At 57.0% G+C, this 124,516-nt stretch overlaps 1 protein-coding gene across 1 annotated transcript; it reads left to right on the plus strand.

Annotated features, from left to right (window-relative positions):
• The first annotated feature begins 36,856 nt into the window (after positions 1–36,856).
• On the plus strand, positions 36,857–121,655 carry LOC148134002 (matrix metalloproteinase-25-like). The gene is made up of 5 exons (XM_087985705.1): positions 36,857–37,563; positions 80,457–80,590; positions 82,833–82,973; positions 119,315–119,589; positions 121,471–121,655. The coding sequence occupies exons 1-5, from the start codon at positions 37,453–37,455 to the stop codon at positions 121,653–121,655; spliced, it is 846 nt and encodes a 281-aa protein (XP_087841831.1). The 5' UTR covers positions 36,857–37,452.
• The last annotated feature ends 2,861 nt before the right edge of the window (positions 121,656–124,516 follow it).

Here is a 124,516-nt window from a genome sequence, read left to right on the forward strand (position 1 = left end):
CGCACTGACCAAAACAGCCACAACGTGACCCTCCCAACTCCTACACTCAACACACTGACCGATACAGCCACATCGTGACCCTCCCAACTCCTACACTCAACGCACTGAACAATACAGCCACAACATGACCCTCCCGACTCCTACACTCAACGCACTGACCGATACAGCCACAACGTGACCCTCCCAACCCCGACACACAACGCACTGATCAATACAGCCACAACATGACCCTCCCAACTCCTACACTCCACGCACTGACCGATACAGCCACAACGTGACCCTCCCGACTCCTACAGTCAACGCACTGACCGATACAGCCACAACGTGACCCTCCCGACTCCTACACTCAACGCACTGACTGATACAGCCACAACGTGACCTCCCAACCCTTACACTCAACACACTGACCAATACAGACACAACGTGACCCTCCCAACTCCTACACTCAACACACTGACCAATACAGACACAACGTGACCCTCCCAACTCCTACACTCAACACACTGACCGATACAGCCACAACGTGACCCTCCCAACTCCTACACTCAACGCACTGAACAATACAGCCACAACGTGACCCTCTCAACTCCTACATTCAACGCACTGACCAATACAGCCACAACGTGACCCTCCCAACTCCTACACTCAACGCACTGACCGATACAGCCACAACGTGACCTCCCAACTCCTACACTCAACGCACTGACCGATACAGCCACAACGTGACCCTCCCAACTCCTACAGTCAACGCACGGACCGATACAGCCACAACGTGACCTCCCAACTCCTACACACAACGCACTGACCGATACAGCCACAACGTGACCCTCCCGACTCCTACACTCAACGCACTGACCGATACAGCCACAACGTGACACTCCCGACTCCTACAGTCAACGCACTGAACAATACAGCCACAACGTGACCCTCCCAACTCCTACACTCAACGCACTGAACAATACAGCCACAACATGACCCTCCCGACTCCTACACTCAACGCACTGACCGATACAGCCACAACGTGACCCTCCCAACCCCTACACACAACGCACTGATCAATACAGCCACAACATGACCCTCCCAACTCCTACACTCCACGCACTGACCAATACAGCTACAACGTGACCTCCCAACTCCTACACTCAACGCACTGACCAATACAGCCACAACGTGACCCTCCCAACCCCTACACTCAATGCCCTGACCGATACAGCCACAACGTGACCTCCCAACTCCTACACTCAACGCACTGTCCGATACAGCCACAACCTGACCCTCCCAACTCCTACACTCAACACACTGTCCGATACAGCCACAACCTGACCCTCCCAACTCCTACACTCAACGCACTCACCAATATAGCCACAACGTGACCTTCCCAACTCCTACACTCAACGCACTGATCAATACAGCCACAACGTGACCCTCCCAACTCCTACACTCAACGCACTGACCAATACAGCCACATCGTGACACTACCAACTCCTACACTCAACGCACTGACCAATACAGCCACAACGTGAACTTCCCAACTCCTACACTCAACGCACTGACCAATACACCCCCAACGTGACCTCCCAACTCCTACACTCAACGCACTGACCAATACAGCCACAACGTGACCCTCCCAACCCCTACACGCAACGCCCTGACCGATACAGCCACAACGTGACCTCCCAACTCCTACACTCAACGTACTGACCAATACAGCCACAACGTGACCCTCCCACCTCCTACACTCAACACACTGACCAATACAGCCACAACGTGACCCTCCCAACTCCTACACTCAACGCACTGACCGATACAGCCACAACGTGACCTCCCAACTCCTACACTCAACGCACTGACCAATACAGCCACAACGTGACCCAACTCCTACACTCAACGCACTGACCAATACAGCCACAACGTGACCCTCCCAACTCCTACACTCAACGCACTGACCAATACAGCCACAACGTGACCCTCCCAACTCCTACACTCAACGCACTGAACAATACAGCCACAACGTGACCCTCGCAACTCCTACACTCAACGCACTGACCAATACAGCCACAACGTGACCCTGCCAACCCCTACACTCAACGCCCTGACCGATACAGCCATAACATGACCCTCCCGACTCCTACACTCAACGCACCGACCAATACAGCCACAACGTGACCTCCCAACTCCTACACTCAACGCACTGACCAATACAGCCACAACGTGACCCTCCCAACCACTACACTCAACGCACTGACCGATACAGCCACAACGTGACCTCCCAACTCCTACACTCAACGCACTGTCCGATACAGCCACAACCTGACCCTCCCAACTCCTACACTCAACACACTGACCGATACAGCCACAACGTGACCCTCCCAACTCCTACACTCAACGCACTGACCAATACAGCCACAACGTGACCCTACCAAATCCTACACTCAACACACTGACCGATACAGCCACATCGTGACCCTCCCAACTCCTACACTCAACACACTGACCAATACAGCCACAACGTGACCTCCCAACTCCTACACTCAACGCACTGACCAAAACAGCCACAACGTGACCCTCCCAACTCCTACACTCAACACACTGACCGATACAGCCACATCGTGACCCTCCCAACTCCTACACTCAACACACTGACCAATACAGCCACAACGTGACCTCCCAACTCCTGCACTCAACGCACTGACCAATACAGCCACAACGTGACCCTCCCAACCCCTACACTCAACGCCCTGACCGATACAGCCAAAACGTGACCCTCCCAACTCCTACACTCAACGTACTGACCGATACAGCCACAACGTGACCCTCCCAACTCCTACACTCAACGCACTGACCAATACAGCCACAACGTGACCCTCCCAACTCCTACACTCAACGCACTGACCTATACAGCCACAACGTGACATCCCAACTCCTACACTCAACACACTGACCAATACAGCCACAACGTGACCCTCCCAACTCCTACACTCAACGCACTGACCGATACAGCCACAAAGTGACCCTCCCAACTCCTACACTCAACGCACTGACCGATACAGCCACAACGTGACCCTCCCAACTCCTACACTCAACACACTGACCAATACAGCCACAACGTGACCCTCCCAACTCCTACACTCAACGCACTGACCAATACAGCCACAACGTGACCCTCCCAACTCCTACACTCAACGCACTGAACAATACAGCCACAACGTGATCCTCCCAACTCCTACACTCAACGCACTGACCGATACAGCCACAACGTGACCCTCCCAACTCCTACACTCAACGCACTGACCAATACAGCCACAACGTGACCCTCCCAACTCCTACACTCAACGCACTGACCGATACAGCCACAACGTGACCCTCCCAACTCCTACACTCAACACACTGACCAATACAGCCACAACGTGACCCTCCCAACTCCTACACTCAACGTACTGACCGATACAGCCACAACGTGACCCTCCCAACTCCTACACTCAACACACTGACCAATACAGCCACAACGTGACCCTCCCAACTCCTACACTCAACGTACTGACCAATACAGCCACAACGTGACCCTCCCAACTCCTACACTCAACGTACTGACCAATACAGCCACAACGTGACCCTCCCAACTCCTACACTCAACGCACTGACCTATACAGCCACAACGTGACATCCCAACTCCTACACTCAACACACTGACCAATACAGCCACAACGTGACCCTCCCAACTCCTACACTCAACGCACTGACCGATACAGCCACAAAGTGACCCTCCCAACTCCTACACTCAACACACTGACCAATACAGCCACAACGTGACCCTCCCAACTCCTACACTCAACACACTGACCAATACAGCCACAACGTGACCCTCCCAACTCCTACACTCAACGCACTGACCCATACAGCCACAACGTGACCCTCCCAACCCCTACACTCAACACACTGACCGATACAGCCACAACGTGACCCTCCCAACTCCTACACTCAACAAACTGACCGATACAGCCACAACGTGACCCTCCCAACTCCGACACTCAACGCACTGACCGATACAGCCACAACGTGACCCTCCCAACTCCTACACTCAACACACTGACCGATACAGCCACAACGTGACCCTCGCAACTCCTACACTCAACGCACTGACCAATACAGCCACAACGTGACCCTCCCAACTCCTACACTCAACGCACTGACCGATACAGCCACAACGTGACCTCCCAACCCCTACACTCAACGCACTGACCGATACAGCCACAACGTGACCCTCCCAACTCCTACACTCAACGCACTGACCGATACAGCCACAACGTGACCCTCCCAACTCCTACACTCAACGTACTGACCGATACAGCCACAACGTGACCCTCCCAACTCCTACACTCAACGCACTGACCGATACAGCCACAACGTGACCCTCCCAACTCCTACACTCAACGCACTGACCCATACAGCCACAACGTGACCCTCCCAACTCCTACACTCAACACACTGACCGATACAGCCACAACGTGACCCTCCCAACTCCTACACTCAACGCACTGACCAATACAGCCACAACGTGACCTCCCAACCCCTACACTCAACGCACTGACCGATACAGCCACAACGTGAACCTCCCAACTCCTACACTCAACGCACTGACCGATACAGCCACAACGTGACCCTCCCAACTCCTACACTCAACACACTGACCGATACAGCCACAACGTGACCCTCCCAACTCCTACACTCAACACACTGACCGATACAGCCACAACGTGACCCTCCCAACTCCTACACTCAACACACTGACCGATACAGCCACAACGTGACCCTCTCAACTCCGACACTCAACGCACTGACCAATACAGCCACAACGTGACCCTCCCAACTCCTACACTCAACGCACTGACCGATACAGCCACAACGTGACCTCACAACTCCTACACACAACGCACTGACCGATACAGCCACAACGTGACCCTCCCAACTCCTGCACTCAACACACTGACCAATACAGTCACAACGTGACCCTCCCAACTCCTACACTCAACGCACTGACCAATACAGCCACAACGTGACCCTCCCAACTCCTACAGTCAACGCACTGACTGATACAGCCACAACGTGACCTCCCAACTCCTACACTCAACCCACTGACGGATACAGCCACAACCTGACCCTCCCGACTCCTACAGTCAACGCACTGACCAATACAGCCACAACGTGACCCTCCCAACTCCTACACTCAACGCACTGACCAATACAGCCACAACGTGAACCTCCCAACTCCTACTCTCAACACACTGACCAATACAGCCACAACATGACCCTCCCAACTCCTACACTCAACGCACTGACCAATACAGCCACAACGTGACCCTCCCAACTCCTACACTCAACACACTGACCGATACAGCCACATCGTGACCCTCCCAACTCCTACACTCAACACACTGACCAATACAGCCACAACGTGACCTCCCAACTCCTACACTCAACGCACTGACCAATACAGCCACAACGTGACCCTCCCAACCCCTACACTCAACGCCCTGACCGATACAGCCAAAACGTGACCCTCCCAACTCCTACACTCAACGTACTGACCGATACAGCCACAACGTGACCCTCCCAACTCCTACACTCAACGCACTGACCAATACAGCCACAACGTGACCCTCCCAACTCCTACACTCAACGCACTGACCTATACAGCCACAACGTGACATCCCAACTCCTACACTCAACACACTGACCAATACAGCCACAACGTGACCCTCCCAACTCCTACACTCAACGCACTGACCGATACAGCCACAAAGTGACCCTCCCAACTCCTACACTCAACGCACTGACCGATACAGCCACAACGTGACCCTCCCAACTCCTACACTCAACACACTGACCAATACAGCCACAACGTGACCCTCCCAACTCCTACACTCAACGCACTGACCAATACAGCCACAACGTGACCCTCCCAACTCCTACACTCAACGCACTGAACAATACAGCCACAACGTGATCCTCCCAACTCCTACACTCAACGCACTGACCGATACAGCCACAACGTGACCCTCCCAACTCCTACACTCAACGCACTGACCAATACAGCCACAACGTGACCCTCCCAACTCCTACACTCAACGCACTGACCGATACAGCCACAACGTGACCCTCCCAACTCCTACACTCAACACACTGACCAATACAGCCACAACGTGACCCTCCCAACTCCTACACTCAACGTACTGACCGATACAGCCACAACGTGACCCTCCCAACTCCTACACTCAACACACTGACCAATACAGCCACAACGTGACCCTCCCAACTCCTACACTCAACACACTGACCCATACAGCCACAACGTGACCCTCCCAACTCCTACACTCAACGTACTGACCAATACAGCCACAACGTGACCCTCCCAACTCCTACACTCAACGCACTGACCTATACAGCCACAACGTGACATCCCAACTCCTACACTCAACACACTGACCAATACAGCCACAACGTGACCCTCCCAACTCCTACACTCAACGCACTGACCGATACAGCCACAAAGTGACCCTCCCAACTCCTACACTCAACACACTGACCAATACAGCCACAACGTGACCCTCCCAACTCCTACACTCAACACACTGACCAATACAGCCACAACGTGACCCTCCCAACTCCTACACTCAACGCACTGACCCATACAGCCACAACGTGACCCTCCCAACCCCTACACTCAACACACTGACCGATACAGCCACAACGTGACCCTCCCAACTCCTACACTCAACAAACTGACCGATACAGCCACAACGTGACCCTCCCAACTCCGACACTCAACGCACTGACCGATACAGCCACAACGTGACCCTCCCAACTCCTACACTCAACACACTGACCGATACAGCCACAACGTGACCCTCGCAACTCCTACACTCAACGCACTGACCAATACAGCCACAACGTGACCCTCCCAACTCCTACACTCAACGCACTGACCGATACAGCCACAACGTGACCTCCCAACCCCTACACTCAACGCACTGACCGATACAGCCACAACGTGACCCTCCCAACTCCTACACTCAACGCACTGACCGATACAGCCACAACGTGACCCTCCCAACTCCTACACTCAACGTACTGACCGATACAGCCACAACGTGACCCTCCCAACTCCTACACTCAACGCACTGACCGATACAGCCACAACGTGACCCTCCCAACTCCTACACTCAACGCACTGACCCATACAGCCACAACGTGACCCTCCCAACTCCTACACTCAACACACTGACCGATACAGCCACAACGTGACCCTCCCAACTCCTACACTCAACGCACTGACCAATACAGCCACAACGTGACCTCCCAACCCCTACACTCAACGCACTGACCGATACAGCCACAACGTGACCCTCCCAACTCCTACACTCAACGCACTGACCGATACAGCCACAACGTGACCCTCCCAACTCCTACACTCAACACACTGACCGATACAGCCACAACGTGACCCTCCCAACTCCTACACTCAACACACTGACCGATACAGCCACAACGTGACCCTCCCAACTCCTACACTCAACACACTGACCGATACAGCCACAACGTGACCCTCTCAACTCCGACACTCAACGCACTGACCAATACAGCCACAACGTGACCCTCCCAACTCCTACACTCAACGCACTGACCGATACAGCCACAACGTGACCTCACAACTCCTACACACAACGCACTGACCGATACAGCCACAACGTGACCCTCCCAACTCCTGCACTCAACACACTGACCAATACAGTCACAACGTGACCCTCCCAACTCCTACACTCAACGCACTGACCAATACAGCCACAACGTGACCCTCCCAACTCCTACAGTCAACGCACTGACTGATACAGCCACAACGTGACCTCCCAACTCCTACACTCAACCCACTGACGGATACAGCCACAACCTGACCCTCCCGACTCCTACAGTCAACGCACTGACCAATACAGCCACAACGTGACCCTCCCAACTCCTACACTCAACGCACTGACCAATACAGCCACAACGTGAACCTCCCAACTCCTACTCTCAACACACTGACCAATACAGCCACAACATGACCCTCCCAACTCCTACACTCAACGCACTGACCAATACAGCCACAACGTGACCCTCCCAACTCCTACACTCAACGCACTGACCGATACAGCCACAACGTGACCTCACAACTCCTACACACAACGCACTGACCGATACAGCCACAACGTGACCCTCCCAACTCCTACAGTCAACGCATTGACTGATACAGCCACAACGTGACCTCCCAACTCCTACACTCAACCCACTGACCGATACAGCCACAACGTGACCCTCCCGACTCCTACAGTCAACGCACTGACCAACACAGCCACAACGTGACCCTCCCAACTCCTACTCTCAACACACTGACCAATACAGCCACAACGTGACCTCCCAACTCCTACACTCAACACACTGACCAATACAGCCACAACGTGAACCTCCCAACTCCTACACTCAACACACTGACCAATACAGCCACAACGTGACCCTCCCAACTCCTACACTCAACGCACTGACCAATACAGCCACAACGTGACCCTCCCAACTCCTACACTCAACACACTGACCAATACAGCCACAACATGACCCTCCCAACTCCTACACTCAACGCACTGACCAATACAGCCACAACGTGACCCTCCCAACTCCTACACTCAACGCACTGACCGATACAGCCACAACGTGACCTCACAACTCCTACACACAACGCACTGACCGATACAGCCACAACGTGACCCTCCCAACTCCTACAGTCAACGCATTGACTGATACAGCCACAACGTGACCTCCCAACTCCTACACTCAACACACTGACCAATACAGCCACAACGTGACCCTCCCAACTCCTACACTCAACGCACTGACCGATACAGCCACAACGTGACCCTCCCAACTCCTACACTCAACACACTGACCAATACAGCCACAACGTGACCCTCCCAACTCCTACACTCAACGTACTGACCAATACAGCCACAACGTGACCCTCCCAACTCCTACACTCAACGTACTGACCAATACAGCCACAACGTGACCCTCCCAACTCCTACACTCAACGCACTGACCTATACAGCCACAACGTGACATCCCAACTCCTACACTCAACACACTGACCAATACAGCCACAACGTGACCCTCCCAACTCCTACACTCAACGCACTGACCGATACAGCCACAAAGTGACCCTCCCAACTCCTACACTCAACACACTGACCAATACAGCCACAACGTGACCCTCCCAACTCCTACACTCAACACACTGACCAATACAGCCACAACGTGACCCTCCCAACTCCTACACTCAACGCACTGACCCATACAGCCACAACGTGACCCTCCCAACCCCTACACTCAACACACTGACCGATACAGCCACAACGTGACCCTCCCAACTCCTACACTCAACAAACTGACCGATACAGCCACAACGTGACCCTCCCAACTCCGACACTCAACGCACTGACCGATGCAGCCACAACGTGACCCTCCCAACTCCTACACTCAACACACTGACCGATACAGCCACAACGTGACCCTCGCAACTCCTACACTCAACGCACTGACCAATACAGCCACAACGTGACCCTCCCAACTCCTACACTCAACGCACTGACCGATACAGCCACAACGTGACCTCCCAACCCCTACACTCAACGCACTGACCGATACAGCCACAACGTGACCCTCCCAACTCCTACACTCAACGCACTGACCGATACAGCCACAACGTGACCCTCCCAACTCCTACACTCAACGTACTGACCGATACAGCCACAACGTGACCCTCCCAACTCCTACACTCAACGCACTGACCGATACAGCCACAACGTGACCCTCCCAACTCCTACACTCAACGCACTGACCCATACAGCCACAACGTGACCCTCCCAACTCCTACACTCAACACACTGACCGATACAGCCACAACGTGACCCTCCCAACTCCTACACTCAACGCACTGACCAATACAGCCACAACGTGACCTCCCAACCCCTACACTCAACGCACTGACCGATACAGCCACAACGTGAACCTCCCAACTCCTACACTCAACGCACTGACCGATACAGCCACAACGTGACCCTCCCAACTCCTACACTCAACACACTGACCGATACAGCCACAACGTGACCCTCCCAACTCCTACACTCAACACACTGACCGATACAGCCACAACGTGACCCTCCCAACTCCTACACTCAACACACTGACCGATACAGCCACAACGTGACCCTCTCAACTCCGACACTCAACGCACTGACCAATACAGCCACAACGTGACCCTCCCAACTCCTACACTCAACGCACTGACCGATACAGCCACAACGTGACCTCACAACTCCTACACACAACGCACTGACCGATACAGCCACAACGTGACCCTCCCAACTCCTGCACTCAACACACTGACCAATACAGTCACAACGTGACCCTCCCAACTCCTACACTCAACGCACTGACCAATACAGCCACAACGTGACCCTCCCAACTCCTACAGTCAACGCACTGACTGATACAGCCACAACGTGACCTCCCAACTCCTACACTCAACCCACTGACGGATACAGCCACAACCTGACCCTCCCGACTCCTACAGTCAACGCACTGACCAATACAGCCACAACGTGACCCTCCCAACTCCTACACTCAACGCACTGACCAATACAGCCACAACGTGAACCTCCCAACTCCTACTCTCAACACACTGACCAATACAGCCACAACATGACCCTCCCAACTCCTACACTCAACGCACTGACCAATACAGCCACAACGTGACCCTCCCAACTCCTACACTCAACACACTGACCGATACAGCCACATCGTGACCCTCCCAACTCCTACACTCAACACACTGACCAATACAGCCACAACGTGACCTCCCAACTCCTACACTCAACGCACTGACCAATACAGCCACAACGTGACCCTCCCAACCCCTACACTCAACGCCCTGACCGATACAGCCAAAACGTGACCCTCCCAACTCCTACACTCAACGTACTGACCGATACAGCCACAACGTGACCCTCCCAACTCCTACACTCAACGCACTGACCAATACAGCCACAACGTGACCCTCCCAACTCCTACACTCAACGCACTGACCTATACAGCCACAACGTGACATCCCAACTCCTACACTCAACACACTGACCAATACAGCCACAACGTGACCCTCCCAACTCCTACACTCAACGCACTGACCGATACAGCCACAAAGTGACCCTCCCAACTCCTACACTCAACGCACTGACCGATACAGCCACAACGTGACCCTCCCAACTCCTACACTCAACACACTGACCAATACAGCCACAACGTGACCCTCCCAACTCCTACACTCAACGCACTGACCAATACAGCCACAACGTGACCCTCCCAACTCCTACACTCAACGCACTGAACAATACAGCCACAACGTGATCCTCCCAACTCCTACACTCAACGCACTGACCGATACAGCCACAACGTGACCCTCCCAACTCCTACACTCAACGCACTGACCAATACAGCCACAACGTGACCCTCCCAACTCCTACACTCAACGCACTGACCGATACAGCCACAACGTGACCCTCCCAACTCCTACACTCAACACACTGACCAATACAGCCACAACGTGACCCTCCCAACTCCTACACTCAACGTACTGACCGATACAGCCACAACGTGACCCTCCCAACTCCTACACTCAACACACTGACCAATACAGCCACAACGTGACCCTCCCAACTCCTACACTCAACACACTGACCCATACAGCCACAACGTGACCCTCCCAACTCCTACACTCAACGTACTGACCAATACAGCCACAACGTGACCCTCCCAACTCCTACACTCAACGCACTGACCTATACAGCCACAACGTGACATCCCAACTCCTACACTCAACACACTGACCAATACAGCCACAACGTGACCCTCCCAACTCCTACACTCAACGCACTGACCGATACAGCCACAAAGTGACCCTCCCAACTCCTACACTCAACACACTGACCAATACAGCCACAACGTGACCCTCCCAACTCCTACACTCAACACACTGACCAATACAGCCACAACGTGACCCTCCCAACTCCTACACTCAACGCACTGACCCATACAGCCACAACGTGACCCTCCCAACCCCTACACTCAACACACTGACCGATACAGCCACAACGTGACCCTCCCAACTCCTACACTCAACAAACTGACCGATACAGCCACAACGTGACCCTCCCAACTCCGACACTCAACGCACTGACCGATACAGCCACAACGTGACCCTCCCAACTCCTACACTCAACACACTGACCGATACAGCCACAACGTGACCCTCGCAACTCCTACACTCAACGCACTGACCAATACAGCCACAACGTGACCCTCCCAACTCCTACACTCAACGCACTGACCGATACAGCCACAACGTGACCTCCCAACCCCTACACTCAACGCACTGACCGATACAGCCACAACGTGACCCTCCCAACTCCTACACTCAACGCACTGACCGATACAGCCACAACGTGACCCTCCCAACTCCTACACTCAACGTACTGACCGATACAGCCACAACGTGACCCTCCCAACTCCTACACTCAACGCACTGACCGATACAGCCACAACGTGACCCTCCCAACTCCTACACTCAACGCACTGACCCATACAGCCACAACGTGACCCTCCCAACTCCTACACTCAACACACTGACCGATACAGCCACAACGTGACCCTCCCAACTCCTACACTCAACGCACTGACCAATACAGCCACAACGTGACCTCCCAACCCCTACACTCAACGCACTGACCGATACAGCCACAACGTGACCCTCCCAACTCCTACACTCAACGCACTGACCGATACAGCCACAACGTGACCCTCCCAACTCCTACACTCAACACACTGACCGATACAGCCACAACGTGACCCTCCCAACTCCTACACTCAACACACTGACCGATACAGCCACAACGTGACCCTCCCAACTCCTACACTCAACACACTGACCGATACAGCCACAACGTGACCCTCTCAACTCCGACACTCAACGCACTGACCAATACAGCCACAACGTGACCCTCCCAACTCCTACACTCAACGCACTGACCGATACAGCCACAACGTGACCTCACAACTCCTACACACAACGCACTGACCGATACAGCCACAACGTGACCCTCCCAACTCCTGCACTCAACACACTGACCAATACAGTCACAACGTGACCCTCCCAACTCCTACACTCAACGCACTGACCAATACAGCCACAACGTGACCCTCCCAACTCCTACAGTCAACGCACTGACTGATACAGCCACAACGTGACCTCCCAACTCCTACACTCAACCCACTGACGGATACAGCCACAACCTGACCCTCCCGACTCCTACAGTCAACGCACTGACCAATACAGCCACAACGTGACCCTCCCAACTCCTACACTCAACGCACTGACCAATACAGCCACAACGTGAACCTCCCAACTCCTACTCTCAACACACTGACCAATACAGCCACAACATGACCCTCCCAACTCCTACACTCAACGCACTGACCAATACAGCCACAACGTGACCCTCCCAACTCCTACACTCAACGCACTGACCGATACAGCCACAACGTGACCTCACAACTCCTACACACAACGCACTGACCGATACAGCCACAACGTGACCCTCCCAACTCCTACAGTCAACGCATTGACTGATACAGCCACAACGTGACCTCCCAACTCCTACACTCAACCCACTGACCGATACAGCCACAACGTGACCCTCCCGACTCCTACAGTCAACGCACTGACCAATACAGCCACAACGTGACCCTCCCAACTCCTACTCTCAACACACTGACCAATACAGCCACAACGTGACCTCCCAACTCCTACACTCAACACACTGACCAATACAGCCACAACGTGAACCTCCCAACTCCTACACTCAACACACTGACCAATACAGCCACAACGTGACCCTCCCAACTCCTACACTCAACGCACTGACCAATACAGCCACAACGTGACCCTCCCAACTCCTACACTCAACACACTGACCAATACAGCCACAACATGACCCTCCCAACTCCTACACTCAACGCACTGACCAATACAGCCACAACGTGACCCTCCCAACTCCTACACTCAACGCACTGACCGATACAGCCACAACGTGACCTCACAACTCCTACACACAACGCACTGACCGATACAGCCACAACGTGACCCTCCCAACTCCTACAGTCAACGCATTGACTGATACAGCCACAACGTGACCTCCCAACTCCTACACTCAACCCACTGACCGATACAGCCACAACGTGACCCTCCCAACTCCTACACTCAACGCACTGACCAATGCAGCCACAACGTGACCCTCCCGACTCCTACACTCAACGCACTGACTGATACAGCCACAACGTGACCCTCCCAACTCCTACTCTCAGCACACTGACCAATACAGCCACAACATGACCCTCCCAACTCCTACACTCAACGCACTGACCAATACAGCCACAACGTGACCCTCCCGACTCCTACAGTCAACGCACTGACCAATACAGCCACAACGTGAACCTCCCAACTCCTACACTCAACGCACTGAACAAGACAGCCACAACGTGACCCTCTCAACTCCGACACTCAACACACTGACCAATACAGCCACAACGTGCCCCTCCCAACTCCTACACTCAACGCACTGACCAATACAGCCACAACCTGACCCTCCCAACTCCTACAGTCAACGCACTGACTGATACAGCCACAACGTGACCTCCCAACTCCTACACTCAACCCACTGACGGATACAGCCACAACGTGACCCTCCCGACTCCTACAGTCAACGCACTGACCAATACAGCCACAACGTGAACCTCCCAACTCCTACTCTCAACACACTGACCAATACAGCCACAACATGACCCTCCCAACTCCTACACTCAACGCACTGACCAATACAGCCACAACGTGACCCTCCCAACTCCTACACTCAACGCACTGACCGATACAGCCACAACGTGACCTCACAACTCCTACACACAACGCACTGACCGATACAGCCACAACGTGACCCTCCCAACTCCTACACTCAACACACTGACCGATACAGCCACAACGTGACCTCACAACTCCTACACACAACGCACTGACCGATACAGCCACAACGTGACCCTCCCAACTCCTACACTCAACACACTGACCAATACAGCCACAACGTGCCCCTCCCAACTCCTACACTCAACGCACTGACCAATACAGCCACAACCTGACCCTCCCAACTCCTACAGTCAACGCACTGACTGATACAGCCACAACGTGACCTCCCAACTCCTACACTCAACCCACTGACGGATACAGCCACAACGTGACCCTCCCGACTCCTACAGTCAACGCACTGACCAATACAGCCACAACGTGAACCTCCCAACTCCTACTCTCAACACACTGACCAATACAGCCACAACATGACCCTCCCAACTCCTACACTCAACGCACTGACCAATACAGCCACAACGTGACCCTCCCAACTCCTACACTCAACGCACTGACCGATACAGCCACAACGTGACCTCACAACTCCTACACACAACGCACTGACCGATACAGCCACAACGTGACCCTCCCAACTCCTACACTCAACGCACTGACCGATACAGCCACAACGTGACCCTCCCAACTCCTACACTCAACGCCCTGACCGATACGTCCACAACGTGACCCTCCCAACTCCTACACTCAACGTACTGACCAATACAGCCACCACGTGACCCTCCCAACTCCTACACTCAACACATTGACCGATACAGCCACAACGTGACCCTCCCAACTCCTACACTCAACACATTGACAGATACGGCCACAACGTGACCCTCCCAACTCCTACACTCAACGTACTGACCAATACAGTCACAACGTGACCCTCCCAACTCCTACACTCAACGCACTGACCAATACAGCCACAACGTGACCTCCCAACTCCTACACTCAACACATTGACCATTACAGCCACAACGTGACCTCCCAACTCCTACACTCAACACATTGACCGATACAGTCACAACGTGACCCTCCCAACTCCTACACTCAACGCACTGACCAATACAGCCACAACGTGACCTCCCAACTCCTACACACAACACACTGACCAATACAGCCACAACGTGACCCTCCCAACTCCTACACTCAACACACTGACCAATACAGCCACAACGTGACCCTCCCAACTCCTACACTCAACGCACTGAACAATACAGCCACAACGTGACCTCCCAACTCCTACACTCAACGCACTGACCAATACAGTCACAACGTGACCCTCCCAACCCCTACACTCAACACACTGACCAATACAGCCACAACGTGACCCTCCCAACTCCTACACTCAACGCACTGACCAATACAGCCACAACGTGACCTCCCAACTCCTACACACAACACACTGACCAATACAGCCACAACGTGACCCTCCCAACTCCTACACTCAACGCACTGACCAATACAGCCACAACGTGACATCCCAACTCCTACACTCAACGCACTGACCAATACAGCCACAACGTGACCCTGCCAACTCCTACACTCAACGCACTGACCAATACAGCAACAACGTGACCCTCCCAACTCCTACACTCAACGCACTGACCGATACAGCCACAACGTGACCTCACAACTCCTACACACAACGCACTGACCGATACAGCCACAACGAGACCCTCCCGACTCCTACAGTCAACGCACTGACCAATACAGCCACAACGTGACCCTCCCAACTCCTACTCTCAACACACTGACCAATACAGCCACAACATGACCCTCCCAACTCCTAGACTCAACGCACTGACCAATACAGCCACAACGTGACCCTCCCGACTCCTCCACTCAACGCATTGACTGATACAGCCACAACGTGACCCTCCCAACTCCTACTCTCAACACACTGACCAATACAGCCACAACATGACCCTCCCAACTCCTACACTCAACGCACTGACCAATACAGCTACAACGTGACCCTCCCGACTCCTACACTCAACGCACTGACTGATACAGCCACAACGTGACCTCCCAACCCTTAGACTCAACACACTGACCAATACAGCCGCAACGTGACCTCCCAACTCCTACACTCAACGTACTGACCAGTACAGCCACAACGTGACCCTCCCAACTCCTACACTCAACGCACTGACCAATACAGCCACAACGTGACCCTCCCGACTCCTACACTCAACACACTGACCAATACAGGCACAACGTGACCTCCCAACTCCTACACTCAACACACTGACCAATACAGCCACAACGTGACCCTCCCGACTCCTACACTCAACGCACTGACCAATACAGCCACAACGTGACCCTCCCGACTCCTACACTCAACGCACTGACCAATACAGCCAAAACGTGACATCCCAACTCCTCCACTCAACGCACTGAACAATACAGCCACAACGTGACCCTCCCGACTCCTACACTCAACGCACTGACCAATACAGGCACAACGTGACCCTCCCGACTCCTACACTCAACGCACTGACCAATACAGCCAAAACGTGACATCCCAACTCCTACACTCAACGCACTGACCGATACAGCCACTACGTGACCCTCCCAACTCCTACACTCAACGCACTGACCGATACAGCCACTACGTGACCTCACAACTCCTACTACACAACGCACTGACCGATACAGCCACAACGTGACCCTCCCAACTCCTACAGTCAACGCACTGACTGATACAGCCACAACGTGACCTCCCAACCCCTACACTCAACGCACTGACCGATACAGCCACAACGTGACCCTCCCGACTCCTACAGTCAACGCACTGACCAATACAGCCACAACGTGACCCTCCCAACTCCTACTCTCAACACACTGACCAATACAGCCACAACGTGACCCTCCCGACTCCTACACTGAACGCACTGACTGATACAGCCACAACGTGACCCTCCCAACTCCTACTCTCAACACACTGACCAATACAGCCACAACGTGACCCTCCCAACCCCTACACTCAACGCACTGACCGATACAGCCACAACGTGACCCTCCCGACTCCTACAGTCAACGCACTGACCAATACAGCCACAACATGACCCTCCCAACTCCTACACTCAACGCACTGACCAATACAGCCACAACGTGACCCTCCCGACTCTTACAGTCAACGCACTGACCAATACAGCCACAACGTGACCCTCCCAACTCCTACACTCAACACACTGACCAATACAGCCACAACGTGACCCTCCCAACTCCTACACTCAACACACTGACCAATACAGCCACAATGTAACCCTCCCAACTCCTACACACAACGCACTGACCAATACAGCCACAACGTGACCCTCCCAACTCCTACACTCAACACACTGACCAATACAGCCACAACGTGACCCTCCCAACTCCTACGCTCAACACACTGACCGATACAGCCACAACGTGACCCTCCCAACTCCTACACTCAACACACTGACCAATACAGCCACAACGTGACCCTCCCAACTCCTACACTCAACGCACTGAACAATACTGCCACAACGTGACCCTCCCAACTCCTACACTCAACACACTGACCGATACAGCCACAACGTGACCCTCCCAACACCTACACTCAACGCACTGAACAATACAGCCACAACGTGACCCTCCCAACTCCTACACTCAACGCACTGACCAATACAGCCACAACGTGACCCTCCCAACTCCTACACTCAACGCACTGACTGATACAGCCACAACGTGACCCTCCCAACTCCTACACTCAACACACTGACTGATACAGCCACAACGTGACCCTCCCAACTCCTACACTCAACGCACTGAACAATACAGCCACAACGTGACCCTCCCAACTCCTACACTCAACGCACTGAACAATACAGCCACAACGTGACCCTCCCAACCCCTACACTCAACGCACTGACCGATACAGCCACAACGTGACCCTCCCAACTCCTACACTCAACACACTGACTGATACAGCCACAACGTGACCCTCCCAACTCCTACACTCAACTCACTGACCAAAAAAGCCACAACGTGACCTCCCAACTCCTACACTCAACGCACTGACCAATACAGCCACAACGTGACCCTCCCAACTCCTACACTCAACGCACTGACCAATACAGCCACAACGTGACCCTCCCAACTCCTACACTCAACGCACTGACTGATACAGCCACAACGTGACCATCCCAACTCCTACACTCAACACACTGACTGATACAGCCACAACGTGACCCTCCCAACTCCTACACTCAACGCACTGAACAATACAGCCACAACGTGACCCTCCCAACTCCTACACTCAACACACTGACCGATACAGTCACAACGTGACCCTCCCAACTCCTACACTCAACGCACTGACCGATACAGCCACAACGTGACCTCACAACTCCTACACACAACGCACTGACCGATACAGCCACAACGTGACCCTCCCAACTCCTACAGTCAACGCACTGACTGATACAGCCACAACGTGACCTCCCAACTCCTACACTCAACGCACTGACCGATACAGCCACAACGTGACCCTCCCGACTCCTACAGTCAATGCACTGACCAATACAGCCACAACGTGACCCTCCCAACTCCTACACTCAACACACTGACCAATACAGCCACAACATGACCTCCCAACTCCTACACTCAACACACTGACCAATACAGCCACAACGTGACCTCCCAACTCCTACACTCAACACACTGACCAATACAGCCACAACGTGACCTCCCAACTCCTACACTCAACGCACTGACCAATACAGCCACAACGTGACCCTCCCAACTCCTACACTCAACGCACTGACCAATACAGCCACAACGTGACCCTCCCAACTCCTACACTCAACGCCCTGACCGATACAGCCACAACGTGACCCTCCCAACTCCTACACACAACGCACTGACTGATACAGCCACAACGTGACCCTCCCAACTCCTACACTCAACGCACTGACCAATACAGCCACAACATGACCCTCCCAACTCCTACACTCAACACACTGACCAATACAGCCACAACATGACCTCCCAACTCCTACACTCAACACACTGACCAATACAGCCACAACGTGACCTCCCAACTCCTACACTCAACACACTGACCAATACAGCCACAACGTGACCTCCCAACTCCTACACTCAACGCACTGACCAATACAGCCACAACGTGACCCTCCCAACTCCTACACTCAACGCACTGACCAATACAGCCACAACGTGACCCTCCCAACTCCTACACTCAACGCCCTGACCGATACAGCCACAACGTGACCCTCCCAACTCCTACACACAACGCACTGACTGATACAGCCACAACGTGACCCTCCCAACTCCTACACTCAACGCACTGACCGATACAGCCACAACGTGACCTCACAACCCCTACACACAACGCACTGACCGATACAGCCACAACGTGACCCTCCCAACTCCTACACTCAACGCACTGACCGATACAGCCACAACGTGACCCTCCCGACTCCTACACTCAACGCACTGACCAATACAGCCACAACGTGACCCTCCCAAATCCTACACTCAACGCACTGACCAATACAGCCACAACGTGACCCTCCCAACTCCTACACTCAACACACTGACCAATACAGCCACAACGTGACCTCCCAACTCCTACACTCAACGTACTGACCAATACAGCCACAACGTGACCCTCTCAACTCCTACACTCAACGCACTGACCAATACAGCCACAACGTGACCCTCCCAACTCCTACAGTCAACGCACTGACTGATACAGCCACAACGTGACCTCCCAACTCCTACACTCAACACACTGACCGATACAGCCACAACGTGACCCTCCCAACTCCTACACTCAACGCACTGACCAATACAGCCACAACGTGACCCTCCCAACTCCTACACTCAACGCACTGACCAATACAGCCACAACGTGACCTCACAACTCCTACACACAACGCACTGACCGATACAGCCACAACGTGACCCTCCCAACTCCTACACTCAACGCACTGACCAATACAGCCACAACGTGACCTCACAACTCCTACACACAACGCACTGACCGATACAGCCACAACGTGGCCCTCCCAACTCCTACAGTCAACGCACTGACTGATACAGCCACGACGTGACCCTCCCGACTCATTCAGTCAACGTACTGACCAATTCAGCCACAACGTGACCCTCCCAACTCCTACGGTCAACACACTGACCAACACAGCCACAACATGACCCTCCCAACTCCTACACTCAACGCACTGACCAATACAGCAACAACGTGACCCTCCCGACTCCTACACTCAACGCACTGACTGATACAGCCACCACGTGACCCTCCCAACTCCTAGTCTCAGCACACTGACCAATACAGCCACAACATGACCCTCCCAACTCCTACACTCAACGCACTGACCAATACAGCCACAATGTGACCCTCCCGACTCCTACACTCAACGCACTGACTGATACAGCCACAACGTGACCTCCCAACCCTTACACTCAACACACTGACCAATACAGACACAACGTGACCCTCCCAACTCCTACACTCAACGCACTGAACAATACAGCCACAACCGTGACCCTCCTGACTCCTACAGTCAACGCACTGACCAATACAGCCACAACGTGACCTCCCAACTCCTACACTCAACGCACTGACCGATACAGCCACAACGTGACCCTCCCAACTCCTACACTCAACGCACTGAACAATACAGCCACAACGTGACCCTCCCAACTCCTACACTCAACGCACTGACCAATACAGCCACAACGTGACCTCCCAACTCCTACACTCAACGCACTGACCGATACAGCCACAACGTGACCCTCCCAACTCCTACACTCAACACACTGACCGATACAGCCACAACGTGACCCTCCCAACTCCTAAACTCAACACACTGACCAATACAGCCGCAACGTGACCCTCCCAACTCCTACACTCAACGCACTGACCGATACAACCACAACGTGACCTCCCAACTCCTACACTCAACGCACTGACCAATACAGCCACAACGTGACCCCCCCAACTCCTAAACTCAACACACTGACCAATACAGCCGCAACGTGACCTCCCAACTCCTACACTCAACGCACTGACCAATACAGCCGCAACGTGACCCTCCCAACTCCTACACTCAACGCACTGACCGATACAACCACAACGTGACCTCCCAACTCCTTCACTCAACGCACTGACCGATACAGCCACAACGTGACCCTCCCAACTCCTTCACTCAACACACTGACCAATACAGCCACAACGTGACCCTCCCAACTCCTACACTCAACACACTGAACAATACAGCCACAACATGACCCTCCCGACTCCTACACTCAACGCCCTGACCGATACAGCCACAACGTGACCCTCCCAACTCCTACACTCAACGCACTGACCAATACAGCCACAACGTGACCTCCCAACTCCTACACTCAACGCACTGACCGATACAGTCACAACGTGACCCTCCCAACACCTACACACAACACACTGACCAATACAGCCACAACGTGACCTCCCAACTCCTACACTCAACGCACTGACCGATACAGCCACAACGTGACCCTCCCAACTCCTACACTCAACGCACTGACCAATACAGCCACAACGTGACCCTCCCAACTCCTACACTCAACGCACTGACCAATACAGCCACAACGTGACCCTCCCAACTCCTACACTCAACGCACTGACCAATACAGCCACAACGTGACCCTCCCAACCCCTACACTCAACGCCCTGACCGATACAGCCACAACGTGACCCTCCCAACTCCTACACTCAACGCACTGACTGATACAGCCACAACGTGACCTCCCAACTCCTACACGGCACGGTGGCACAGTGGTTAGCACTGCTGCCTCACAGCGCCAGAGACCCGGGTTCAATTCCCGACTCAGGCGACTGACTGTGTGGAGTTTGCACGTTCTCCCCGTGTCTGCGTGGGTTTCCTCCGGGCGCTCCGGTTTCCTCCCACAGTCCAAAGATGTGCAGGTCAGGTGAATTGGCCATGCTAAATTGCCCGTAGTGTTAGGTTAAAGGGGTAAATGTAGGGGTATGGGTGGGTAGCGCTTCTGCGGGTCGGTGTGGACTTGTTGGGCCGAAGGGCCTGTTTCCACACTGTAAGTAATCTAATCTACACTCAACGCACTGACCGATACAGCCACAACGTGACCCTCCCAACTCCTACACTCAACGCACTGACCAATACAGCCACAACGTGACCCTCCCAAATCCTACACTCAACGCACTGACCAATACAGCCACAACGTGACCTCCCAACTCCTACACTCAACACACTGACCAATACAGCCACAACGTGACCCACCCAACTCCTACACTCAACACACTGACCGATACAGCCACAACGTGACCTCCCAGCCCCTACACTCAACGCACTGACCAATACAGCCACAACGTGACCCTCCCAACTCCTACACTCAACACACTGACCAATACAGCCACAACATGACCCTCCCAACTCCTACACTCAACACACTGACCGATACAGCCACAACGTGACCTCCCAGCCCCTACACTCAACGCACTGACCAATACAGCCACAACGTGACCTCCCAACTCCTACACTCAACACACTGACCAATACAGACACAACGTGACCTCCCTCAACTGGGACTGTTTGATGGGGGACAGTGTAGAGGGAGCTTTACTCTGTATCTAATCCCGCGCTGTCCCTGTCCTCGTTGTATTTGGTGGAGGACAGTGCAGAGGGAGCTTTGCTCTGTATCTAACCCTCTGCTGACCCTGTGCTGAGAGTGTTTGATGGGGGAAAAGATGGTGTTGACAGTGTAGAGGGAACTTTACTCTGTTTAAATATCTGGGGAGTACTGAAGGAGGTGAGGGTAGGTTTCGGCTAGACAGGAGTCGAGGTCCACGTCGCCCCAGTGTGTGAACAGGAAATGGGAATCTTCTGTCCAACAGATTGCCCCAGGAGATGGAGATTTGGCGGGGAGGAGGTGAAGACCGTTATTTCAGGCTGCGGCCTACACCCACAGGTGGGGGAAGGTGGGCCGACAGTGGGGAGGTGTTGTGGGCTGGGAACGTTTGGGGTTTGTAGGAGACAGAGTCAAGGCCATCTCCTCAGTGACCAGGGGTGACCTACTCCCTGAGTGAGGACACAAGGCCGAGGCTGTGCCTTAGGTATGGGCCGGCTCTGAAGCCTGGGCCTTGCCTCCCTCATGCACAACCTGCTGTGCGGGCACTCACAGCTAAATAAATGTTTGTGCAAATCAGGAAATATTCTCTTTCACAACGGGATTTCCTGTTCTAACAGGCATTCTGTGTCAACATATATTTCAGCCTGTACTCAACCGATTACTCACTGTCCCCCCATCAAACACTCCCAGGGACAGGGACAGCATGGGGTTAGATACAGAGTAAAGCTCCCTCTACACTGTCCCCCCATCAAACACTCCCAGGGACAGGGACAGCATGGGGTTAGATACAGAGTAAAGCTCCCTCTACACTGTCCCCCCCATCAAACACTCCCAGGGACAGGGACAGCACGGGGTTAGATACAGAGTAAAGCTCCCTCTACACTGTCCCCCATCAAACACTCCCAGGGACAGGGACAGCATGGGGTTAGATACAGAGTAAAGCTCCCTCTACACAGTCCCCCCATCCCAGGGACAGGGACAGCACGTGGTTAGATACAGAGTAAAGCTCCCTCCACACTGTCCAGCATTCCAGGCCAAGGACAGTACGAGGTTAGACAGAGAGTAAAGCACCCCCCCGCTTACCATCCTCCATCAAACAGGACAGGTACAGAAAGGCGTTAGACAGTGTGGGTGGAGGCAAGCGCTCTTTGTGACCACAGGATGTTTGTTAATAAGATAACAGTTTCACAGAATCGTTCCTGATGTCGCGCTGTGCTTTACCAGCTCCATCCTGCCACAGATGTGAATCTGCTTGAGATGCACAGAGCTTTATTCACCAGGTATTCAGCGGGGTCAAGCCAACCAGAGATTCTCAAACCACCCACCCACCCCGACATCCTGTGACTAATGGGGGGGCTGACAGTAAATCCACGACCAGGCCTCACTCACTGACACGGGGTAATTTCCCAGGCCCACATCATTCACAGTCTACTCACTCCGTCCCCCTGGCTGAGCCAGATGGAGAGGGGGAGCGAGTTAGCAGGACAGAGAGTGAGGGAGGTTCAGGGGGAGAGAGTGAGGGAGATACAGGGGGAGAGAGTGAGGGAGATACAGGGAGAGAGTGTGAGGGAGATACAGGGAGAGAGAGTGAGGGAGATACAGGGGGAGAGAGTGAGGGAGTTACAGGGGGAGAGAGTGAGGGAGATACAGGGGGAGAGAGTGAGGGGGATACAGGGAGAGAGAGTGAGGGGGATACAGGGAGAGAGAGTGAGGGAGATACAGGGAGAGAGAGTGAGGGAGATACAGGGAGAGAGTGAGGGAGATACAGGGAGAGAGAGTGAGGGAGATACAGGGGGAGAGAGTGAGGGAGATACAGGGAGAGAGTGTGAGGGAGATACAGGGAGAGAGAGTGAGGGAGATACAGGGAGAGAGTGTGACGGAGGTACAGAGAGAGAGAGTGAGGGAGTTACAGGGGGAGAGAGTGAGGGAGATACAGGGGGAGAGAGTGAGGGAGATACAGGGAGAGAGTGAGGGAGATACAGGGAGAGAGAGTGACGGAGATACAGGGAGAGAAAGTGAGGGAGATACAGAGAGAGAGTGAGGGAGATACAAGGAGATAGAGTGAGGGAGATACAGGGAGATAGAGTGAGGGAGATACAGGGGGAGAGAGTGAGGGAGATACAGGGAGAGAGAGTGAGGGAGATACAGGGAGAGAGAGTGAGGGAGATACAGGGAGAGAGTGTGAGGGAGATACAGGGAGAGAGAGTGAGGGAGATACAGGGAGATAGAGTGAGGGAGATACAGGGAGAGAGAGTGAAGGAGATACAGGGAGAGAGAGTGAAGGAGATACAGGGAGAGAGAGTGAGGGAGTTACAGAGAGAGAGTGAGGGAGATACAGGGAGAGAGAGTGAGGGAGATACAGAGAGAGTGTGAGGGAGATACAGGGAGACAGAGTGAGGGAGATACAGGGGTAGAGAGTGAGGGAGATACAGGGGGAGAGAGTGAGGGAGATACAGGGGGAGAGAGTGAGGGAGATACAGGGAGAGAGTGAGGGAGATACAGGGAGAGAGAGTGAGGGAGATACAGGGAGAGAGAGTGAGGGAGATACAGGGAGAGAGTGTGAGGGAGATACAGGGAGAGAGAGTGAGGGAGATACAGGGAGAGAGTGTGAGGGAGATACAGGGAGAGAGAGTGAGGGAGATACAGGGAGAGAGGGAGATACAGAGAGGGAGAGAGGGAGATACAGAGAGAGAGAGAGGGAGATACAGAGAGAGAGAGAGGGAGAGAGATACAGGGAGAGAGAGTGAGGGAGATACAGGGGGAGAGAGTGAGGGAGATACAGAGAGAGAGAGTGAAGGAGATAGAGAGAGAGAATGAGGGAGATACAGGGGGAGAGAGTGAGGGAGATACAGGGAGAGAGAGTGAGGGAGGGACAGGGAGAGAGAGTGAGGATGATACAGAGAGAGAGGGAGATACAGGGGGAGAGTGTGAGGGAGATACAGGGAGAGAGAGTGAGGGAGGGACAGGGAGAGAGAATGAGGGAGATACAGAGAGAGAGAGTGAGGGAGATACAGAGAGAGTGTGAGGGAGATACAGGGAGACAGAGTGAGGGAGATACAGGGGTAGAGAGTGAGGGAGATACAGGGGGAGAGAGTGAGGGAGATAAAGGGGGAGAGAGTGAGGGAGATACAGGGAGAGAGAGTGAGGGAGATACAGAGAGAGAGAGAGGGAGATACAGAGAGAGAGAGAAGGAGGGAGAGAGAGTGAGGGAGATACAGGGAGAGAGGGTGAGGGAGATACAGAGAGAGAGAGTGAGGGAGATACAGGGGGAGAGAGTGAGGGAGATACAGAGAGAGAGAGTGAAGGAGATACAGAGAGAGAGAATGAGGGAGATACAGGGGGAGAGAGTGAGGGAGATACAGGGAGGGACAGGGAGAGAGAGTGAGGATGATACAGAGAGAGAGGGAGATACAGGGAGAGAGTGTGAGGGAGATACAGGGAGAGAGAGTGAGGGAGGGACAGGGAGAGAGAATGAGGGAGATACAGGGAGAGAGAGTGAGGGAGATACAGGGAGAGAGAGTGAGGGAGATACAGGGGGAGAGAGTGAGGGAGATACAAAGAGAGAGAGTGATGGAGATACAGGGAGAGAGAGTGAGGGAGATACAGGGGGAGAGAGTGATGGAGATACAGAGAGAGAGAATGAGGGAGGGACAGGGAGAGAGAGTGAGGCAGATACGGGGGAGAGTGTGAGGGAGGGACAGGGAGAGAGAATGAGGGAGATACAGGGAGAGAGAGTGAGGGAGATACAGGGAGAGAGTGTGACAGAGGTACAGAGAGAGAGAGTGAGGGAGTTACAGGGGGAGAGAGTGAGGGAAATACAGGGGGAGAGAGTGAGGGAGATACAGGGAGAGAGTGAGGGAGATACAGGGAGAGAGAGTGACGGAGATACAGGGAGAGAAAGTGAGGGAGATACAGAGAGAGAGTGAGGGAGATACAAGGAGATAGAGTGAGGGAGATACAGGGAGATAGTGTGAGGGAGATACAGGGGGAGAGAGTGAGGGAGATACAGGGAGAGAGAGTGAGGGAGATACAGGGAGAGAGAGTGAGGGAGATACAGGGAGAGAGTGTGAGGGAGATACAGGGAGAGAGAGTGAGGGAGATACAGGGAGATAGAGTGAGGGAGATACAGAGAGAGAGTGAGGGAGATACAGGGAGAGAGAGTGAGGGAGATACAGAGAGAGTGTGAGGGAGATACAGGGAGACAGAGTGAGGGAGATACAGGGGTAGAGAGTGAGGGAGATACAGGGGGAGAGAGTGAGGGAGATACAGGGGGAGAGAGTGAGGGAGATACAGGGAGAGAGAGTGAGGGAGTTACAGAGAGAGAGTGAGGGAGATACAGGGAGAGAGAGTGAGGGAGATACAGAGAGAGTGTGAGGGAGATACAGGGAGACAGAGTGAGGGAGATACAGGGGTAGAGAGTGAGGGAGATACAGGGGAGGAGAGTGAGGGAGATACAGGGGGAGAGAGTGAGGGAGATACAGGGAGAGAGAGTGAGGGAGATACAGAGAGAGAGAGAGGGAGATACAGAGAGAGAGAGAAGGAGGGAGATACAGGGAGAGAGAGTGAGGGAGATACAGGGAGAGAGGGTGAGGGAGATACAGAGAGAGAGAGTGAGGGAGATACAGGGGGAGAGAGTGAGGGAGATACAGAGAGAGAGAATGAGGGAGGGACAGGGAGAGAGAGTGAGGCAGATACGGGGGAGAGTGTGAGGGAGGGACAGGGAGAGAGAATGAGGGAGATACAGGGAGAGAGAGTGAGGGAGATACAGGGAGAGAGTGTGATGGAGGTACAGAGAGAGAGAGTGAGGGAGTTACAGGGGGAGAGAGTGAGGGAGATACAGGGGGAGAGAGTGAGGGAGATACAGGGAGAGAGTGAGGGAGATACAGGGAGAGAGAGTGATGGAGATACAGGGAGAGAAAGTGAGGGAGATACAGAGAGAGAGTGAGGGAGATACAAGGAGATAGAGTGAGGGAGATACAGGGAGATAGTGTGAGGGAGATACAGGGGGAGAGAGTGAGGGAGATACAGGGAGAGAGAGTGAGGGAGATACAGGGAGAGAGAGTGAGGGAGATACAGGGAGAGAGTGTGAGGGAGATACAGGGAGAGAGAGTGAGGGAGATACAGGGAGATAGAGTGAGGGAGATACAGGGAGAGAGAGTGAAGGAGGGACAGGGAGAGAGAGTGAGGATGATACAGAGAGAGAGGGAGATACAGGGAGAGAGTGTGAGGGAGATACAGGGAGAGAGAGTGAGGGAGGGACAGGGAGAGAGAATGAGGGAGATACAGGGAGAGAGAGTGAGGGAGATACAGGGAGAGAGAGTGAGGGAGATACAGTGGGAGAGAGTGAGGGAGATACAAAGAGAGAGAGTGAGGGAGATACAGGGAGAGAGAGTGAGGGAGATACAGGGGGAGAGAGTGAGGGAGATACAGAGAGAGAGAGTGAGGGAGGGACAGGGAGAGAGAGTGAGGCAGATACGGGGGAGAGTGTGAGGGAGGGACAGGGAGAGAGAATGAGGGAGATACAGGGAGAGAGAGTGAGGGAGATACAGGGAGAGAGAGTGAGGGAGATACAGGGAGAGAGAGTGAGGGAGATACAGGGAGAGAGTGTGAGGGAGATACAGGGAGAGAGAGTGAGGGAGATACAGGGAGATAGAGTGAGGGAGATACAGGGAGAGAGAGTGAAGGAGGGACATGGAGAGAGAGTGAGGATGATACAGAGAGAGAGGGAGATACAGGGAGAGAGTGTGAGGGAGATACAGGGAGAGAGAGTGAGGGAGGGACAGGGAGAGAGAATGAGGGAGATACAGGGAGAGAGAGTGAGGGAGATACAGGGAGAGAGAGTGAGGGAGATACGGGGAGAGAGTGAGGGAGATGCAAAGAGAGAGAGTGAGGGAGATACAGGGAGAGAGAGTGAGGGAGATACAGGGGGAGAGAGTGAGGGAGATACAGGGAGAGAGAATGAGGGAGGGACAGGGAGAGAGAGTGAGGCAGATACGGGGGAGAGTGTGAGGGAGGGACAGGGAGAGAGAATGAGGGAGATACAGGGAGAGAGAGTGAGGGAGATACAGGGAGAGAGAGTGAGGGAGATACAGAGAGAGAGTGAGGGAGGGACAGGGAGAGCGAGTGAGGGAGATACAGGGAGAGAGAGTGAGGGAGATACAGGGAGAGAGTGAGGGAGATACAGGGGGAGAGAGTGAGGGAGATACAGAGAGAGAGAGTGAGGGAGGGACAGGGAGAGAGAGTGAGGCAGATACGGGGGAGAGTGTGAGGGAGGGACAGGGAGAGAGAATGAGGGAGATACAGGGAGAGAGAGTGAGGGAGATACAGGGAGAGAGAGTGAGGGAGATACAGAGAGAGAGTGAGGGAGGGACAGGGAGAGCGAGTGAGGGAGATACAGGGAGAGAGAGTGAGGGAGATACAGGGAGAGAGTGAGGGAGATACTGGGGGAGAGAGTGGGGGAGAGAGTGAGGGAGATACCGGGGGATAGAGTGAGGGAGATACAGGGAGAGAGAGTGAGGGAGATACAGGGAGAGAGAGTGAGGGAGATACAGGGGGAGAGAGTGAGGGAGATACAGGGAGAGAGTGAGGGATATACAGGGAGAGAGAGTGAGGTAGATAGAAGGAGAGAGTGAGGGAGATACAGTGAGAGAGTGAGGGAGATACAGGGAGAGAATTAGGGAGATACAGTGAGAGAGAGTGAGGGATATACAGTGAGAGAGAGTGAGGGAGATACAGGGGGAGAGAGTGAGGGAGATACAGGGGGAGAGAATGAGGGAGATACAGGCAGAGAGAGTGAGGGAGAGAGAGTGAGGGAGATACAGGGGGAGAGAGTGAGGGAGATACAGGGAGAGAGTGAGGGAGATACAGGGAGAGAGAGTGAGGGAGAGACCGGGGGAGAGAGTGAGGGAGATACAGGGGGAGTGAGTGAGGGAGATACAGGGGGAGAGAGTGAGGGAGATACAGGGAGAGATGAGTGAGGGAGATACAGGGAGAGAATGAGGGAGAGAGAGTGAGGGAGATACAGGGAGAGAGAGTGAGGGAGATAGAGAGGGAGGGAGATACAGAGAGAGAGAAGAGTGAGGGAGATACAAGGGGAGAGAGTGAGGGAGATACAGGGAGAGAGTGAGGGATATACAGGGAGAGAGTGAGGGAGATACAGGGAGAGAGAGTGAGGGAAACACAGGCAGAGAGTGAGGGAGATACAGGGAGAGAGAGTGAGGGAGATACAGGGGGACAGAGTGAGTGAGATACAGGGGGAGAGAGTGAGGGAGATACAGGGGGAGAGTGTGAGGGAGATACAGGGAGAGAGAGTGAGGGAGGGACAGGGAGAGAGAGTGAGGGAGATACAGAGAGAGAGGGAGATACAGGGAGAGAGTGTGAGGGAGATACAGGGAGAGAGGGTGAGGGAGATACAGGGAGAGAGAGTGAGGGAGGGACAGGGAGAGAGAATGAGGGAGATACAGGGAGAGAGAGTCAGGGAGAGAGAGTGAGGGAGATACAGGGGAAGAGAGTGAGGGAGATACAAAGAGAGAGAGTGAGGGAGATACAGGGAGAGAGTGAGGGCGATACAGGGGGAGAGAGTGAGGGAGATACAGAGAGAGAGAGTGAGGGAGGGACAGGGGGAGAGAGTGAGGCAGATACGGGGGAGAGTGTGAGGGAGGGACAGGGAGAGAGAATGAGGGAGATACAGGGAGAGAGAGTGAGGGAGATACAGGGAGGGAGAGTGAGGGAGATACAGAGAGAGTGTGAGGGAGGGACAGGGAGAGCGAGTGAGGGAGATACAGGGAGAGAGAGTGAGGGAGATACAGGGAGAGAGTGAGGGAGATACTGGGGGAGAGAGTGAGGGAGATACCGGGGTATAGAGTGAGGGAGATACAGGGAGAGAGAGTGAGGGAGATACAGGGAGAGAGAGTGAGGGAGATACAGGGGGAGAGAGTGAGGGAGATACAGGGAGAGAGTTAGGGATATACAGGGAGAGAGAGTGAGGTAGATAGAAGGAGAGAGTGAGGGAGATACAGTGAGAGAGTGAGGGAGATACAGGGAGAGAATTAGGGAGATACAGTGAGAGAGAGTGAGGGAGATACAGGGGGAGAGAGTGAGGGAGATACAGGGGGAGAGAATGAGGGAGATACAGGCAGAGAGAGTGAGTGAGAGAGAGTGAGGGAGATACAGGGGGAGAGAGTGAGGGAGATACAGGGAGAGAGAGTGAGGGAGATACAGGGAGAGAGAGTGAGGGAGAGACCGGGGGAGAGAGTGAGGGAGATACAGGGGGAGTGAGTGAGGGAGATACAGGGGGAGAGAGTGAGGGAGATACAGGGAGAGATGAGTGAGGGAGATACAGGGAGAGAATGAGGGAGAGAGAGTGAGGGAGATACAGGGAGAGAGAGTGAGGGAGATACAGAGAGAGAGAAGAGTGAGGGAGATACAAGGGGAGAGAGTGAGGGAGATACAGGGAGAGAGTGAGGGATATACAGGGAGAGAGTGAGGGAGATACAGGGAGAGAGAGTGAGGGAAACACAGGCAGAGAGTGAGGGAGAGAGAGTGAGGGAGATACAGGGGGACAGTGTGAGGGAGATACAGGGGGAGAGAGTGAGGGAGATACAGGGGGAGAGTGTGAGGGAGATACAGGGAGAGAGAGTGAGGGAGGGACAGGGAGAGAGAGTGAGGGAGATACAGAGAGAGAGGGAGATACAGGGAGAGAGTGTGAGGGAGATACAGGGAGAGAGGGTGAGGGAGATACAGGGAGAGAGAGTGAGGGAGGGACAGGGAGAGAGAATGAGGGAGATACAGGGAGAGAGAGTCAGGGAGAGAGAGTGAGGGAGATACAGGGGGAGAGAGTGAGGGAGATACAAAGAGAGAGAGTGAGGGATATACAGGGAGAGAGTGAGGGCGATACAGGGGGAGAGAGTGAGGGAGATACAGAGAGAGAGAGTGAGGGAGGGACAGGGAGAGAGAGTGAGGCAGATACGGGGTTAGAGAGTGAGGGAGGGACAGGGAGAGAGAATGAGGGAGATACAGGGAGAGAGAGTGAGGGAGATACAGGGAGAGAGAGTGAGGGAGATACAGAGAGAGAGTGAGGGAGGGACAGGGAGAGCGAGTGAGGGAGATACAGAGAGAGAGAGTGAGGGAGATACAGGGAGAGAGTGAGGGAGATACAGGGAAAGAGTGAGGGAGATACAGGGAGAGAGAGTCAGGGAGATACAGGGAGAGAAAGTGAGGGAGATACAGGGAGAGAGAGTGAGGGAGATACAGGGGGAGAGAGTGAGGGAGATACAGGGAGAGAGTGAGGGAGATACAGGGGGAGAGAGTGAGGGAGATAGAGGGAGAGAGTGAGGGAGATACAGGGAGAGAGAGTGAGGGAGATACAAGGAGAGAGTGAGGGAGTTACTGGGAGAGAGTGAGGGAGGGACAGGGAGAGAGTGAGGGAGATACAGTGAGCGAGAGTGAGGGAGATACAGGGGGAGAGAGTGAGGGAGATACAGGGGGAGAGAGTGAGGGAGATTCAGGGAGAGAGAGTGAGGGAGAGAGAGTGAGGGAGATACAGGGGGAGAGAGTGAGGGAGATACAGGGAGAGAGTGAGGGAGATACAGGGAGAGAGAGTGAGGGAGATACAAGGGGAGAGAGAGTGAGGGAGATACAGGGAGAGAGTGAGGGATATACAGGGAGAGAGTGAGGGAGATACAGGGGGAGAGAGTGAGGGAGATACAGGGGGAGAGAGTGAGGGAGATACAGGGGGAGAGTGTGAGGGAGATACAAGGGGAGAGAGTGTGAGGGAGATACGGGGGAGAGAGTGAGGGAGATACAGGGAGAGAGATTGAGGGAGATACAGGGGGAGAGAGTGAGGGAGTTACTGGGAGAGAGAGTGAGGGAGGGACAGGGAGAGAGAGTGAGGGAGGGACAGGGAGAGTGAGGGAGATACAGGGAGAGAGTGTGAGGGAGATACAGGGAGAGAGAGTGAGGGAGATACAGGGGGAGAGAGTGAGGGAGATACAGGGAGAGAGAGTGAGGGAGATACAGGGAGAGAGAGTGAGGGAGATACAGGGAGAGAGTGAGGGAGATACAGGGAGAGAGAGTGTGGGAGATACAGAGAGTGAGTGAGTTACAGGACGAGAGAGTGAGGGAGATACAGGGGGAGAGTGAGGGAGATATAGGGGGAGAGAGTGAGGGAGATACAGGGAGAGAGAGTGAGGGAGATACAGGGGGAGAGAGTGAGGGAGATACAGGGAGAGAGAGTCAGGGAGATACAGGGGGAGAGAGAGTGAGGGAGTTACAGGGAGAGAGAGTGAGGGAGATACAGGGGGAGAGAGTGAGGGAGATACAGGGTTAGAGAGTGAGGGAGGGACAGGGAGAGAGAGTAAGGGAGTTACAGGGAGAGAGAGTGAGGGAGATACAGGGAGAGAGAGTGAGGGAGATACAGTGAGAGAGAGTGAGGGAGACACAGAGATTGAGGGAGGGACAGGGAGACAGAGTGTGGGAGATACAGGGAGAGAGTGAGGGAGTTACAGGGAGAGAGAGTGAGGGAGTTACAGGGAGAGAGAGTGAGGGAGATACAGGGAGAGAGTGAGGGAGATACAGGGAGAGCGAGTGAGGGAGATACAGGGGGAGAGAGTGAGGGAGATACAGGGAGAGAGAGTCAGGGAGATACAGGGGGAGAGAGAGTGAGGGAGTTACAGGGAGAGAGAGTGAGGGAGATACAGGGGGAGAGAGTGAGGGAGATACAGGGTTAGAGAGTGAGGGAGGGACAGGGAGAGAGAGTGAGGGAGTTACAGGGAGAGAGAGTGAGGGAGATACAGGGAGAGAGAGTGAGGGAGATACAGTGAGAGAGAGTGAGGGAGACACAGAGATTGAGGGAGGGACAGGGAGACAGAGTGTGGGAGATACAGGGAGAGAGTGAGGGAGTTACAGGGAGAGAGAGTGAGGGAGTTACAGGGAGAGAGAGTGAGGGAGATACAGGGAGAGAGTGAGGGAGATACAGGGAGAGCGAGTGAGGGAGATACAGGGGGAGAGAGTGAGGGAGATACAGGGGGAGAGAGTGAGGGAGATACAGGGAGAGAGAGTCAGGGAGATACAGGGGGAGAGAGAGTGAGGGAGTTACAGGGAGAGAGAGTGAGGGAGATACAGGGGGAGAGAGTGAGGGAGATACAGGGTTAGAGAGTGAGGGAGGGACAGGGAGAGAGAGTGAGGGAGTTACAGGGAGAGAGAGTGAGGGAGATACAGGGAGAGAGAGTGAGGGAGATACAGTGAGAGAGAGTGAGGGAGACACAGAGATTGAGGGAGGGACAGGGAGACAGAGTGTGGGAGATACAGGGAGAGAGTGTGGGAGTTACAGGGAGAGAGAGTGAGGGAGTTACAGGGAGAGAGAGTGAGGGAGATACAGGGAGAGAGTGAGGGAGATACAGGGAGAGCGAGTGAGGGAGATACAGGGGGAGAGAGTGAGGGAGATACAGGGAGAGAGAGTGAGGGAGATACAGGGGGAGAGTGAGGGAGATACAGGGGGAGAGAGTGAGGGAGATACAGGGAGAGAGTGATGGAGTTACAGGGAGAGAGTGTGAGGGAGTTACAGGGAGAGAGAGTGAGGGAGATACAGGGGGAGAGTGAGGGAGATACAGGGGGAGAGAGTGAGGGAGATACAGGGAGAGAGTGAGGGAGATACAGGGAGAGAGATACAGGGAGATGCAGGGAGAGAGAGTGAGGGAGATACAGGGAGAGAGAGTGAGGGAGATACAGAGAGAGAGTGAGGGAGATACAGGGGGAAGAGTGAGGGAGATACAGGGAGAGAGAGTGAGGGAGATACAGGGAGAGAGTGAGGGAGATACAGGGGGAGAGTGAGGGAGATACAGGGAGAGAGAGTGAGGGAGATACAGGGAGAGAGTGAGGGAGTTACAGGGGGAGAGAGTGAGGGTGACATGTCTATCACCGTCACCAGCCATTCTGACCTTCCCAATCTTTGTACACCCTCGAGCCCCTACACCTCCTCCCTCACCGCTATCCCTCTGTCAGTGCAGAGCTCCCTCGGCGCTGACCCTCCCACAGTGCGGGGCTCCCTCAGCGCTGACCCTCCCACAGTGCGGGGCTCCCTCAGCGCTGACCCTCCCACAGTGCGGGGCTCCCTCAGCACTGACCCTCCCACAGTGCGGAGCTCCCTCGGCACTGACCCTCCCACAGTGCGGGGCTCCCTCAGCACTGACCCTCCCACAGTGCGGGGCTCCCTCAGCACTGACCCTCCCACAGTGTGGGGCTCCCTCGGCCCTGACCCTCCCACAGTGCGGGGCTCCCTCGGCCCTGACCCTCCCACAGTGCGGGGCTCCCTCAGCACTGACCCTCCCACAGTGCGGGGCTCCCTCGGCGCTGACCCTCCCACAGTGCGGGGCTCCCTCAGCGCTGACCCTCCCACAGTGTGGGGCTCCCTCAGCGCTGACCCTCCCACAGTGCGGGGCTCCCTCAGCACTGACCCTCCCACAGTGCGGGGCTCCCTCAGCGCTGACCCTCCCACAGTGCGGGACTCCCTCAGCACTGACCCTCCCACAGTGCAGGGCTCCCTCAGCACTGACCCTTCCACAGTGCGGGGCTCCCTCAGCACTGACCCTCCCACAGTGCAGGGCTCCCTCAGCACTGACCCTCCCACAGTGCGGGGCTCCCTCAGCACTGACCCTCCCACAGTGTGGGGCTCCCTCGGCGCTGTCCCTCCCACAGTGTGGGGCTCCCTCGGCACTGACCCTCCCACAGTGCGGGGCTCCCTCAGCACTGACCCTCCCACAGTGCGGGACTCCCTCGGCGCTGACCCTCCCACAGTGCGGGGCTCCCTCAGCGCTGACCCTCCCACAGTGCGGGGCTCCCTCAGCACTGACCCTCCCACAGTGCGGGGCTCCCTCGGTGCTGACCCTCCCACAGTGCGGGGCTCCCTCAGCACTGACCCTCCCACAGTGCGGGCTCCCTCAGCACTGACCCTCCCACAGTGCGGGGCTCCCTCAGCACTGACCCTCCCACAGTGCGGGGCTCCCTCAGGGCTGACCCTCTGACAGTGTGGTGTTTTTCACACACCCTGTCCCTCCCCACCCTCTGTGTCAAGATGTGTCTCACAGAGCTCCTGTTCACTCTAATAGCTTGCGTCTAAGATTACTCCCTCTCCTGGGACTCTCCCAATCCATTAGCATCATTGATGGAGGGATAGAGGGAGAGGCAGAGAAGGAGTGTGTGAGAGAGAGAGAGAGAGAGAGAGACAGATAGAGAATAAGTTATTGCGAGGGAAACTGAGCAGATGGAGACTGGAGGCAGAGAAAGAGACGGGGTTATTCTGATCGTTGTGTTTGAGTGTGGGCAGTAGAGAGCGGGACAGAGAAAGACATGGTGGGGGATTAGTTTGAGGGATTGAAAGAGAGGGAGAGAGGCAGAGAAGGAGGTAGAGAAAGGCCAGAGTGAGTCAGAGAGAGAGATCAGGCTAGCAGATTGCAGTGATAAAGAATGAGAGTCCTGTGAGGAGGATTGAAAGAGAGGGAGTGAACGTGAAAGCAAGTGGGAAGGAGGGCGGGACTGAGTTGATGTGTGATAAAGAGAGAGAGGGAGTGGGACAGTGAGGGTGAGGCCAGCGTAGCGTCTGAGAGACACTGAGCAGAGATCCCCAGAGGAGCCTTCTCTCTCTCTCTCTCTCTGTCTCTCTCTCTGTCTCTCTGTCTCTCTCTCTCTGTCGCTGGGAAGTGTGCATGGCAGAGGGAGCCCAGTCTCTGAGAATGCTCAGGGTTTTCTGCATCTTCCTCACCGTTCCCCAGCTGACCCAGAACCAGGAGACTGCAGGAGAGATCAGCAAAGGAGTGGTGAGTGACTCAACGTGGGGGGGGGGGGGGGGGGAGAGATGTCTCTGTGGGACCCCTCTACCCAGGGGGTGGTGAGTGGCTCAACGTGGGGGGGGGAGGGGGGAGAGGTGTCTCTGTGGGACCCTTCTACCCAGGGGGTGGTGAGTGACTCAATGGTGGGGGGGGAGGGGGGAGAGTGTCTCTGTGGGACCCCTCTACCCAGGGGGTGGTGAGTGGCTCAACGTGGGGGGGGGAGGGGGGGAGAGATGTCTCTGTGGGACCCCTCTACCCAGGGGGTGGTGAGTGGCTCAACGTGGGGGGGGGAGGGGGGAGAGATGTCTCTGTGGGACCCTTCTACCCAGGGGGTGGTGAGTGACTCAATGGGTGGGGGTTGGGGGGGGGAACGTCTCTGTGGGACCCTTCTACCCAGGGGGTGGTGAGTGACTCAATGGTGGGGGGGGGGGGGGGAGGGGGGAGAGATGTCTCTGTGGGACCCTTCTACCCAGGGGGTGGTGAGTGACTCAACGGGGGGGGGGGGGGGGGGGGGGGGGGGGAGAGTGTCTCTGTGGGACCCCTCTACCCAGGGGGTGGTGAGTGACTCAATGGGGGGGAGACGTCTCTGTGGGACCCCTCTACCCAGGGCGTGGTGAGTGGCTCAATGGGGAGAGATGTCTCTGTGGGACCCCTCTACCCAGGGGGTGGTGAGTGACTCAATGGTGGGGGGGGAGGGGGGAGAGTGTCTCTGTGGGACCCCTCTACCCAGGGGGTGGTGAGTGACTCAATGGTGGGGGGGGGAGGGGGGGAGGAGGGGAGAGATGTCTCTGTGGGTCCCCTCTACCCAGGGGGTGGTGAGTGACTCAATGGTGGGGGGGGAGGGGGGGAGAGATGTCTCTGTGGGTCCCCTCTACCCAGGGGGTGGTGAGTGACTCAATGGTGGGGGGGGAGGGGGGGAGAGATGTCTCTGTGGGTCCCCTCTACCCAGGGGGTGGTGAGTGACTCAATGGTGGGGGGGGAGGGGGGGAGAGATGTCTCTGTGGGTCCCCTCTACCCAGAGGGTGGTGAGTGGCTCAATGGTGGGGGGGGAGGGGGGGAGAGATGTCTCTGTGGGACCCCTCTACCCAGAGGGTGGTGAGTGGCTCAATGGGGAGAGATGTCTCTGTGGGACCCCTCTACCCAGGGGGTGGTGAGTGACTCAACGGTGGGGGGCGAGGGGGGGAGAGATGTCTCTGTGGGACCCCTCTACCCAGGGGGTGGTGAGTGGCTCAATGGGGAGAGATGTCTCTGTGGGACCCCTCTACCCAGGGGGTGGTGAGTGGCTCAATGGGGAGAGATGTCTCTGTGGGACTGGGCACAGAGCCTCCCTCTACCCAGGGCAGGTGGAGGGTAGACTTGGCAGATGTTTTAGAACCTGGATGGAAAAGCCAACTGTCAGGGTGCTCACAGGGAGGGGCGGGGGTGTCTGGCAGGTGGGCGTGCACGAGCCTGGTGGGGCCGAGCGGTCACCTCCTGTGATCTTCGATGCCCTCCACTCAGCTATTCTGCGGAGCCATTCACGATCCCAGAGCTCTGAGCGCAACGTATTCCCGGGGCGTGCTGGGGCACCGCACACGGGAGGGTAGGACATTCAGGTCGGACTGCACCCTCTCACCCCCTAACCCCCCCCCCCCCGCTCAGGGATTGGAGGACACGGATCAGCCACGGGGTCCCCTTTGCGGACAGCCCGGGGCGCCGACCCGCCAGGCTAAGGGGGTATCGATTCGAGTTTATTTCCCAAAGGAAAGATTACACGGATTGATAATTCTGCAAAACCCCCCTCGGCGGAGAGTTTGTGCAACCCCCCCACTCCACAAACCCCCCCCACCCCACCCCGACGCCCCAGGGAGGAGGTTCGTGACCCCCTGTTGGCTGAGGTTAGCCCAGCGATTCGAAACCAAACCCCGTTCCATCGCATATCTCCCCAAACAGCTACAGGAAGTGGCTCCGACTGTGTGCGTGTGTGCTGTACCACACGGGGTGTGGCTGAGGACAGGGGTGTAACCAGAGACTTGAAACACCGGTGAAACTGAGCAGGGTCAGGTTGGGTTTGGTATCGGACGGGCTGGGAGGGGGGGAGGGGGGCGGAGATGAGCTCGGGATCCGTGGTAGTCCAGAGGAACACAAAAGCAGATCGATCGATGCCCTGAATCGACGGGAAAAGATAATGAGGCTAAAAGCCCTGGAGACCTAATGGCTGGTTAAGTGGCTGCAGAGAGAGGGAGGGATTGGATTAAGATCACCCAGGCCAATAGAAAATCCAATGGTATCATGTCTGTTGGTTTAGGAAGGGGGGGGGAGAGAGAGAGACAGAGAGAGACAGCAGTAATCTTCCCCTCGAACCCCCCCCACTCCCCCTCTCTCCCTCTCCACCTCTGACCCCTCTCCCTCCCCCTCTCCCCGTCTCTCACTGTCACGCCCTCCCCCTCGCTCCTTCTGTTCCCCGTCCCTCCATTCCCCTCTCTACCTCTCCCCTCTTCCTCCAACCCTCTCTTCCTCCCTCTCTCGCTCTCTCTCTCTCTCTCTCCCTTCCCCTCTCTCCCTCCCTCTCCTGCTTCCCCTCTCACCCTCTCCACCTCATCCCCCCGACCGTCTCTTCCTCGCATCCTCCCTCTCTCCCCCCCTTCCCCTCGCTCCCTTTCTCCCTCCCTATCTCGTCCCCACTCTTCTCCCAACCCTCTCTTCCTTCCTCCCTCTCTCCCTCTCTCTTGCTCCCACACGATCTTTCCCCCTCCCTCCCTATTGTCCCAGTGGTTAGCACTGCTGCCTCACGTCACCAGGGACCCAGGTTCGATCCCACCCTCGGGCGACTGTCTGTGTGGACGTTGCACATTCTCCCCGCTCCATAACTGGGTCAGTTTCCTCCGGGTCCTCTAGTTTCCTCCCACTGTCCAAAGATGTGCAGGTTCGAGTGGACTGGCCGTGGGGAATTGTCCCGTAGTGCCCAGGGATGTGCAGGTTAGGGTGGGATTGGCCGTGGGGAAATTGTCCTGTAGTGCCCAGGGAGGTACAGGTTAGGATGGGATTGGCCGTGGGGAAATTGTCCCGCAGTGCCCAGGGATGTGCAGGTTAGGGTGGGTTGGCCATGGGGAAATTGTCCCGTAGTGCCCTGGGATGTGCAGGTTAGGGGGTGGATAGGCTGTGGGGAAATTGTCCCGTAGTGCCCAGGGATGTGCAGGTTAGGGGGTGGATGGGCTGTGGGGAATTGTCCCGTAGTGCCCAGGGAACTGCAGGTTAGGGTGGGCTGCCCGTGGGAAGTTGTCCCGTAGTGCCCAGGGATGTGCAGGTTAGGGTGGATTGGCCGTGGGGAAATTGTCTTGTAGTGCCCAGGGATGTGCAGGTTAGGGTGGATTGGCCGTGGGGAAATTGTCCCGTAGTGCCAAGGGATATGCAGGTTTGGGTGGATTGGCCATGGGAAATTGTCCCATAGTGCCCAGGGATGTGCAGGTTTGGGTGGATTGGCCGTGGGGAAATTGTCCCGTAGTGCCCACGGATGTGCAGGTTAGGGTGGATTGGCCGTGGGGAAATTGTCCCGTAGTGCCCTGGGATGTGCAGGTTAGGGGGTGGATGGGCTGTGGGGAATTGTCCCGTAGTGCCCAGGGAACTGCATGTTACCATGGGTTGCCCGTGGGGAAATTGTACCGCAGTGCCCAGGGAAGTGCAGGTTAGGGTGGGCTGCCCGTGGGAAGTTGTCCCGTAGTGCCCAGGGATGTGCAGGTTAGGGTGGATTGGCCGTGGGGAAATTGTCTTGTAGTGCCCAGGGATGTGCAGGTTAGGGTGGATTGGCCGTGGGGAAATTGTCCCGTAGTGTCCCGGGATGTGCAGGTTAGGGTGGATTGGCCGTGGGGAAATTGTCCCGTAGTGTCCAGGGATGTGCAGGTTAGGGTGGATTGGCCGTGGGGAAATTGTCCCGTAGTGCCCAGGGATGTGCAGGTTAGGGTGGATTGGTCGCGGGAAATTGTTCCGTAGTGCCCAGGGATGTACAGGTTAGGGTGGATTGGCCGTGGGGAAATTGTCCCGTAGTGCCCAGGGATGCACAGGTTATGGTGGGTTGGCCGTGGGGAAATTGTCCCGTAGTGTCCAGGGATGTGCAGGTTAGGGTGGATTGGCCGTGCAGAAATTGTCCCGTAGTGTCCCGGGATATGCAGGTTAGGGTGGATATCCGTGGGAAAATTGTCCCGTAGTGCCCAGGGATGTTCAGGTTAGGGTGGGTTGGCCGTGGAGAAATTGTCCCGTAGTGCCCAGGGATGTGCAGGTTAGGGTGGATTGGCCGTGGGAAATTGTCCCGTAGTGCCCAGGGATGTGCAGGTTTGGGTGGGTTGGCCGTGGGAAATTGTCCCGTAGTGCCCAGGGATGTGCGGATTAGGGTGGGATTGGCCGTGGGGAAATTGTCCCGTAGTGCCCAGGGATGTGGAGGTTAGGGTGGGTTGGCCGTGGGAAATTGTCCTGTAGTGCCCAGGGATGTGCAGGTTAGGGTGGATTGGCTGTAGGGGAATTGTCCCGTAGTGCCCAGGGAAGTGCAGGTTAGGGTGGATTGGCCGTGGGAAATTGTCCCGTAGTGCCCAGGGATGTGCAGGTTAGGGTGGATTGGCCGTGGGAAATTGTCCCGTAGTGCCCAGGAGTGTGCAGGTTAGGGTGGATTGGCCGTGGGGAAATTGTTCCGTAGTGCCCAAGGATGTGTACGTTAGGGTGGGTTGGCCGTGGGAAATTGTCCCATAGTGCCCGGGGATGTGCACGTTAGGGTGGTTTGGCCGTGGGGAAATTGTCCCCTAGTGCCCAGGGATGTGCAGGTTTGGATGGGTTGTCCTTGGGAAATTGTCCCGTAGTGCCCAGGGATGTGCAGGTTAGGGTGGATTGGCCGTGGGAAATTGTCCCGTAGTGCCCGGGGATGTGCACGTTAGGGTGGTTTGGCCGTGGGGAAATTGTCCCGTAGTGCCCGGGGATGTGCACGTTAGGGTGGTTTGGCCGTGGGGAAATTGTCCCCTAGTGCCCAGGGATGTGCAGGTTAGGGTGGGTTGGCCGTGGGGAAATTGTCCCGTAGTGCCCAGGGATGTGCAGGTTAGGGTGGATTGGCCGTGGGAAATTGTCCCGTCGTGCCCAGGGATGTGCAGGTTTGGGTGGATTGGCCGTGGTGAAATTGTCCCGTAGTGCCCAGCGATGTGCGGGTTAGGGTGGATTGGCCGTGGGGAAATTGTCCCGTAGTGCCCAGAGATGTGCAGGTTAGGGTGGGTTGGCCGTGGGGAAATTATCCTGTAGTGCCTTGGGATGTGCATGTTCGGGTGGGTTGGCCATGGGGAAATTGTCCCGTAGTGCCCAGGGATGTGCTGGTTAGGGTAGGTTGGCGGTGGGAAATTGTCCCGTCGTCCCCAGGGATGTGCAGGTTAGGGTGGATTGGCCGTGGGAAATTGTCCCGTAGTGCCCAGGGATGTGCAGGTTAGGGCGGATTGGCCGTGGGAAATTGTCCCGTCGTGCCCAGGGATGTGCAGGTTCGGGTGGATTGGCCGTGGGGAAATTGTCCCGTAGTGCCCAGTGATGTGCAGGTTAGGGTGGGTTGGCCGTGGGGAAATTGTCCCGTAGTTCCCAAGGATGTGCAGGTTAGGGCGGGTTGGCCGTGGGGAAATTGTCCCGTAGTGCCCAGGGATGTACAGGTGAGGGTGGATTGGCCATGGGGAAATAGTCCCGTAGTGCCCAGGGATGTACAGGTTAGGGTGGATTGGCCGTGGGGAAATTGTCCCGTAGTGCCCAGGGATAAGCAGGTTAGGGTGGATTTTCCGTGGGAAATTGTCCCGTAGTGCCCAGGGATGTGCCGGTTAGTGTGGATTGACCGTGGGAAAGTGTCCCGTAGCGCTCAGGGATGTGCAGGTTCTGGTGGGACTGGCCATGGGAAATTGTCTCATAGTGTCCAGGGATGTGCAGGTAAGGGGGGATTGGCCGTGGAGAAATTTTCCCGTAGTGCCCAGGGATGTGCAGGTTAGGGTGGGTTGGCCGTGGGGAATTGTCCCGTAGTGTCCAGGGATGTGCAGGTTTGGGTGGATTGGCCGTGGGGAAATTGTCCCGTACTGCCCAGGGATGTTCAGGTTAGGGTGGATTGGCCGTGGGGACATTGTCCCGTAGTGCCCAGGGATGCACAGGTTAGGGTGGATTGGTCGCGGGAAATTGTTCCGTAGTGCCCAGGGATGCACAGGTTAGGGTGGATTGGTCGTGGGGAAATTGTCCCGTAGTGCCCAGGGATGCACAGGTTATGGTGGGTTGGCCGTGGGGAAATTGTCCCGTAGTGTCCAGGGATGTGCAGGTTAGGGTGGATTGGCCGTGCAGAAATTGTCCCGTAGTGTCCCGGGATATGCAGGTTAGGGTGGATATCCGTGGGAAAATTGTCCCGTAGTGCCCAGGGATGATCAGGTTAGGGTGGGTTGGCCGTGGAGAAATTGTCCCGGAGTGCCCAGGGATGTGCAGGTTAGGGTGGATTGGCCGTGGGAAATTGTCCCGTAGTGCCCAGGGATGTGCAGGTTTCGGTGGGTTGGCCGTGGGAAATTGTCCCGTAGTGCCCAGGGATGTGCGGATTAGGGTGGGATTGGCCATGGGGAAATTGTCCCGTAGTGCCCAGGGATGTGGAGGTTAGGGTGGATTGGCCGTGGGGAAATTGTCCCGTAGTGCCCAGGGATGTGCAGGTTAGGGTGGATTGGCCGTGGGGGAATTGTCCCGTAGTGCCCAGGGATGTGCAGGTTAGGGTGGATTGACCGTGGGGAAATTGTCCCGTAGTGCCCAGGGATGTACATGTTAGGGTGGGTTGGCCGTGGGGAAATTGTCCCGTAGTGCCCAGGGATGTGCAGGTTGGGTGGATTGGCCATGGGAAATTGTCCCGTAGTGCCCAGGGATGTGCAGGTTGGGGTGGATTGGCCGTGGGAAATTGTCCCATAGTGCCCAGGGATGTACAGGTTAGGGTGGATTGGCCGTGGGAAATTCTCCCGTAGTGCCCAGGGATGTGCAGGTTAGGGTGGGTTGGCCGTGGGGAAATTGTCCCGTAGTGCCCTGGGATGTGCAGATTAGGGGGTGGATAGGCTGTGGGGAATTGTCCCGTAGTGCCCAGGGAACTGCAGGTAAGGGTGGGCTGCCCGTGGGAAGTTGTCCCGTAGTGCCCAGGGATGTGCAGGTTAGGATGGATTGGCCGTGGGGAAATTGTCTTGTAGTGCCCAGGGATGTGCAGGTTAGGGTGGATTGGCCGTGGGGAAATTGTCCCGTAGTGCCAAGGGATATGCAGGTTTGGGTGGATTGGCCATGGGAAATTGTCCCATAGTGCCCAGGGATGTGCAGGTTTGGGTGGATTGGCCGTGGGGAAATTGTCCCGTAGTGCCCACGGATGTGCAGGTTAGGGTGGATTGGCCGTGGGGAAATTGTCCCGTAGTGCCCAGGGATGTGCAGGTTAGGGGGTGGATGGGCTGTGGGGAAGTTGTCCCGTAGTGCCCAGGGATGTGCAGGTTAGGGTGGATTGGCCGTGGGGAAATTGTCTTGTAGTGCCCAGGGATGTGCAGGTTAGGGTGGATTGGCCGTGGGGAAATTGTCCCGTAGTGTCCCGGGATGTGCAGGTTAGGGTGGATTGGCCGTGGGGAAATTGTCCCGTAGTGTCCAGGGATGTGCAGGTTAGGGTGGATTGGCCGTGGGGAAATTGTCCCGTAGTGCCCAGGGATGTGCAGGTTAGGGTGGATTGGCCGTGCAGAAATTGTCCCGTAGTGTCCCGGGATATGCAGGTTAGGGTGGATATCCGTGGGAAAATTGTCCCGTAGTGCCCAGGGATGTTCAGGTTAGGGTGGGTTGGCCGTGGAGAAATTGTCCCGTAGTGCCCAGGGATGTGCAGGTTAGGGTGGATTGGCCGTGGGAAATTGTCCCGTAGTGCCCAGGGATGTGCAGGTTTGGGTGGGTTGGCCATGGGAAATTGTCCCGTAGTGCCCAGGGATGTGCGGATTAGGGTGGGATTGGCCGTGGGGAAATTGTCCCGTAGTGCCCAGGGATGTGGAGGTTAGGGTGGGTTGGCCGTGGGAAATTGTCCTGTAGTGCCCAGGGAAGTGCAGGTTAGGGTGGATTGGCCGTGGGAAATTGTCCCGTAGTGCCCAGGGATGTGCAGGTTAGGGTGGATTGGCCGTGGGAAATTGTCCCGTAGTGCCCAGGGATGTGCAGGTCAGGATGGATTGGCCGTGGGGAAATTGTTCCGTAGTGCCCAGGGATGTGTACGTTAGGGTGGGTTGGCCGTGGGAAATTGTCCCATAGTGCCCGGGGATGTGCACGTTAGGGTGGGTTGGCCGTGGGGAAATTGTCCCCTAGTGCCCAGGGATGTGCAGGTTTGGATGGGTTGTCCTTGGGAAATTGTCCCGTAGTGCCCAGGGATGTGCAGGTTAGGGTGGATTGGCCGTGGGGAATTGTCCTGTAGTGCAGAGGGATGTGCAGGTTAGGGTGGGATTGGCCGTGGGGAAATTGTCCCAGTAATGCCCAGGGATGTGCAGGTTAGGGTGGATTGGCCGTGGGAAATTGTCCCGTCGTGCCCAGGGATGTGCAGGTTTGGGTGGATTGGCCGTGGTGAATTTGTCCCGTAGTGCCCAGGGATGTGCAGGTTAGGGTGGATTGGCCCTGGGAAATTGCCCCGTAGTGTCAAGGGATGTGCAGGTTAGGGTGGGTTGGCCGTGGGGAAATTATCCTGTCGTGCCCAGGGATGTGCTGGTTAGGGTAGGTTGGCGGTGGGAAATTGTCCCGTCGTCCTCAGGGATGTGCAGGTTAGGGTGGATTGGCCGTGGGAAATTGTCCCGTAGTGCCCAGGGATGTGCAGGTTAGGGCGGATTGGCCGTGGGAAATTGTCCCGTCGTGCCCAGGGATGTGCAGGTTCGGGTGGATTGGCCGTGGGGAAATTGTCCCGTAGTGCCCAGTGATGTGCAGGTTAGGGTGGGTTGGCCGTGGGGAATTTGTCCCGTAGTTCCCAAGGATGTGCAGGTTAGGGCGGGTTGGCCGTGGGGAAATTGTCCCGTAGTGCCCAGGGATGTACAGGTGAGGGTGGATTGGCCATGGGGAAATAGTCCCGTAGTGCCCAGGGATGTACAGGTTAGGGTGGATTGGCCGTGGGGAAATTGTCCCGTAGTGCCCAGGGATAAGCAGGTTAGGGTGGATTTTCCGTGGGAAATTGTCCCGTAGTGCCCAGGGATGTGCCGGTTAGTGTGGATTGACCGTGGGAAAGTGTCCCGTAGCGTTCAGGGATGTGCAGGTTCTGGTGGGACTGGCCATGGGAAATTGTCTCATAGTGTCCAGGGATGTGCAGGTAAGGGGGGATTGGCCGTGGAGAAATTTTCCCGTAGTGCCCAGGGATGTGCAGGTTAGGGTGGGTTGGCCGTGGAGAATTGTCCCGTTGTGTCCAGGGATGTGCAGGTTTGGGTGGATTGGCCGTGGAGAAATTTTCCCGTAGTGCCCAGGGATGTGCAGGTTAGGGTGGGTTGGCCATGGAGAATTGTCCCGTTGTGTCCAGGGATGTGCAGGTTGGGGTGGATTGGCCGTGGGGACATTGTCCCGTAGTGCCCAGGGATGTACAGGTTAGGGTGGATTGGTCGTGGGGAAATTGTCCCGTAGTGCCCAGGGATGCACAGGTTATGGTGGGTTGGCCGTGGGGAAATTGTCCCGTAGTGTCCAGGGATGTGCAGGTTAGGGTGGATTGGCCGTGCAGAAATTGTCCCGTAGTGTCCCGGGATATGCAGGTTAGGGTGGATATCCGTGGGAAAATTGTCCCGTAGTGCCCAGGGATGTTCAGGTTAGGGTGGGTTGGCCGTGGAGAAATTGTCCCGTAGTGCCCAGGGATGTGCAGGTTAGGGTGGATTGTCCGTGGGAAATTGTCCCGTAGTGCCCAGGGATGTGCAGGTTTGGGTGGGTTGGCCGTGGGAAATTGTCCCGTAGTGCCCAGGGATGTGCGGATTAGGGTGGGATTGGCCATGGGGAAATTGTCCCGTAGTGCCCAGGGATGTGGAGGTTAGGGTGGATTGGCCGTGGGGAAATTGTCCCGTGGTGCCCAGGGATGTGCAGGTTAGGGTGGATTGGCCGTGGGGGAATTGTCCCGTAGTGCCCAGGGATGTGCATGTTAGGGTGGGTTGGCCGTGGGGAAATTGTCCCGTAGTGCCCAGGGATGTGCAGGTTGGGTGGATTGGCCGTGGGAAATTGTCCCGTAGCGCCCAGGGATGTGCAGGTTGGGGTGGATTGGCCGTGGGAAATTGTCCCATAGTGCCCAGGGATGTACAGGTTAGGGTGGATTGGCTGTGGGAAATTGTCCCGTAGTGCCCAGGGATGTGCAGGTTCGGGTGGATTGGCCGTGGGAAATTGTCCCGTAGTGCCCAGGGATGTGCAGGATAGGGTGGGTAGGCTGTGGGGAAATTGTCCCGTTGTGCCCAGGGATGAGCAGGATAGGGTGGGTTGGCCGTGGGGAAATTGTCCCGTAGTGCCCAGGGATGTGCGGATTAGGGTGGATTGGCCGTGGGGAAATTGTCCCGTAGTGCCCAGGGATGTGCAGATTAGGGTGGGTCGGCCGTGGGGAAATTGTCCCGTAGTGACCAGGGATGTGCAGGATAGGGTGGGTTGGCCGTGGGGAAATTGTCCCGTAGTGCCCAGGGATGTGCGGATTAGGGTGGATTGGCCGTGGGGAAATTGTACCGTTGTGCCCAGGGATGTGCGGTTTAGGGTGGGTTGGCCGTGGGGAAATTGTCCCGTAGTGCCCAGGGATGTGCGGATTAGGGTGGATTGGCCGTGGGGAAATTGTACCGTTGTGCCCAGGGATGTGCAGGATAGGGTGGGTTGGCCGTGGGGAAATTGTCCCGTAGTGCCCAGGGATGTGCGGATTAGGGTGGGTTGGCCGTGGGGAAATTGTACCGTTGTGCCCAGGGATGTGCGGATTAGGGTGGATTGGCCGTGGGAAATTGTCCCGTAGTGCCCAGGGATGTGAAGGATAGGGTGGGTTGGCCTTGGGGACAGTGTCCCGTAGTGCCCAGGGATGTGCGGATTAGGGTGGATTGGCCGTGGGAAATTGTCCCGTAGTGCCCAGGGATGTGAAGGATAGGGTGGGTTGGCCGTGGGGACAGTGTCCCGTAGTGCCCTGGGATGTGCAGGTTAGGGTGGATTGGCCGTGGGAAATTGTCCCGTAGTGTCCAGGGATGTACAGGTTAGGGTGGATTGGCCGTGGGGAAATTGTCCCGTAGTGTCCAGGGATGTACAGGTTAGGGTGGATTGGCCGTGGGGAAATTGTCCCGTAGTGCCCTGGGATGTGCAGGTTCGGGTGGATTGGCCGTGGGGAAATTGTCCCCTAGTGCCCAGGGATGTGCAGGTTTGGATGGGTTGTCCTTGGGAAATTGTCCCGTAGTGCCCAGGGATGTGCAGGTTAGGGTGGATTGGCCGTGGGAAATTGTCCCATAGTGCCCAGGGATGTACAGGTTAGGGTGGATTGGTCGTGGGAAATTGTCCCGTAGTGCCCAGGGATGTGCAGGTTAATGTGGATTGGCCGTGGGAAATTGTCCCGTAGTGCCCAGGGATGTGCAGGTTTGGATGGGTTGTCCTTGGGAAATTGTCCCGTAGTGCCCAGGGATGTGGAGGTGAGGGTGGGATTGGCCATGGGGAAATTGTCCCGTAGTGCCCAGGGATGTGCAGGTTAGGGTGGGTTGGCCGTGGGGAAATTGTCCCGTAGTGCCCAGGGATGTGCAGGTTCGGGTGGGTTGGCCGTGGGGAAATTGTCCTGTAGTGCCCAGGGATGTGCGGATTAGGGTGGATTGGCCGTGGGAAATTGTACCGTTGTGCCCAGGGATGTGCGGATTAGGGTGGATTGGCCATGGGAAATTGTCCCGTAGTGCCCAGGGATGTACAGGTTAGGGTGGATTGGCCGTGGGAAACTGTCCCGTAGTGCCCAGGGATGTGCAGGTTAGGGTGGGTTGGCCGTGGGGAAATTGTCCCGTAGTGCCCAGGGATGTGCAGGTTAGGGTGGGTTGGCCGTGGGGAAATTGTCCCGTAGTGACCAGGGATGTGCAGGTTAGGGTGGGTTGGCCGTGGGGAAATTGTCCCGTAGTGACCAGGGATGTGCAGGTTAGGGTGAGTTGGCCGTGGGGAAATTGTCCCATAGTGCCCAGAGATGTGCAGGTTAGGGTGGATTGGCCGTGGGGAAATTGTTCCGTAGTGCCCAGGGATGTGTACGTTAGGGTGGGTTGGCCGTGGGAAATTGTCCCATAGTGCCCAGGGATGTGCACGTTAGGGTGGGTTGGCCGTGGGGAAATTGTCCCGTAGTGCCCAGGGATGTGCAGGTTCGGGTGGGTTGGCCGTGGGGAAATTGTTCCGTAGTGCCCAGGGATGTGTACGTTAGGGTGGGTTGGCCGTGGGAAATTGTCCCGTAGTGCCCAGGGATGTGCACGTTAGGGTGGGTTGGCCGTGGGGAAATTGTCCCGTAGTGCCCAGGGATGTGCAGGTTCGGGTGGATTGGCCGTGGGGAAATTGTCCCCTAGTGCCCAGAGATGTGCAGGTTTGGATGGGTTGTCCTTGGGAAATTGTCCCGTAGTGCCCAGGGATGTGCAGGTTAGGGTGGATTAGCCGTGGGAAATTGTCCCATAGTGCCCAGGGATGTACAGGTTAGGGTGGATTGGCCGTGGGAAATTGTCCCATAGTGCCCAGGGATGCGTGGTTTAGGGTGGATGGGCTATGGGGAATTGTCCCATAATGCCCAGGGAAGTGCCGGTTAGCATGGGCTGGCCGTGGGAAATTGTCCCGTAGTGCCCAAGGATGTGCAGGTTCGGGTGGGTTGGCCGTGGGGAAATTGTCCCGTAGTGCCCAGGGATGTGCAGGTTAGGGTGGATTGGCCGTGGGAAATTGTGCCGTTGTGCCCAGGGATGTGCGGATTAGGGTGGATTGGCCGTGGGAAATTGTCCCATAGTGCGCAGGGATGTACAGGTTAGGGTGGATTGGCCGTGGGAAACTGTCCCGTAGTGCCGAGGGATGTGCAGGTTAGGGTGGATTGGCCGTGGGGAAATTGTCCCTTAGTGATTAGGGATGTACAGGTTAGGGTGGGTTGGCCATGGGGAAATTGTCCCGTAGTGACCAGGGATGTGCAGGTTAGGGTGAGTTAGCCGTGGGGAAATTGTCCCATAGTGCCCAGAGATGTGCAGTTTAGGGTGGATTGGCCGTGGGGAAATTGTCCCGTAGTGCCCAGGAGTGTGCAGGTTAGGGTGGGTTGGCCATGGGGAAATTGTTCCGTAGTGCCCAGGGATGTGTACGTTAGGGTGGGTTGGCCGTGGGAAATTGTCCCATAGTGCCCAGGGATGTGCACGTTAGGGTGGGTTGGCCGTGGGGAAATTGTCCCGTAGTGCCCAGGGATGTGCAGGTTCGGGTGGATTGGCCGTGGGGAAATTGTCCCCTAGTGCCCAGGGATGTGCAGGTTTGGATGGGTTGTCCTTGGGAAATTGTCCCGTAGTGCCCAGGGATGTGCAGGTTAGGGTGGATTGGCCGTGGGGAATTGTCCTGTAGTGCAGAGGGATGTGCAGGTTAGGGTGGGATTGGCCGTGGGGAAATTGTCCCGTAGTGCCCAGGGATGTGCAGGTTAGGGTGGAATGGCCATGGGAAATTGTCCCAGTAATGCCCAGGGATGTGCAGGTTAGGGTGGATTGGCCGTGGGAAATTGTCCCGTCGTGCCCAGGGATGTGCAGGTTTGGGTGGATTGGCCATGGTGAAATTGTCCCGTAGTGCCCAGCGATGTGCGGGTTAGGGTGGATTGGCCCTGGGAAATTGCCCCGTAGTGTCCAGGGATGTGCAGGTTAGGGTGGGTTGGCCGTGGGGAAATTATCCTGTAGTGCCTTGGGATGTGCATGTTCGGGTGGGTTGGCCGTGGGGAAATTGTCCCGTAGTGCCCAGGGATGTGCTGGTTAGGGTGGGTTGGCGGTGGGAAATTGTCCCATCGTCCCCAGGGATGTGCAGTTTAGGGTGGATTGGCCGTGGGAAATTGTCCCGTAGTGCCCAGGGATGTGCAGGTTAGGGCGGATTGGCCGTGGGAAATTGTCCCGTCGTGCCCAGGGATGTGCAGGTTCGGGTGGATTGGCCGTGGGGAAATTGTCCCGTAGTGCCCAGGGATGTGCAGGTTAGGGTGGGTTGGCCGTGGGGAAACTGTCCCGTAGTGCTCAGGGATGTGCAGGTTAGGGTGGGTTGGCCGTGGGGAAATTGTCCCGTAGTGCCCAGTGATGTGCGGGTTAGGGTGGATTGGCCGTGGGGAAATTGTCCCGTAGTGCCCAGTGATGTGCAGGTTAGGGTGGGTTGGCCGTGGGGAAATTGTCCCGTAGTGCCCAGTGATGTGCGGGTTAGGGTGGATTGGCCGTGGGGAAATTGTCCCGTAGTGCCCAGTGATGTGCAGGTTAGGGTGGGTTGGCCGTGGGGAAATTGTCCCGTAGTGCCCAGGGATGTGCAGGTTAGGGCGGGTTGGCCGTGGGGAAATTGTCCCGTAGTGCCTAGGGATGTACAGGTGAGGGTGGATTGGCCATGGGGAAATTGTCCCGTAGTGCCCAGGGATGTGCAGGTTAGGGTGGATTGGCCGTGGGAAATTGTCCCGTAGTGTCCCGGGGTATGCAGGTTATGGTGGATATCCGTGGGAAAATTGTCCCGTAGTGCCCAGGGATGTTCAGGTTAGGGTGGGTTGGCCGTGGAGAAATTGTCCCGTAGTGCCCAGGGATGTGCAGGTTAGGGTGGATTGGCCGTGGGAAATTGTCCCGTAGTGCCCAGGGATGTGCAGGTTTGGGTGGGTTGGCCGTGGGAAATTGTCCCGTAGTGCCCAGGGATGTGCGGATTATGGTGGGATTGGCCATGGGGAAATTGTCCCGTAGTGCCCAGGGATGTGGAGGTTAGGGTGGATTGACCGTGGGGAAATTGTCCCGTAGTGCCCAGGGATGTGCAGGTTAGGGTGGATTGACCGTGGGGAAATTGTCCCGTAGTGCCCAGGGATGTACATGTTAGGGTGGGTTGGCCGTGGGGAAATTGTCCCGTAGTGCCCAGGGATGTGCAGGTTGGGTGGATTGGCCGTGGGAAATTGTCCCGTAGCGCCCAGGGATGTGCAGGTTGGGGTGGATTGGCCGTGGGAAATTGTCCCATAGTGCCCAGGGATGTACAGGTTAGGGTGGATTGGCTGTGGGAAATTGTCCCGTAGTGCCCAGGGATGTGCAGGTTAGGGTGGATTGGCCGTGGGAAATTGTCCCGTAGTGCCCAGGGATGTGCAGGATAGGGTGGGTTGGCCGTGGGGAAATTGTCCCGTAGTGCCCAGGGATGTGCGGATTAGGGTGGATTGGCCATGGGAAATTGTACCGTAGTGCCCAGGGATGTGCGGATTAGGGTGGATTGGCCATGGGGAAATTGTCCCGTAGTGCCCAGGGATGTGCAGGTTAGGGTGGATTGGCCGTGGGAAACTGTCCCGTAGTGCCCAGGGATGTGCAGGTTAGGGAGGGTTGGCCGTGGGGAAATTGTCCCGTAGTGCCCAGGGATGTGCAGGTTAGGGTGGGTTGGCCGTGGGGAAATTGTCCCGTAGTGACCAGGGATGTGCAGGTTAGGGTGAGTTGGCCGTGCGGAAATTGTCCCATAGTGCCCAGAGATGTGCAGGTTAGGGTGGATTGGCCGTGGGGAAATTGTTCCGTAGTGCCCAGGGATGTGTACGTTAGGGTGGGTTGGCCGTGGGAAATTTTCCCATAGTGCCCAGGGATGTGCACGTTAGGGTGGGTTGGCCGTGGGGAAATTGTCCCGTAGTGCCCAGGGATGTGCAGGTTCGGGTGGGTTGGCCGTGGGGAAATTGTTCCGTAGTGCCCAGGGATGTGTACGTTAGGGTGGGTTGGCCGTGGGAAATTGTCCCGTAGTGCCCAGGGATGTGCACGTTAGGGTGGGTTGGCCGTGGGGAAATTGTCCCGTAGTGCCCAGGGATGTGCAGGTTCGGGTGGATTGGCCGTGGGGAAATTGTCCCGTAGTGCCCAGGGATGTGCAGGTTAGGGCGGGTTGGCCGTGGGGAAATTGTCCCGTAGTGCCTAGGGATGTACAGGTGAGGGTGGATTGGCCATGGGGAAGTAGTCCCGTAGTGTCCAGGGATGTACAGGTTAGGGTGGATTGGCCGTGGGGTAATTGTCCCGTAGTGCCCAGGGATAAGCAGGTTAGGGTGGATTGACCGTGGGAAAGTGTCCCGTAGCGCTCAGGGATGTGCAGGTTATGGTGGGACTGGCCATGGGAAATTGTCTCATAGTGTCCAGGGATGTGCAGGCAAGGGGGGATTGGCCGTGTAGAAATTTTCCCGTAGTGCCCAAGGATGTGCAGGTTAGGGTGGGTTGGCCGTGAGGAATTGTCCCGTAGTGTCCAGGGATGTGCAGGTTTGGGTGGATTGGCCGTGGGGAAATTGTCCCGTACTGCCCAGGGATCTGCAGGTTAGGGTGGATTGGCCGTGGGGACATTGTCCCGTAGTGCCCAGGGATGCACAGGTTAGGGTGGATTGGTCGCGGGAAATTGTTCCGTAGTGCCCAGGGATGTACAGGTTATGGTGGATTGGCCGTGGGGAAATTGTCCCGTAGTGCCCAGGGATGCACAGGTTATGGTGGGTTGGCCGTGGGGAAATTGTCCCGTAGTGTCCAGGGATGTGCAGGTTAGGGTGGATTGGCCGTGCAGAAATTGTCCCGTAGTGTCCCGGGATATGCAGGTTAGGGTAGATATCCGTGGGAAAATTGTCCCGTGGTGCCCAGGGATGTTCAGGTTAGGGTGGGTTGGCCGTGGAGAAATTGTCCCATAGTGCCCAGGGATGTGCAGGTTAGGGTGGATTGGCCGTGGGAAATTGTCCCGTAGTGCCCAGGGATGTGCAGGTTTGGGTGGGTTGGCCGTGGGAAATTGTCCCGTAGTGCCCAGGGATGTGCGGATTAGGGTGGGATTGGCCGTGGGGAAATTGTCCCGTAGTGCCCAGGGATGTGGAGGTTAGGGTGGGTTGGCCGTGGGAAATTGTCCTGTAGTGCCCTGGGATGTGCAGGTTAGGGTGGATTGACTGTAGGGGAATTGTCCCGTAGTGCCCAGGGAAGTGCAGGTTAGGGTGGATTGGCCGTGGGAAATTGTCCCGTAGTGCCCAGGGATGTGCAGGTTAGGGTGGATTGGCCGTGGGAAATTGTCCCGTAGTGCCCAGGGATGTGCAGGTTAGGGTGGGTTGGCCGTGGGGAAATTGTCCCATAGTGCCCAGGGATGTGTACGTTAGGGTGGGTTGGCCGTGGGGAAATTGTCCTGTAGTGCCCAGGGATGTGCAGGTTAGGGTGGGATTGGCCGTGGGAAATTGTCCCGTAGTGCCCAGGGATGTGCAGGTTCGGGTGGATTGGCCGTGGGGAAATTGTCCCGGATTGCCCCGGGATGTGCAGGTTCGGGTGGATTGGCCATGGGGGAATTGTCCCGTAGTGCCCAGGGATGTGCAGGTTAGGGTGGATTGACCGTGGGGAAATTGTCCCGTAGTGCCCAGGGATGTACATGTTAGGGTGGGTTGGCCGTGGGGAAATTGTCCCGTAGTGCCCAGGGATGTGCAGGTTAGGGTGGATTGGCCGTGGGAAATTGTCCCATAGTGCCCAGGGATGTACAGGTTAGGGTGGATTGGCCGTGGGAAATTGTCCCATAGTGCCCAGGGATGTACAGGTTAGGGTGGATTGGCCGTGGGAAATTGTCCCATAGTGCCCAGGGATGCGTGGTTTAGGGTGGATTGGCTATGGGGAATTGTCCAATAATGCCCAGGGAAGTGCCGGTTAGCATGGGCTGGCCGTGGGAAATTGTCCCGTAGTGCCCAGGGATGTGCAGGTTAGGGTGGGTTGGCCGTGGGGAAATTGTCCCGTAGTGCCCAGGGATGTGCAGGTTAGGGTGGATTGGCCGTGGGAAATTGTCCCGTAGTGCCCAGGGATGTGCAGGTTAGGGTGGGTTGGCCGTGGGGAAATTGTCCCGTTGTGCCCAGGGATGTGCGGATTAGGGTGGATTGGCCGTGGGAAATTGTACCGTTGTGCCCAGGGATGTGCGGATTAGGGTGGATTGGCCGTGGGAAATTGTCCCATAGTGCGCAGGGATGTACAGGTTAGGGTGGATTGGCCGTGGGAAACTGTCCCGTAGTGCCGAGGGATGTGCAGGTTAGGGTGGATTGGCCGTGGGGAAATTGTCCCGTAGTGCCCAGGGATGTGCAGGTTAGGGTGGGTTGGCCGTGGGGAAATTGTCCTGTAGTGCCCAGGCATGTACAGGTTAGGGTGGATTGGCCTTGGGAAACTGTCCCGTAGTGCCGAGGGATGTGCAGGTTAGGGTGGGTTGGCCGTGGGGAAATTGTCCTGTCGTGCCCAGGGATGTGCTGGTTAGGGTGGGTTGGCCGTGGGGAAATTGTCCCGTCGTCCCCAGGGATGTGCAGGTTAGGGTGGATTGGCCGTGGGAAATTGTCCCGTAGTGCCCAGGGATGTGCAGGTTTGGGTGGATTGGCCGTGGGAAATTGTCCCGTCGTGCCCAGGGATGTGCAGGTTCGGGTGGATTGGCCGTGGGGAAATTGTCCCGTAGTGCCCAGGGATGTGCAGGTTAGGGTGGGTTGGCCGTGGGGAAATTGCCCCGTAGTGCCCAGGGATGTGCAGGTTAGGGTGCGATGGCCGTGGGGAAATTGTCCCGTAGTGCCCAGTGATGTGCAGGTTAGGGTGGGTTGGCCGTGGGGAAATTGTCCCGTAGTGCCCAGGGATGTGCAGGTTAGGGTGGATTGGCCGTGGGGAAATTGTCCCGTAGTGCCCAGGGATGTACAGGTTAGGGTGGATTGGCCGTGGGGAAATTGTCCCGTAGTGCCCAGGGATAAGCAGGTTAGGGTGGATTTTCCGTGGGAAATTGTCCCGTAGTGCCCAGGGATGTGCCGGTTAGTGTGGATTGACCGTGGGAAAGTGTCCCGTAGCGCTCAGGGATGTGCAGGTTATGGTGGGACTGGCCATGGGAAATTGTCTCATAGTGTCCAGGGATGTGCAGGTTAGGGTGGGTTGGCCGTGGGGAATTGTCCCGTAGTGCCCAGGGATCTGCAGGTTAGGGTGGATTGGCCGTGGGGACATTGTCCCGTCGTGCCCAGGGATGCACAGGTTAGGGTGGATTGGTCGCGGGAAATTGTTCCGTAGTGCCCAGGGATGTACAGGTTAGGGTGGATTGGCCGTGGGGAAATTGTCCCGTAGTGCCCAGGGATGCACAGGTTATGGTGGGTTGGCCGTGGGGAAATTGTCCCGTAGTGTCCAGGGATGTGCAGGTTAGGGTGGATTGGCCGTGCAGAAATTGTCCCGTAGTGTCCCGGGATATGCAGGTTAGGGTGGATATCCGTGGGAAAATTGTCCCGTAGGGCCCAGGGATGTTCAGGTTAGGGTGGGTTGGCCGTGGAGAAATTGTCCCGTAGTGCCCAGGGATGTGCAGGTTAGGGTGGATTGGCCGTGGGAAATTGTCCCGTAGTGCCCAGGGATGTGCAGGTTTGGGTGGGTTGGCCGTGGGAAATTGTCCCGTAGTGCCCAGGGATGTGCGGATTAGGGTGGGATTGGCCGTGGGGAAATTGTCCCGTAGTGCCCAGGGATGTGGAGGTTAGGATGGGTTGGCGTGGGAAATTGTACCGTTGTGCCCAGGGATGTGCGGATTAGGGTGGATTTGCCGTGGGAAATTGTCCCATAGTGCGCAGGGATGTGCAGGTTAGGGTGGATTGGCCGTGGGAAACTGTCCCGTAGTGCCGAGGGATGTGCAGGTTAGGGTGGATTGGCCGTGGGGAAATTGTCCCCTAGTGCCCAGGGATGTGCAGGTTAGGGTGGGTTGGCCATGGGGAAATTGTCCTGTAGTGCCCAGGCATGTACAGGTTAGGGTGGATTGGCCGTGGGAAACTGTCCCGTAGTGCCGAGGGATGTGCAGGTTAGGGTGGGTTGGCCGTGGGGAAATTGTCCTGTCGTGCCCAGGGATGTGCTGGTTAGGGTGGGTTGGCGGTGGGAAATTGTCCCGTCGTCCCCAGGGATGTGCAGGTTAGGGTGGATTGGCCGTGGGAAATTGTCCCGTAGTGCCCAGGGATGTGCAGGTTTGGGTGGATTGGCCGTGGGAAATTGTCCCGTCGTGCCCAGGGATGTGCAGGTTCGGGTGGATTGGCCGTGGGGAAATTGTCCCGTAGTGCCCAGGGATGTGCAGGTTAGGGTGGGTTGGCCGTGGGGAAATTGCCCCGTAGTGCCCAGGGATGTGCAGGTTAGGGTGCGATGGCCGTGGGGAAATTGTCCCGTAGTGCCCAGTGATGTGCAGGTTAGGGTGGGTTGGCCGTGGGGAAATTGTCCCGTAGTGCCCAGGGATGTGCAGGTTAGGGTGGATTGGCCGTGGGGAAATTGTCCCGTAGTGCCCAGGGATGTACAGGTTAGGGTGGATTGGCCGTGGGGAAATTGTCCCGTAGTGCCCAGGGATAAGCAGGTTAGGGTGGATTTTCCGTGGGAAATTGTCCCGTAGTGCCCAGGGATGTGCCGGTTAGTGTGGATTGACCGTGGGAAAGTGTCCCGTAGCGCTCAGGGATGTGCAGGTTATGGTGGGACTGGCCATGGGAAATTGTCTCATAGTGTCCAGGGATGTGCAGGTTAGGGTGGGTTGGCCGTGGGGAATTTTCCCGTAGTGCCCAGGGATCTGCAGGTTAGTGTGGATTGGCCGTGGGGACATTGTCCCGTAGTGCCCAGGGATGCACAGGTTAGGGTGGATTGGTCGCGGGAAATTGTTCCGTAGTGCCCAGGGATGTACAGGTTAGGGTGGATTGGCCGTGGGGAAATTGTCCCGTAGTGCCCAGGGATGCACAGGTTATGGTGGGTTGGCCGTGGGGAAATTGTCCCGTAGTGTCCAGGGATGTGCAGGTTAGGGTGGATTGGCCGTGCAGAAATTGTCCCGTAGTGTCCCGGGATATGCAGGTTAGGGTGGATATCCGTGGGAAAATTGTCCCGTAGTGCCCAGGGATGTTCAGGTTAGGGTGGGTTGGCCGTGGAGAAATTGTCCCGTAGTGCCCAGGGATGTGCAGGTTAGGGTGGATTGGCCGTGGGAAATTGTCCCGTAGTGCCCAGGGATGTGCAGGTTTGGGTGGGTTGGCCGTGGGAAATTGTCCCGTAGTGCCCAGGGATGTGCGGATTAGGGTGGGATTGGCCGTGGGGAAATTGTCCCGTAGTGCCCAGGGATGTGGAGGTTAGGATGGGTTGGCGTGGGAAATTGTCCTGTAGTGCCCAGGGATGTGCAGGTTAGGGTGGATTGGCTGTAGGGGAATTGTCCCGTAGTGCCCAGGGAAGTGCAGGTTAGGGTGGATTGGCCGTGGGAAATTGTCCCGTAGTGCCCAGGGATGTGCAGGTTAGGGTGGATTGGCCGTGGGAAATTGTCCCGTAGTGCCCAGGGATGTGCAGGTTAGGGTGGATTGGCCGTGGGAAAATTGTCCCGTAGTGCCCAGGGATGTGCAGGTTCGGGTGGATTGGCCGTGGGGGAATTGTCCCGTAGTGCCCAGGGATGTGCAGGTTAGGGTGGATTGACCGTGGGGAAATTGTCCCGTAGTGCCCAGGGATGTACATGTTAGGGTGGGTTGGCCTTGGGGAAATTGTCCCGTAGTGCCCAGGGATGTGCAGGTTGGGTGGATTGGCCGTGGGAAATTGTCCCGTAGCGCCCAGGGATGTGCAGGTTGGGGTGGATTGGCTGTGGGAAATTGTCCCATAGTGCCCAGGGATGTACAGGTTAGGGTGGATTGGCCGTGGGAAATTGTCCCATAGTGCCCAGGGATGCGTGGTTTAGGGTGGGTTGGCCGTGGGGAAATTGTCCCCTAGTGCCCAGGGATGTGCAGGTTAGGGTGGATTGGCCGTGGGGAATTGTCCTGTAGTGCAGAGGGATGTGCAGGTTAGGGTGGGATTGGCCGTGGGGAAATTGTCCCAGTAATGCCCAGGGATGTGCAGGTTAGGGTGGATTGGCCGTGGGAAATTGTCCCGTCGTGCCCAGGGATGTGCAGGTTTGGGTGGATTGGCCGTGGTGAAATTGTCCCGTAGTGCCCAGCGATGTGCGGGTTAGGGTGGATTGGCCCTGGGAAATTGCCCCGCAGTGTCCAGGGATGTGCAGGTTAGGGTGGGTTGGCCGTGGGGAAATTATCCCGTAGTGCCCAGGGATGTGCAGGTTAGGGTGGGATTGGCCGTGGGGAAATTGTCCCGTAGTGCCTTGGGATGTGCATGTTCGGGTGGGTTGGCCGTGGCGAAATTGTCCCGTAGTGCCCAGGGATGTGCAGGTTAGGGCGGATTATCCGTGGGAAATTGTCCCGTCGTGCCCAGGGATGTGCAGGTTCGGGTGGATTGGCCGTGGGGAAATTGTCCCGTAGTGCCCAGGGATGTGCAGGTTAGGGTGGATTGGCCGTGGGGAAATTGTCCCGTAGTGCCCAGGGATGTGCAGGTTAGGGTGGATGGGCCGTGGGGAAATTGTCCCGTAGTGTCCTGGGATGTGCAGGTTAAGGTGGGTTGGCCGTGGGGAAATTGCCCCGTAGTGCCCAGGGATGTGCAGGTTAGGGTGGATTGGCCGTGGGGAAATTGTCCCGTAGTGCCCAGGGATGTGCAGGTTAGGGTTAGTTGGCCGTGGGGAAATTGTCCCGTAGTGACCAGGGATGTGCAGGTTAGGGTGCGATGGCCGTGGGGAAATTGTCCCGTAGTGCCCAGTGATGTGCAGGTTAGGGCGGGTTGGCCGTGGGGAAATAGTCCCGTAGTGCCCAGGGATGTACAGGTTAGGGTGGATTGGCCGTGGGGAAATTGTCCCGTAGCGCTCAGGGATGTGCAGGTTAGGGTGGGCTGGCCATGGGAAATTTTCTCATAGTGTCCAGGGAGGTGCAGGTAAGGGGGGATTGGCCGTGGAGAAATTTTCCCGTAGTGCCCAGGGATGTGCAGGTTAGGGTGGGTTGGCCGTGGGGAATTGTCCCGTAGTGTCCAGGGATGTGCAGGTTTGGGTGGATTGGCCGTGGGGAAATTGTCCCGTACTGCCCAGGGATCTGCAGGTTAGGTTGGGATTGGCCGTGGGGAAATTGTCCCGTAGTGCCCAGGGATGTGCAGGTTAGGGTGGGTTGGCCGTGGGGAAATTGTCCCGTAGTGCCCAGGGATGTGCAGGTTAGGGTGGGTTGGCCGTGGGGAAATTGTCCCGTAGTGCCCAGGGATGTGGAGGTTAGGGTGGATATCCGTGCCCAGGGATGTTCAGGTTAGGGTGGGTTGGCTGTGGGGGAATTGTCCCGTAGTGCCCAGTGAAGTGCAGGTTAGGGTGGAATGACCGTGGGAAATTGTCCCGTAGTGTCCAGGGATGTGCAGTTTAGGGTGGATTGGCCGTGGGAAATTGTCCCGTAGTGCCCAGGTATGTGCAGGTTAGGGTGGATTGGCCGTGGGGAAATTGTCCCGTAGTGCCCAGGGATGTGCAGGTTAGGGTGGATGGGCCGTGGGGAAATTGTCCCGTAGTGCCCAGGGATATACAGGTTAGGGTGGGTTGGCCGTGGGGAAATTGTCCCGTAGTGCCCAGGGATGTGCAGGTTTGTGTGGGTTGGCCGTGGAGAAATTGTCCCGTAGTGCCCAGGGATGTGCAGGTTTGTGTGGGTTGGCCGTGGAGAAATTGTCCCGTAGTGCCCAGGGATGTGCAGGTTAGGGTCGGTTGGCCGTGGAGACATTGGCCCGTAGTGCCCTGGGATGTGCTGGTTTGGGTGGATTGGCCGTGGGGAAATTGTCCCGTAGTGCCCTGGGATGTGCAGGTTTGGGTGGGTTGGCCATGGAGAAATTGTCCCGTAGTGCCCTGGGATGTGCAGGTTTGGGTGGGTTGGCCGTTGAGAAATTGTCCCGTAGTGCCCAGGGATGTACAGGTTAGGGTGGATGGGCCGTGGGGAAATTGTCCCGTAGTGCCCAGGGATGTGCAGGTTAGGGTGGATTGGCCGTGGGGAAATTGTCCCGTAGTGCCCAGGGATGTGCAGGTTAGGGTGGGTTGGCCGTGGAGAAATTGTCCCGTAGTGTCCAGGGATGTGCAGGTGTGGGTGGGTTGGCCGTGGAGAAATTGTCCCGTAGTGCCCTGGGATGTGCAGGTTAGGGTGGGTTGGCCGTGGGAAATTGTCCCGTAGTGTCCAGGGATGTGCAGGTTAGGGTGGGATTAGCCGTGGGGAAATTGTCCCGTAGTGCCCAGGGATGTGCAGGTGTGGGTGGGTTGGCCGTGGAGAAATTGTCCCGTAGTGCCCAGGGATGTGCAGGTTAGGGTGGGATTAGCCGTGGGGAAATTGTCCCGTAGTGCCCAGGGATGTGCAGGTTAGGGTGGATGGGCCGTGGGGAAATTGTCCCGTAGTGCCCAGGGATGTGCAGGTTAGGGTGGGATTGGCCGTGGGGAAATTGTCCCGTAGTGCCCAGGGATGTGCAGGTTAGGGTGGGTTGGCCGTGGGAAATTGTCCCGTAGTGTCCAGGGATGTGCAGGTGTGGGTGGGTTGGCCGTGGAGAAATTGTCCCGTAGTGCCCTGGGATGTGCAGGTTAGGGTGGATTGGCCGTGGGGAATTGTCCCGTAGTGCCCTGGGATGTGCAGGTTTGGGTGGGTTGGCCGTGGAGAAATTGTCACGTAGTGCCCAGGGATGTACAGGTTAGGGTGGATTGGCCGTGGGGAAATTGTCCCGTAGTGCCCAGGGATGTGCAGGTTAGGGTGGGTTGGCTGTGAGGGAATCTTCCCGTAGTGCTCAGGGATGTGCAGGTTAGGGTGGATTGGCCGTAGGGAATTGTCCCGTAGTGTCCAGGGATGTGCTGGTTAGGGTGGGTTGGCCGTGGGAAATTGTCCCATAGTGCCCAGGGATATGCAGGTTAGGGTGGGTTGGCCGTGTGAAAATGTCCCATAGTGCCCAGGGATATGCAGGTTAGGGTGGATTGGCCGTGGGGAAATTGTCCCGTAGTGCCCAGGGATGTGCAGGTTAGGGTGGGTTGGCCGTGGGGAAATTGTCCCGTAGTGCCCAGGGATGTGCAGGTTTGGGTGGATTGGCCGTGGGGAATTTGTTCCGTAGTGCCCAGGGATGTGCAGGTTAGGGTGGGTTGGCCGTGGGGAATTGTCCCATAGTGTCCAGGGAAGTGCAGGTTCAGTTGGATTGGCCGTGGGAAAATGTCCCGTAGTGCCCAGGGATGTACAGATTAGGGTGGATTGGCCATGGGAAATTGTCCCGTAGTGCCCAGAGATGTGCAGGTTTGGGTGGATTGGCCGTGGAGAAATTTTCCCGTAGTGTCCAGAGATGTGCGGGTTAGGGTGGGTTGGCAGTGGGAAATTGTCCCGTAGTGCCCTGGGATGTGCAGGTTAGGGTGGGTTGGCCGTGGGGAATTTTCCCATAGTGCCCAGGGATATGCAGGTTAGGGTGGGTTGGCCGTGGGGAATTGTCCCGTAGTGTCCAGGGATGTGCAGGTTAGGGTGGGTTGGCCGTGGAGAAATTGTCACGTAGTGCCCAGGGATGTACAGGTTAGGGTGGATTGGCCGTGGGGAAATTGTCCCGTAGTGCCCACGGATGTGCAGGTTAGGGTGGGTTGGCCGTGAGGGAATTGTCCCGTAGTGCTCAGGGATGTGCAGGTTAGGGTGGATTGGCCGTAGGGAATTGTCCCGTAGTGTCCAGGGATGTGCTGGTTAGGGTGGGTTGGCCGTGGGAAATTGTCCCATAGTGCCCAGGGATATGCAGGTTAGGGTGGGTTGGCCGTGGGGAATTGTCCCGTAGTGTCCAGGGATGTGCAGGTTAGGGTGGGTTGGCCGTGGGAAAATGTCCCATAGTGCCCAGGGATATGCAGGTTAGGGTGGATTGGCCGTGGGGAAATTGTCCCGTAGTGCCCAGGGATGTGCAGGTTAGGGTGGGTTGGCCGTGGGGAAATTGTCCCGTAGTGCCCAGGGATGTGCAGGTTTGGGTGGATTGGCCGTGGGGAATTTGTTCCGTAGTGCCCAGGGATGTGCAGGTTAGGGTGGGTTGGCCGTGGGGAATTGTCCCATAGTGTCCAGGGAAGTGCAGGTTCAGTTGGATTGGCCGTGGGAAAATGTCCCGTAGTGCCCAGGGATGTACAGATTAGGGTGGATTGGCCATGGGAAATTGTCCCGTAGTGCCCAGAGATGTGCAGGTTTGGGTGGGTTGGCCGTGGAGAAATTTTCCCGTAGTGTCCAGAGATGTGCGGGTTAGGGTGGGTTGGCAGTGGGAAATTGTCCCGTAGTGTCCAGGGATGTGCAGGTTAGGGTGGGTTGGCCATGGGAAATTGTCCCGTAGTGCCCAGGGATGTGCAGGTTAGGGTGGATTTGCCGTGGGGAAATTGTCCTGTAGTGCCCAGGGATGTGGAGGTTTGGGTGGGTTGGCCGTGGGGAAATTGTCCCGTAGTGCCCAGGGATGTGGAGGTTTGGGTGGGTTGGCCGTGGGGAAATTGTCCCGTAGTGCCCAGGGATGTGCAGGTTAGGGTGGGTTGGCCGTGGAGAAATTGTCCCGTAGTGCCCAGGGATGTGCAGGTTAGGGTGGGTTGGTCGTGGGGAAATTGTACCGTAGTGCCCAGGGATGTACAGTTTATGGTGGATTGGCCGTGGGGAAATTATCCCGTAGTGCCCAGTGATGTGGAGGTTTGGGTGGATTGGCCGTGGGGAAATTGTCCCGTAGTGCCCAGGGATGTACAGTTTATGGTGGATTGGCCGTGGGGAAATTGTCCCGTAGTGCCCAGAGATGTGCAGGTTAGGGTGGATTGGCCGTGGGGAATTTGTCCCGTAGTCCCCAGGGATGTGCAGGTTCAGGTGGATTGGCCATGGGAAAATGTCCCGTAGTGCCCAGGGATGTACAGGTCAGGGTGGGTTGGCCGTGGGGAAATTGTCCCGTAGTCCCCAGGGATGTGCAGGTTCAGGTGGATTGGCCATGGGAAAATGTCCCGTAGTGTCCAGGGATGTGCAGGTTAGGGTGGGTTGGCCGTGGGGAAATTGTCCCGTCGTGCCCAGGGATGTGCAGGTTAGGGTGGGTTGTCCGTGGGGAAATTGTCCCGTAGTGCCCAGGGACGTGCAGGTTAGGGTGGGTTGGCCGTGGGGAACTGTCCCGTAGTGTCCAGGGATGTGCAGGTTAGGGTGGATTGGCCATGGGAAATTGTCCCGTAGTGCCCAGGGATGTGCAGGTTAAGGTGGGTTGGCCGTGGGGAAATCATCCCGTAGTGCCCAGGGGTGTGCAGGTTAGGGTGGGTTGGCCGTGGGGAAGTTGTCCCATAGTGCCCAGGGATGTGCGGGTTAGGGTGGGTTGGCCGTGGGAAATTGTCCCGTAGTGTCCAGGGATGTGCAGGTTAGGGTAGATTGGCCGTGGGGAAATTGTCCTGTAGTGCCCAGGGATGTGCGGGTTAGGGTGGGTTGGCCGTGGGGTAATTGTCCCCGTAGTGCCCAGGGATGTGCAGGTCAGGGTAGGTTGGCCATGTGATATTATCTAAGTGTTTCGAGTCTAGTGTGAGCCTGTGGCCCCCTTCAGTTGCATCGGTGAATTGTCCGGTTGGCTAATGCAGAAATCGATTCGAGCTTATTTGAAAGGTAAAGATTACATTGAGTGAAAACTCATTCTGTAGGGGCTGGGAAGGAAGGAGAATCTCGCCAGCTCGGAGGGTGGGGTCAAACGGGCTTTCCAGATGACCTCTGATTCAGCGCCGGAGGGGGTGGGGGGCACAGAGAAGAGGAAACACAGTGAGTTCCTCCAAAACTGAAAATGACGATGAGGGTAAAATGGGACGAGGTTGGTAGAGATTGTTGGGGGAAATCATGACTTCTGGTGGAAAGTCATTTGTCTCACTCTGCACCAATATAGAACAGTAGAGCACACTCCAGGCCCTTCAGCCCTCAATTCTGTGCCAACCCTTAATCTAAGCTCAGACTAACCTACGTACCCTATCGTTTACTATCAACCATGTGCCTATCGAACAGTCGCTTAAATGTCCCGAACATAGCTGACCCTACTCCCGCTGCTGGCAGTACACTCCACACACCCACCGCTCTCTGTGTAACAAACCTCCCTCTGACATCTCCCCGAAACCTTCCTCCAATCACCTTAAAATTAGGCCGCCTCGTGATAGCCATTTCCTCCCTGGGGAAAGGTCTCTGGCGATCCGCTCTACCTGTGCCTCTCATCGTCTTGTACACCTCTATCAAGTCACCTCTCAGCTTTCCTCAGTCCAATGGGAAAAGCCCTAGCTCCCTCAATCTTTCTCCATAAGACATACCCTCTAGTCCAGGCAGCATCCCGATAAATCCCCTCTGCGCCCTCTCTAAGGCTTCCGCGTCCTTCCCATAATGAGGTGACCAGAACTGGACACTATATTCCAAGTGCGGTCTAACCAGGGCTCGACAGAGCTGCAGCACAGCCTCGCGGCTCTTAAACTCAATCCCCCTGCTCATGAAAGCCAACACACCGTACACCTTCTTAACAACCCTATGAACTTGGGTGGCGACTTTGAGGGGGTCTATGGACGTGCACCCCAAGATCCCTCTGTCGCTCCACTCTGCCAGGAATCCTGCCTTTAACACTGTCCCCTGCATTCAAATCCCACCTTCCAAACGGAATCGCTTCACACTTTTCCAGGCTGGACTCCACCTGCCATTTCCCAGCCCAGCTCTGCGTCCTGTCAACGTCCCGTTGCAACCTACAACAGCCCCCCACGCTATCCACACCTCCGCCAACCTTCGTGTCATCGATATCTTATAAGCTTATGGTTTCATGTTCCCCCATGTTGCAGCTAGCTCTTTGCTTTATGTTTCGGATTGAGTCGGTGGGGGGGGGGGGGAGGGAATGGGGAGGGGGATAATTCCAAACCCGCCTGTGAGGGAAGGAGGAGCACGGATTAATAAGGAAAGGAAAGGAAAGGGTGTAGAGACACACACTTGAAACATCCACCCACGAGCTAATCTGAGCCAAGCTGAGGCAGAAAAACGGACAGTGTTACCTGACGTGGGGGTGGGCGCCGGTGGGGGGGTGGGGGGGGAGTCATTGGGAGTAAAAAGCCGACAGTTGGAAACAGAGCTAATGACCGGCATCCTCAGGCGGGAAAGGGAAGTGGTTGCGGAGAGAGCGTGGACAGATTGATTTATGGTCATCCAACGGTCCTCGGGTTCTGCAGGGATCACCGCAGGTTCACCAAGTCAGCTCTCAATTCGTTCAGGGAAGGTGAGGGGAGAGAGTGAGAGAGAGCGAGAGGGGGGGAGAGAGAGAGGGGAGGGGGAGAGAGAGGGGGAGAGAGAGGGGGAGAGAGAGCGAGAGGGAGGGAGAGAGAGAGGGGGAGAGGGAGAGAGAGCGAGAGGGAGGGAGAGAGAGAGGGGAGGGGGAGAGTGAGAGAGAGAGAGAGAGGGGGAGAGAGCGAGAGGGAGGGAGAGAGAGAGAGGGGGGGGAGAGAGAGAGGGGAGGGGGAGAGAGAGGGGAGGGGGAGAGTGAGAGAGAGAGAGAGGGGGAGAGAGAGCGAGAGGGAGGGAGAGAGAGAGAGGGGGGGAGAGAGAGAGGGGAGGGTGGCACAGTGGTTAGCGCTGCTGCCTCACAGCGCCAGAGACCCGGGTTCAATTCCCGCCTCAGGCGACTGACTGTGTGGAGTTTGCACGTTCTCCCCGTGTCTGCGTGGGTTTCCTCCGGGTGCTCCGGTTTCCTCCCACAGTCCAAAGATGTGCAGGGTCAGGTGAATTGGCCATGCTAAATTGCCCGTAGTGTTAGGTAAGGGGTAAATGTAGGGGTATGGGTGGGTTTCGCTTCGGCGGGTCGGTGTGGACTTGTTGGGCCGAAGGGCCTGTTTCCACACTGTAATGTAATCTAATCTAATCTAATCTAAGAGAGAGAGAGAGGGGGAGAGAGAGCGAGAGGGAGGGAGAGAGAGAGAGGGGGAGAGAGAGCGAGAGGGAGGGAGAGAGGGGAGGGGGGAGAGAGAGAGAGACAGAGAGAGGGGGAGAGGGAGAGAGAGCGAGAGGGAGGGAGAGAGGGGAGGGGGGAGAGAGAGAGAGAGACAGAGAGAGGGGGAGAGGGAGAGAGAGCGAGAGGGAGGGAGAGAGAGAGAGAGAGGGGGAGCGAGAGAGAGGGAGAGAGAGAGAGAGTGAGAGGGGGGAGAGCGCGCGGGAGGGAGGGTGAGAGAGAGGGGGAGAGAGAGACACACAGAGAGGGGGGGAGAGAGAGAGTGAGAGAGAGGGAAAGAGGGAGAGGCAAGAGAGAGGGAGAAAGTGAGAGAGGGGGAGAGAGAGTGGGACGGAGGGGGAGAGAGAGTGGGACGGAGGGAGAGAGAGAGGGGGGGAGGGAGGGAGAGAGAGGGGGGGGAGAGAGAGAGGAGAGAGAGGGAAAGAGGGAGAGCAAGAGAGAGGGAGAAAGTGAGAGAGGGGGAGAGAGAGTGGGACGGAGGGAGAGAGAGAGGGGGGGAGATACGGGGGAGGGAGGGAGAGAGAGGGGGGGAGAGAGAGAGAGATAGGGGGGGAGAGAGAGAGAGGGAGAGAGCAAGGGGGGGAGATGGAGAGAGCGAGAGAGAGGAGAGAGAGGGAAAGGGGGAGAGCGAGAGAGAGGGAGAGAGAGAGGGGGAGGGGGAGAGGGAGATAGACCGGGACGGAGGGAGAGAGAGAGAGGGAGAGAGAGACTGGGGAGGGAGGGAGAGAGAGAGGGGGGGAGAGGGAGAGAGAGAGCGGGAGGGAGGGTGAGAGAGAGGGGGAGAGAGAGACACACAGAGAGGGGGGAGAGAGAGAGAGTGAGAGAGAGAGGGAAAGATGGAGAGAGGGGGAGAGAGGGAAAGAGGGAGAGCGAGAGAGAGGGAGAGTGAGAGAGGGGGAGAGAGAGAGAGGGAAAGAGGGAGAGCGAGAGAGAGGGAGAGGGAGAGAGGGGGAGAGACAGGAGAGAGAGGGGGAGAGACAGGAGAGAGAGAGGGAAAGAGGGGGAGAGACAGGAGAGAGGGAAAGAGGGAGGGAGAGAGAATGAGAGAGGGCGAGAGAGAGGGAGAGGGAAAGTGGGAGAGACAGGAGAGAGAGTGAGAGAGAGAGGGAAAGAGGGAGAGCGAGAGAGAGGGAGAGTGAGAGAGAGAGAGAGGGGAGGGGGAGAGTGAGAGAGAGAGAGAGAGGGGGAGAGAGCGAGAGGGAGGGAGAGAGAGAGAGGGGGGGAGAGAGAGAGGGGAGGGGGAGAGAGAGAGAGAGAGAGAGGGGGAGAGAGAGCGAGAGGGAGGGAGAGAGAGAGGGGGAGAGGGAGAGAGAGCGAGAGGGAGGGAGAGAGAGAGGGGAGGGGGAGAGTGAGAGAGAGAGAGGGGGGGAGAGAGAGCGAGAGGGAGGGAGAGAGAGAGAGGGGGGGGAGAGAGAGAGGGGAGGGTGGCACAGTGGTTAGCGCTGCTGCCTCACAGCGCCAGAGACCCGGGTTCAATTCCCGCCTCAGGCGACTGACTGTGTGGAGTTTGCACGTTCTCCCCGTGTCTGCGTGGGTTTCCTCCGGGTGCTCCGGTTTCCTCCCACAGTCCAAAGATGTGCAGGGTCAGGTGAATTGGCCATGCTAAATTGCCCGTAGTGTTAGGTAAGGGGTAAATGTAGGGGTATGGGTGGGTTTCGCTTCGGCGGGTCGGTGTGGACTTGTTGGGCCGAAGGGCCTGTTTCCACACTGTAATGTAATCTAATCTAATCTAATCTAAGAGAGAGAGAGAGGGGGAGAGAGAGCGAGAGGGAGGGAGAGAGAGAGAGGGGGAGAGAGAGCGAGAGGGAGGGAGAGAGGGGAGGGGGGAGAGAGAGAGAGAGACAGAGAGAGGGGGAGAGGGAGAGAGAGCGAGAGGGAGGGAGAGAGAGAGAGAGAGGGGGAGCGAGAGAGAGGGAGAGAGAGAGAGAGTGAGAGGGGGGAGAGCGCGCGGGAGGGAGGGTGAGAGAGAGGGGGAGAGAGAGACACACAGAGAGGGGGGGAGAGAGAGAGTGAGAGAGAGGGAAAGAGGGAGAGCAAGAGAGAGGGAGAAAGTGAGAGAGGGGGAGAGAGAGTGGGACGGAGGGAGAGAGAGAGGGGGGGAGATACGGGGGAGGGAGGGAGAGAGAGGGGGGGAGAGAGAGAGAGATAGGGGGGGAGAGAGAGAGAGGGAGAGAGCAAGGGGGGGAGATGGAGAGAGCGAGAGAGAGGAGAGAGAGGGAAAGGGGGAGAGCGAGAGAGAGGGAGAGAGAGAGGGGGAGAGGGAGATAGACCGGGACGGAGGGAGAGAGAGAGAGGGAGAGAGAGACTGGGGAGGGAGGGAGAGAGAGAGGGGGGGAGAGGGAGAGAGAGAGCGGGAGGGAGGGTGAGAGAGAGGGGGAGAGAGAGACACACAGAGAGGGGGGAGAGAGAGAGAGTGAGAGAGAGAGAGGGAAAGATGGAGAGAGGGGGAGAGAGAGAGAGGGAAAGAGGGAGAGCGAGAGAGAGGGAGAGGGAGAGAGGGGGAGAGACAGGAGAGAGAGGGGGAGAGACAGGAGAGAGAGAGGGAAAGAGGGGGAGAGACAGGAGAGAGGGAAAGAGGGAGGGAGAGAGAATGAGAGAGGGCGAGAGAGAGGGAGAGGGAAAGTGGGAGAGACAGGAGAGAGAGTGAGAGAGAGAGGGAAAGAGGGAGAGCGAGAGAGAGGGAGAGTGAGAGAGAGAGAGAGGGAAAGAGGGGGAGAGAGAGAGGGAGAGTGAGAGAGAGAGAGAGGGGGAAAGAGGGGGAGAGAGAGAGGGAGAGAGAGTGAGAGAGGGAGAGGGAGAGGGAAAGAGAGAGAGAGAGACACACAGAGGCAGTGACAGTTTATGGGGGGGAATCGGGCGTAATGCCTATCGTCAGGAAAACACTGTGATCTGTTGTTCTGAAGAGAAAATCAGGAGGTCATAGAACATAGTACAGCACAGTCCAGGCCCTCCAGCCCACAACATTGTGCTGAGCAATTATCTTAATCTAAGCTCAGACTAACCTACGTACCCTATCGTTTACTATCAACCATGTGCCTATCGAACAGTCGCTTAAATGTCCCTCACATAGCTGACCCTACTCCCGCTGCTGGCAGTACACTCCACACACCCACCGCTCTCTGTGTAACAAACCTCCCTCTGACATCTCCCCGAAACCTTCCTCCAATCACCTTAAAATTAGGCCGCCTCGTGATAGCCATTTCCTCCCTGGGGAAAGGTCTCTGGCGATCCGCTCTACCTGTGCCTCTCATCGTCTTGTACACCTCTATCAAGTCACCTCTCAGCTTTCCTCAGTCCAATGGGAAAAGCCCTAGCTCCCTCAATCTTTCTCCATAAGACATACCCTCTAGTCCAGGCAGCATCCCGATAAATCTCCTCTGCGCCCTCTCTAAGGCTCCCACATCCTTCTCATAATGAGGTGACCAGAACTGAACACTATATTCCAAGTGCGGCCTAACCAGGGCTCCCCAGAGCTGCAGCACAACCAAGATCCTCTGCTATTCCACACTGCCAGGAATCCTGCCAATCACCCGGCAATCTGCATTCAAATTCCACCTTCCACAATCCATTGTATACGATCCTGACGGTGTGGAAGCAGGCAGGTCAGCCCTACAAATCCACGCCAACCCTTTGAGGAGTGTCCCACCGCAACCTATCCCACGACCTAATTTCTCTACATTTACCCCTGACCAACCCACCCGAACCTGTACATCCCTGGGCACTACGGGACAATTTCCCCACGGCCAACCCACCCTAACCTGCACATCCCGGGACACTACGGGACAATTTCCCCACGGCCAACCCACCCTAACCTACACATCCCTGGGCACTACGGGGCAATTTCCCCACGACCAACCCACCCTAACCTGTACATCCCTGGGCACTACGGGACAATTTCCCCACGACCAACCCACCCTAACCTGCACATCCCTGGGTACTACGGGGCAATTTCCCCACGGCCGACCCACCCTAACCTGCACAACCCTGGGCACTACGGGACAATTTCCCCACGACCAAACCACCCTAACCTGTACATCCCTGGGCACTACGGGACAATATCCCCACGGCCAACCCACCCTAACCTGCACATCCCTGGGCACTACGGGACAATTTCCCCACGGCCAATCCACCGTAACCTGCACATCTCTGGGCACTACGGGACAATTTCCCCCACGGCCAATCCCACCCTAACCTGCATATCCCTGGGCACTACGGGACAATTTCCCCCACGGCCAATCCACCCTAACCTGCACGTCCCTGGGCACCACGGGACAATTTACCCACGGCCAACCCACCCTAACCTGTACATCCCTGGACACTACGGGACAATTTCCCCACGGCCAACCCACCCTAACCTGCACATCCCTGGGCACTACGGGACAATTTCCCCACGGCCAATCCACCCTAACCTGCACATCCCGGGACACTACGGGACAATTTCCCCACGGCCAATCCACCCTAACCTGCACATCCCTGGGCACTACGGGACAATTTCCCCACGACCAACCCACCCTAACCTGCACATCCCTGGGCACTACGGGACAATTTCCCCACGGCCAACCCACCCTAACCCGCACATCCCTGGGCACTACGGGACAATTTCCCCACGGCCAACCCACCCTAACCTGCACATCCCTGGGCACTACGGGACAATTTCCCCACGGCCAACCCACCCTAACCTGTACATCCCTGGGCACTACGGGACAATTTCCCCACGGCCGATCCACCCTGACCTGCACATCTTTGGACCGTGGGAGGAAACTGGAGCACCCGGAGGTAACCTACGCAGACACGGGGAGAATGCGCAAACTCCACACAGTCAGTCGCTCGATCGAACCCGGGTCCTTGGTGACGTGAGGCCGCAGCGCTAACCACTGAGCCACTGTGCGACCCCTGAAACATGAAATCACGAGGGTATATAAACAGGAAAGGATTCGCATTAATCATGGGGCGGGGGGGGGGGGGGGGGGGGGGTGGAGGGGGGGGGGGGAGCTTTCATGTGGATGGAAGTGGAATACCAAGAGGGGGCAGAGGCAGACTCATCGCATCTTGCGAGCGACAACATGAGATCGATAACCCCAGAAATCAGGGAATTTTCCATCCAGTGACATCTGCTGAGGTTGAGGTTAAGTCAGTGTCAAGGGAGCGTGATCCCCCCCCCCCAGGAAATCGTGGCCATGAAGTGGTATCGTTGGTTTGAGAGAGAGGGACTTGGGTTGGGAAAATGTTTAAACGCCGGGAGGGTTGTGTTGCAGCTGTGTGACTGGAATATTGCGTACAGTTCTGGTCTCCGGGCTTGAGAAAGGGTGTCCTGGGGGTAGCAGAGAGATAACAAAGATCGATTCTGGAGTTGAGGGGTTTGGCTAATGAGGAGAGACTGAGTCGGGTTTGCAGACGACCCCGAAATTGGAGGTGTGGAGGACAGCGAAGAGGGTTACCCTCAGATTACAACAGGATCTGGGACCAGATGGGCCAATGGGCTGAGAAGTGGCAGATGGAGTTTAATTCAGATCAATGCGAGGTGCTGCATTTTGGGAAAGTAAATCTTAGCAGGACTTATACACTTAATGGTAAGGTCCTGGGGAGTGTTGCTGAACAAAGAGACCTCGGAGTGCAGGTTCATAGCTCCTTGAGAGTGGAGTCGCAGGTAGATAGGATAGTGAAGGCAGCATTTGGTATGCTTTCCTTTATTGGTCAGAGTATTGAGTACAGGAGTTGGGAGGGTCACGTTGTGGCTGTATTGGTCAGTGCGTTGTGTGTAGGGGTTGGGAGGTCACGTTGTGGCTGTATTGGTCAGTGTGTTGGGTGTAGGAGTTGGGAGGTCACGTTGTGGCTGTAATGGTCAGTGTGTTGAGTGTAGGAGTTGGGAGGGTCACGTTGTGGCTGTATTGGTCAGTGCGTTGAGTGTAGGAGTTGGGAGGGTCACATTGTGGCTGTATCAGTCAGTGCGTTGAGTGTAGGAGTCGGGAGGGTCACGTTGTAGCTGTATTGGTCAGTGCGTTGAGTGTAGGAGTTGGGAGGGTCACGTTGTGGCTGTATTGGTCAGTGCGTTGAGTGTAGGAGTTGGGAGGTCACGTTGTGACTGTATCGGTCAGTGCGTTGAGTGCAGGAGTTGGGAGGGTCACGTTGTGGCTGTATCGGTCAGTGTGTTGAGTGTAGGAGTTGGGAGGGTCACGTTGTGGCTGTATCGGTCAGTGTGTTGAGTGTAGGAGTTGGGAGGTCACGTTGTGGCTGTAATGGTCAGTGTGTTGAGTGTAGGAGTTGGGAGGGTCACGTTGTGGCTGTATTGGTCAGTGCGTTGAGTGTAGGAGTTGGGAGGGTCACATTGTGGCTGTGTTGGTCAGTGCGTTGAGCGTAGGAGTTGGGAGGGTCACGTTGTGGCTGTATTGGTCAGTGTGTTGAGTGTAGGAGTTGGGAGGGTCACATTGTGGCTGTATTGGTCAGTGTGTTGAGTGTAGGAGTTGGGAGGGTCACGTTGTGGCTGTATTGGTCAGTGTGTTGGGTGTAGGAGTTGGGAGGGTCACGTTGTGGCTGTATTGATCAGTGCGTTGAGTGCAGGAGTTGGGAGGGTCACGTTGTGGCTGTATTGGTCAGTGTGTTGGGTGTAGGAGTTGGGAGGGTCACGTTGTGGCTGTATTGGTCAGTGCGTTGAGTGTAGGAGTTGGGAGGGTCACATTGTGGCTGTATTGGTCAGTGCGTTGAGTGTAGGAGTTGGGAGGGTCACGTTGTGGCTGTATCGGTCAGTGTGTTGAGTGTAGGAGTTGGGAGGGTCACGTTGTGGCTGTATTGGTCAGTGCGTTGAGTGTAGGAGTTGGGAGGGTCACGTTGTGGCTGTATCGGTCAGTGCGTTGAGTGTAGGAGTTGGGAGGGTCACGTTGTGGCTGTATTGGTCAGTGCGTTGAGTGTAGGAGTTGGGAGGGTCGCGTTGTGGCTGTGTTGGTCAGTGTGTTGAGTGTAGGAGTTGGGAGGGTCACGTTGTGGCTGTATTGGTCAGTGCGTTGAGTGTAGGAGTTGGGAGGGTCACGTTGTGGCTGTATTGGTCAGTGCGTTGAGTGTAGGAGTTGGGAGGGTCACGTTGTGGCTGTATTGGTCAGTGTGTTGGGTGTAGGAGTTGGGAGGTCACGTTGTGGCTGTATCGGTCAGTGTGTTGAGTGTAGGAGTTGGGAGGGTCACGTTGTGGCTGTATTGGTCAGTGTGTTGGGTGTAGGAGTTGGGAGGTCACGTTGTGGCTGTATTGGTCAGTGTGTTGAGTGTAGGAGTTGGGAGGGTCACGTTGTGGCTGTATCGGTCAGTGCGTTGGGTGTAGGAGTTGGGAGGGCCACGTTGTGGCTGTATTGGTCAGTGCATTGAGTGTAGGAGTTGGGAGGGTCACGTTGTGGCTGTATTGGTCAGTGCGTTGAGTGTAGGAGTTGGGAGGGTCACGTTGTGGCTGTATTGGTCAGTGCGTTGAGTATAGGAGTTGGGAGGGTCACGTTGTGGCTGTATTGGTCAGTGCGTTGAGTGTAGGAGTTGGGAGGGCCACGTTGTGGCTGTATTGGTCAGTGCATTGAGTGTAGGAGTTGGGAGGGTCACGTTGTGGCTGTATTGGTCAGTGCGTTGAGTGTAGGAGTTGGGAGGGTCACGTTGTGGCTGTATTGGTCAGTGCGTTGAGTGTAGGAGTTGGGAGGGTCACGTTGTGGCTGTATTGGTCAGTGCGTTGAGTGTAGGAGTTGGGAGGGTCACGTTGTGGCTGTATTAGTCAGTGCGTTGAGTGTAGGAGTTGGGAGGTCACGTTGTGGCTGTATTGGTCAGTGCGTTGAGTGTAGGAGTTGGGAGGGTCACGTTGTGGCTGTATTGGTCAGAGTGTTGAGTGTAGGAGTTGGGAGGGTCACGTTGTGGCTGTATTGGTCAGTGCGTTGAGTGTAGGAGTTGGGAGGGTCACGTTGTGGCTGTATTGGTCAGTGTGTTGAGTGTAGGAGTTGGAGGTCACGTTGTGGCTGTATTTATCAGTGTGTTGAGTGTAGGAGTTGGGAGGGTCACATTGTGGCTGTATTGGTCATTGTGTTGAGTGTAGGAGTTGGGAGGGTCACGTTGTGGCTGTATTGGTCAGTGCGTTGAGTGCAGGAGTTGGGAGGGTCACGTTGTGTCTGTATTGGTCAGTGCGTTGAGTGTAGGAGTTGGGAGGGTCACGTTGTGGCTGTATTGGTCAGTGCGTTGAGTGTAGGAGTTGGGAGGGTCACGTTGTGGCTGTATTGGTCAGTGTGTTGAGTGTAGGAGTTGGAGGTCACGTTGTGGCTGTATTGGTCAGTGCGTTGAGTGTAGGAGTTGGGAGGTCATGTTGCAGCTGTACAGGACATTGGTTAGGGCCACTGTTGGAATATTGCGTGCAATTCTGGTCTCCTTCCTATCGGGAGGATGTTGTGAAACTTGAAAGGGTTCAGAAAAGATTTACAAGGATGTTGCCAGGGTTAGAGGATCTGAGCTACAGGGAGAGGCTGAACAGCCTGGGGCTGTTTTCCCTGGAGCGTCGGAGGCTGAGGGGTCTTTTCCCCCTGGGGGATGGGGAGTCCATAGCTAGAGGGGCATTGGTTTAGGGTGAGAGGGGAAACATTTCAAGGGGCCCTAACTTTAGAGATTAGATTAGATTCCCCACAGTGTGGAAACAGGCCCTTCAGCCCAAGTCCACACCGACCCTCCGAAGAGTTACCCACCCAGACCATTCCCCTACATTTCCCTCTGACCAATGCACCTAACACTACGGGCAATTTAGCGTGGCCAATTCACTTGACCCGCACATCTTTGGACTGTGGGAGGAAACCGGAGCACCCACGCAGACACGGGGAGAAGGTGCAAACCCCACACAGACAGTCGCCCGAGGTGGGAATCGAACCCGGGTCCCTGGCACCACGAGGCAGCAGTGCTAACCCCTGAGCCACCACAAAGGGTGTTGCGTGTGGGGAACGAGCTGCCAGAGGAAGTGGTGGAGGCTGGGACAACGACAACAGGCATCTGGACGGGGATGTGAATAGGAAAGGGTTCGAGGGACATGGGCCAAGTGCTGGCAGATGGGGCGAGATGAGGTTAGGATGTCAGGGTCAGCATGGACAGAGACGGGCCGAAGGGTCTGCTTCCATGCTGTACAACTCTGTGACTCCATGACTGGGACTGTACGCGTTGGAATTTCGAACAGTGAGGGGGAAGTCTTGGCGAAACCTATCAAACTATCAGGAGCGTCGATGAGGGGGGGTGGGGGGGGCGGGGGGGGGGGGGGGGGGGGCTGGTGGGGGGGTGTTACTCTACTGAAACTGGAACGAGGCGGGAGAGTAGCCTCAAAAATTAGGGGGGGGGGAGCCGATTTCAGACTGAGCATGAGGAGAAACCTCTTTAACCAGAGGGTGGTGAATCTGAGGAAATCTCCTGCCCCTTTTTGACATTATCTGGTTGAATGTTAGTGTCGCAGAGCTGGATAGATTTACGCCCAGTGAAAGGGTTAAGGGTTAGGTGGGTGGGAAAGCAGACCTGAGACCACAAAAAAAAACCGACCGGCCGCGCTCTCACCAAATGGCGGGGGCCTGTTGGCCGACTTCCTGTCCCCTTGTTTCTCAAATCCGTTAGGAAAGAAGAATCCCAGGGGAATGGGAAAAGAGGGTGGTTAACCAGGGACGTTTTGGAGCGTGTCAAATTCATGCCATCTTCAAAGATTTGCGCTAAATCAGCAGATTAGAAAAGTTTTAAGCCCCAGAGCAAGACAAAATCAAGTGGGGGGGGGGGGGGGGGGGGGGAGGTGGTGGAAAATAAAGCAAACGAGCAAGCAACATAAAAACAGACTGTAAGAGCTTCTTTAAAGATATAATTTCTTTTAAAAAAGGAGAGAAGCTAACGATAGTCACCTGAGAGAATGGGGTTGGGAAAATAACGGAGTATCTATTGAATAAATACTCAGTCAGGAACATGAACAGCGTTCCAGAATTGCTAAATAATCAAGTGGGGGGAGAGGAGAGATATCATCAGTCTGGGTAAAATGCTAAAGACTAGGAAAACGAATGGGGTGATTGCTGGGTAAGTTCTGTGACCCTGGTAGAATATTTAAGTACGGAGATAGAGAATTGATTGGTGGTGGTCTTCCAGGATAAAATTTGGCACAAATTTTCGATAAAACCCAGGAACGGTAGTATTGCTGTTTTCATTGACGGTGTAGGAAACTCCCTAGTTCCTTTCATTTTTGCTTCCCGTGGGGCCATTTGTCCATGTCCGAGCCTGCCTTCCAAAGTCGATCAAACAGGTCCGATAAATGCTGTAAATGTTCCTTCCGTGAGTGACTAAAAATCACCAGGTCACCAATATACACCCCGCAGTTGGGTAATCCGGCAATGACCTTATTAGTCAGTCTCTGAAATGTAGCTGGAGCAGTTTTCACGCCAAATGGCACGATTTTGAACTGTCCATTTGGCATTCTGAAGGCTGAAATTGGCTTTGCTCTCTCTGACAGTAGCCTCTGAGCAAGTCCAACTTAGAAATGTGAGTTCCTTGTCCCATTTCAATACAGTCTCCCAAACGCAGAATCGGAAATGCATCCGTCTTTGCAACGGCGTTGACTTGCCCATAGTCCACACATAACCATTGGGTACCATCTGGCTTTGACACCGTGACGATGGGTGAGCTCCAGTCACTGTAAATCACTTCGATTGGAGCATGCGCTCGATCTCCTTCCAAACCTGTGCCAACTTAAGAGGGTTAAGTCTATAAGGATGTTGCTTAATTGGAACAGCATTTCCCATTTCTACATCGTGCACAATTAGGTTAGTACTTCCCAGCTTATTCCACTTACCTCCCCATGCGATAGTAATAACTCTTTCAGGTTATTCAATTTTCCTCTGAAGGTAACTCAATAATTTATCCCAGTTTATGACAACTTCCTCCCAATCCAATTTGAGGAATGTCCAATTCAGAATCCCCTGAACTTGGTTCTTCTTTCTCCTCTGCTTTGCCTTCCCTAACGGAATACCTTTTGAGTAGATTCACACGTCACACTCTGTGAGATTGCCTTCTGTCTGGAGTGCCGACCAAGTAGCTCACTTCACTCAATTTCCTCTCGACTTGATAATTCCCTCCTGGAATTCTTGCCATTCCCAAAGAGTCCGACGGCGTTCCCAGTGAACGCAAATCCCGAGCTCTCCTGATCCTCCCGGACGGAGACAGCTCCAAACCCTGAGCTCCTCTGCTTGGCTCCAGCAGCGTTTCCTTCCTCACGTTCCCTCAGGTCCCTTCTCCCACCAAAAACTCCGGGGGACTGGGAGAGCCGGGACCATCGTTCAAAGCAAACTCCCAGTCCAACAGGCGGAACGAAAGACAGAAACTCCGACCAGTCCGATGTCCGAGAGGATTTGTAGGCCGGGTTGTCGGTTGGTTCTCTGAGCTTGGGGGGTTGGGGTCCATTTTCAGATGTTTCGTCACCGCGTTCGGTAACATCATCTCCGGGGGAGACGACGGGGTTGCATCCCGCTTTGAAAACCCCCCCGTCTCGCTCTGTCGTGGTCGGTGCAGGGGTCAGGCGCCAACTGGACGTACTTGTTGATGGAGTTCCGATCGGCCCCACGAGGGGGGAGGGGGGGGGGGCACGGTGCAGGTCAACTGACAAGGGCTTTCACCCAACCCCCCACCTCCGGGGCGGGGGAGTCCAGGACCAGTGGGGCATCGGGTTCAGGGTGTGATGGGGAAAGGGACCAAAGGGGCAGGTTTTTCACCCGGAGGGTAGTGTGTGTGTGGAACGAGCTGCCACAGGAAGTGGTGGAAGCTGCAACTATCACAGGGTCATTACAGAGCGATGGGGGGAGAGAGGGCGGGGGCAGTGGGATTAGTTTGGGGACTGATACAGGGCTATGGGGAGAGAGCGGGGGGACAGTGGGATTAGTTTGGGGACTGATACAGGGCTATGGGGAGAGAGCGGGGGCAGTGGGATTAGTTTGGGGACTGATACAGGGCTATGGGGAGAGAGAGCGGGGGCAGTGGGATTAGTTTGGGGACTGATACAGGGATTGGGAGAGAGCGGAGACAGTGGGATTAGTTTGGGGACTGATACATGGGATTGGGGAGAGAGCGGAGACAGTGGGATTAGTTTGGGGACTGATACAGGGCTATGGGGAGAGAGCGGGGGGCAGTGGGATTAGTTTGGGGACTGATACAGGGCTATGGGGGAGAGAGCGGGGGGGCAGTGGGATTAGTTTGGGGACTGATACAGGGCTATGGGGAGAGAGAGCGGGGGCAGTGGGATTAGTTTGGGGACTGATACAGGGCTATGAGGAGAGAGCGGGGGGCAGTGGGATTAGTTTGGGGACTGATACAGGGATTGGGGAGAGAGCGGAGACAGTGGGATTAGTTTGGGGACTGATACAGGGATTGGGGAGGAGAGCGGAGACAGTGGGATTAGTTTGGGGACTGATACAGGGCTATGGGGAGAGAGCGGGGGGCAGTGGGATTAGTTTGGGGACTGATACAGGGCTATGGGGAGAGAGCGGGGGGACAGTGGGATTAGTTTGGGGACTGATACAGGGCTATGGCGAGAGAGCGGGGGGCAGTGGGATTAGTTTGGGGACTGATACAGGGCTATGGGGAGAGAGAGCGGGGGACAGTGGGATTAGTTTGGGGACTGATACAGGGCTATGGGGAGAGAGCGGGGGACAGTGGGATTAGTTTGGGGACTGATACAGGGCTATGGGGAGAGAGCGGGGGGACACTGGGATTAGTTTGGGGACTGATACAGGGCTATGGGGAGAGAGTGGGGACAGTGGGATTGGTTTGGGGACTGATACAGGGCTATGGGGAGAGCGCGGGGGACAGTGGGATTAGTTTGGGGACTGATACAGGGCTATGTGGAGGGAGCGGGGGGACAGTGGGATTAGTTTGGGGACTGATACAGGGCTATGGGGAGAGAGCGGAGACAGTGGGATTGGTTTGGGGATCGATGATTTGCAGCGTTAATGTTCCCCCCTCCCCACCATCTGCCTGTCTCCCCAGGACTGGTTAACCAGGTATGGATACCTCCCTCCTCCAGACCGCCTTACCGGTCAGCTCCAGACCGTGCAGGGCCTCACCGACGCCATCAAATCCATGCAGCGTTTTTGCTGGGATTGCGGAGACCGGGAAGCTCGGTAAGATGGGAATAATTCCCTCTCGCTGGAGGGTACATTCGTGGGATAGTTACCGGGGTTGGCCGAACAGCGGGGCACAGGGCGGGGCACTGAGAATGGTGGTACTAATGGGGGAGACCACGCACAGCAAGATCCCAGGACCTGGAACCAAGGGAATCTCTGAGCAGCTGAGGGACTACAGTCCTGCTCTCTGTCCCTCCCTCTCTCTCATTCTCTGTCTCTGACACCCTCACTCCAGCCCTCTCACCTCACACTCTCCATCTCGCTCACTCTCTCTCTCTCTCATTTGCTCCCTCTCTCTCTCTCTCACTCGCTCCCCCTCTCTCTCTCCCTCTCTCTCTCTTCTCTCTCTCTCTCCCTCTCTCTCTCTTCTCTCTCTCTCACTTGCTCCCCCTCTCTCTCTCACTCACTCCTCTCTCTCTCCCTCTCTCTCTCACTCACTCCTTCTCTCTCTCCCTCTCTCTCTCTCACTAGCTCCCTCTCTCTTTCTTCTCTCTCTCTCCTCTCTCTCTCATTCGCTCCCTCTCTCTCTCTTCTCTCTCACTCGCTCCCTCTCTCTCTCACTCACTCCTTCTCTCTCTCTCACTCTTCTCTCTCTCACTCCTGTCTCTCTTTCTCACATGCTCTCTCACTCGCTCCTTCTCTCTCTCACTCCTTCTCTCTCTCTTTTCTCTTTCTCTCTCACATGCTCTCTCACTCGCTCCCTCTCTCTCTCTTCTCTCTCTCTCGCTCCTTCTCTCTCTCTTTTCTCTCTCTCTCACATGCTCTCTCACTCGCTCCTTCTCTCTCTCTTCTCTCTCCCCCCACACTCCCTCTCTCTCTCTCCCTCCCTCCCTCCCTCAGCACCTCTCTCTCACACTCCCACTCTCTCCCGCCTCAACGCCCTCTCCCTCTCTCACGCTTTCTCTTACTCAACCTCTCTCTCTCTCTCTATCGTTCACTCACTCGCTCTCCCACTCTCGGTCTCCGTCTCGTTTTCGAGTTAAATTGAATTTACTGCCCTGCGTCCCGAGACCCGGTGAAAAGCTCTGTCTTCTGACCAACCCAGGCCGGACGCAGAGTTAAGTCGCACCGATAGCAAACGCGAGGGAAACAGCAGCAAACACACACACACACACACAGGGACAGGCGCGTGGTCAGAGATTGTGGGACCACTCAGTATCCTCACAACAGGAGGGTCGATACTGCCCCGAAACCGGCCGGTGTGTGTGTGCGTGTGGGTGTGTGTGTGTGGGTGTGTGTGTGTGTGTGTGGGTGTGTGTGTGTGTGTGCTCAGGCCTCTGTCCCTTCTCCCCCGATGGTAGAGGTCGTACAGAAACACTGCCAGGCTGGGACGGATCTTTGGGAATACTGGCAGCCTCTCCTGGACAGCGGGCCTGGGAGATGGATTCTCTCTCGACAGAGGGGGGGGGGGGTTGGCCTTTGTGAGTGTCCGGGCCGTGTCCCCCACCCTCTGTAACCGTCTCCGACCCGGGGATGGTACAGCGGGCGTAGTGACACGTCCAGACAGAGTGGCTCTCGATGGGCGCCCCGATAAAATTTTGGCGAGGGTATCTCGCTGTCTCTCACACTCTCTCTCTCTCTCTCTCTCCCTCACACACACACTCTCCCTCTCTCCTCTTCCCTCACACTCGCTTTCTCCCACCTTCACTCTCTCCCCCCCTCTCTCTCCCCCCTTCTCTCTCCCCCCTTCTCTCTCTCTCCTTCTCTCCCCCCTTCTCTCTCTCTCCCTCCTTCTCTCTCTCTCCCTCCTTCTCTCTCCCTCTCCCTCCCTCTCTCTCTCCCTCTCTCTCTCCTTCTCTCTCTCTCTCTCCCCCTCTCTCTCCCTCTCCCTCCCTCTCTCTCTGTCCCTCCCTCCCTCTCCCTCCCTCGCTCTCTGTCCCTCTCTCTCTCTCTCCCTCCCTCTCTCTCTGTCCCTCCCTCTCTCTCCGTCCCTCCCTCTTCCTCTCTCCCTCCCTCTCTCCCTCTCCCTCCCTCCCTCTCCCCTCTCCCTCCCTCCCTCTCCCTCTCTCCCTCCCTCTCCCTCTCCCTCCCTCTCTCTCTGTCCCTCCCTCTCCCTCCCTCCCTCCCTCCCTCCCTCCCTCTCTCTCTCTCTCTCTCCCTCCCTCCCTCCCTCCCTCTCCCTCCCTCTCTCTCTGTCCCTCCCTCTCTCCCTCCCTCTCCCTCTCTCTCTGTCCCTCCCTCCTTCCCTCCCTCTCTCCCTCCCTCTCCCTCCCTCCCTCCCTCCCTCTCCCTCGGACAGACAAGCAGACGTTGAGATGATGAAGAGGCCGCGGTGTTCCCTCCCGGATATTATTGGGACCTCGGAGATTATGAGGAGACGGAGGAGGAGGAGATACGCACTGGCAGGGACGACCTGGAAGAAAACATTCCTCACCTGGAGGTCACCTTGACTCCCTCCTAATGTCTCCCCCTCCATCTCCTTCCCCCTTTCCCCTCCGCCTCTCCCTCACTCCCACCCCTCCATCTCCCCCCTCCCTCCCTCACCTTTCCCCTTCCCTCCCTCCCCCTCCATCTCCCTCCCTCACTCCCACCTCTCCATCTCCCTCCTCCCTCCCTCACCTTTCCCCTTCCCTCCCTCCCCCTCCATCTCCCTCCCTCACTCCCACCCCTCCATCTCTCCTCCCTCCCTCACCTTTCCCCTTCCCTCCCTCCCCCTCCATCTCCCTCCTCCCTCCCTCCCCTCTCCCCTTCCCTCCCTCCCCTCCATCTCCCTCCCTCACTCCCACCCCTCCATCTCCCTCCTCCCTCCCTCACCTTTTCCCCTTCCCTCCCTCACTCCCACCCCTCCATCTCCCTCCTCCCTCCCTCACCCTTTCCCCTTCCCTCCCTCCTCCTCCATCTCCCTCCCTTACTCCATCCCCCTACCCACCTCCCTCCCTCTCCCCCACCTCTCCCTCCCCCCATCTCCCTCCCTCCCTCTCTCTGTGTTTTACCCCCTCCTCCATCTGTGTTTTACCCCCTCCTCCTGTGTTTTACCCCCTCCCTCCCTCACTGTGTTTTACCCCCTCCTTCTGTGTTTTACCCCCTCCCTCCCTCACTGTGTTTTACCCCCTCCTTCCCTCTCTCTGTGTTTTATCCCCCTCTCTGTGTTTTACCCCCTCCCTCCCTCACTGGTGTTTTACCCCCTCCCCCTGTGTTTTACCCCCTCCCTCCCTCACTGTGTTTTACCCCCTCCTTCTGTGTTTTACCCCCTCCCCCTGTGTTTTACCCCCTCCCTCCCTCACTGTGTTTTACCCCCTCCTTCTGTGTTTTACCCCCTCCCTCCCTCACTGTGTTTTACCCCCTCCCTCCTTCTGTGTTTTACCCCCTCCCTCCCTCACTGTGTTTTACCCCCTCCTTCTGTGTTTTACCCCCTCCCTCCCTCACTGTGTTTTACCCTCCTTCCCTCTCTCTGTGTTTTATCCCCTCACTGTGTTTTACCCCCTCCTTCTGTGGTTTACCCCCTCCTTCCTGTGTTTTACCCCCTCCTTCCCTCGCTGTGTTTTATCCCCCTCTCTGTGTTTTACCCCCTCCCTCCCTCCCCCTCACTGTTTTACCCCCTCCTTCTGTGTTTTACCCCCTCCCTCCCTCGTGTTTACCCCCTCCTTCCCTCGCTGTGTTTTATCCCCCTCTCTTGTGTTTTACCCCCTCCCTCCCTCCCCCTCACTGTTTTACCCCCTCCTTCTGTGTTTTAACCCCTCGCTCCCTCCCCCCGTGTTTTACCCCTCCCGCTCTGTGTTTTACCCCCTCCCCCCTCCCTCCGTGTTTTATCCCTCCCTCCCTCCCTCCCCCCCTGTGTTTTACCCCCTCCCTCCCTCTCTGTGTTTTACCCCCTCCCTCCCCCCCTGTGTTTTACCCCCTCCCTCTCACTGTGTTTTACCCCATCCCTCCCGCTCTGTGTTTTACCCCCTCCCTCCGTGTTTTACCCCCTCCCTCCCTCCCCCTCCCTGTGTTTTACCCCCCTCCCTCCCTCCCCTGGTGTTTTACCCCCTCCCCCCTCCCGCTCCGTGTTTTACCCCCTCTCCCTCCCTCCCCCCCTGTGTTTTACCCCCTCCCTCCCCCCCTGTGTTTTACCCCCTCCCTCTCACTGTGTTTTACCCCATCCCTCCCGCTCTGTGTTTTACCCCCTCCCTCCGTGTTTTACCCCCTCCCTCCCTCCCCCTCCCTGTGTTTTACCCCCTCCCTCCCTCCCTGTGTTTTACCCCCTCCCCCTCCCGCTCCGTGTTTTACCCCCTCCCTCCCTCCCCCCCTGTGTTTTACCCCCTCCCTCCCCCTCTGTGTTTTACCCCCTCCCTCCCTCCCCCCCTGTGTTTTACCCCCTCCCTCCCTCTCACTGTGTTTTACCCCCTCCCTCCCTCCCCCCCTGTGTTTTACCCCCTCCCTCCCCTCCCTCCCTGTGTTTTACCCCCTCCCTCCCTCTCTGTGTTTTAAACCCTCCCTCCCCCCGTGTTTTACCCCCTCCCCCTCCCGCTCTGTGTTTTACCCCTCCCCCCTCCCTCCGTGTTTACCCCCTCCCTCCCTCCCCCCCTGTGTTTTACCCCCTCCCTCGCACTGTGTTTTACCCCCTCCCCCCTCCCTCCGTGTTTTACCCCCTCCCTCCCTCCCCCCTGTGTTTTACCCCCCTCCCTCCCTCTGTGTTTTACCCCTCCTCCCTCCCCCTCACTGTGTTTTACCCCCTCCTTCTCTGTGTTTTACCCCCTCCTTCTCTGTGTTTTACCCCCTCCCTGTGTTTTACCCCCTCCTTCTCTGTGTTTTACCCCCTCCCTCCCTCTGTGTTTTACCCCCTCCTTCTCTGTGTTTTACCCCCTCCCTGTGTTTTACCCCTCCCTCCCTCTGTGTTTTACCCCCTTCATCTGTGTTTTACCCCCTCCCTGTGTTTTACCCCCACCCTCCCCTCTCTGTGTTTTACCCCCACACTCCTCCATCTGTGTTTTACCCCCACCCCCCGTGTTTTACCCCTCCTCTGTGATTTACGCCCTCCCTCCCTCTGTGTTTTACCCCACCCTCCCCCTCTGTGTTTTACCCCCTCCCTCCCTCTGTGTTTTACCCCCACCCTCCCCTCCGTATTTTACCCCCTCCCCTCCCTGTGTTTACCCCCACCCTCCCCCCCTGTGTTTTAACCCCTCCGTGTTTTACCCCCTCCCTCCGTGTTTTACCCCCTCCCTCCCCCTGTGTTTTACCCCCTCCCTCACTCCCCTCTCTGTGTTTTACCCCCACCCTCCCCGTGTTTTACCCCTCCCTCCCTCCCCTCTCTGTGTTTTACCCCCCTCCCTCACTCCCCTCTCTGTGTTTTACCCCCTCCCTCCCCGTGTTTTACCCCCTCCCTCCGTGTTTTACCCCCTCCCTCACTCCCCTCTCTGTGTTTTACCCCCTCCCTCCCTCCCTCTCTGTGTTTTACCCCCTCCCTCCCCCTGTGTTTTACCCCCTCCCTCACTCCCCTCTCTGTGTTTTACCCCCTCCCTCTGTGTTTTACCCCCTCCCTCTGTGTTTTACCCCCTCCCACCCTCCCCGTGTTTTAGCCCCTCCCCTCACTCCCCTCTCTGTGTTTTACCCCCTCCCCTCCCTCCCTCTCTGTGTTTTACCCCCTCCCTCCCCCTGTGTTTTACCCCCTCCCTCACTCCCCTCTCTGTGTTTTACCCCCTCCCTCTGTGTTTTACCCCCTCCCTCTGTGTTTTACCCCCTCCCACCCTCCCCGTGTTTTTAGCCCCCTCCCTCACTCCCCTCTCTGTGTTTTACCCCCTCCCTCCGTGTTTTACCCCCTCCCTCCCTCCCCCTGTGTTTTATCCCCTCCCTCCCCCTCTCTGTGTTTTACCCCCTCCCTCCCTCCCCCTGTTTTACCCCCCCCTCTCCGTGTTTTACCCCTCCCTCCCTCCCCTCCGTGTTTTACCCCTCCCTCACTCCCCCTCCCTGTGTTTTACCCCCACCCTCTGTGTTTTACCCCCTCCCTCCGTGTTTACCCCCTCCCTCCTCCCCCTCTCTGTGTTTTACCCCTCCCTCACTCCCCTCTCTGTGTTTTAACCCCCACCCTCCCCGTGTTTTACCCCCTCCCTCACTCCCCTCTCTGTGTTTTACCCCCTCCCTCTGTGTTTTACTCCCTCCCGTGTTTTACCCCCTCCCTCCCTCCCTCCGTGTTTTACCCCTCCCTCCCTCCCCCCTCTCTGTGTTTTACCCCCTCCCTCTCTCCCCCTCTCTGTGTTTTACCCCCTCCCTCACTCCCCTCTCTGTGTTTTACCCCCTCCCTCCCTCCCCCTCTCTGTGTTTTACCCCCTCCCTCCCTCCCCCTCTCTGTGTTTTACCCCCTCCCTCACTCCCCTCTCTGTGTTTTACCCCCTCCCTCCCTCCCCCTCTCTGTGTTTTACCCCCTCCCTCCCTCCCCCTCTCTGTGTTTTACCCCCTCCCTCACTCCCCTCTCTGTGTTTTACCCCCTCCCTCCCTCCCCCTCTCTGTGTTTTACCCCCTCCCTCACTCCCCTCTCTGTGTTTTACCCCCTCCCTCACTCCCCCTCTCTGTGTTTTACCCCCTCCCTCACTCCCCTCTCTGTGTTTTACCCCCTCCCTCCCTCCCCCTCTCTGTGTTTTACCCCCTCCCTCACTCCCCTCCTCTGTGTTTTACCCCCTCCCTCCCTCCCCCTCTCTGTGTTTTACCCCCCTCCCTCCCTCTCTCTGTGTTTTACCCCCTCCCTCCCTCACTGTGTTTACTCCCTCCTCCCCCGCTGTGTTTTACCCCCTCCCTCCCTCACTGTGTTTACCCCCTCCCTCCCTCCCCCGCTGTGTTTTACCCCCCTCCCTCCCTCTGTGTTTACCCCCTCCCTCCCTCACTGTGTTTACTCCCTCCCGCCCCCGCTGTGTTTTACCCCTCCCTCCCCCTCTGTGTTTACCCCCTCCCTCCCCCTGTGTTTACCCCCTCCCTCCCTCACTGTGTTTACCCCCTCCTCCCCCTGTGTTTACCCCCTCCCTCCCCCTCTGTGTTTACCCCCACCCTCCCCCTCTCTGTGTTTTACCCCCTCCCTCCCTCTGTGTTTTACCCCCTCCGTGTTTTACCCCCTCCCTCCCTCACTCTGTGTTTACTCCCTCCCTCCCTCTGTGTTTTACCCCCTCCCTCCCCCTGTGTTTACCCCCACCCTCCCCTCTGTGTTTTACCCCCTCCCTCCCTCCCCCTCCTCTGTGTTTTACCCCCTCTCTGTGTTTTACCCCCTCCCTTTCTGTGTTTTACCCCCCTCCTCCGTGTTTTACCCCCTCCATCCCTCTGTGTTTTACCTCCTCCATCCCTCCGTGTTTTACCCCCTCCCTCCCTCCCTGTATTACCCCCTCCCTCCCTGTTTTACCCCCTCCCTCCCTGTGTTTTACCCCCTCCCTCTGTGTTTTTACCCCCCTCCCTCTGTGTTTTACCCCCTCCCTCCCTCTGTGTTTTACCCCCTCCCTCTGTGTTTTACCCCCTCCCCTCTGTGTTTTACCCCCTCCCTCCCTCTGTGTTTTACCCCCTCCCTCCCTCCCTGTTTTACCCCCCTCCCTCCCTCTGTGTTTTACCCCCTCCCCCTGTGTTTTACCCCCTCCATCCCTCTGTGTTTTACCCCCTCCTTCTCTGTGTTTTACCCCCTCCCTCCCTCCCTGTGTTTTACCCCCTCCCTCCCTCTGTGTTTTACCCCCCTCTATCCCTCTGTGTTTTACCCCCTCCCTCTGTGTTTTACCCCCTCCCTGTGTTTTACCCCTCCATCCCTCTGTGTTTTACCCCTCCCTCTGTGTTTTACCCCCTCCCTCTGTGTTTATACCCCCTCCTTCTCTGTGTTTTACCCCCTACCTCCCTCCCTGTGTTTTACCCCCTCCCTCCCTCTGTGTTTTACCCCCTCCATCCCTCTGTGTTTTACCCCCTCCCTCTGTGTTTTACCCCTCCATCCCTCTGTGTTTTACCCCCTCCCCCTGTGTTTTACCCCCTCCCTCTGTGTTTTACCCCCCTCCATCCCTCCCTGTTTTACCCCCTCCCTCTGTGTTTTACCCCCTCCCTCTGTGTTTTACCCCCTCCATCCCTCTGTGTTTTACCCTCTCCCTCTGTGTTTTACCCCCTCCCTCTGTGTTTTACCCCCTCCATCCCTCCTGTTTTACCCCCTCCCTCTCCCTGTGTTTTACCCCCTCCCTGTGTTTTACCCCCTCCATCCCTCTGTGTTTTACCCCCTCCATCCCTCTGTGTTTTACCCCCTCCCTCCCTCCCTGTATTACCCCCTCCCTCTGTGTTTTACCCCCTCCCTCCCTCTGTGTTTTACCCCCTCCCTCTGTGTTTTACCCCCTCCCTCCCTCTGTGTTTTACCCCCTCCCTCCCTCCCTGTTTTACCCCCTCCCTCCCTCTGTGTTTTACCCCCTCCCTCTGTGTTTTACCCCCTCCCTCTCTGTGTTTTACCCCCTCCCTCCCTCCCTCGTGTTTTACCCCCTCTCTCCCTCCCCCGTGTTTTACTCCCTCCATCCCTCTGTGTTTTACCCCCTCCCTCCCTCTGTGATTTACCCCCTCCCTCCCTCTGTGTTTTACCCCCTCCATCCCTCTGTGTTTTACCCCCTCCCTCTGTGTTTTACCCCCTCCATCCCTCCCTGTTTTACCCCCTCCTTCTCTGTGTTTTACCCCCTCCCTCCCTCCCTGTGTTTTACCCCCTCCCTCCGTGTTTTACTCCCTCCATCCCTCTGTGTTTTACCCCCTCCATCCCTCTGTGTTTTACCCCCTCCCTCCCTCCCTGTTTTACCCCCTCCCTCCCTCCCTGTTTTACCCCCTCCCTCTGTGTTTTACCCCCTCCCTCTGTGTTTTACCCCCTCCCTCTGTGTTTTACCCCCTCCATCCCTCTGTGTTTTACCCCCTCCCTCCCTCCCTGTTTTACCCCGTCCCTCCCTCTGTGTTTTACCCCCTCCCTCTGTGTTTTACCCCCCCCTCTCTGTGTTTTACCCCCTCCCTCCCTCTGTGTTTTACCCCCTCCCTCCCTCTGTGTTTTACCCCCTCCCTCTGTGTTTTACCCCCTCCCTCCCTCTGTGTTTTACCCCCTCCCTCTCTGTGTTTTACCCCCTCCCTCTCTGTGTTTTACCCCCTCCCTCACTCCCCTCTCTGTGTTTTACCCCCCTCCCTCTGTTTTTTACCCCCTCCCTCACTCCCCTCTCTGTGTTTTACCCCCTCCCTCTCTGTGTTTTACCCCCTCCCCCTCACTCTCCCTGTGTTTTACCACACTCCCTGTGTTTTACCCCCTCCCTCTCTGTGTTTTACCCCCTCCCTCTCTGTGTTTTACCCTCTCGCTCTGTGTTTTACCCCCTCCCTCCCTCCCTGTTTTACCCCCTCCCTCCCTCCCTGTTTTACCCCTTCCCTCCCTGTGTTTTACCCCCTCCCTCTCTGTTTTACCCCCTCCCTCCTTGTGTTTTGCCCCCTCCCTCTCTGTGTTTTACCCCCTCCCTCCCTCCCTGTGTTTTACCCCCTCCCTCCATCCCTCTGTGTTTTACGCCCTCCCTCCCTCTGTGTTTTACCCCCTCCCTCCCTCCCTGTGTTTTACCCCCTCCCTCCATCCCTCTGTGTTTTACCCCCTCCCTCCCTCTGTGTTTTACCCCCTCCCTCCCTCCCTGTGTTTTACCCCCTCCCACCCTCACTCTGTGTTTACTCCCTCCCTCCCTCCCTGTGTTTTACCCCCTCCCCCTCCCTCCCCCCGTGTTTTACCCCCTCCCTCCCTCTCTCTGTGATTTACCCCCTCCCTCCCCCGCTGTGTTTTACCCCCTCCCTCCCCCTCTGTGTTTACCCCCACCCTCCCCCTCTCTGTGTTTTACCCCCTCCCTCCCTCTGTGTTTTACCCCCTCCGTGTTTTACCCCCTCCCTCCCTTACTCTGTGTTTACTCCCTCCCTCCCTCTGTGTTTTACCCCCCTCCCTCCCCCTGTGTTTACCCCCACCCTCCCCCTCTGTGTTTTAACCCCTCCCTCCCTCCCCCTCTCTGTGTTTTACCCCCTCCCTCCCTCCCTGTTTTACCCCCTCCCTCCCTCCCTGTTTTACCCCCTCCCTCCCTGTTTTACCCCCTCCCTCCCTCTGTGTTTTACCCCCTCCCTCTGTGTTTTACCCCCTCCCTCTGTGTTTTACCCCCTCCCTCCCTCTGTGTTTTACCCCCTCCCTCTGTGTTTTACCCCCTCCCTCCCTCCCTGTGTTTTACCCCCTCCCTCCCTCCCTGTTTTACCCCCTCCCTCCCTCTGTATTTTACCCCCTCCATCCCTCCCTGTTTTACCCCCTCCTTCTCTGTGTTTTACCCCCTCCCTCCCTCCCTGTGTTTTACCCCCTCCCTCCCTCTGTGTTTTACTCCCTCCATCCCTCTGTGTTTTACCCCCTCCCTCTGTGTTTTACCCCCTCCCTCCCTCCCTCCCTGTGTTTTACCCCCTCCCTCCCTCTGTGGTTTACCCCCTCCATCCCTCTGTGTTTTACCCCCTCCCTCTGTGTTTTACCCCCTCCATCCCTCTGTGTTTACCCCCTCCCCCTGTGTTTTACACCCTCCCTCTGTGTTTTACCCCCTCCATCCCTCCTTGTTTTACCCCCTCCCTCTGTGTTTTACCCCCTCCCTCTGTGTTTTACCCCCTCCATCCCTCTGTGTTTTACCCCCTCCCTGTGTTTTACCCCCTCCCTCTGTGTTTTACCCCCTCCATCCCTCCCTGTTTTACCCCCTCCCTCTCCCTGTGTTTTACCCCCTCCCTCTGTGTTTTACCCCCTCCATCCCTCTGTGTTTTACCCCCTCCATCCCTCTGTGTTTTACCCCCTCCCTCCCTCTGTGTTTTACCCCCGCCATCCCTCTGTGTTTTACCCTCTCCCTCTGTGTTTTACCCCCTCCATCCCTCTGTGTTTTACCCCCTCCCTCTGTGTTTACCCCCTCCATCCCTCTATGTTTTACCCCCTCCTTCTGTGTTTTACCCCCTCCATCCCTCTGTGTTTTACCCTCTCGCTCTGTGTTTTACCCCCTCCCTCTGTGTTTTACCCCCTCCATCCCTCTGTGTTTTACCCCCTCCTTCTCTGTGTTTTACCCCCTCCCTCTGTGTTTTACCCCCTCCCTCCGTGTTTTATCCCCTCCCTCCCTCCCCGTGTTTTACCCCATCCCTCTCCCTGTGTTTTACCCCCTCCCTCTGTGTTTTACCCCCTCCATCCCTCTGTGTTTTACCCCCTCCATCCCTCTGTGTTTTACCCCCTCCCTCCCTCTGTGTTTTACCCTCTCCCTCTGTGTTTTACCCCCTCCATCCCTCTGTGTTTTACCCCCTCCCTCTGTGTTTTACCCCCTCCATCCCTCTATGTTTTACCCCCTCCTTCTGTGTTTTACCCCCTCCATCCCTCTGTGTTTTACCCTCTCGCTCTGTGTTTTACCCCCTCCATCCCTCTGTGTTTTACCCCCTCCTTCTCTGTGTTTTACCCCCTCCCTCCGTGTTTTACCCCCTCCCTCCCTCCCCGTGTTTTACCCCCTCCCTCTCTGTGTTTTACCCCCTCCCTCCCTCCCCGTGTTTTACCCCCTCCCTCCCTCTGTGTTTTACCCCATCCCTCCCTCTGTGTTTTACCCCCTCCCTCCCTCTGTGTTTTACCCCCTCCCTCTGTGTTTTACTCCCTCCATCCCTCTGTGTTTTACCCCCTACCTCCCTCCCTGTGTTTTACCCCCTCCCTCCCTCTGTGTTTTACCCCCTCCATCCCTCTGTGTTTTACCCCCTCCCTCTGTGTTTTACCCCCTCCCTCTGTGTTTTACCCCCTCCATCCCTCTGTGTTTTACCCCCTCCCTCTGTGTTTTACCCCCTCCCTCTGTGTTTTACCCCCTCCTTCTCTGTGTTTTACCCCCTCCCTCCCTCCCTGTGTTTTACCCCCTCCCTCACTCTGTGTTTTACCCCCTCCATCCCTCTGTGTTTTACCCCCTCCCTCTGTGTTTTACCCCCTCCCCCTGTGTTTTACCCCCTCCCTCTGTGTTTTACCCCCTCCCTCTGTGTTTTACCCCCTCCATCCCTCTGTGTTTTACCCCCTCCCTCTGTGTTTTACCCCCTCCCTCTGTTTTTTACCCCCTCCATCCCTCCCTGTTTTACCCCCTCCCTCTCCCTGTGTTTTACCCCCTCCCTCCCTCTGTTTTTTACCCCCTCCATCCCTCCCTGTTTTACCCCCTCCCTCTCCCTGTGTTTTACCCCCTCCCTCCCCCTGTGTTTTACCCCCTCCCTCTGTGTTTTACCCCCTCCCTCTGTGTTTTACCCCCTCCATCCCTCTGTGTTTTACCCCCTCCCTCTGTGTTTTACCCCCTCCCTCTGTTTTTTACCCCCTCCATCCCTCCCTGTTTTACCCCCTCCCTCTCCCTGTGTTTTACCCCCTCCCTCCCTCTGTGTTTTACCCCCTCCATCCCTCTGTGTTTTACCCCCTCCCTCTGTGTTTTACCCCCTCCCTCTGTGTTTTACCCCCTCCATCCCTCTGTGTTTACCCCCTCCCCCTGTGTTTTACACCCTCCCTCTGTGTTTTACCCCCTCCATCCCTCCTTGTTTTACCCCCTCCCTCTGTGTTTTACCCCCTCCCTCTGTGTTTTACCCCCTCCATCCCTCTGTGTTTTACCCGCTCCCTGTGTTTTACCCCCTCCCTCTGTGTTTTACCCCCCTCCATCCCTCCCTGTTTTACCCCCTCCCTCTCCCTGTGTTTTACCCCCTCCCTCTGTGTTTTACCCCCTCCATCCCTCTGTGTTTTACCCCCTCCATCCCTCTGTGTTTTACCCCCTCCATCCCTCTGTGTTTTACCCTCTCCCTCTGTGTTTTACCCCCTCCATCCCTCTGTGTTTTACCCCCTCCCTCTGTGTTTTACCCCCTCCATCCCTCTATGTTTTACCCCCTCCTTCTGTGTTTTACCCCCTCCCTCTGTGTTTTACCCCCTCCATCCCTCCCTGTTTTACCCCCTCCCTCTCCCTGTGTTTTACCCCCTCCCTCTGTGTTTTACCCCCTCCATCCCTCTGTGTTTTACCCCCTCCATCCCTCTGTGTTTTACCCCCTCCATCCCTCTGTGTTTTACCCTCTCCCTCTGTGTTTTACCCCCTCCATCCCTCTGTGTTTTACCCCCTCCCTCTGTGTTTTACCCCCTCCATCCCTCTATGTTTTACCCCCTCCTTCTGTGTTTTACCCCCTCCCTCCCTCTGTGTTTTACCCCCTCCATCCCTCTATGTTTTACCCCCTCCTTCTGTGTTTTACCCCCTCCATCCCTCTGTGTTTTACCCCCTCCCTCTGTGTTTTACCCCCTCCATCCCTCTGTGTTTTACCCCCTCCTTCTCTGTGTTTTACCCCCTCCCTCCGTGTTTTACCCCCTCCCTCCCTCCCCGTGTTTTACCCCCTCCCTCTCTGTGTTTTACCCCCTCCCTCCCTCCCCGTGTTTTACCCCCTCCCTCCCTCCCTGTTTTACCCCTTCCCTCCCTGTGTTTTACCCCCTCCCTCTCTGTTTTACCCCCTCCCTCCTTGTGTTTTGCCCCCTCCCTCTCTGTGTTTTACCCCCTCCCTCCTTGTGTTTTGCCCCCTCCCTCTCTGTGTTTTACCCCCTCCCTCCCTCTGTGTTTTACCCCATCCCTCCCTCTGTGTTTTACCCCCTCCCTCCCTCCCTGTGTTTTACCCCCTCCCACCCTCACTCTGTGTTTACTCCCTCCCTCCCTCCGTGTTTTACCCCCTCCCTCCCACTCTCTATGCTTTACCCCCCTCCCTGTGTTTTACCCCCTCCCCCTCCCTCCCCCCGTGTTTTACCCCCTCCCTCCCTCTCTCTGTGTTTTACCCCCTCCCTCCCTCACTGTGTTTACTCCCTCCCGCCCCCGCTGTGTTTTACCCCCTCCCTCCCTCTCTCTGTGTTTTACCCCCTCCCTCCCTCACTGTGTTTACTCCCTCCCTCACTGTGTTTACTCCCTCCCGCCCCCGCTGTGTTTTACCCCCTCCCTCCCCCTCTGTGTTTACCCCCACCCTCCCCCTCTCTGTGTTTTACCCCCTCCCTCCCTCTGTGTTTTACCCCCTCCGTGTTTTACCCCCTCCCTCCCTCACTCTGTTTACTCCCTCCCTCCCTCTGTGTTTTACCCCCTCCCTCCCCCTGTGTTTACCCCCACCCTCCCCCTCTGTGTTTTACCCCCTCCCTCCCTCCCCCTCTCTGTGTTTTACCCCATCCCTGTGTTTTACCCCCTCCCTCTCTGTGTTTTACCCCCTCCCTCCCAGCCTGTTTTACCCCCTCCCTCCCTGTGTTTTACCCCCTCCCTCTGTGTTTTACCCCCTCCATCCCTCTGTGTTTTACCCCCTCCCTCTGTGTTTTACCTCCTCCATCCCTCCGTGTTTTACCCCCTCCCTCCCTCCCTGTATTACCCCCTCCCTCCCTGTTTTACCCCCTCCCTCCCTGTGTTTTACCCCCTCCCTCTGTGTTTTACCCCCTCCCTCCCTCTGTGTTTTACCCCCTCCCTCCCTCTGTGTTTTACCCCCTCCCTCCCTCCCTGTTTTACCCCCTCCCTCCCTCTGTGTTTTACCCCCTCCCTCTGTGTTTTACCCCCTCCCTCCCTCTGTGTTTTACCCCCTCCATCCCTCTGTGTTTTACCCCCTCCTTCTCTGTGTTTTACCCCCTCCCTCCCTCCCTGTGTTTTACCCCCTCCATCCCTCTGTGTTTTACACCCTCCCTCTGTGTTTTACCCCCTCCATCCCTCTGTGTTTTACCCCCTCCCTCTGTGTTTTACCCCCTCCCTCTGTGTTTTACCCCCTCCTTCTCTGTGTTTTACCCCCTCCCTCCCTGTGTTTTACCCCCTCCCTCCCTCTGTGTTTTACCCCCTCCATCCCTCTGTGTTTTACCCCCTCCCTCTGTGTTTTACCCCCTCCATCCCTCTGTGTTTTACCCCCTCCCCCTGTGTTTTACCCCCTCCCTCTGTGTTTTACCCCCTCCATCCCTCCGTTTTACCCCCTCCCTCTGTGTTTTACCCCCTCCCTCTGTGTTTTACCCCCTCCATCCCTCTGTGTTTTACCCCCTCCCTCTGTGTTTTACCCCCTCCCTCTGTGTTTTACCCCCTCCATCCCTCCCTGTTTTACCCCCTCCCTCTGTGTTTTACCCCCTCCATCCCTCTGTGTTTTACCCCCTCCCTCCCTCTGTGTTTTACCCCCTCCCTCTGTGTTTTACCCCCTCCCTCCCTCTGTGTTTTACCCCCTCCCTCCCTCCCTGTTTTACCCCCTCCCTCCCTCTGTGTTTTACCCCCTCCCTCTGTGTTTTACCCCCTCCCTCTCTGTGTTTTACCCCCTCCCTCCCTCCCTGTGTTTTACCCCCTCCCTCCCTCCCCCGTGTTTTACTCCCTCCATCCCTCTGTGTTTTACCCCCTCCCTCCCTCTGTGTTTTACCCCCTCCCTCCCTCTGTGTTTTACCCCCTCCCTCTGTGTTTTACCCCCTCCATCCCTCCCTGTTTTACCCCCTCCTTCTCTGTGTTTTACCCCCTCCCTCCATCCCTGTGTTTTACCCCCTCCCTCCGTGTTTTACTCCCTCCATCCCTCTGTGTTTTACCCCCCTCCCTCCCTCTGTGTTTTACCCCCTCCCTCCCTCCCTGTTTTACCCCCTCCCTCTGTGTTTTACACCCTCCCTCTGTGTTTTACCCCCTCCCTCTGTGTTTTACCCCCTCCCTCTGTGTTTTACCCCCTCCCTCCCTCCCTGTTTTACCCCCTCCCTCCCTGTTTTACCCCCTCCCTCCCTCTGTGTTTTACACCCTCCCTCTGTGTTTTACCCCCTCCCTCCCTCTGTGTTTTACCCCCTCCCTCCCTCTGTGTTTTACCCCCTCCCTCTGTGTTTTACCCCCTCCCTCTCTGTGTTTTACCCCCTCCATCCCTCTGTGTTTACCCCCTCCCTCCCTCTGTGTTTTACCCCCTCCCTCTGTGTTTTACCCCCTCCCTCCCTCTGTGTTTTACCCCCTCCATCCCTCTGTGTTTTACCCCCTCCCTCTGTGTTTTACCCCCTCCATCCCTCTGTGTTTTACCCACTCCATCCCTCCCCTGTTTTACCCCCTCCTTCTCTGTGTTTTACCCCCTCCCTCCCTCCCTGTGTTTTACCCCCTCCCTCCCTGTGTTTTACCCCCTCCATCCCTCTGTGTTTTACCCCCCTCCCCCTGTGTTTTACCCCCTCCCTCTGTGTTTTACCCCCTCCATCCCTCCCTGTTTTACCCCCTCCCTCTGTGTTTTACCCCCTCCCTCTGTGTTTTACCCCCTCCATCCCTCTGTGTTTTACCCCCTCCCTCTGTGTTTTACCCCCTCCCTCCCTGTTTTACCCCCTCCCTCTCCCTGTGTTTTACCCCCTCCCTCTGTGTTTTACCCCCTCCATCCCTCTGTGTTTTACCCCCCTCCCTCTGTGTTTTACCCCCTCCCTGTGTTTTACCCCCTCCCTCCCTCCCTGTTTTACACCCTCCCTCTCCCTGTGTTTTACCCCCTCCCTCTGTGTTTTACCCCCTCCATCCCTCTGTGTTTTACCCCACTCCCTCTGTGTTTTACCCCCTCCCTGTGTTTTACCCCCTCCCTCTGTGTTTTACCCCCTCCATCCCTCTGTGTTTTACCCCCTCCCTCTGTGTTTTACCCCCTCCATCCCTCTGTGTTTTACCCCCTCCCTCTGTGTTTTACCCCCTCCTTCTCTGTGTTTTACCCCCCTCCCTCCCTGTGTTTTACCCCCTCCCTCCCCCTCCCCGTGTTTTACCCCCTCCCTCCCCGTGTTTTACCCCCTCCCTCCCCCTGTGTTTTACCCCCTCCCTCACTCCCCTCTCTGTGTTTTACCCCCACCCTCGCCGTGTTTTACCCCCTCCCTCCCTCTGTGTTTTACCCCCTCCCTCACTCCCCTCTCTGTGTTTTACCCCCTCCCTCTGTGTTTTACCCCCTCCCTCCCTCCCCGTGTTTTACCCCCTCCCTCCCTCCGTGTTTTACCCCCTCCCTCCCTCCCCCCTCTGTGTTTTACCCCCTCCCTCACTCCCCTCTCTGTGTTTTACCCCCCTCCCTCCCTCCCCCTCTCTGTGTTTTACCCCTCCCTCCCTCCCCCTCTCTGTGTTTTACCCCCTCCCTCCCTCCCCTCCTTGTGTTTTACCCCCTCCCTCCCTCCCCCTCTCTGTGTTTTACCCCCTCCCTCCCTCCCCCTCTCTGTGTTTTACCCCCTCCCTCTCTGTGTTCTACCCCCTCCCACACTCCCCTCTCTGTGTTTTACCCCCTCCCTCTGTGTTTTACCCCCTCCCTCACTCCCCTCTCTGTGTTTTACCCCCTCCCTCTGTGTTTTACCCCCTCCCTCACTCCCCTCTCTGTGTTTTACCCCCTCCCTCTGTGTTTTACCCCCTCCCTCACTCCCCTCTCTGTGTTCTACCCCCTCCCTCACTCCCCTCTCTGTGTTTTACCCCCTCCCTCTGTGTTTTACCCCCTCCCTCACTCCCCTCTCTGTGTTTTACCCCCTCCCTCCCCTCCCTCTGTGTTTTACCCCCTCCCTCACTCCCCTCTCTGTGTTTTACCCCCTCCCTCTCTGTGTTTTACCCCCTCCCTCTCTGTGTTTTACCCTCTCGCTCTGTGTTTTACCCCCTCCCTCCCTCCCTGTTTTACCCCTTCCCTCCCTGTGTTTTACCCCCTCCCTCTCTGTTTTACCCCCTCCCTCCTTGTGTTTTGCCCCCTCCCTCTCTGTGTTTTACCCTCTCGCTCTGTGTTTTACCCCCTCCCTCCCTCCCTGTTTTACCCCTTCCCTCCCTGTGTTTTACCCCCTCCCCCTGTGTTTTACCCCCTCCCTCCCTCTGTGTTTTACCCCCTCCCTCCCTCTGTGTTTTACCCCCTCCCTCCCTCCCTGTGTTTTACCCCCTCCCACCCTCACTCTGTGTTTACTCCCTCCCTCCCTCCGTGTTTTACCCCCTCCCTCCCACTCTCTATGCTTTACCCCCCTCCCTGTGTTTTACCCCCTCCCCCTCCCTCCCCCCGTGTTTTACCCCCTCCCTCCCTCTCTCTGTGATTTACCCCCTCCCTCCCTCACTGTGTTTACTCCCTCCCTCCCCCGCTGTGTTTACCCCCTCCCTCCCTCTCTCTGTGTTTTACCCCCTCCCTCCCCCTCTGTGTTTACCCCCACCCTCCCCCTCTCTGTGTTTTACCCCCTCCCTCCCTCTGTGTTTTACCCCCTCCGTGTTTTACCCCCTCCCTCCCTTACTCTGTGTTTACCCCCTCCCTCCCTCTGTGTTTTACCCCCTCCGTGTTTTACCCCCTCCCTCCCTCACTCTGTGTTTACTCCCTCCCTCCCTCTGTGTTTTACCCCCTCCCTCCCCCTGTGTTTACCCCCACCCTCCCCCTCTGTGTTTTAACCCCTCCCTCCCTCCCCTTCTCTGTGTTTTACACCCTCCCTCCCTCCCTGTTTTACCCCCTCCCTCCCTCTGCGTTTTACCCCCTCCCTCCCTCTGTGTTTTACCCCCTCCCTCCCTCTGTGTTTTACCCCCTCCCTCCCTCCCTGTGTTTTACCCCCTCCCTCCCTCTGTGTTTTACTCCCTCCATCCCTCTGTGTTTTACCCCCTCCCTCTGTGTTTTACCCCCTCCCTCCCTCCCTCCCTCCCTGTGTTTTACCCCCTCCCTCCCTCTGCGTTTTACCCCCTCCCTCCCTCTGTGGTTTACCCCCTCCATCCCTCTGTGTTTTACCCCCTCCCTCCCTCTGTGTTTTACCCCCTCCCTCCCTCTGTGTTTTACCCCCTCCATCCCTCTGTGTTTTACCCCCTCCCTCTGTGTTTTACCCCCTCCATCCCTCTGTGTTTACCCCCTCCCCCTGTGTTTTACCCCCTCCCTCTGTGTTTTACCCCGTCCCTCTGTGTTTTACCCCCTCCATCCCTCTGTGGTTTACCCCCTCCCTGTGTTTTACCCCCTCCCTCTGTGTTTTACCCCCTCCATCCGTCCCTGTTTTACCCCCTCCCTCTCCCTGTGTTTTACCCCCTCCCTCTGTGTTTTACCCCCTCCATCCCTCTGTGTTTTACCCCCCTCCATCCCTCTGTGTTTTACCCCCTCCCTCCCTCTGTGTTTTACCCCCTCCATCCCTCTGTGTTTTACCCTCTCCCTCTGTGTTTTACCCCCTCCATCCCTCTGTGTTTTACCCCCTCCCTCTGTGTTTACCCCCTCCATCCCTCTATGTTTTACCCCCTCCTTCTGTGTTTTACCCCCTCCATCCCTCTGTGTTTTACCCCCTCCTTCTCTGTGTTTTACCCCCTCCCTCCGTGTTTTACCCCCTCCCTCCGTGTTTTACCCCCTCCCTCCCTCCCCGTGTTTTACCCCCTCCCTCTCTGTGTTTTACCCCCTCCCTCTGTGTTTTACCCCCTCCATCCCTCCCTGTTTTACCCCCTCCCTCTCCCTGTGTTTTACCCCCTCCCTCCCTGTTTTACCCCCTCCCTCCCCCTGTGTTTACCCCCTCCCTCCCTCTGTGTTTTACTCCCTCCATCCCTCTGTGTTTTACCCCCTCCCTCTGTGTTTTACCCCCTCCCTCCCTCCCTCCCTGTGTTTTACCCCCTCCCTCCCTCTGTGGTTTACCCCCTCCATCCCTCTGTGTTTTACCCCCTCCCCCTGTGTTTTACCCCCTCCATCCCTCTGTGTTTACCCCCTCCCCCTGTGTTTTACACCCTCCCTCTGTGTTTTACCCCCTCCATCCCTCCCTGTTTTACCCCCTCCCTCTGTGTTTTACCCCCTCCCTCTGTGTTTTACCCCCTCCCTCTGTGTTTTACCCCCTCCATCCCTCTGTGTTTTACCCCCTCCCTGTGTTTTACCCCCTCCCTCTGTGTTTTACCCCCTCCATCCCTCCCTGTTTTACCCCCTCCCTCTCCCTGTGTTTTACCCCCTCCCTCTGTGTTTTACCCCCTCCATCCCTCTGTGTTTTACCCCCTCCATCCCTCTGTGTTTTACCCCCTCCCTCCCTCTGTGTTTTACCCCCTCCATCCCTCTGTGTTTTACCCCCTCCCTCTGTGTTTACCCCCTCCATCCCTCTATGTTTTACCCCCTCCTTCTGTGTTTTACCCCCTCCATCCCTCTGTGTTTAACCCTCTCGCTCTGTGTTTTACCCCCTCCCTCTGTGTTTTACCCCCTCCATCCCTCTGTGTTTTACCCCCTCCTTCTCTGTGTTTTACCCCCTCCCTCCGTGTTTTACCCCCTCCCTCCGTGTTTTACCCCCTCCCTCTCTGTGTTTTACCCCCTCCCTCTGTGTTTTACCCCCTCCATCCCTCCCTGTTTTACCCCCTCCCTCTCCCTGTGTTTTACCCCCTCCCTCTGTGTTTTACCCCCTCCATCCCTCTGTGTTTTACCCCCTCCCTCCCTCTGTGTTTTACCCTCTCCCTCTGTGTTTTACCCCCTCAATCCCTCTGTGTTTTATCCCCTCCCTCTGTGTTTTACCCCCTCCATCCCTCTATGTTTTACCCCCTCCTTCTGTGTTTTACCCCCTCCATCCCTCTGTGTTTTACCCTCTCGCTCTGTGTTTTACCCCCTCCCTCTGTGTTTTATCCCCTCCCTCTGTGTTTTACCCCCTCCATCCCTCTATGTTTTACCCCCTCCTTCTGTGTTTTACCCCCTCCATCCCTCTGTGTTTTACCCTCTCGCTCTGTGTTTTACCCCATCCCTCTGTGTTTTACCCCCTCCTTCTCTGTGTTTTACCCCCTCCCTCCGTGTTTTACCCCCTCCCTCCCTCCCCGTGTTTTACCCCCTCCCTATTTTACCCCTTCCCTCCCTGTGTTTTACCCCCTCCCTCTCTGTTTTACCCCCTCCCTCCTTGTGTTTTGCCCCCTCCCTCTCTGTGTTTTACCCCCTCCCTCCCTCCCTGTGTTTTACCCCCTCCCTCCCTCTGTGTTTTACCCCATCCCTCCCTCTGTGTTTTACCCCCTCCCTCCCTCCCTGTGTTTTACCCCCTCCCACCCTCACTCTGTGTTTACTCCCTCCCTCCCTCTGTGTTTTACCCCCTCCCACCCTCACTCTGTGTTTACTCCCTCCCTCCCTCTGTGTTTTACCCCATCCCTCCCTCTGTGTTTTACCCCCTCCCTCCCTCCCTGTGTTTTACCCCCTCCCTCCCTCTGTGTTTTACTCCCTCCATCCCTCTGTGTTTTACCCCCTCCTTCTCTGTGTTTTACCCCCTCCCTCCCTCCCTGTGTTTTACCCCCTCCCTCCCTCTGTGTTTTACCCCCTCCATCCCTCTGTGTTTTACCCCCTCCCTCTGTGTTTTACCCCTCCCTCTGTGTTTTACCCCCTCCATCCCTCTGTGTTTTACCCCCTCCCTCTGTGTTTTACCCCCTCCCTCTGTGTTTTACCCCCTCCTTCTCTGTGTTTTACCCCCTCCCTCCCTCCCTGTGTTTTACCCCCTCCCTCACTCTGTGTTTTACCCCCTCCATCCCTCTGTGTTTTACCCCCTCCCTCTGTGTTTTACCCCCTCCCCCTGTGTTTTACCCCCTCCCTCTGTGTTTTACCCCCTCCCTCTGTGTTTTACCCCCTCCCTCTGTTTTTTACCCCCTCCATCCCTCCCTGTTTTACCCCCTCCCTCTCCCTGTGTTTTACCCCCTCCCTCCCTCTGTGTTTTACCCCCTCCATCCCTCTGTGTTTTACCCCCTCCCTCTGTGTTTTACCCCCTCCATCCCTCCCTGTTTTACCCCCTCCCTCTCCCTGTGTTTTACCCCCTCCCTCCCTCTGTGTTTTACCCCCTCCATCCCTCTGTGTTTTACCCCCTCCCTGTGTTTTACCCCCTCCATCCCTCTGTGTTTACCCCCTCCCCCTGTGTTTTACACCCTCCCTCTGTGTTTTACCCCCTCCATCCCTCCTTGTTTTACCCTCTCGCTCTGTGTTTTACCCCCTCCCTCTGTGTTTTACCCCCTCCATCCCTCTGTGTTTTACCCCCTCCTTCTCTGTGTTTTACCCCCTCCCTCCGTGTTTTACCCCCTCCCTCTGTGTTTTACCCCCTCCCTCCGTGTTTTACCCCCTCCCTCCCTCCCCCTGTTTTACCCCTTCCCTCCCTGTGTTTTACCCCCTCCCTCTCTGTTTTACCCCCTCCCTCCCTGTGTTTTACCCCCTCCCTCCTTGTGTTTTGCCCCCTCCCTCTCTGTGTTTTACCCCCTCCCTCCCTCTGTGTTTTACCCCATCCCTCCCTCTGTGTTTTACCCCCTCCCTCCCTCCCTGTGTTTTACCCCCTCCCACCCTCACTCTGTGTTTACTCCCTCCCTCCCTCCGTGTTTTACCCCCTCCCTCCCACTCTCTATGCTTTACCCCCCTCCCTGTGTTTTACCCCCTCCCCCTCCCTCCCCCCGTGTTTTACCCCCTCCCTCCCTCTCTCTGTGTTTTACCCCCTCCCTCCCTCACTGTGTTTACTCCCTCCCTCCCCCTCTGTGTTTACTCCCTCCCGCCCCCGCTGTGTTTTACCCCCTCCCTCCCCCTCTGTGTTTACCCCCGCCCTCCCCCTCTCTGTGTTTTACCCCCTCCCTCCCTCTGTGTTTTACCCCCTCCGTGTTTTACCCCCTCCCTCCCTCACTCTGTGTTTACTCCCTCCCTCCCTCTGTGTTTTACCCCCTCCCTCCCCCTGTGTTTACCCCCACCCTCCCCCTCTGTGTTTTACCCCCTCCCTCCCCCTCTCTGTGTTTTACCCCATCCCTGTGTTTTACCCCCTCCCTCCCTGTGTTTTACCCCCTCCCTCTGTGTTTTACCCCCTCCATCCCTCTGTGTTTTACCTCCTCCATCCCTCCGTGTTTTACCCCCTCCCTCCCTCCCTGTATTACCCCCTCCCTCCCTGTTTTACCCCCTCCCTCTGTGTTTTACCCCCTCCCTCCCTCTGTGTTTTACCCCCTCCCTCCCTCCCTGTTTTACCCCCTCCCTCCCTCTGTGTTTTACCCCCTCCCTCTGTGTTTTACCCCCTCCCTCCCTCTGTGTTTTACCCCCTCCCTCCCTCCCTGTTTTACCCCCTCCCTCCCTCTGTGTTTTACCCCCTCCCTCTGTGTTTTACCCCCTCCATCCCTCTGTGTTTTACTCCCTCCATCCCTCTGTGTTTTACCCCCTCCCTCCCTCTGTGTTTTACACCCTCCATCCCTCTGTGTTTTACAGCGTCCCTGTGTTTTACCCCCTCCATCCCTCTGTGTTTTACCCCCTCCCTCTGTGTTTTACCCCCTCCTTCTCTGTGTTTTACCCCCTCCCTCCCTGTGTTTTACCCCCTCCCTCCCTCTGTGTTTTACCCCCTCCATCCCTCTGTGTTTTACCCCCTCCCTCTGTGTTTTACCCCCTCCATCCCTCTGTGTTTTACCCCCTCCCCCTGTGTTTTACCCCCTCCCTGTGTTTTACCCCCTCCATCCCTCTGTGTTTTACCCCCTCCCTCTGTGTTTTACCCCCTCCCTCTGTGTTTTACCCCCTCCATCCCTCCCTGTTTTACCCCCTCCCTCTCCCTGTGTTTTACCCCCTCCCTCTGTGTTTTACCCCCTCCATCCCTCTGTGTTTTACCCCCTCCCTCCCTCCCTGTATTACCCCCTCCCTCCCTGTTTTACCCCCTCCCTCCCTCTGTGTTTTACCCCCTCCCTCTGTGTTTTACCCCCTCCCTCTGTGTTTTACCCCCTCCCTCCCTCTGTGTTTTACCCCCTCCCTCCCTCCCTGTTTTACCCCCTCCCTCCCTCTGTGTTTTACCCCCTCCCTCTGTGTTTTACCCCCTCCCTCTCTGTGTTTTACCCCCTCCCTCCCTCCCTGTGTTTTACCCCCTCCCTCCCTCCCCCGTGTTTTACTCCCTCCATCCCTCTGTGTTTTACCCCCTCCCTCCCTCTGTGTTTTACCCCCTCCCTCCCTCTGTGTTTTACCCCCTCCCTCTGTGTTTTACCCCCTCCATCCCTCCCTGTGTTTTACCCCCTCCCTCCGTGTTTTACTCCCTCCATCCCTCTGTGTTTTACCCCCTCCCTCCCTCCCTGTTTTACCCCCTCCCTCTGTGTTTTACACCCTCCCTCTGTGTTTTACCCCCTCCCTCCCTCTGTGTTTTACCCCCTCCATCCCTCTGTGTTTTACCCCCTCCCTCCCTCCCTGTTTTACCCCCTCCCTCTGTGTTTTACACCCTCCCTCTGTGTTTTACCCCCTCCCTCCCTCTGTGTTTTACCCCCTCCCTCCCTCTGTGTTTTACCCCCTCCCTCTGTGTTTTACCCCCTCCCTCTCTGTGTTTTACCCCCTCCATCCCTCTGTGTTTACCCCCTCCCTCCCTCTGTGTTTTACCCCCTCCCTCTGTGTTTTACCCCCTCCCTCCCTCTGTGTTTTACCCCCTCCATCCCTCTGTGTTTTACCCCCTCCCTCCCTCTGTGTTTTACCCCCTCCCTCCCTCTGTGTTTTACCCCCTCTATCCCTCTGTGTTTTACCCCCTCCTTCTCTGTGTTTTACCCCCTCCCTCCCTCCCTGTGTTTTACCCCCTCCCTCCCTGTGTTTTACCCCCTCCCTCTGTGTTTTACCCCCTCCCTCTGTGTTTTACCCCCTCCATCCCTCTGTGTTTTACCCCCTCCCTCTGTGTTTTACCCACTCCCTCCCTGTTTTACCCCCTCCCTCTCCCTGTGTTTTACCCCCTCCCTCTGTGTTTTACCCCCTCCATCCCTCTGTGTTTTACCCCCTCCCTCTGTGTTTTACCCCCTCCCTCCCTCTGTGTTTTACCCCCTCCCCGTGTTTTACCCCCTCCCTCTGTGTTTTACCCCCTCCCTCCCTCTGTGTTTTACCCCCTCCCTCCGTGTTTTACCCCCTCCTTCTCTGTGTTTTACCCCCTCCCCCCTCCCCGTGTTTTACCCCCTCCCTCCCTCCCCGTGTTTTACCCCCTCCCTCCCCGTGTTTTACCCCCTCCCTCCCTCTGTGTTTTACCCCCTCCATCCCTCTGTGTTTTACCCCCTCCCTCCTTCTGTGTTTTACCCCCTCCCTCCCCCTGTGTTTTACCCCCTCCCTCCCTCTGTGTTTTACCCCCTCCATCCCTCTGTGTTTTACCCCCTCCCTCCCTCTCTCTGTGTTTTACCCCCTCCCTCCCTCACTGTGTTTACTCCCTCCCTCCCCCGCTGTGTTTTACCCCCTCCCTCCCCCTCTGTGTTTTACCCCCTCCCTCCCTCTGTGTTTTACCCCCTCCCTCCCTCTGTGTTTTACTCCCTCCATCCCTCTGTGTTTTACCCCCTCCATCCCTCTGTGTTTTACCCCCTCCCTCTGTGTTTTACCCCCTCCATCCCTCTGTGTTTACCCCCTCCCCCTGTGTTTTACACCCTCCCTCTGTGTTTTACCCCCTCCATCCCTCCTTGTTTTACCCCCTCCCTCTGTGTTTTACCCCCTCCCTCTGTGTTTTACCCCCTCCATCCCTCTGTGTTTTACCCCCTCCCTGTGTTTTACCCCCTCCATCCCTCTGTGTTTTACCCCTTCCCTCTGTGTTTACCCCCTCCATCCCTCTATGTTTTACCCCCTCCTTCTGTGTTTTACCCCCTCCCTCCCTCTGTGTTTTACCCCCTCCCTCTGTGTTTTACCCCCTCCATCCCTCTGTGTTTTACCCCCTCCATCCCTCTGTGTTTTACCCCCTCCTTCTGTGTTTTACCCCCTCCCTCCCTCTGTGTTTTACCCCCTCCCTCTGTGTTTTACCCCCTCCATCCCTCTGTGTTTTACCCCCTCCTTCTCTGTGTTTTACCCCCTCCCTCCGTGTTTTACCCCCTCCCTCCGTGTTTTACCCCCTCCCTCCCTCCCCGTGTTTTACCCCCTCCCTCTCTGTGTTTTACCCCCTCCCTCTGTGTTTTACCCCCTCCATCCCTCCCTGTTTTACCCCCTCCCTCTCCCTGTGTTTTACCCCCTCCCTCCCTCCCTGTTTTACCCCTTCCCTCCCTGTGTTTTACCCCTTCCCTCCCTGTGTTTTACCCCCTCCCTCTCTGTTTTACCCCCTCCCTCCTTGTGTTTTGCCCCCTCCCTCTCTGTGTTTTACCCCCTCCCTCCCTCCGTGTTTTACCCCCTCCCTCCCTCTGTGTTTTACCCCATCCCTCCCTCTGTGTTTTACCCCCTCCCTCCCTCCCTGTGTTTTACCCCCTCCCACCCTCACTCTGTGTTTACTCCCTCCCTCCCTCCGTGTTTTACCCCCTCCCTCCCACTCTCTATGCTTTACCCCCCTCCCTGTGTTTTACCCCCTCCCCCTCCCTCCCCCCGTGTTTTACCCCCTCCCTCCCTCTCTCTGTGTTTTACCCCCTCCCTCCCTCACTGTGTTTACTCCCTCCCGCCCCCGCTGTGTTTTACCCCCTCCCTCCCCCTCTGTGTTTACCCCCACCCTCCCCCTCTCTGTGTTTTACCCCCTCCCTCCCTCTGTGTTTTACCCCCTCCGTGTTTTACCCCCTCCCTCCCTCACTCTGTGTTTACTCCCTCCCTCCCTCTGTGTTTTACCCCCTCCCTCCCCCTGTGTTTACCCCCACCCTCCCCCTCTGTGTTTTACCCCCTCCCTCCCCCTCTCTGTGTTTTACCCCATCCCTGTGTTTTACCCCCTCCCTCCCTGTGTTTTACCCCCTCCCTCTGTGTTTTACCCCCTCCATCCCTCTGTGTTTTACCTCCTCCATCCCTCCGTGTTTTACCCCCTCCCTCCCTCCCTGTATTACCCCCTCCCTCCCTGTTTTACCCCCTCCCTCTGTGTTTTATCCCCTCCCTCCCTCTGTGTTTTACCCCCTTCCTCCCTCTGTGTTTTACCCCCTCCCTCCCTCCCTGTTTTACCCCCTCCCTCCCTCTGTGTTTTACCCCCTCCCTCTGTGTTTTACCCCCTCCCTCCCTCTGTGTTTTACCCCCTCCATCCCTCTGTGTTTTACCCCCTCCCTCCCTCTGTGTTTTACCCCCTTCCTCCCTCTGTGTTTTACCCCCTCCCTCCCTCCCTGTTTTACCCCCTCCCTCCCTCTGTGTTTTACCCCCTCCCTCTGTGTTTTACCCCCTCCCTCCCTCTGTGTTTTACCCCCTCCATCCCTCTGTGTTTTACTCCCTCCATCCCTCTGTGTTTTACCCCCTCCCTCTGTGTTTTACCCCCTCCTTCTCTGTGTTTTACCCCCTCCCTCCCTGTGTTTTACCCCCTCCCTCCCTCTGTGTTTTACCCCCTCCATCCCTCTGTGTTTTACCCCCTCCCTCTGTGTTTTACCCCCTCCATCCCTCTGTGTTTTACCCCCTCCCCCTGTGTTTTACCCCCTCCCTCTGTGTTTTACCCCCTCCATCCCTCTGTGTTTTACCCCCTCCCTCTGTGTTTTACCCCCTCCCTCTGTGTTTTACCCCCTCCATCCCTCCCTGTTTTACCCCCTCCCTCTCCCTGTGTTTTACCCCCTCCCTCTGTGTTTTACCCCCTCCATCCCTCTGTGTTTTACCCCCTCCCTCCCTCCCTGTATTACCCCCTCCCTCCCTGTTTTACCCCCTCCCTCCCTCTGTGTTTTACCCCCTCCCTCTGTGTTTTACCCCCTCCCTCCCTCTGTGTTTTACCCCCTCCCTCCCTCCCTGTTTTACCCCCTCCCTCCCTCTGTGTTTTACCCCCTCCCTCCCTCCCTGTGTTTTACCCCCTCCCTCCCTCCCTGTGTTTTACCCCCTCCCTCCCCCGTGTTTTACTCCCTCCATCCCTCTGTGTTTTACCCCCTCCCTCCCTCTGTGTTTTACCCCCTCCCTCCCTCTGTGTTTTACCCCCTCCCTCTGTGTTTTACCCCCTCCATCCCTCCCTGTGTTTTACCCCCTCCCTCCGTGTTTTACTCCCTCCATCCCTCTGTGTTTTACCCCCTCCATCCCTCTGTGTTTTACCCCCTCCCTCCCTCCCTGTTTTACCCCCTCCCTCTGTGTTTTACACCCTCCCTCTGTGTTTTACCCCCTCCCTCCCTCTGTGTTTTACCCCCTCCCTCTGTGTTTTACCCCCTCCCTCTGTTTTTTACCCCCTCCATCCCTCTGTGTTTTACCCCCTCCATCCCTCTGTGTTTTACCCCCTCCCTCTGTGTTTTACCCCCTCCATCCGTCCCTGTTTTACCCCCTCCTTCTCTGTGTTTTACCCCCTCCCTCCCTCCCTGTGTTTTACCCCCTCCCTCCCTGTGTTTTACCCCCTCCCCCTGTGTTTTACCCCCTCCCTCTGTGTTTTACCCCCTCCATCCCTCCCTGTTTTACCCCCTCCCTCTGTGTTTTACCCCCTCCCTCTGTGTTTTACCCCCTCCATCCCTCTGTGTTTTACCCCCTCCCTCTGTGTTTTACCCCCTCCCTCCCTGTTTTACCCCCTCCCTCTCCCTGTGTTTTACCCCCTCCCTGTGTTTTACCCCCTCCATCCCTCTGTGTTTTACCCCCTCCCTCTGTGTTTTACCCCCTCCCTGTGTTTTACCCCCTCCATCCCTCTGTGTTTTACCCCCTCCCTCCGTGTTTTACCCCCTCCCTCCCTCCCCGTGTTTTACCCCCACCCTCCCCGTGTTTTACCCCCTCCCTCCCTCTGTGTTTTACCCCCTCCCTCACTCCCCTCTCTGTGTTTTACCCCCTCCCTGTGTTTTACCCCCTCCCTCCCTCTGTGTTTTACCCCCTCCCTCACTCCCCTCTCTGTGTTTTACCCCCTCCCCCTGTGTTTTACACCCTCCCTCTGTGTTTTACCCCCTCCATCCCTCCCTGTTTTACCCCCTCCCTCTGTGTTTTACCCCCTCCCTCTGTGTTTTACCCCCTCCATCCCTCTGTGTTTTACCCCCTCCCTGTGTTTTACCCCCTCCCTCTGTGTTTTACCCCCTCCATCCCTCCCTGTTTTAACCCCTCCCTCTCCCTGTGTTTTACCCCCTCCCTCTGTGTTTTACCCCCTCCATCCCTCTGTGTTTTACCCCCTCCATCCCTCTGTGTTTTACCCCCTCCATCCCTCTGTGTTTTATCCCCTCCATCCCTCTGTGTTTTACCCTCTCCCTCTGTGTTTTACCCCCTCCATCCCTCTGTGTTTTACCCCCTCCATCCCTCTGTGTTTTACCCCCTCCATCCCTCTGTGTTTTACCCTCTCCCTCTGTGTTTTACCCCCTCCCTCCCTCTGTGTTTTACCCCCTCCATCCCTCTGTGTTTTACCCTCTCCCTCTGTGTTTTACCCCCTCCATCCCTCTGTGTTTTACCCTCTCCCTCTGTTGTGTTTTACCCCCTCCATCCCTCTGTGTTTTACCCTCTCCCTCTGTGTTTTACCACCTCCATCCCTCTGTGTTTTACCCTCTCCCTCTGTGTTTTACCCCCTCCCTCCCTCTGTGTTTTACCCCCTCCATCCCTCTGTGTTTTACCCTCTCCCTCTGTGTTTTACCCCCTCCATCCCTCTGTGTTTTACCCCCTCCCTCTGTGTTTTACCCCCTCCATCCCTCTATGTTTTACCCCCTCCTTCTGTGTTTTACCCCCTCCATCCCTCTGTGTTTTACCCTCTCGCTCTGTGTTTTACCCCCTCCCTCTGTGTTTTACCCCCTCCCTCCCTCTGTGTTTTACCCCCTCCTTCTCTGTGTTTTACCCCCTCCCTCCGTGTTTTACCCCCTCCCTCCGTGTTTTACCCCCTCCCTCTCTGTGTTTTACCCCCTCCCTCCCTCCCCGTGTTCTACCCCCTCCATCCCCCTCCCCGTGTTTTACCCCCTCCCTCTGTGTTTCACCCCCTCCCTCCCTCCCCCTGTGTTTTACCCCCTCCCTCCCCGTGTTTTACCCCCTCCCTCACTCCCCTCTCTGTATTTTACCCCCTCCCTCTGTGTTTTACCCCCTCCCTCACTCCCCTCCCCGTGTTTCACCCCCTCCCTCCCTCTGTGTTTTACCCCCTCCCTCACTCCCCTCTGTGTTTTACCCCCACCCTCCCTGTGTTTTACCCCCTCCCTCACTCCCCTCTCTGTATTTTACCCCCTCCCTCTGTGTTTTACCCCGTCCCTCCCTCCGTGTTTTACCCCCTCCCTCCCTCCCCCTCTCTGTGTTTTACCCCCTCCCTCACTCCCCTCTCTGTGTTTTACCCCCTCCCTCTCTGTGTTTTACCCTCTCCCTCTCTGTGTTTTACCCCCTCCCTCCCTCCTTGTGTTTTGCCCCTTCCCTCCCTGTGTTTTACCCCCTCCCTCCCTCCCTGTGTTTTACCCCCTCCCTCTCTGTTTTACCCCCTCCCTCCTTGTGTTTTGCCCCCTCCCTCTCTGTGTTTTACCCCCTCCCTCCCTCTGTGTTTTACCCCCTCCCTCCCTCTGTGTTTTACCCCCTCCCTCCCTCTGTTTTACCCCCTCCCTCCCTCCCTGTGTTTTACCCCCTCCCTCCCTCTGTTTTACCCCCTCCCTGTGTTTTACCCCCTCCCTCCTTGTGTTTTACCCCCTCCCTGTGTTTTACCCCTTCCCTCCTTGTGTTTTGCCCCCTCCCTCTCTGTGTTTTACCCCCTCCCTCCCTCCCTGTGTTTTACCCCCACCCTCCCTCTGTGTTTTACCCCCATCCCTCCCTCTGTGTTTTACCCCCTCCCTCCCTGTGTTTTACCCCCTCCCACCCTCACTCTGTGTTTACTCCCTCCCTCCCCCTGTGTTTTACCCACTCCCTCCCTCTGTGTTTTACCCCCTCCGTGTTTTACCCCCTCCCTCCCTCACTCTGTGTTTACTCCCTCCCTCCGTGTTTTACCCCCTCCCTCCCCCTGTGTTTACCCCCACCCTCCCCCTCTGTGTTTTACCCCCTCCCTCCCTCCCCCTCTGTGTTTTACCCCATCCCTGTGTTTTACCCCCTCCCTCTCTGTGTTTTACCCCCTCCCTCCCTGTTTTACCCCCTCCCTCTGTGTTTTACCCCCTCCCTCCCTCCCTGTTTTACCCCCTCCCTCTGTGTTTTACACCCTCCCTGTGTTTTACCCCCTCCCTCCCACCCTGTTTTACCCCCTCCCTCCCTCCCTGTTTTACTCCCTCCCTCCCTGTTTTACCCCCTCCCTCCCTGTTTTACCCCCTCCCTCCCTCTGTGTTTTACCCCCTCCCTCTGTGTTTTACCCCCTCCCTCTGTGTTTTACCCCTCCCTCTCTGTGTTTTACCCCCTCCCTCCCTCTGTGTTTTACCCCCTCCCTCCCTCTGTGTTTTACCCCCTCCCTCCCTGTTTTACCCCCTCCCTCCCTCTGTGTTTCACCCCCTCCCTCTCTGTGTTTCACCCCCTCCCTCCCTCCCCCTGTGTTTTACCCCCTCCCTCACTCCCCTCTCTGTGTTTTACCCCCTCCCTCTGTGTTTTACCCCCTCCCTCCGTGTTTTACCCCCTCCCTCCCTCCCCCTCTCTGTGTTTTACCCCCTCCCTCCCTCCCCCTCTCTGTGTTTTACCCCCTCCCTCACTCCCCTCTCTGTGTTTTACCCCCTCCCTCTCTGTGTTTTACCCCTTCCCTCTCTGTGTTTTACCCCCTCCCTCCCTCTGTGTTTTACCCCCTCCCTCCCTGTTTTACCCCCTCCCTCCCTCCCTGTTTTACCCCTTCCCTCCCTGTGTTTTACCCCCTCCCTCACTCCCTGTGTTTTACCCCCTCCCTCTCTGTTTTACCCCCTCCCTCCTTGTGTTTTGCCCCCTCCCTCCCTCTGTGTTTTACCCCCTCCCTCCCTCTGTGTTTTACCCCCTCCCTCCCTCCCTGTGTTTTACCCCCTCCCTCCCTCTGTGTTTTACCCCCTCCCTCCCTCCCTGTGTTTTACCCCCTCCCTCCCTCTGTGTATTACCCCCCTCCCTCCCTCCCTGTTTTACCCCCTCCCTCCCTCTGTGTTTTACGCCCTCCCTCCCTCTGTTTTACCCCCTCCCTCCCTCCGTGTTTTACCCCCTCCCTCCTTGTGTGTTGCCCCCTCCCTCTCTGTGTTTTACCCCCTCCCTCCCTCCCTGTGTTTTACCCCCTCCCTCCCTCTGTGTTTTACCCCATCCCTCCCTCTGTGTTTTACCCCCTCCCTCCCTCCCTGTGTTTTACCCCCTCCCTCCCTCCCCCGTGTTTTACTCCCTCCATCCCTCTGTGTTTTACCCCCTCCCTCCCTCTGTGTTTTACCCCCTCCCTCCCTCTGTGTTTTACCCCCTCCCTCTGTGTTTTACCCCCTCCATCCCTCCCTGTGTTTTACCCCCTCCCTCCGTGTTTTACTCCCTCCATCCCTCTGTGTTTTACCCCCTCCATCCCTCTGTGTTTTACCCCCTCCCTCCCTCCCTGTTTTACCCCCTCCCTCTGTGTTTTACACCCTCCCTCTGTGTTTTACCCCCTCCCTCCCTCTGTGTTTTACCCCCTCCCTCTGTGTTTTACCCCCTCCCTCTGTTTTTTACCCCCTCCATCCCTCTGTGTTTTACCCCCTCCATCCCTCTGTGTTTTACCTCCTCCCTCTGTGTTTTACCCCCTCCATCCGTCCCTGTTTTACCCCCTCCTTCTCTGTGTTTTACCCCCTCCCTCCCTCCCTGTGTTTTACCCCCTCCCTCCCTGTGTTTTACCCCCTCCCCCTGTGTTTTACCCCCTCCCTCTGTGTTTTACCCCCTCCATCCCTCCCTGTTTTACCCCCTCCCTCTGTGTTTTACCCCCTCCCTCTGTGTTTTACCCCCTCCATCCCTCTGTGTTTTACCCCCTCCCTCTGTGTTTTACCCCCTCCCTCCCTGTTTTACCCCCTCCCTCTCCCTGTGTTTTACCCCCTCCCTGTGTTTTACCCCCTCCATCCCTCTGTGTTTTACCCCCTCCCTCTGTGTTTTACCCCCTCCCTGTGTTTTACCCCCTCCATCCCTCTGTGTTTTACCCCCTCCCTCCGTGTTTTACCCCCTCCCTCCGTGTTTTACCCCCTCCCTCCCTCCCCGTGTTTTACCCCCACCCTCCCCGTGTTTTACCCCCTCCCTCCCTCTGTGTTTTACCCCCTCCCTCACTCCCCTCTCTGTGTTTTACCCCCTCCCTGTGTTTTACCCCCTCCCTCCCTCTGTGTTTTACCCCCTCCCTCACTCCCCTCTCTGTGTTTTACCCCCTCCCCCTGTGTTTTACACCCTCCCTCTGTGTTTTACCCCCTCCATCCCTCCCTGTTTTACCCCCTCCCTCTGTGTTTTACCCCCTCCCTCTGTGTTTTACCCCCTCCCTCTGTGTTTTACCCCCTCCATCCCTCTGTGTTTTACCCCCTCCCTGTGTTTTACCCCCTCCCTCTGTGTTTTACCCCCTCCATCCCTCCCTGTTTTAACCCCTCCCTCTCCCTGTGTTTTACCCCCTCCCTCTGTGTTTTACCCCCTCCATCCCTCTGTGTTTTACCCCCTCCATCCCTCTGTGTTTTACCCCCTCCATCCCTCTGTGTTTTACCCCCTCCATCCCTCTGTGTTTTACCCTCTCCCTCTGTGTTTTACCCCCTCCATCCCTCTGTGTTTTACCCTCTCCCTCTGTGTTTTACCCCCTCCATCCCTCTGTGTTTTACCCCCTCCATCCCTCTGTGTTTTACCCTCTCCCTCTGTGTTTTACCCCCTCCCTCCCTCTGTGTTTTACCCCCTCCATCCCTCTGTGTTTTACCCTCTCCCTCTGTGTTTTACCCCCTCCATCCCTCTGTGTTTTACCCTCTCCCTCTGTGTTTTACCACCTCCATCCCTCTGTGTTTTACCCTCTCCCTCTGTGTTTTACCCCCTCCCTCCCTCTGTGTTTTACCCCCTCCCTCCCTCTGTGTTTTACCCCCTCCATCCCTCTGTGTTTTACCCTCTCCCTCTGTGTTTTACCCCCTCCATCCCTCTGTGTTTTACCCCCTCCCTCTGTGTTTTACCCCCTCCATCCCTCTGTGTTTTACCCTCTCCCTCTGTGTTTTACCCCCTCCATCCCTCTGTGTTTTACCCCCTCCCTCTGTGTTTTACCCCCTCCATCCCTCCCTGTTTTACCCCCTCCTTCTGTGTTTTACCCCCTCCATCCCTCTGTGTTTTACCCTCTCGCTCTGTGTTTTACCCCCTCCCTCTGTGTTTTACCCCCTCCCTCCCTCTGTGTTTTACCCCCTCCTTCTCTGTGTTTTACCCCCTCCCTCCGTGTTTTACCCCCTCCCTCCGTGTTTTACCCCCTCCCTCCCTCCCCGTGTTTTACCCCCTCCCTCTCTGTGTTTTACCCCCTCCCTCCCTCCCCGTGTTTTACCCCCTCCATCCCCCTCCCCGTGTTTTACCCCCTCCCTCTCTGTGTTTTACCCCCTCCCTCCCTGTGTTTTACCCCCTCCCTCACTCCCCTCTCTGTGTTTTACCCCCTCCCTCACTCCCCTCCCCGTGTTTTACCCCCTCCCTCCCTCTGTGTTTTACCCCCTCCCTCACTCCCCTCTGTGTTTTACCCCCACCCTCCCTGTGTTTTACCCCCTCCCTCACTCCCCTCTCTGTATTTTACCCCCTCCCTCTGTGTTTTACCCCCTCCCTCCCTCCGTGTTTTACCCCCTCCCTCCCTCCCCCTCTCTGTGTTTTACCCCCTCCCTCCCTCCCCCTCTCTGTGTTTTACCCCCTCCCTCACTCCCCTCTCTGTGTTTTACCCCCTCCCTCTCTGTGTTTTACCCTCTCCCTCTCTGTGTTTTACCCCCTCCCTCCCTCCTTGTGTTTTGCCCCTTCCCTCCCTGTGTTTTACCCCCTCCCTCCCTCCCTGTGTTTTACCCCCTCCCTCTGTTTTACCCCCTCCCTCCTTGTGTTTTGCCCCCTCCCTCTCTGTGTTTTACCCCCTCCCTCCCTCTGTGTTTTACCCCCTCCCTCCCTCCCTGTTTTACCCCCTCCCTCCCTCTGTGTTTTACCCCCTCCCTCCCTCTGTTTTACCCCCTCCCTCCCTCCCTGTGTTTTACCCCCTCCCTCCCTCTGTTTTACCCCCTCCCTCCCTCCCTGTGTTTTACCCCCTCCCTCCCTCTGTTTTACCCCCTCCCTGTGTTTTACCCCCTCCCTCCTTGTGTTTTGCCCCCTCCCTCTCTGTGTTTTACCCCCTCCCTCCCTCCCTGTGTTTTACCCCCTCCCACCCTCACTCTGTGTTTACTCCCTCCCTCCCCCTGTGTTTTACCCACTCCCTCCCTCTGTGTTTTACCCCCTCCGTGTTTTACCCCCTCCCTCCCTCACTCTGTGTTTACTCCCTCCCTCCGTGTTTTACCCCCTCCCTCCCCCTGTGTTTACCCCCACCCTCCCCCTCTGTGTTTTACCCCCTCACTCCCTCCCCCTCTGTGTTTTACCCCATCCCTGTGTTTTACCCCCTCCCTCTCTGTGTTTTACCCCCTCCCTCTCTGTGTTTTACCCCCTCCCTCCCTGTTTTACCCCCTCCCTCCCTGTTTTACCCCCTCCCTCCCTCCCTGTTTTACCCCCTCCCTCTGTGTTTTACACCCTCCCTGTGTTTTACCCCCTCTCTGTGTTTTACCCCCTCCCTCCCACCCTGTTTTACCCCCTCCCTCCCTCCCTGTTTTACTCCCTCCCTCCCTGTTTTACCCCCTCCCTCCCTGTTTTACCCCCTCCCTCCCTCTGTGTTTTACCCCCTCCCTCTGTGTTTTACCCCCTCCCTCTCTGTGTTTTACCCCTCCCTCTCTGTGTTTTACCCCCTCCCTCCCTCTGTGTTTTACCCCCTCCCTCTGTGTTTTACCCCCTCCCTCTCTGTGTTTTACCCCTCCCTCTCTGTGTTTTACCCCCTCCCTCCCTGTGTTTCACCCCCTCCCTCTCTGTGTTTCACCCCCTCCCTCCCTCCCCCTGTGTTTTACCCCCTCCCTCACTCCCCTCTCTGTGTTTTACCCCCTCCCTCTGTGTTTTACCCCCTCCCTCCGTGTTTTACCCCCTCCCTCCCTCCCCCTCTCTGTGTTTTACCCCCTCCCTCCCTCCCCCTCTCTGTGTTTTACCCCCTCCCTCACTCCCCTCTCTGTGTTTTACCCCCTCCCTCTCTGTGTTTTACCCCCTCCATCCCTCCCTGTTTTACCCCTTCCCTCTCTGTGTTTTACCCCTTCCCTCTCTGTGTTTTACCCCCTCCCTCCCTCTGTGTTTTACCCCCTCCCTCCCTGTTTTACCCCCTCCCTCCCTCCCTGTTTTACCCCTTCCCTCCCTGTGTTTTACCCCCACCTCACTCCCTGTGTTTTACCCCCTCCCTCTCTGTTTTACCCCCTCCCTCCTTGTGTTTTGCCCCCTCCCTCTCTGTGTTTTACCCCCTCCCTCCCTCTGTGTTTTACCCCCTCCCTCCCTCTGTGTTTTACCCCCTCCCTCCCTCCCTGTGTTTTACCCCCTCCCTCCCTGTGTTTTACCCCCTCCCTCCCTCTGTGTTTTACCCCCTCCCTCCCTCCCTGTGTTTTACCCCCTCCCTCTCTGTGTTTTACCCCCTCCCTCCCTCTGTGTTTTACCCCCTCCCTCCCTCCCTGTGTTTTACCCCCTCCCTCCCTCTGTGTTTTACCCCCTCCCTGTTTTACGCCCTCCCTCCCTCTGTTTTACCCCCTCCCTCCCTCCCTGTGTTTTACCCCCTCCCTCCTTGTGTGTTGCCCCCTCCCTCTCTGTGTTTTACCCCCTCCCTCCCTCCCTGTGTTTTACCCCCTCCCTCCCTCTGTGTTTTACCCCATCCCTCCCTCTGTGTTTTACCCCCTCCCTCCCTCCCTGTGTTTTACCCCCTCCCACCCTCACTCTGTGTTTACTCCCTCCCTCCCTCCGTGTTTTACCCCCTCCCTCCCACTCTCTATGCTTTACTCCCATCCCTGTGTTTTACCCCCTCCCCCTCCCTCCCCCCGTGTTTTACCCCCTCCCTCCCTCTGTGTTTTACCCCCTCCCTCCCTCACTGTGTTTACTCCCTCCCTCCCCCGCTGTGTTTTACCCCCTCCCTCCCCGCTGTGTTTTACCCCCTCCCTCCCCCTCTGTGTTTACCCCCACCCTCCCCCTCTCTGTGTTTTACCCCCTCCCTCCCTCTGTGTTTTACCCCCTCTGTGTTTTACCCCCTCCCTCCCTCACTCTGTGTTTACTCCCTCCCTCCCTCTGTGTTTTACCCCCTCCCTCCCCCTGTGTTTACCCCCACCCTCCCCCTCTGTGTTTTACCCCCTCCCTCCCTCCCCCTCTGTGTTTTACCCCCTCCCTCCCTCCCTGTTTTACCCCCTCCATCCCTCTGTGTTTACCCCCTCCCCCTGTGTTTTACCCCCTCCCTCTGTGTTTTACCCCCTCCATCCCTCTGTGTTTTACCCCCTCCCCCGTGTTTTACCCCCCCTCTGTGTTTTACCCCCTCCATCCCTCCCTGTTTTACCCCCTCCCTCTGTGTTTTACCCCCTCCCTGTGTTTTACCCCCTCCATCCCTCCCTGTTTTACCCCCTCCCTCCTCCATGTGTTTTACCCCCTCCCTCTGTGTTTTACCCCCTCCATCCCTCTGTGTTTTACCCCCCTCCCTCTGTGTTTTACCCCCCTCCCTCTGTGTTTTACCCCCTCCCTGTGTTTTACCCCCTCCATCCCTCTATGTTTTACCCCCTCCTTCTCTGTGTTTTACCCCCTCTATCCCTCTGTGTTTTACCCCCTCCCTGTGTTTTACCCCCTCCTTCTCTGTGTTTTACCCCCTCCTTCTCTGTGTTTTACCCCCTCTATCCCTCTGTGTTTTACCCCCTCCCTCCCTCTGTGTTTTACCCCCTCCATCCCTCTGTGTTTTACCCCCCTCCCTCTGTGTTTTACCCCCTCCATCCCTCTGTGTTTTACCCCCTCCCTCTGTGTTTTACCCCCTCCATCCCTCTTTGTTTTACCCCCTCCCTCCGTGTTTTTACCCCCTCCCTCCCTCTCCTCCGTGTTTTACCCCCTCGCTCCCTCTCCCTCCGTGTTTTACCCCCTCCCTCCCTCTCCTCTGTGTTTTACCCCCCTCCCACCCTCACTCTGTGTTTACTCCCTCCCTCCCTCCGTGTTTTTACCCCCTCCCTCCGACTCTCTATGCTTTACCCCCCCTCCCTGTGTTTTACCCCCTCCCCCCCACTCCCTCTGTGTTTTACCCCTCCCCCCCCCTCACTCTCACTGTTTTACCCCCTCCCTCCCTCACTGTGTGTTTACTCCCTCCCTCCCTCCCTCCCCCTCTGTGTTCTACCCCCTCCCCTCCCCGTGTTTTACCCCCTCCCTCTGTGTTTTACCCCCTCCCTCCCTCTGTGTTTTACCCCCCTCCCTCTGTGTTTTACCCCCTCCCACCCTCACTCTGTGTTTACTCCCTCCCTCCCTCCCTCCCCTCTGTGTTTTACCCCCTCCCCCTCCCCGTGTTTTACCCCCTCCCTCTGTGTTTTACCCCCCTCCCTCCCTCTGTGTTTTACCCCCTCCCTCCCTCTCCCTCCGTGTTTTACCCCCTCGCTCCCTCTCCCTCCGTGTTTTACCCCCTCCCTCCCTCTCCCTCTGTGTTTTACCCCCTCCCACCCTCACTCTGTGTTTACTCCCTCCCTCCCCTCCGTGTTTTACCCCCTCCCTCCCACTCTCTATGCTTTACCCCCCTCCCTGTGTTTTACCCCCCTCCCCCCCAACTCCCTCTGTGTTTTACCCCCTCCCTCCCTCTGTGTTTTACCCCTCTCCCTCCCTCTGTGTTTTACCCCCTCCCTCCCTCTGTGTTTTACCCCCTCCCTCTGTGTTTTACCCCCTCCCCCTCCCCGTGTTTTACCCCCTCCCTCTGTGTTTTACCCCCTCCCTCCCTCTGTGTTTTACCCCCTCCCTCTGTGTTTTACCCCCTCCCTCCCTCTGTGTTTTACCCCCCTCCCTCCCTCTGTGTTTTACCCCCTCCCTCTGTGTTTTACCCCCCTCCCTCTGTGCTTTACCCCCTCCCTCCCCCCTCTGTGTTTTACCCCCTCCCCTCCCCGTGTTTTACCCCCTCCCTCCCTCCCCCTCCCCATGTTTTACCCCCTCCCTCCCCCTCCCTGTGTTTTACCCCCTCCCTCCCTCCCCCTCCCCGTGTTTTACCCCCTCCCTCCCTCCCTCCGTCCCTCACTCTCTGTCTTTTGCCCCCTCCCTCAGGATGAGGAACCTCCCGCGGCAGTTTACCCTGGACCAGGGGCACGTGGGCCCCCTCCTGGCGAGGGCCCTCAGCGTCTGGAGTGATGTCTCCCCTCTGCACTTCCAGCAGACCGAGGGAGAGGCGGACATTAACATCGAGTTCACCCGCGGTAACCATGACGACGGCTATCCCTTCGATGGGCTGGGTGGCACCCTGGCTCACGCCTACTTCCCCGGAGAGCACCCCATCTCCGGGGACACCCACTTCGACGACGACGAGGCCTGGGCCTACAGAGGTGGGTAAGGCTCCCTCTACACGGGGTGGGTACGGCTCCCCTCTACACGGGGTGGGTACGGCTTCCTCTACACGGGGTGGGTAAGGCTTCCTCTACACGGGGTGGGTACGGCTCCCTCTACACTGGGTGGGTACGGCTCCCTCTACACGGGGTGGGTAAGGCTCCCTCTACACGGGGTGGGTAAGGCTCCCTCTACACTGGGTGGGTACGGCTCCCCTCTACACGGGGTGGGTACGGCTCCCTCTACACGGGGTGGGTACGGCTCCCTCTACACGGGGTGAGTAAGGCTCCCTCTACACGGGGTGGGTACGGCTCCCTCTACACGGGGTGGGTACGGCTCCCTCTACACGGGGTGGGTACGGCTCTCTCTACACGGGGTGGGTACGGCTCTCTCTACACGGGGTGAGTAAGGCTCCCTCTACACGGGGTGGGTACAGCTCCCTGTACACGGGGTGGGTACGGCTCCCTCTACACGGGGTGGGTACGGCTGCCTCTACACGGGGTGGGTACGGCTCCCTCTACACGGGGTGGGTACGGCTCCCTGTACACGGGGTGGGTACGGCTCCCTCTACACGGGGTGGGTACGGCTCCCTCTACACGGGGTGGGTACGGCTGCCTCTACACGGGGTGGGTACGGCTGCCTCTACACGGGGTGGGTACGGCTCCCTCTACACGGGGTGGGTACGGCTCCCTCTACACGGGGTGGGTACGGCTCCCTCTACACGGGGTGGGTACGGCTGCCTCTACACGGGGTGGGTACGGCTCCCTCTACACGGGGTGGGTACGGCTCCCCTCTACACGGGGGTCGGTAAGGCTCCCTCTACACGGGGTGGGTACGGCTGCCTCTACACTGGGCCTACTGGAGTGGGTAAGGCTCCCTCTACACTGTCCCTGACAGGGGTGGGTAAGGCTCCCTCTACACGGGGTGGGGTAAGGCTCCCTCTACACGGGGTGGGTATGGCTGCCTCTACACTGGGCCTACTAGAGTGGGTAAGGCTCCCTCTACACTGTCCCTGACAGGGGTGGGTAAGGCTCCCTCTACACGGGGTGGGTATGGCTGCCTCTACACTGGGCCTACTAGAGTGGGTAAGGCTCCCTCTACACGGGGTGGGTAAGGCTCCCTCTACACTGTGCCTACTAGTGTGGGTAAGGCTTCCTGTATACTGCCCCTACCGCGATGGGTAAGGCTTCCTTTACACCAGGCCCACTGGGGTGGGGAAGGCTTTCTCAACACTGGGCCTACCAGAGTGGGGAAGACTCCTTCTACACTCTCCCCTGTCGGGATGGGTAAGGCTTCCTCTACACTGTCTCCCCACCAAACACTCCCAGGGACAGGGACTGCAGGGGGTTAGATACAGAGTAAAGCTCCCTCTACACTGTCCCCCATCAAACACTCCCAGGGACAGGGACAGCACGGGGTTAGATACAGAGTAAAGCTCCCTCTACACTGTCCCCCCATCCCAGGGACAGGGACAGCACGGGGTTAGATACAGAGTAAAGCTCCCTCTACACTGTCCCCCCGTCAAACACCCCCAGGGACAGGGGCAGCATGGGGTTAGATACAGAGTAAAGCTCCCTCTACACTGTCCCCCCCCATCAAACACTCCCAGGGACAGGGGCAGCACGGGGTTAGATACAGAGTAAAGCTCCCTCTACACTGTCCCCCCCGTCAAAACACCCCCCAGGGACAGGGGCAGCATGGGGTTAGATACAGAGTAAAGCTCTCTCTACACTGTCCCCCCATCAAACACTCCAAGGATTGGTCCTGCCTGGGGTTGAGGGAGAGAGGCAGTAAGGCTTCCTCTACATGGGGTGTGTGTGTGTGTGTGTGTGTATGAAGGCGATGGGTTGAGTTGTTGTTGTATCACCCCCCCCCCCCAGGGAGCAGTGGCACTGACCTCTTTGCGGTTGCTGTCCATGAGTTTGGCCATGCCATCGGGCTCTCCCATTCCTCCGCGGGGGAGTCCATCATGAGGCCCTATTACCAAGGACCTGTTGGAGATGCTCAACACTATCGCCTCCCCCTGGATGACGTGCGCGGGGTCCAGCATCTCTATGGTGAGTGACAGCACAGGCAACGGCGTTACCCAATCCCCAACCTCCCCCCCCCCCCCACACACACACCCCGGGACCGACTACACCCCCCCACCCCCAACCCCCCGTGACCCCCATCTCCCCCACCTCCCCTACTCCCCCCATGACCCCCATCTCCCCCAACCCCCGTGACCCCCATCTCCCCCACTACCCCCGTGACTCCCATCTCCCCCACTCCCCCCGGTGACCCCCATCTCCCCCACTCCCCCCGTGACCCCCATCTCCCCAACCCCCACTCCCCCCCGTGACTCCCATCTCCCCCAATCCCCCGTGACTCCATCTCCCCCACTCCCCCCGTGACTCCCATCTCCCCCAATCCCCCCGTGACTCCCATCTCCTCCCCAATCCCCCCGTGACTCCCCATCTCCCCCACTCCCCCCGTGACTCCCATCTCCCCCACTCCCCCCGTGACTCCCATCTCCCCCACTCCCCCCGTGACCCCCATCTCCCCCACTCCCCCCGTGACCCCCATCTCCCCCACTCCCCCCCGTGACCCCCATCTCCCCCCGTGACTCCCATCTCCCCCACTCCCCCCGTGTCCCCATCTCCCCCACTCCCCCCGTGACACCCATCTCCCCCAATCCCCCCGTGACCCCCATCTCCCCCACTCCCCCCGTGACCCCCATCTCCCCCCACTCCCCCCCGTGACCATCTCCCCCACTTCCCCCCGTGACCCCCATCTCCACCACTCCCCCCGTGACCCCCATCTCCCCCACTCCCCTCGTGACTCCCATCTCCCCCACTCCCCCCGTGACCCCCATCTCCCCCACTCCCCCCGTGACACCCATCTCCCCCACTCCCCCCGTGACCCCCATCTCCCCCACTCCCCCGTGACCCCCATCTCCCCCACTCCCCCGTGACCCCCATCTCCCCCACTCCCCCTGTGACCCCCATCTCCCCCACTCCCCCTGTGACCCCATCTCCCCCACTCCCCCCGTGACCCCCATCTCCCCCACTTCCCCGTGACCCCCATCTCCCCCACTCCCCCCGTGACCCCATCTCCACCACTCCCCCCGTGACCCCCATCTCCCCCACTCCCCTCGTGACTCCCATCTCCACCACTCCCCCCGTGACCCCCATCTCCCCCACTCCCCCCGTGACCCCCATCTCCCCCACTCCCCCCGTGACCATCTCCCCCACTTCCCCCGTGACCCCCATCTCCACCACTCCTCCCCGTGACCCCCATCTCCACCACTCCCCCCGTGACCCCCATCTCCCCCACTCCCCTCGTGACTCCCATCTCCACCACTCCCCCCCGTGACCCCCATCTCCCCCACTCCCCCCGTGACCCCCATCTCCCCCACTCCCCCGTGTCCCCCACTCCCCCCGTGACCCCCATCTCCCCCACTACCCCCGTGACCCCCATCTCCACCACTCCCCCGTGACCCCCATCTCCCCCGTGTCCCCCACTCCCCCCGTGACCCCCCATCTCCCCCCACTACCCCCGTGACCCCCATCTCCACCACTCCCCCCGTGACCCCCCATCTCCCCCGTGTCCCCCACTCCCCCCCGTGACCCCCCATCTCCCCCACTACCCCAGTGACCCCCATCTCCCCCGTGACCCCCATCTCCCCCACTCCCCCCGTGACTCCCATCTCCACCACTCCCCCCGTGACCCCCATCTCTCCCCCACTCTCCCCGTGACCCCCATCTCCCCCACTCCCCCGTGACCTCCCATCTCCACCACTCCCCTCGTGACTCCCATCTCCACCACTCCCCCCGTGACCCCCATCTCCCCCACTCCCCCCGTGACCCCCATCTCCCCCACTCCCCCCGTGACCCCCATCTCCCCCACTCCCCCGTGTCCCCCACTCCCCCCCGTGACCCCCATCTCCCCCACTACCCCCGTGACCCCCATCTCCCCCCACTCCCCCCGTGACTCCCATCTCCACCACTCCCCCGTGACCCCATCTCCCCACTCCCCCCGTGACCCCCATCTCCCCCACTCCCCGTGACCCCCATCTCCCCCACTCCCCCGTGACCCCCATCTCCCCCACTCCCCCCGTGACCCCATCTCCCCCACTCCCCCCGTGACCCCATCTCCACCACTCCCCCGTGACCTCCATCTCCACCACTCCCCCGTGACCCCCACTCCCCCTGTGACCCCCATGTCCCCAACCCCCATGTCCCCCAACCCCCATGACCCCCATCTCCCCCACTCCCCCCGTGACCCCCATCTCCCCCACTCCCCCCGTGACCCCATCTCCACCACTCCCCCCGTGACCTCCATCTCCACCACTCCCCCGTGACCCCCACTCCCCCTGTGACCCCCATGTCCCCAACCCCCATGTCCCCAACCCCCATGACCCCCATCTCCCCCACTCCCTCCCGTGACCCCCATCTCCCCACTCCCCCCGTGACCCCCATCTCCCCACTCCCCCCGTGACCCCCATCTCCCCCACTCCCCCCGTGACCCCCATCGTGACCCCCATCTCCCCCACGTGACCCCCATCTCCCCCACTCCCCCGTGTCCCCCACTCCCCCCGTGACCGCCATCTCCCCCACTACCCCCGTGACCCCCATCTCCACCACTCCCCCCGTGACCCCCATCTCCCCCGTGTCCCACCACTCCCCCCCGTGACCCCCATCTCCCCCACTCCCCCGTGACCCCCATCTCCACCACTCCCCCCGTGACTCCCATCTCCACCACTCCCCCCGTGACCCCCATCCCCATCCGTGACTCCCCATCTCCCCCACTCCCCCCGTGACCCCCATCTCCCCCACTCTCCCCCGTGACCCCCATCTCCCCCACTCCCCCGTGACCCCATTCTCCACCACTCCCCCCGTGACCCCCATCTCCCTCACATCCCCCCATGACCCGACCATCTCCCCC

This window comes from Chiloscyllium plagiosum, unplaced genomic scaffold, assembly GCF_037043375.1.
Source record: "Chiloscyllium plagiosum isolate Xiang-an unplaced genomic scaffold, Cpla_swu_hap1 HiC_scaffold_132, whole genome shotgun sequence".
Classification (NCBI taxonomy): Eukaryota; Metazoa; Chordata; class Chondrichthyes; order Orectolobiformes; family Hemiscylliidae; genus Chiloscyllium; species Chiloscyllium plagiosum.

Coding starts and splice junctions, on each gene's coding strand:
- LOC148134002 (XM_087985705.1), top strand. CDS start 37,453: ATGGCAGAGGGAGCCCAGTCTCTGAGAATGCTCAGGGTTTTCTGCATC. Junction 82,974..119,314: donor AAAACATTCCTCACCTGGAG/GTCACCTTGACT, acceptor CCCCTCCCTCAG/GATGAGGAACCTCCCGCGGC. Junction 119,590..121,470: donor CGAGGCCTGGGCCTACAGAG/GTGGGTAAGGCT, acceptor CCCCCCCCCCAG/GGAGCAGTGGCACTGACCTC.